The sequence below is a fragment of the Aplidium turbinatum genome, chromosome 12 (genome assembly GCF_918807975.1).
Source record: "Aplidium turbinatum chromosome 12, kaAplTurb1.1, whole genome shotgun sequence".
Taxonomy (NCBI): Eukaryota; Metazoa; Chordata; class Ascidiacea; order Aplousobranchia; family Polyclinidae; genus Aplidium; species Aplidium turbinatum.
The window spans coordinates 17,520,839-17,657,456 of NC_137483.1; the positions used below are offsets into that span (position 1 = coordinate 17,520,839).

The 136,618-nt window shown below is 36.8% G+C and overlaps 5 protein-coding genes across 8 annotated transcripts; 3 read left to right on the forward strand and 2 right to left on the reverse strand.

The window, feature by feature from the left end:
• The first annotated feature begins 1,540 nt into the window (after positions 1-1,540).
• LOC145780733 (glycerol kinase-like) lies at positions 1,541-19,447 on the forward strand. Of its 3 annotated transcripts, none has more exons than XM_082592359.1 (16): positions 1,541-1,681; positions 3,579-3,652; positions 3,792-3,898; positions 4,533-4,610; positions 4,982-5,061; positions 5,692-5,829; positions 7,078-7,257; positions 8,550-8,585; positions 9,362-9,434; positions 10,109-10,227; positions 10,780-10,858; positions 11,157-11,338; positions 12,616-12,769; positions 13,257-13,394; positions 16,036-16,125; positions 16,545-19,447. In XM_082592359.1, exons 1-16 carry the CDS (start codon positions 1,619-1,621, stop codon positions 16,553-16,555), a joined length of 1,602 nt encoding a protein of 533 aa, XP_082448485.1. In that variant the 5' UTR covers positions 1,541-1,618; the 3' UTR covers positions 16,556-19,447. The 3 variants fall into 3 exon arrangements, with proteins under 3 accessions (XP_082448485.1, XP_082448483.1, XP_082448482.1); XM_082592357.1 differs by having other exon boundaries at positions 17,095-19,447; XM_082592356.1 differs by having other exon boundaries at positions 16,036-19,447.
• A 1,337-nt stretch (positions 19,448-20,784) lies between these two features.
• On the reverse strand, positions 20,785-100,540 carry LOC145780732 (protein FAM227B-like). Of its 2 annotated transcripts, none has more exons than XM_082592355.1 (15): positions 100,351-100,540; positions 98,383-98,491; positions 97,767-97,910; positions 96,810-96,934; positions 95,691-95,795; positions 95,162-95,260; positions 93,744-93,845; positions 93,003-93,129; positions 92,347-92,487; positions 30,633-30,744; positions 30,331-30,413; positions 28,774-28,930; positions 27,766-27,843; positions 21,265-21,406; positions 20,785-20,907 (listed from the first exon to the last, which is right to left on the reverse strand). In XM_082592355.1, exons 1-15 carry the CDS (start codon positions 100,513-100,515, stop codon positions 20,812-20,814), a joined length of 1,785 nt encoding a protein of 594 aa, XP_082448481.1. In that variant the 5' UTR covers positions 100,516-100,540; the 3' UTR covers positions 20,785-20,811. The 2 variants fall into 2 exon arrangements, 1 of the variants encoding a protein (XP_082448481.1); XR_014290669.1 differs by lacking the exon at positions 20,785-20,907 and adding an exon at positions 27,175-27,401 and having other exon boundaries at positions 21,311-21,406.
• On the forward strand, positions 79,842-90,807 carry LOC145780734 (uncharacterized). Its single transcript, XM_082592360.1, has 3 exons — positions 79,842-80,589; positions 87,050-87,153; positions 88,266-90,807. The coding sequence occupies exons 1-3, from the start codon at positions 79,938-79,940 to the stop codon at positions 88,581-88,583; spliced, it is 1,074 nt and encodes a 357-aa protein (XP_082448486.1). The 5' UTR covers positions 79,842-79,937; the 3' UTR covers positions 88,584-90,807.
• A 4,571-nt stretch (positions 100,541-105,111) lies between the features above and the next one.
• LOC145780894 (uncharacterized) lies at positions 105,112-116,655 on the forward strand. Its single transcript, XM_082592552.1, has 17 exons — positions 105,112-105,192; positions 105,480-105,586; positions 106,031-106,136; positions 106,436-106,570; positions 106,924-107,078; positions 107,474-107,567; positions 107,803-107,932; positions 108,137-108,252; positions 109,228-109,361; positions 110,215-110,336; positions 110,602-110,728; positions 111,455-111,553; positions 112,296-112,464; positions 112,736-112,840; positions 113,407-113,537; positions 114,685-114,793; positions 116,368-116,655. Exons 1-17 carry the CDS (start codon positions 105,160-105,162, stop codon positions 116,458-116,460), a joined length of 1,965 nt encoding a protein of 654 aa, XP_082448678.1. The 5' UTR covers positions 105,112-105,159; the 3' UTR covers positions 116,461-116,655.
• Positions 116,656-121,936: 5,281 nt separating this feature from the next.
• On the reverse strand, positions 121,937-136,320 carry LOC145780922 (potassium/sodium hyperpolarization-activated cyclic nucleotide-gated channel 2-like). Its single transcript, XM_082592585.1, has 16 exons — positions 136,243-136,320; positions 135,296-135,393; positions 134,707-134,785; positions 134,082-134,227; positions 132,752-132,818; positions 131,501-131,646; positions 131,025-131,174; positions 130,442-130,606; positions 128,135-128,264; positions 126,302-126,437; positions 124,830-124,990; positions 124,201-124,281; positions 123,622-123,801; positions 123,351-123,425; positions 122,424-122,567; positions 121,937-122,090 (listed from the first exon to the last, which is right to left on the reverse strand). Exons 2-16 carry the CDS (start codon positions 135,352-135,354, stop codon positions 121,950-121,952), a joined length of 1,860 nt encoding a protein of 619 aa, XP_082448711.1. The 5' UTR covers positions 135,355-135,393; positions 136,243-136,320; the 3' UTR covers positions 121,937-121,949.
• Positions 136,321-136,618: the final 298 nt, after the last annotated feature.

The window sequence follows — 136,618 nt, forward strand, 5'->3', positions numbered from 1 at the left end:
TATTTCCTTTGAAGTAGCTGATACAAACGAAAATTTGCACTTCCTGACTAGCTACAACATTAAGTTTCGCTGAGAAACGTTGTCGTGTTTTATCTGAGAAAAGTTAGAACAGACAAACGTTACTTTCAGTCTTCAAAATTAACATATTTTTATTTTTGCAAAAACATTGTCAAGGCCAAACGGCAAAAGTTGAAATTGCCTCGGCAATTGCATGTGAACGTTTATTACGAAAAAAATTGTACCAAAACATGTAAAGCGAAAAGCAAAATATATACTAGAGTAGTCTATCACGACCGCACTGTTTGATTTATTGTGATGTAATAATACCAAAAACTAGCGATAAAGCGAGCAACGCGATACGCACGCTGGTAATAAACGTTATATAACTGACGGGGGAAAGTAAGTTAATTTTGGGTTGATTCAATGTTCGAGGCAACACAAATCGATTTAATTTTCCCGGCGGGTTATATTGCGTAACAACAGTACCCAATAAGAAATTTACGTTTGTTTTACATTAATTCGACATCTAGTGGCGTTGAATTATCATAAAATAACGTTAATTGCTCAACCAGGTACCAGTAACAAATTAATAGCTTCCTGCGAAAAGATTGCCTCGATTTACGTTTACACTAACATAATTTCGGCACAATTGAGATACTGCGAGCAACACAAAGTCGCGAGGCGCGATAAGGAGTAGATGCTTAGACTAATTTGACGTCTACCATCGTTGAATCAATGCAAATAGGATGATATTTTTATGAAAGATTCAATTCTCTCAGCTGGGCATGTGTCTAAGCGCCGGCGAAGTAGGAAGTAACCCAAATAAAACATCCAGCAATAGTAAGAGTCTGGTGTAGTCCAAGAAAATTATTTTTTTTTTGTAATCTTTTGGTCCTTACAAGCGCTCCTGTGGCCTCAGCATTTTTATTGCCAACGCTAATGCGCCATTCACGCATCTGCGTCGGCAATCACCTCGGCAAGTGCCGATTGCCCACGCTAAATTCGAAGACTGACTTCTGTATTTGCGTTATCACATATAATAAGACATTGGATCAACGTTTAAACACTAAGTCTACGTCTTGTATTTCCGATTGACAAGAAATCGTACAGTGGCGCAAGAAGCTTCTTTGCAATCACTGAAATCGATTTGAGCGCGTACGTATTTTTTCGGACATTTTGACCGAATTGACAATATTTTTTTCGGACATTTTGCTAAAAAATCGGTCAATGACCGATAAATGACCGAAAAAAAAAACCCAGGTATGATGAAGTCTTACAGAGAATTGTCATGTTTAAGTGGCTACCCCTACTGCAGAGTCTCACTGCCTCAGCAGAAAAACTGGTCTGTTCAGTTAGAGTGGGCTGAGATACTGGCCAAACTTTAAGAAAGTCTTTCGGTGGGGCTTATAGGATGTAAAGTCCTTATGCAAGATAAGTTTCCTAACATATTATATATAGGTAGTAAAGCAAATGTTTTCTTTGTTTTACCGTAGTAAAACACACCAGCCATTACAATATTTACCTTGCAATCTGCAGCAAGCCTGGATTATTTTCAAATTGCTTATCCAGTTTTTTACCTATATTAAGTAATATAGCCTATGCTAGTGATTTAATAGTTATGGAAAAAAATTTACAGTTAATTGGTGCAGTTGATCAAGGAACAAGCAGCTCTAGATTTTTGGTAAGACACTGTATACAACTATACATATACATTAAGTTTGCTGTGATTTTCATTTATAGCGTAGAAGTATTGTTTTTTCGAGATATTAATTTCAAAAGATTTTGTGTGAAAATAATTGTTTTATGGAAGAAGCTATCATTATTTACAGTCACCTTCTCCACTTTAAGCAGATTGCGCATCAACATGAGTTATCTGTTTCCATGAGTCACGCTTTTGAACTAGCTCTCCCAGTGTTGCCAAATTGTGTTCAATCCATGCCTGGATGTTGTCATGCCATCGTTTTGGTCATCTGCCTCATTTTCTTTTTCTGTTGACTTTATCTTCCATGCAGATTTTGCTTTGTATTTTGGTCTTTTACTGCTGCTGAAAAAGTTATTAGTTATAATAAACATTAAAATTTAAGTTAAAGATGAATGTGTTATGGAATATTGTGTTTTAAAATGTTTGCAGTATCTTAAAAATTTGCTTCAGACATGTTTTCTTTCTGGCAATATATACTAGTTTTTATCTCTAAACCTTTTACAAATGCATTTTTAATCCCGAAATTTGATCCTTGACCCTGAAAATAGTTAGGAAACATATTTTTACTTTTTAAAGCCGTAGCATCTCTATGCATTTTTCCTTTTTTCATAATTTTGAAAACCCACCAAGTGGTCAAATTTCAAAGTGTTATATATAGCTATTTAGCAAATTAAAATTTCAAAATTTTTTTGCAATCATATTTTTTAACGTAAACTGTTTTACGTAAATTTAATATTATTTTACGGTATAAGATTCTGAGACAAAGGCACAAAATTTTAATTTTTGTGATTGATAATATGGAATGCCCCAACGATCAATTAAACTGCAAAGTGATCAGCAGCAATTGAAGTCTCATTAACAGTATGTTATCGGTATTACAGTATGACCTGAAGCATGTTATTAAAATGTTATATTGCTCTCACTGCAACACATTTGAAAATATGTAGCATTTACGGCTCCCTTAGAAAAAAAGGTTCCCCACTCTTGTTCTACTAGAACCGATCACAATTGATAATCCCTTCCTTTCGCATGTTTAATTTGCTACAAGCTCTTCAATTCATGCTTCAATTTGTTTAATTTTTCATATTCAAACAGTATCAAACTTTACAGAGACAATACGTTATTGTCTCGCCCTTGTTAATTTTGATTTATTTTAACTTTTTTGAATTAATTTCGGTGTGTGTGGATGGAAGAAGTTAAGACGTAATTTACGGTCTGCTACAATATAGGTATATGTTTGTTGTTATGCTTAAAGGCATACTAAAGGAAAATTTCAAACCGGAATTAAGCATTAAAATGAGTAAACTGAACATTCAAGAATACATTTCAAAAACAATTACCCAAAAAAATTTGTTTTCAATGGCGCTGGCAAGGCCCAAAGTCCAGTGTTTCATTTATTTTCTTTTTTTTCAAAATGACCAAAACGTGCAAACACAGCTCAAGAATACGTCATAAAGTCCAGCAATAACAAAAGCCACGTTACCAATCTGATGTTTTGAGCAAACTGTCTGCTGTTTTGATGTTAAAATGTGCTGTTTTGATGTAAATACATACATAGCCTACAGTCAAATCGCCCGCAGTAACAATTATTGCGTGATCGGTTGATTGCTAGACTTTATGACGTAGACTTTATGACGTTCTTTACAGTCGCACGCTTCGTTGCTCAGGCCAATCTCGTTTTGAAAGCTCTGACAAAAGCACGCGCACAATGGTGGTCAGACCGCAATGGGGCAAAATTTTATTGAAAATCGTTTTATGGTAGCATGTGTAACACAAAGAACGTGGAAAATCGTCAAGTCAGGTTTTTCCTTTAATACCCCTTTAAATATAAAGCCTTGTTTTCATCGTAGCATATGACTATTTGTGTTTGCTTCAGGTGTTCAACTGCAAAACCGCTGAATTATTGACTTATCACCAAGTAGAAGTAACTCAACTTTTTCCTCATGAAGGGTGAGTACGACAAACATTATGAAAGTTTGTGTTTTTTTACCCTACACAAAGCTGACTTTAAAACTATTGGATTTGTGTAATAAAGGGTAAGCATGCTTGGCACTGAAAAATTACTTGCAATTATAACTTTGTTATGCAGATGGGTGGAGGAAGATCCTATGGAAATTTTACAAACTGTCTATGAGTGCATTGATCAAGCTGTTAAAAATTTAAAGAAAATGAAAATTGATAAAAGTTGCATCAAAGGTAAACTATATAAAAATCATAAACAAATTGTTGAGTTTTAATTCATATGTGTAGGTAGTGTAAAATTTCACTGAAACAATGGTGAGTTACAAATAAACGCCAATGTCCATTTATAATAGTTCAAATGAATGGATTGCGGACAACTGATTATTTGGTTAATTGCACTAAAACCACTTATCTGGGCTATACAATTCTCTTTTATTAAAAGTAATCATGATCGATTTATTACATTTTATCTATTTGCTGATTTTTTGTAATTTGATAGCAAAGTGAGGCAAAGTTGTGATAAAACTGCTGCTTGTTTTGTTCGGTTGTAAAGCAAGGTTCCAGCCTTCTCAACTTCAAAGTAAATTTTCCTTGATCTTTAATTAAATTAATATGTTACTGGCCATTAGTTTTGACAATTTTTCCGTTTTAAAATTGACTTGTAAAATATTGAATAGCCTAAACATTCTGTTGTTACGTTTTTGCTGAAACGTTATTTCAGTCAGCGAAACCAATTAAGCTTTAAGCCAACATTGAAAAACGTTTTGTTGATGCTGTATATAATTGTGTAGAAAGACGATCGCATGATGTAGTTCTGTCCTATTTTGCTGCTTCTTGATGTTACAACATGTCCATTTTTCCTCTGCAGCCATTGGAATTACCAACCAAAGAGAGACAACTGTTGTATGGGACAGGCGTTCGGGACATCCTCTCCATCATGCAATAGGTAGGTTGGTTGATTGATAATGACAATCAAGCAAATACTTGCATTCTTGAGAATCTTGCAAATTTTGTTTACTCATGATCGCAGCATTTCTTATTAATAAAATTAAGAAATGGACAAAAAGATTGGAACATTTGCTAAAAGTGAAGAAAATATTTCTATCGTTCAATAGTTGTTTCTGTGTAGTCGGAAGTACGTCTGCATATTGCACTCATGTTACAGTATTTGAATTTTTTCATGGTTTAGGACTTCAGTCACATTATCACATGCTCGTTTTCTCATATTAAAAAGTCTATTTGTACAAAAGCAGGTCCACTTGACTTCCGTTCTTTTATAATATTAATTCTTTAAGTTGAGTTTTATTTAACGTTTAGTTTGGTGCGACAACCGAACGCAATCCACTGTTGATCAGTTGATCGCGAAAACTCCCACCAAGAATCAAGATTACCTCAAGGTACCACCTTTACACCGAAATATTTTTTTTATTTTATTTATTTTGGTCTGTCTAATGGCAGTGGCAATGTAGTCCAAGAAATCAAACTAGGTTTCTTTCTTTACAACACCAAAAAGAGTTTTTAAAAGTGGTACTAAATCTTATTTTTGCTTGGCACTCAGCAATGGAACGGGTAATAATGTAAGTTGCGCCTATATTACATACGGCTGCATTGACAGTTTGACACTGTATGCTTTGTAAAGAGCTGAGAAGGAGTATATACATTCTGCGATGGATGCAGCGCTATATAAAAACAAGCATTTAATTTTAATATAGCAAAGGCATATCTTCTAGTGTTTTTTGTAGGTTCACGTAGTATGTATTGTGCATGTTGGAAATGATTATTATCAAACAATTGTAACTGGTCGTTGAAGGCATTGACAATTACTTTCGTTGTTAATTCGCTTTCTCTTTTGCGATTTTTGAAGGGAACATTTTGTGGCATTGTTTTATCGTCAGATTGGGGGGCCGCGGTAGACAACAATCTAATGATATGGTCAACGATCATTTCCATCAATTTTGCTTTTGTGCAACTCACGAGTCTATCCTGACATTGCTATTAATTTCCATGTAACTATACATTTCTTTCAGAGCACCTGTGGTCTCCCAATCAGCACATACTTTTCAGCAGTGAAAGTGCGCTGGCTTTTAGACAACAAAGCAGATGTGAAGAAGGCATTTGATGATGGTACAGCGTTGTTTGGGACTGTGGATTCGTGGCTTATATGGGTGGGTTGTTGCCATTTTGAGAATTGAAATATTACAGCTTTCCAATTTCTACATTCTTGTTCTGGTGGCTGAACAAGTGAACATATACAGTGTATGGTCATTGGTCACTTATTTTGTCATGTGCAGCAATGATATGAGTTTTATAATATTAGATATGAGTCTAAACTTATCTGACTATTATTCTATATATATATGCACTATCCATTCATGTGAAAAATTATGCTCCTGGGCAGTGAGTTGCTGGTTGCTAACCTGCTAAATGTAACAAGAATCTGATTTTTTTCCCTTCTAGCAATAATTGCAACAACACATATGTTAGGAAAGATAACAATCCTGATGAATGTCTAAACTTTGTAGGATTTATTAGTTGTTGAAAATAAATCTTTTGAAAGCTTTGAGAAAAGGCTGTGTTCCGTCACAAGTGTTGCCATACGTTTTTTTCTTGAACTGCTTTGACGTTTTCTCAAATTGAAGCAGAATTCTTCATTTGGCAACACTAGTTTTGTAGAACTAGCCACGTCCTTTCAAAAAGACCCGAGTTTTTTTATGGAAAACCTAGCCCACCCGGGTAGTTACTCGGGTACCCGGGTAGTTACTCGGGTACCCGGGCAGCGAAATTTTTTTCCCACGAACTTTTTGTATCATTTGCATATTTCTGTAAGTGTAGCCATTACTGGTTACCGCGCGGCATGCGTAACTGTTTTTACCGATTTTCGCCCTCACAGCAGCCGATTTTCGCCCAAGTCCAAATCTAAACATTGAACTTGAAAAAAAAACCTAGCCTGAGGACACACCTATAGGCTAGTCTATAGTCAAGTTTAAAAAAGTTGAGAAAAGAAATTGATTCTGGTCACTAGTCTAAAAGTAAGATTTTCCGAATTGAATAAGAATTAACCCTAACCCTAATTTTTTTGAAAAGCTTTTGTGCATCGCAAAAATTAATGTTAAGAAAAAAAAATTGACTTTGATGGGCGTCGAACCGATGTCCTCTCGAATACAAGGCAAAATACAAAACCACTGAACCAAACGCGCCAACGTAAAATGTTTGCATTCACACGGTATAAATACAAACTCTATGCGAAGTAACCAAAAGTTTGTGTAAAAAAAATTTCGCACCCGGGTAGCTACCCACTGCAACCCTGATCCGAACGGAATTGCCTTTTGTACAATCTATGTAGCTTCAATTAACAATATTATGCTGTTGGCTTTTTTCTTGCTTTATCACGCATTGCTGACGCTTTTGAGCAGAATATGACTGGAGGTTCAAAAGAAAGAGGAAAGCACATCACCGACATCACTAATGCATCTCGTACTATGCTCTTCAACATCCACAGCCTAAAATGGGATGACAAGTTACTGAATTTCTTCGACATTCCATCCCACGTTCTCCCAGAAGTTCGGAGTTCCGCTGAGCATTATGGATTTTTGGTAAATTTCTATTTTGGTTGATACCTTTTTTTATCAAACGACCTTTTTAACTTTTTATTTTTTTATTAAACATTGGTCATGTGAAATGTCCTGTGCTTTGTACTTGCACTGAAATTAACTCCTGACCATCATCTTTTCCTGACTTCGCCTGACCGAAGTTTTGTCTGTGTCTTTAAAATGTGTCTTAAAAATTTTGTCTTTAAAAACTGATTTACTTTTGATGCATTTACAGGGTGATCAAGCTAAATGTAGACAAATATTTATTGAAATAACAGTACATTCAAACAGGAAAAAATTTACACATATAAAGAAAAATACAAAGAAAAGTATAAATAAACAAAATGTACTCTTATTTTTCAATATATCCTCCCTTTGCCTTCACCAAACGCCTTAGTCTGTGATATTTTTTCCAAACAAGTGTGTAATTTTTCCTTCATAGCTGTAACGCTTGAATGATTTGAAGAACAGGCTTTACTCTCCAAAATACTCCATATTGCCAAGTCCATTGGATTTAAGTCAGGAGAGGATGGAGGCCATAGTTCCTTTGGCCTGTGTGGGACGTAGCCCTGTCTTGTTGAAGAGTTATTCCGTCTTCTCGAAATGTTTTCAAATAAACATGTTGATTAACTTTTACTCCCTTTTCAATGAAGAAGATGGGAGGTTTCCACCAGTTGAAGTTACCCCACCCAAACCATCACAGAGGCTGGTTTCTGTCCCTGGAACATCAGTCTTTCATTCAGTGGGATATCTTCTTTATTCTTTGCATAAATATGGTCATTCTCATAATTATGCACAGCCTGGACAGTGAATAACTTTTCGTCTGTTCAAGGAACTGATGGCTGCGTCGCGTGCGTCATGCAGTCAAGTGCACAACGGACTAAGGCGTTTGGTGAAACCAAAGGGAGGATATATTGAAAAATAAGAGTACATTTTATTTCTTTATACTTGTAATTTTTTTCCTGTTTGCATGTACTGTTATTTCAATAAATATTTGTCTACACTTTGCTTGATCACCCTGTACAAACCGCAGTCTGGTTTTTTTTTTCGGTCATTTATCGGTCATTGACCGATTTTTTAGCAAAATGTCCGAAAAAAATATAGTCAATTCAGTCAAAATGTCCGAAAAAATGTATTAATAGTCAATTGACTATATATGACCAAAAATGACTAAAAATGACCGAAATAAATAAAAAATGACCGAATTTTTTCAAGTCATTTCGGACGAATGACCGAATAGTCTCAGCGAAAAAAAAAACCCAGACCGCAGTTGATATAAAACACTTTTTTTGCAGACTGAAACTTCTTTAAAAGGACTTTCTATCTGCGGGGTGAGTTGATTTAATTTAGACCGTCTTCGTCGTGTGAGCCTCTTGGCCCAAGAGTCTATCATTGTACCACCCTAGTATAGCATTTTATGTTGCTTCCGGACTATGTTGTAAAGCTACTTTAGACAACAGCCAGTCTTTGGTTTGATTATTCAAAACGTGCACCTTCCACTCCGTTAGGTGGCATAAAGATAGTACAACGTTTTACTGGTTGACATAGAAACATATTTTAGATAAGACTGTTATATTTCGTTTTGGACAAAACGAAAATGCATTACATGCATCCTACCCTAACTGTAAAAGAGCCCCCACATTTTCTTATGAAGTGACCATTTGAAAGTAAGAACTAAATTTGTGGACCTCTACTTTGACTTCACTGTAGAGCGCATTTTCCAGACAACAAAATCTTTTATTTTTACATTGATTCAATCACAATGTCTGCAAACGTTGAATCAATGTAAAAATGAAGGGTTTTGGTGTCTGGGTGAATTATCAAGTTTAACAGATTTTTACGTGATCACATAGGATTAATTTTGAGTTGTTGAATCGTATGCTAACGTTTTTATAGCTCGTAGTAAGGCTCAACCTGTATTTCAAAGGCTTTTTTCTTGCCTTATGCTTGGTAGTTGTATTCATCCGCTGTTACTTATTTCATCGATTTCTTTCTGGCAACGCGTCATTTTTTTATTGTGGTATGCATTTCTTTGTTTTATAGGCTTCTCACAAAGCATATTTACTAATTAGCGACGGTATTTTAATGACAGTTGAATCTGTTGCAGTGCCTTGGAGATCAACAAGCAGCTTTAGTTGGCCAAACCTGTTTTTCGAAAGGCAACATCAAAAATACGTACGGTAAGCAAATTTTATTGGATTTTTATACCTACATCCTCTTGTCTTGTGAAAGCAGTTTGAAACATTTTTTGTCTGCATGGGGATTGGGAATGTTTGGTAATTGAATAATCGCTTTTATGCCGCTAAAACTTTTTTAACTTTTTGTAAACCCTAACCCTACCTCTTTACTCTTTCGTGTATGTGTGAGTGTTGTGTATCGAATAAACTTGAGCACTAACTCTGTACCCTGTACCTCATCACAATTATCTTACCAGTTCTCACAAAATTAAAGCTTATTCAATTAATTGCATTTAAAAGTTGTTCAAATATTATATGGCTCTATTTTCTTGCTTTTTTGCAACCCCAAGTCAATATGTTAGGCCTCTAAGCTCCCTGCGCCCATGGCCGCCTAAAAGTCGTTAAATGGCCTCCGAAGCTGCTGCTAAAAAATGTCTATATTTGAAGATATTTCTGTTTAAAAAATGTTATCTCAATACCGTAACCAGTTATTGGGCCGATAAACCTCCATGAGGTTTTGTTAGTGGTTTTTAACTTCCCGATGGCATTGCACGGCCTGTCTTGTCTCCTGTCACCTCAATGAAAACATGTCGGTGATCTACTTAGTTCAAAGTTTTGTCATTTTGTTTACGAATACATTTGCTTTATCATTGCTTGCAAGTTGCTTTTCGTTCAAGGTACTGGATGCTTTATTCTTCAAAATACCGGGAAAAAACCGATTTCATCCCGCCATGGCTTGTTGACTACCATAGCTTATCAACTAGGAGAAAACGAACCGACTTACTACGCAGTTGAGGTAGGCTGACGTTGAATCGATATAAATGTGATCACTTTGTAAGTTTGTATGCTTGTTAATTCTCAGTTGGGCATAAAATCTACGACTCCAAATCCTTATTTCATTCATAAATCGCAAAGAAAATTCACCAAATAAGTCGTATCTTATTGCAGTTGGGTTTAAGTCAAAAGTTATGTTGTTGTAAAGTTAAAAATCTTCACACAACTCCTCAATGCACCAGCGTAGCGACGCCTTGCTTCCTACTTAATGTAGTGTTGGTTAGCGTGAAGTTAGGAATTGCCAGAAGTGCAGCGTGTTTCCTGAAGGAGGATGGCTAGTACCGGGTTGGTATGGGCAAGCTGCTCCACAACTTTGGTCTTACTTATTATGCAGCTTTCTATGTCGAGCAGGATGGTGGGGTATCTGTACTTGTAAGATTGCTTCTGCTTTCCATTGTCCCCTGCAGCTGTGCCTTCTAGGTGAAAGCTCTGAGTTTCAGGTTTCGCATCTTTGGAAGCACTTGTTGCGTATTAACTTTTCTGTTTCTTTTACATTGTGTAACGTTGTTTTCAGGGTTCGATAGCGGTAGCTGGTGGATTAGTGAAATGGCTGAGGGACAACCTAGGAATTATTAAGGAAAGCAAGGATATAGGTTTGTTTATGGTTGGGATTCAAAAAATAACTATTTTTGAAGGAGTTTCACCCTAATAATCGTATGATATACTACATCGATAACTAGATTATGTACCGACATTTGTAGTTGTTCCAGTCAGCCTGCAAATCAGGCCTTATTATAATGAATTTACATTTCTAAACGTTTAATCTATGTAAAAAAGGGCCTGGTTAGCTGGCTGGAATGAGAAATAACTTATTAATAACTGACCTAATGAAGGAAATAACTGACCTAATGAAGAAAGACATACATTTCCTTCCACGAATTGACATTTCAGAGGAGCTGGCAAGATCAGCAGAAAGCTCTGGCGATGTTGTGTTCGTTCCCGCCTTCTCGGGTCTGTACGCTCCGTACTGGAGGAGTGACGCTCGTGGCACGGTGTGTGGCATCACGCAATGGACGACAAAGGCTCACATTGCATACGCTGCCTTGGAATCTGTTTGCTATCAAACGAGAGAGGTCTTTGATTGCTTGCTTTTGATACGTCCAGTCAGATAATCGTTCTTTTGAGACGTTGATTCAGCATGTGAAGATCTTGAATCAACGTGAAAATGAAATGAGTTCTACATTTCCTTCGGGATAATTTACAAGTATTCATTTAGCCCTCAGAGCAATTTGAGTTTGAGACACTTGACTTACAGCCTAGCCAAAAGCCTATTTTCAACTTAGTTGGGCTGCATAAAGCAAAACTAGCCTAACATCAACTCATACAAACCACCAGTTTGAATAACTAATTGAATAATCTATTTTTTACTGGTGGCTTATCTAATTTTTAATAGGATTTAGTTTTGAAGTGGCCATATTGGGACTACTCGCTTTAATTTTAACATGAAAAGTTTTACTTTTCGATAAGATCTGGTTTGCTGAGTTAATTATTGCTTTTTTTTAAAAAAGTTTTTCACAAAGTTTTGTTTTATTGTGACAGAAAAATCTTTGTTCTCCATTTAGAAATCGTAGCAATTTGGTTTTGTTATGGGTTTGAAAAAATATGAAAATGCAGGAGAATGTTATAACGCAGAAAAAGTCGTGAAGCGCAAATTAAGCAAGCTTGCATAAGTGCTTGATCAAGATATATGAACTATACTTTTAATCACGAAACGGTATTTGACAGCGAGTCCAAACCAAATCATTCTTCAAAAACGAAATAGTGTAATTGACCTCCTGTGTTGTTCCTGAAGCAACGAGGAACGAGATTAATTGCGAGAAGTCAGACTTAGCCTACACTTCGAGTTTGCCAAACGTTTCTGACTGGTAAGATTTCCCTGCAGACTTGTCCATTGAGATTAAAAGCAAGAAATGAATTAGTGGCAGCTTCATCTTTACTTTGTTGTGGAAAAAATTGAAATTGCTCTCGTGGCAAATGAAATTACTACCGTATTAAAAAAACAATCAGTCTTAGTAAGAAATAACCAACACTCCTCTTTATTTCGTTAAGTGCAAAAAACAATTTTTTGTATAAAAATTGAAATTGTGACCATGAAAAATGAAATTACTTCCGAATTCAATTAATTTTAGTACGAAACAATCAAATCTCGCCTCATTCATGCATTACGGCATGCGGACCTTGCGTCATTCATGCATTGCGGTATTCAGGTCTTGAGTCATTCTAACCGCGGCATGAAGTCGTAGACCGACATGAATATAAAGAATCACGTTCCCAGATCGTTTTTATATTGATTCAACGTCTACTGTGTAAATGTAAAAACGACTGACTTGCTGTCTGGGTTATGTTGCAGATCATAGAAGCTATGCAACAAGACTCGTTCGGTGATGATGTAGACAGCGATGGTAGTTGTGGTAACAAGTTGCAAACCTTGCAAGTTGACGGTGGGATGACTGCCAATGGTCTGCTTATGCAGTTACAAGCTGATATACTTGGCTGTACCGTATGTAAGTACCTTGTTTCATGCACATCAACATTATTGGTTAATGTCGGATAGTTTTGTTACTTTTCATTGCAAAACATAATTTTAAACTTTGCGTTTTTGGATTTGAACTGTGGCAATACATGTTGAACCATCAGTCAAGTAAATTTAGCTATTTGAAGCATATCCGACTAGTGGGTGACGGCTGTGTCACAGTCGAGGCTACTTGTGTAATGGCTGCCATTGCATGTACGCCATGCCTGTCACTCAAAGCAGCGTGTGATCTTGTTTAGTGAGTATCCCAGCTGAAAAAAAGTGTTTTTTTACATTTATTTAACATCTTCGTACGTTACATCAATATAAAAAAGACCAATGACGACAGACGTTGAATCAGCGTACAAATGACGGACTTTGTTGTCTGAGGTTTTAGCAGCTGGGTTAGGACTACGGTGATAGTCAATACAAGTAGTCGCTTGGCAACAACAGTCATTAAAGTTGCTTTGTATGTTCAGTGAAACCTTCGATGCCAGAAACAACAGCACTGGGCGCAGCAATGGCAGCTGGGAAAGCTCTCAAGATATGGAGCCTGGACCCGAAAGATTTGACGTCCGTGACCTTTGAACGGTTTGAGCCCAGCGTAGCAGCAAAAGGTAAACGATTTAAAGTGTCTTGTCTGCAAGCGCGGGCTCGATTTCCTGTCTTGCATGTTCTTTTTCTTAGAGGTTTGTTTGACGCGTTTGAAGGTTTTTGGATTTCTTGCGTCATTTGTCATGGTTGTAAGCTTGCTCTAGTTGCAGCCTCACTGCATAACAGGTTTTGTCATCCGACTAGCCTACTTATTTGAAATCCTTGTTAACACACAAGCTCTCCAGTGATTTTGGTAGACCTAATATCCGCCATTTTGTCAAAAATGACTTTTTTGCATTTTTCTACGTTTAAAAACTTCATGCATCTCCTGACAAAAAATTGTGCTCCAATGTAGTATGGTTTACGAGATAATTGGTGTGTAAAACCTAACATATTCCAATCTGTGCAAGAATAATTTTCTAAAACGTAACATATTCGTTTATCCAATCAAGTAACAGGAAATTGTCAGGTGACCGGCAAAATTTCAGCAGAGTAGCCCAGGCTACTTCACATCTTACATCTCTTAGAGTTGCGTGAAGCGGATTTAAAAGCATTCGATAAAGTAGATTGGGTTGAAATGTTGTTAAGCAGTAGGTTCCACTAGGTAAGCTTAATTATGCAACTTAAAAATGTTCGTCCGAGCACACTAGCTTTTCATTAAATGCCGTATCATTTCGGCTACGTCTCGCCGAACAGTTTGACTTTTCGTAGCCTACCGGTGAACTGATGGCTTAGTTGACTTTGCGGTAGCCTATTCTAAATAGCGTAGCTTGCATAAGTTTATTAAGATTTTAAAGCAGAGGCCTTAGGAGTACGCTACCCAGTGTGTTTGGTCATTTCTAATCAACCAAACCAGATGCTGTGTAGCCAATGTAGTAGGGTAGCCTTAAATAAATGCATAGTAATTAAGTAGGCTACCAGCAACTGATTTTAAATCGGCGATAGCCTTTAACCTAGCAGGCTTCTCTGATATCAGCAAAGTTATCTACAGATTACAGTGACGAAATGATACACAGTTCTGGGAGAAATTCAAAGGCTTACTTTAGGTTTGATTTAGGCTTGTATTGTTGACTCTTGCTATTTTAAGTAGGCCTACCGCTAGCCTACGCTTAGGCTCTACGTAGAAACTGTCCATGGAATAACTAAAACGGTAACGACGCCTTGCGGTTCTACCTGCAGGCCTAACTAGAAGTTTGGTTATTTTAATAACACCATTATCCGGTCGATAAATAAATTTGATTATCTTCCTGAAATGTTATGACTGTAATTTAAAACCAATATATCACAGCAAGTAGCAAAAATTTCCTTGAAAAATCAAGGAGGCATCAACATAACGACTTGGTTCAATTATCATCATCATCAGCCGGTCATGCCACTGCTGGCAGATGGCCTCCACACCATTCTGTCTTTTGCTGTTCTCATCCAGGTGATGCCAATCTTTTCTTCTATGTCATCTCGCCATCTTCTTTTTGGTCTCCCTCTAGTTCTTCTTGCATATCTTGGTGTCCATTCTGTGGTTATCCTGGCCCATCTGTTGTCTTTCATTCTTGCTACATGTCCCGCCCATTGCCACTTTAGGTTTGTTGCTGTTTCTATGACATCTTTGATACAAGTTTTGTTTCTGATAACTTCATTTCTGATCTTGTCTTTTCTATTTATGTTCAATATTATTCTTTCCATGTTCCTTTGTGCTGCTGCCAGTTTTCTTGTTTGTTGTTTTGTGAGTGACCATGTTTCTGCTCCGTATGTTAATGTTGGCAATATTACTGTGTCCATGATTTTTCGTTTTAAGCTAATTGGAATATTCTTGCTCTTTAAAAAAGTGTTATATTGTGAAGTGTATTGTGAAAAAAGTGTATTCAATTATACTGTATGTTAATGCTTCTATTATACTACGAGCAAAGTAATCCACAATTTACTTATTTCAGGGTACTGTACTCACACTAAACGTCAAAGTAAAAAATCTGCCAAGGCAGTTTAGTAACCAATAATCTTATATTAGGCTTTACTATTCAAAATCACAAAATTATAGTGTAGTCAAAGCCAACATTTAGTTTATATTAAGCTTTTCCATACAAAAGCATAACAGTAAATAAGCCAATAAGGTGGTTAAAGCCAACACCGAGATTATATTAGGTTTTACCATACAAACCTAATACATTTTTTTATAACTAGTTATCTGGCAAAACCAAATATACGCCATATTTTAATAAACAAACAAAAACCTGACTTAAATTTATTTATGAAAATTTTGTTTGCTTGTCCGCTCCAGCCTTCCAAAAGTCAACTTCGAGTGTTTTACCTTGTTAATTTTACAGCTACAGTATAAACACAAAAAGTCGTTTATCTCGAAAACTTGAAAATGGCGGATATTAGGTTGTGACAAATCACGGGAGAGCTCATCTGAAACAATTTAACGTCAAAGCAGAAGCAATCATTCATACAACATATCATAGAAATACTTGGTCTAATCATCTGAAGCCGTCGATGCCTGGTTCAGGCAAGGCAATTGAAGAATCGTTGTTATTGTGCTGCAAACGTATTAATGGTGCTCTTCGCCCTTTTTAATTGCTCTTTGCATTGAGTTGCTCCTGTCATCTTTCAGCTCACGAAGGAGCAAATTCCTGTTGACTTGCATCAGCGGTTAATACTCTCTTCTTCTAGATGTTAACTATGGCAAGTGGAAGTTGGCTATTCAAAAATCAATGGGTTGGCACTTTGGCGAAAAATCGCAAGCAACCGCCAATAGCTCAGGTAACCATGTGTCCAGCTATGAATCGTGTGGACGTTATCGATACATTCCTGGTCTTATCTACACTGTAACCACGTTTGCTTTTATTATATTTTCACGCTACTGCAAGTCGTAGGAGAAAAAGCTTGCTTGCCAGAGACCACACATACCGAACGTTGTCGTCACATTGCTTTATCACTGCAGTTTTTTTATTATTTATTTCCTTTTGTCTTCTAGTAAGTTACAATGATTTTTTTATACAGTTAAGAATTTTAGCAGTGTGTCATATTTTACCTTAAGAAATGCAACTAGACATTAATACGAGTGAACAGCTAGGTCATTTTAATTTAAAAGAAGAAAGCATATCCTTGTGCCTCCGAACGTAATGTTCTTTTGTAGGCTATATTACATATCCGTTCTCACTTAACCAACTTCTTGGTAGATGCAGACTGAGTGAATTTTTCTGTCCGTCGGTTGGCGTTCCAGAGCCTTTTACATGGTGATACGCATGTTGCAATATTTTCATCCTGCTAACCTCCTTTTATAAAAACTAGCTATTTTTAATCGAATACAACCGTTTGAGGTGTTGAATCAACGTAATTTGCTACCTCCATATGCATGGTACTAAACTCAAATGCGTAAGCATGCTCTATCCGCCGCCAGTAAGGTTTACAAATGCCTGCTGCTAAGTTTACTGTAATTTTCTGAAACTTTTGGGTATTGCATTTGTTGTTGGAAGAAATTTGCCTGTTTTTGAGCCTCTTGCTCATCGGTGCTATGCTTGATTTGATGATGCAAGGAATGCTTGGCTGTATGGCCAGGTACTATTTCATTAAGAACTTTAAGGCAGTCAAACCGTATTGAAAACTAAAACTTGATCGTAGATGTCCTTGATAAAATTAGTAGTTTTAATTGTCCATGAGGTGTTTTCTTTTTGTATTATCGTTCAATTGGCTTCATTTTGTTTAAGATGAAATTTCATAAAATTTTAGGTGACAGCTACTTCGTTGTCGGAGTTAACTTATCTTTGCCCTATTGGCTTCAACTTAGTGCTGTTTGCTGATAACTTGGTTGCATGTCTTCGTATATTTTCACCTCACGCGCGTTGTCATTTTAAACGAAAGGAGAAAACTTATCTTCAAAGGTTGGTGCAATCGTTAATAAGCTACTTTTAGCCTAATTCTAGTTTAATTTGTGCACTGAGCATTGTCATCAGCGCATGTGTGCATGCATTAGACATTATATCTAATTATCTAAGCAACACTATTGATTTATCGATTGATGATTTCACCAATTGCTTCAACTCTTCCCATATATTTTTAAAAACATTGTATGATTTTTGTACTTTTTACCAAAAACCATAGATTCAGAATGGAACAGTCGTTTCGATTCGTCATATTTCTGATCTGTACCATTTTCTCAAGTTTTCAGTATAGTCTCATTTCAAAAGGTATTACGATGTTTTGAAATCGCTCTGTATTTTCCAGGAAAGCTGTAAAAACGTGAAAAATAGAAATTTGAAAGCGGTAACGCTAAGAAGTTTTTTAGTTGCGCATTGGATAATGACAAATTTGTAACGGTTGTGAACAGTATTTGTTCTGAGGAAGAATCCTTACTTGCTGGCTTATAAATGCGGATAATCGTATCATTGGGTTCACCACAAAAACGTTGCGCGATCGATTGTGCGACTAACCGGGTAGCACCAATTGCACTGTTGCTCTGTGGCAAAATTTTTATGTAAATTCTAGAATAACAACAAATAGTCTCGACGCAGTCAAATTTTTGAAAGAAATAATCCGAACGAGCAACTCAAGTCCTTTTTTACATTGATTCACGACGTCTGTGCAAAATGTAAAAAAAAACTGATTTGCTGCCTTGAATCAAGCAAGAGCAGTGGCGCCGGCAGGGGGGGGGCAAGCGGGGCAGCTGCCCCCCCAATGTTTTGGGCATCATCTTTTAAAAATTTTTTTTTTATTAATTCATGTTAATATTATTATTTTAATATTTGGATCCCAACCTCAAGTAAGTCAACTCAAGTTGCAAGGGGGGGAGGAGGTAAAAGCTCTCTCTTCAAAAAAAAGTATGGAAAACCTTGATGACTAAATTGTACAGTAGATAAAAAGATTTTTTTACAGTAGCAAACCTCACACTCCCATGGCTGCTTCCGCGCGCATTTTGGCATTGGTTGCTTGCAGTGATTCTTTTACTTAAACAAAACGTTTTGTTTCAGCAGTTTTGAGTTGTTCGATTCTTAAGTTGTAAAGGAGACTCAATTTCTCCAATATTTATCATTTATGTTTCTTCTTTAATCTCAGCAGAGTATAAAACTTGTAAAAGTTTTTCATCCATACGACGTCATGAATGAAATTATATCTCAAATCGGCTTAATGACGTGACATCATCTAAACATTTTACCGAATAATAAATTAACAAATTCGATCGTCAAAAGTGGTTTGGTGGTGGTAAATATTACGTAATGAAAAAATGTGATAAGGTTGGAAGACATTATGTCATGTATTTTCAATACAAATATGAAGTTTAAAATTTATTCTTTTGTTCATAGTCGTAATCCACCTTCAAAGCGGTAAGCTACTACAAAGAATAATTTTCGATAAGGGGGGCATCAAGAATAAGTCGACATGACTTTTAACCCTTAGAAGGTTGGGCTCCTGGAGTCTTGCTCAGTTTGGGGGGGGGCTGTCAATTATTCTTATGCTTTAGGAGTGATATCTCTGTTATTTTGGCACGGTTTCAAAATTTGGGATTCACTTTGTAAAATTATTCACGCTGAGCATATCCGAAAATTAAAACTATGTGAATTTTAGAACTGCTCATATACGTTGAAATGTTGAGGTCACTTATGAGTGTAATTTGTAGCGTGAGTTTACGCATTATTTTTTGGTAGAGTAATGAAGAACGTGCATAGTAATGTTGTGATTAATTTTTTTTACATTATTTTACATACAGCCAATGCCCTTTACGCTGTGAAACAGTTAGGATTAGCGAGATATGGGCCAAATTAATTACTTTCATCCAGCTGATGGGAAAATGTTTCACAATAGAATATGAAATATTTCAGAGAATGTGCTGAGAAAAGCCTTATATCTTTCAATTTATAACCTTTATTCGCTCAAAATTTCAGCTCAATAGAGGTGAATAAAAGTTAGAAAAAGTCAAGAAATCTCGTAGTCGCAGCCTCAGTGGTTTTAGAGATACAACTGTTGATACAAAAAAGTTGAATTGACAGCCCCCCCCCCCCAACCTTCAAAGGGTTTGCATTGAGTCAACAGATCTATGCCTTAAGGTTTACGTCATCTCCGGAGATCAGTAAAATATAAGGTTGTCATCTTCAGTGCAACAAGACCATTGATTGATTGGTTTAGTGAGGATTCGTAGTCCCATTGCTTTCATTTTGAGTGATCATACTGATTTTCAATTTATTCCTACAAGACGTTACGTAATGAAAAAATATATAACTAAGGTTGGAAAACATTATGTCATGTCTTTTCAATTCAAAATGAAGTTTAAAATTTATTCTTTTGTTCATAGTCGTAATCCTCCTTCAAAGCGGTAATACAAAGAACAATTTTCGATAAGGGGGGCATCAAGAATATGTCGACATGACTTTTAAGGTTTACGTCAGCTCCGGAGATCAGTAAAATATAAGGTTCTCATTATCGTGATTGTAAGCCGCGGGAAATTTTTTCTCTAAAAAACAGATTCCCGGGAAGCTAAACATTTTTTCCAGCCCTGGTAGAAAACAAGAGAAATTAAATAATATACCACTGTCTTGCACCAGTGGCGTAGCCAAGGGAGGGGGATTCGGGGGTTTCAACCTTTCAAATTGAATTTACCGATGTTAATACATTGTTTACAAGAAAAGTTTTAGCCTATGATGTAATTTATCGTCAAACTGTGCAAGGATGCAAGCCATCTGCAACTGCTGAGATCGCTTGTTCGATCTAGATTAACATCTAAACAGCTATTTGTTATACAAAACTTGAATATATCAGAAATAGCCTAAAGTAACTTCATTGTCTCAAAGCTTTTTGTTTGACACTCATCAAGATGTATGACCTCTATGACGTTACATTTTCTAAACTTTGGGTTGACTTCAGAGCTTAAAAGTTAGTGACTTACCGGAATAAGATCGTTTTTTGAATCAACCAAGGAGAAAATTGATAAATAATAAAACTGTAATAATCTCGCATAAAAAGCAATCAACCTATGTCTCTAAAACAAAGTTTGCCTAATTTTAAACGAAACTGCATTAAAAGAGCGAGTTTTGCCAATACCAAACATTCAAATATCTCAGTCTGGAATTAGCAACAAGAAAACAGAGACTTAGCTTTATTTCCGAAAAATGCCGAAGAAAACATGATCTTATCCTTTTGCTATGCCACCGGACAGCACCATTTTACAGAAATATTCATACCCACAATTTTGTTGAAAATGCTCTCAGAATGCACCAAACTGAAAGTAATTTTTCAAAATTTTCTGGGGGAGGCCCCCCAGACCCCCCGCCGCTAAGTGTCGCCTTCGGCGAACACGCCATCGGGCTTCGCCCGCCGGCTGTCAACACCTCCCCTTTCAAAATTTTTAACTATGCTACTGTCTTGCACTGTCAATATTTTGCCCCCCCAATGTTTAAGGTCTGGCGGCGCCACTGAGCAAGAGCAATACAGTAATTATGTAGCTCGGTAGTGGATTCAGTTTTCTTTCTGCTCGTCGTCCTGGGACACGGGCGCCGTGGTCATGTTCGGATCGTTGTCTCTCTCAAAGCGGTACACGAGTCCCTTTTCTTTCTATGAAGAAACAAAAAATGCAAATCAAAAGCGGGACTGATATCACTTTTGAGCGTTTCGAGAATGTTTTTTATCGTCTCATATAATTTTCAATAGACAGCAAAATAATTCAGCTTTTATAAGCTACAAATATTAAGGTAACCTTTGTACTTGTAATATTCTTCCAGTAAAAATGTATTTTTTCTTAAAGTGCGATATCGACGTTACCTCAATCCAAATAAACCAAATTATGCAATCAAACCTGAAATAACGACCGAGCTGACAAAAGTTATCCTTTAATCAGTTTAATATCTTGATATAAGGACAGCTTTTTGTCAGTTGTGTATTGTTTATTTATTTTAGGTGTAGTAATCTCACGGCTTCATCAATTAGTTTCTGGCTTATTATTTTGAGCTCCATCGGATCCATTCTTGTTGGTTCCACCGAGGGCATTTTCATCAGAGCTAACTTGTGTTGTCTGTGTAGTTTCTGTATGTGTTCATGCGTTTCCAATTCCGATCTGCGTTCAATTCATTTCATTAGCAAAATTCGTTCTGTTTACATTGTAAAAAATGACAGATTTTGCCAGCTGGCATGTCAATTACAAGTTACTGATCAAATGCACTGATAGGATAGCTTCCATCATTTCAATTGAATATCAATTGTGCGATTGACATCATCATTATTAAATACAAGCAAAAAAATGCATCTATCTACCTTCAGAGAATGGTCGGAAACACTTCACAAGGATGCGAACTTAACACTGCAAGGTCTAAAATAGCTTCCCCATCCTCGACAAAATATGTATGACTGACTTGTGATAGTGCGAGGATAAAGAATTCCACAGAGAAAACATATTTGGGCACTTAATCCGGCAGTTTCGTATGCTTGCAGAGGTTTTAAACTACTGACATAGGCCTTATCATCGAGTGGACAGAGTGAAGTTTATGTTGATGAAGTGTTTTTGTCACCTGTCACCATACGTCGCTGAACGTTGATGAAGTGTTTCATTCACTAGACGTCGCTGAATGAAGGGCGGTCCTGGAAATCCGTTGCTCAAGCGCACACGATAGCTAAACCAGCGTTGTTTGATGCTGCTTGCCGTTTGGTTTTGAATCTTTATCCTCGGACTGACAAAGTAGTTTCACATAGCCTACTTGTAGAGGCTTTTGACGCAGGGTCGGTTACCGAAATTGACGGAGTGAAGTGTTGTTGACGGGGAGTGATCCTGAGTTGGGCGCGAAACCACTTTTTGTTTGTTGTATCCAGGCTTACACCTGGTGGTTGAAGATTTAGATTAAGTAGACAGGAAGGCAAGGAAGCCAATCTTCGTGTCCACCTTCAGGCATGTCTTTAAGTGTCCTGCCAAAGACACAGCCACATGCTCTTAAGCAGTGTCGGACCGGCGCTCTTACCACTCGGCTATGCAGCGTAACCACTGAGCTAAGGGGGGGCGAAAATTAGACTTTAGTCTTATCGTTTATTCGTTCACAAAGTCGAGAGCTTAACCCAGAGTTACCTAAACTGTGTACGATCGCTGGTGTGCAGCAAAAGTCTCATGACATTGGTGTTGCGGCCATATCGCACTGCTGTGAGGAACTACAAAGCTACAGGAAATTGCCGACAATTAATGGTGTAGCCTAAATCGCTTTATCATCAGACTGCTCCCACCATTTTACTGCGTAACAAAAAGTTTTTGCACAACCTTCACATTCGATAAATCAGACTTTGAATAAAAAACAGGAGAAAAAAATTAGTTTGGACAAAAAATCACGAATTAGCCCAAGCAATAGACCAGTGCTCCGCAACCTTTATTTACTCACGGCACACTTAAAAACTCTTTAAAGTTCTGCGGCACAATTTGGCCGACAAATACTCAAAATGTAAAAAAAACTATAGCTTAATTTATTAATGAGATATTTGCGCTTGTTTCAATGAGCACAGTCGCTGTATGTTCGGCTCAATATTTGAAAGAGCAACTCGAAGTTCACCATCAATTTCTTTTAAGCAGGATCTTTTATCGTTTTTGATCAATACCAAAGTAGAAAAACTTTGTTCACATAAATAAGTGGTGCAAAACTGGAGCAGAATTTTAATAGCAGCCTGCGAAATTTGCTTATATTCTTCTTCAATTGAAATCCAAAACTCATCAAGTGGAACATCGCTGAATTTTAATCTCAAAGTTCTATTATTTCGTAGTTCAAGAAAGTTTTCTCTAACAGGCAAAGTCAAGTCTTGCGTTGATATTTCAGCATTAGCCGCAAAAGGATTTCGGATCCAATCGTATTGTTCCGTGTTAATTGTGAAAAAGTAATGGTCATATTTCTCATGCAACAAAGTTAAGTGCTCTTTGGCCAAATCAAACACCAATTCTTTATCAATACTATTTAGGTTGCTTCTGGGAAACATTTTCAGTGATCCCCTTTTTAACTCGTTTTTCCAGAGTACTATTTTCTCTTTAAATCCTCTTATCTTGTCAGAACATGTCAGTATGTTTTCACCTTTGCCTTGCATTTTGATATTGAGTTCATTTAAGTGTTCAAATATGTCGGCCATGTATGCAAGTTTGGCAATCCAATGATCATCTTCAAGATGTTTATACAAATCATGGTTGTTCTGATTTAATAAGAATTGACTTATTTCATCCCGTAGTTCGAAAAGTCTTGCGAGAACTTTTCCCCGGGAAAGCCAACGCACAGAAGTGTAAAATAGCAGTGATTGATGTTCTGATCCCATTTCTTCGCATAGCAATGAAAAAATTCTTGAATTCAAAGCTCTTGCTTTAATAAAGTTAACAATTTGGATACAGTCGTTCATTGTTTCTGTCAGCTCCGTTGGCAAATGTTTGATCATCAAGGCTTCCCTGTGTAAGCAGCAATGCGTAAGTTGAATGGCTGGATTTTGACGTTTTACCCATGCAGCAAAACCTCTTCCTTCGCCCACCATTGCTGATGCACCATCTGTGCAAACATTGATGCAGTTATTCCAATGGATACCATGGGCTATGAAAAACTCGTTGGTCACTCTAAAAATTTCCTGGCCAGTCGTTCGTTCTGGAAGTTCTTTGCAAAATAAATACTCGTTTGTTATGGAGCCGCCATTGACAAAACGTACTACACTTAACAGCTGTGCTTTTTTGTTAATATCTGTTGTTTCATCAATCTGAAGAGAAAACTTCCCAGACGTTTTTAGTTTATTAATTAGAGTTTCAAGTATATCACCAGACATATCATCAATTCGTCTTTTAATAGTTTCTGCAGACAATGACACTTTCCGTACCTCTTCAACTTCCTTTGGTCCAAGTATCAATCGAACAATTTCTAGGCATGCTGGTTTTAAGAGTTTTTCCCCAATACTATGCGGTTTTTTCTGTTGTGCAATCAGTTTTGCTACGTGATAACTAGCTTCTAATGCTTTTTCCGAAATTGTGAAAGACGATTTCATAAAGTGTTTTTGCTTTCTATTTTGACTTAAAATCCGCTGAAAGAATTTCTTATCCTTGTTGGCATAATTGACATGTTTTGTTTGTAAGTGGCGGATAAGTTTACTTGGAACCATTGCTTGATTTGCAAGTTGCTCTCCACAAATTACACATTGTGGTTTCGGAGCTTCTTCGTTACTACACCAAGTAAATCCAAACCGAAGGTAATCTGCTTTGTATTTCCTCTTTAAAACCTTCGGTCTTTTTGCAACATGGCTTGTACTAGGTATGCTATCTGGTTCTATTGATCTTTTCAAGAACTTATCCATTAGATTTTTAGTTAATTTTAGTTTTCAAGGATTTTCTTAAGGACTGCAAATGAATTAGCTTATTAGCTCACAATAAAGCGAAGCTAGAAAAATACAAGGAAACAAATACGAAAATTTTTATTAAACACTGCTGACTGACAATTCGAAATGACCTATCCTGACTTCTAAAAACAGACTAACCACGTTAACTAGCCTTTTTTTAAAACTAGGGCTGCCTTCCCATTGCGAAAACTTTAATTGTAAATACAAGGAAACAAATACGAAAATTTTTATTGAACACTGCTGACTGACAATTCGAAATGACCTAGCCTGACTTCTAAAAACACACTAACCACGTTAACCAGCCTTTTTCAGAACTAAGGCAGCCTTCCCATTGCGAAAACTTTAATTGTGAGTCATAAAAACATCATAAATACACAGTGGGAAGTCTAGCTGGAGTTTGAGTTGTCTTGCAGTGGTAAAGCGCGAATTTTTAAAACACAAAACTCCTTTCTTTTCAAAAAGTATGTTCTGATGATAGTTATCCCGCGGCACACCTAGCATCGCCTCGCGGCACACCGGTGTGCCGCGGCACACCGGTTGCGGAGCACTGCAATAGACTACGGGTTTATATTTCGGCAGTAGGCTATCCTAAAAAGGCAGTGTCTCCAAAAAGGTTTTAAATCAGCTACTCGATAGTAGGTAGCAACAATTGCTTACAACAAAGACACACGTGGACAGGGTCTCTACATCACAATCACCTGTAGGCTATGTCTTTTTTGCAACAAGTCGAGCAATAATACGCAGAAAGCTAGTCACAAAACATAGCAACCCCACACAATCGCTGAAAGATTTGAATATTCAGCCTTGTGCTGATAGCTTGGAAGAACGCTCCCTTCTACACAATCATACTCACAAAGTTAGTGAAAAACAATATTTGCCAAAAAAAAAAAACATTAATAGTAGATTCGAAAAATTTTTGGTGTGCCATAGTCCAAAGTTGAACACTGATTGAGCTTTCGGGGCATTGGCAAAAACCGTCACATTTGACTTCATGTGATAAGTCATTCACGGCACGTCGCGTTATTTTTTCATGGTAAGTGCGAATACGATTTGATTGACAACTCCAAATGCATATTCCCTAAAAAAAATAGCACGATATCGAATAGAAAGGGGTGATTAATTAGGCCATTTTTGTGTCATAAACTTTATTAAGGTTTTTATTTAGATTAATTTCAGCAATGATGTGAGTTTTCACTTATTTGAATACTACGTATTATGTCAACTACATTTTTTCGTAACGCTCATGTCGTATTGTGTTTAGAGTCTTATTAAACTTTATTGACAAAGTTAAAGGTAAAAAGTTATAATTTTAGGCATTTCGTGCAAGCAAGAGCTCTAAAAAAAAACTTTGTTGACTTTTGAATTACAAGACGGGTTGTGAAAATTTGGTTTTAGAAACTAAAAAAGTGATGTGGTGAATTGGCTAACAAAAAGTAAAAATTAAAAAGTTTTTGTAATTTAAAGATGCGCTCACAAATTAATGTAAAATTATTGAGTTATTAATTTATTATCTTTGGTATTTACGTGACTTTTTTTTAAATGGCCAATTCACCCATTACGCAGTCTTATTCCACTGCTCGCCTGTGAGCGATAATATGAAAGATAAAATGAATAAAATAATAAAATGAAACAAAAATATAGGCAACTAAAATTATTTGTCTGTATTTAGATATGCCATGAACGTACAGAAACAAGCGTAGACATTAGATAAGGAAAAATGTTGATGGTGCAATATCAGTTGTCAGGTCAGGTGATCAACCACCAAGTTCAGCAGCAAGAATGTTGGACTTCCACGCAAGACATTAGTTAATCAAATCAGGGGCGAGTTTAACTGATGGGGGGCCCGGGGCAAGGTAACTTGAAAGTCACCCAAACCGTTGCTAATGTCTTTACGCCAAGTTCAGTCGCCACCTTGTGACTAAAAATTAACCTTGAAAGAAAAAGGAGGCATTTTGCAGAAATTTCAAAGGCTGAGAGAAAATAATAATAACAACACAAAATCACATTTTTTCACGTCAGGGGGCCCTTCAAAAGGGGGGCCTTGGGCGACTGCACCCTCTGCCCCCCTGAATCGAATGCGTATGCCAGACGTTTCATGCGCAAGGTGGGTCAACCGTTTTCACTTCGAATAACTCTAGTCGAGTTACTCTAGTCCAGTCAATTGAAGTTGGAGAAAGACGGATGCTAACAATGATTATTCCTACAATCAGTGCTTTTGGAGAATGTTTTCCACCTTTTGAGACACTGAAAGGAAAGAAATCTTCTGATGTAATAGTAGAAGAGATGACGAAGCAAATGAATTTTTTACTCCATTTTCTGAAATACCGAATCAAAATTCCAAGAAAAAAGTGCATTCTGGTTTTGGATGCTCACATTTCTCAGTTGACAAATAAGACCATTTTTATAGTAGGCTAAAGAATTAGTTTGCTTGCCATCACATAATTCATACCGCCAGCAGCCTTTGGACACCCATTTCAATAAATCTTTAAAATCTACCTGGTCGAATTCTGTTGCTGAGTTTCTTCACACTAGTTCCAGTTCTTCCCTGACAAGAAGCGATTTTTCTGAATTGTTCATTCTAGTTTGCGAAGAGATGAAACAAAAACGGACTCATCCTGAATTCTTTTGCTCGTTGCAGTCTTTATTCTTTGAATAAGCAAGTTGGGCACGGACGGAGAATTTTCTAAATCTGGATCTTTTTTCGTCCAATGATCAAACCTCACCTTCAACCAGTTTCAAAAAAGGTGATTCATTTTTTCGATCATTCACACAAACAAACACTGTCTTACTCGATCTGCTTTTGAAAGACCACAAAAGAAAACTAATCTAACACACACAAAATCATTATCGCATCAGGACTCCAGAAACTTCAAAAAAAGGGAAAACTTTCAAAGTTATCACATAGTTTAATAAGCAAATGTATTTTTAATATATATGTGGAAAATTTCAGATTGATTTATATGTGTGTACTTTTAGACATGTTATTCTAAAAATATGGCCAGTTCACCCCTTCTACCTTAGGCCTACTCTACATCTTTGTCCGGAAAGATTAATTAACTAGGCTACATCTAAACAACAGCATCTTACCTCAACCACTGGTCATGCACTTTCTTGACGTTTTTTTTGGATTGGTTGATTATTTCTTTGAAAGTCATTGATGGAGGCGTTGAGATCAAGGTGTTAAGAAAATAACGCTATATAGTAACCTATTATTAGTAAGTTTAATGAATATGTGCTATGGTGCTTGAAAACAACAACACGGTAGGTTACCTTTATTAACATTTGGCTTTTCAGGCAAATTATGGGTGAAAACTATAAATTTTAGATCAGAGACTTGTGTGGGCGATCGCCTGGTCAGCTGTCTGTCTTTCAATAGCGGTTTAAACACGGAACTTCCCCTTGTTAGAACTAGGCACCCCACCACTTAAACTATTGTAAATTCTCCCACGAAAATACCAAGCTGGCCTAGTTACTGTAAAGAAGTGCACACTACGTTATTACAGTGGTCGGGATAACAGTTTATCCCGCAATAAGGATGCAAGCATGTGATCGCAATAAACTGTTAAAAGAAATGCTCTTTATTTTGTAACCAACACTTCTCTCACGTGAGACATTGTAAGTGCAGGTGACGAATCTTGTGACAGCAAGTCATCTATCAATCATAGCAAGCCAACACAACTTGAAATAATTTGAAGCCAATAGCAATTCGAAGCGATTGCTTGACTTCGTGAAAAGTTTCCAAATTTAGGCTGAGTTTAGATCGTGAGAAGTGGAGATCCGATGTGCAATTTGCTATGCGTGCAGCTGGCCAGATCTGGGCCTACGAATGTAGAACTTTCCCGAATAAGCTGCACGTTAAAAAATAAAACTCCATGATGTTGAAGGATATAGAAAAATCTGCTGTAGGCTTCTATTGAAGGTTAGGCAAAAATTGTGTGGGTGTTTAAACGCCGGTTTCCTATAAAAAGTTTTGGAATAGTTAATCGACAATTTTCACTTTATGAAAAGTAAGCTATCTCCAGCATCATTAAAACAAAAATATAGCAAGGTAATTCATAACAATTTTAGGTTAAGTTTAAACTTTTTAAAGGATATGGTTCTTGCAATATCTCCGTTCTTTTCATTGTTTTTCCGAAGTCATCTTTGCATCGTAAGTTCTTCATGTAGAGATGATGCGCCACAAGAGGGCTTCTGCCGCTTGTGTTGAAAAGAACTCGCTCCAAGTCTGGGCCGGGGCCAGACTGGGCAGAGTCTGTAGCATGCAAACCGGTTTATCATTCGCTTCAGTATCTTTGCTTTACAGTATTTGCATAGGAGTTCGTTTGTTTTTTGTTGCAAGCTTGCAAACAACAAGTTGCAGAATTTATACTTTTAGCCTGTTTCAGAACAATGCTAAATAACTGATACATAGGCCACAACTGTTAAGTTTCATATGCGTCCGCTATGCGCAAGATATATTGTAAATTTATCAGAATTTTTCAGTAAAATTTCTTGCAAACAATGAAACTGATAAGCAAAATCGCACCTTCTGCCGGTAACATCTAGGAATTTTGGAAAGGATTCGATTGTTTTTTATTTTTGGGAAAACTGTCAGCAACTTCGAGTTTTGATTTCCTGGAGTTGTTGGGCAGATTGAAAGTAAAATTCTAGCCCTTCTTTAGCCGATATATTGTAACTTTTACATCAGATTACCGTTTGGTGACATGTTATATCAAGCGATGGTTTTAGATATCTTCTTTTTTGTAATCTCACCGAGCTTAGCAGCATGAGTGAAAGCGTAACTTGAATTTTTGCTTATCAAAGACAGACTCTAACAACTGCACGATTGGAGGATCAGTCACAATGGCTGCTTATGCCGCGCCCACTTCGGTCTCAGAGACCTGAACTTCGAAAATTCAACGCACGGTTTAATGACATAATTTCAGCATGATTTGATAGCCAAGGAGTAGCATATAGCCTTGCTCCATTGAATTTGAATGACATGATGGCAATTTCACAACATTACATGACATTTTGAGCTATAATAAGCAAGAAAAAAGGATTGGCCAGACCTCGTTATATAAGCAATCCAATGACAAGTACACCTTTGACATTCCATGCTTAGTTTTACAATCTGATATCTCACGCAACAAGAATACTCATGCCATCGCAAAAGTAGGCTAGGCTACTACTTTTCTTGCTGGTGTTGTGAACCTTAACTTACGCATATTTTAAAGACGAAATATAGAACGTGAACACGCACGTTGCGGACGTCACTACGTCATGGGAAGGAGAAAATGATAGTCATGAGAGCGTGCGTGGGTGAAAGTGGCTATAAGGTCAGTGGCATATTAAAATGTCACAATGAGGTAATTTTGTGAGCAAAAGTTCTCTCTCCTTTTCTTGACCAAAGCTTTACCATATTGCTACTCAGTTAATTTGCATGAATTTTACAATGTCAGGTTTATACGTGTTAATTTTACAAGGACTTCTCTTTAATCCAACGCTAGACGTTTCCACTTTGAAAAATCTCTTTTCCACGTCCACACACGTTAAATTAATGTAAAAGATGCCAATTTTCCCACCCAGGTACACTAAGCTCAGTTTTCATCAGTCTCAAAATGGCATGTCACGTGATGGCTAAGGATATCGTCCTTGTTTGGTTTAACTCACCAACAATGGAGTAATGTCTTGTTTTCTGTGGAAGTTTATTCTTTTCAGTTTGAGAAGAAGTCTGAGCATCGACCCGTCCTAGCCTGAAAACACATGAGGAAAAAATTGCAAGCAATAGCACCGCAATTATTCTGCGAAGGATTCCAGCCATCCCACCAGTTCTTTTTTTTACACTGAATCGACATAGACGTTGATGCAATGTAAAAAAGGACTGATTTGATAGCTGAAATAAAGTTGATCAATTGTTTTGAATCAACGTTAGCGTGATAATACAAAGATGTAGTGAGAACCACAAGACTTACTTGGACGCACTGGTTTCTTCTGATTTCAAAATTGTGATTGAAACTGCCGGTTGTTTGTCGCCAGATAGCGTTGCAGAGCTTCGCTCCAAATAATCGTCAATATCAAAGGTCACTGAAAAAAAAAAATTAAGTACGGTAAGGCATTTGTTGAAACTTGGATAAGTGTGCCCAAAGCATAAACCTGGTGAGCTGCTCATACATGATTACTGTTATACCCAACTCCGCCCCGATAGTTCAGTGGTTTAAGCGCCTGACTTTACGAACAAAGGAATTACAAGATCAAGCGGCGGTGGTTCGTTTCTCGAGGTGTGCGCTTGACAGTGGCGTAGCTAGGGAATGTGCCGCCCGGGGCGGATTCAGATTTTGCCGCCCCTTCAAGAAAAAGCATGCAAAAATGAAATTTTTTTAATTGACTTAAAGTGGAATTATTGTATGTTTTGAACCAATAGCGTAGCCAGTAATTTTGAAAGGGGGGGTTTTAAGGGCCGGCGGGCGAAGCCCGACGGCGTCCTCGCCAAAGACGACACTCAGCGGCGGGGGGTCTGGGGGGCCTCCCCCAGAAGATTTTGAAAAATTACTTTGGATTTGGTGCATTCTGAGAGCATTTTCAACAAAAATGTGGGTATAAATCCCCTAGTAGGCCTATAAATATTCCTGTAAAATGGTGCTGTCCGGTGGCATAGCAAAAGGATAAGATCATGTTTTCTTGGGAATTTTTCGGTAACTTAATAAAGCTAAGTCTCTATGTTTTCTTGTTGCTAATTCCTGGCTGAGATATTTGAATGTTTGGTATTGGCAAAACTCGCTCTTTTAATGGAGTTTCGTTTAAAATAAGGCAAACTTTGTTTTAGAGACATAGAGACTGAAAGCATCATTCTCAATATCGTGACGTCACATGCGTGCCAAAGGGGGGTTGTAACCCCCAAACTCCTCCTCCCCCTTGGCTACGTTATAGTTTTGAACGTTGCCATTCTGTTTGCTTTTATTTTCCGTGTACTTTTGCATTATCAACAAAAAAAACAAAACGTCCTGTCTGAAAGTGCCGCCCCCCAGACATGCCGCCCGGGGCGGTCCGAACCCCCGCCCCCTAGCTACGCCACTGGCGCTTGACCAACGCATTTTCAAAGACAGCTCTCCTTTCAGCGGCGCTTAGTGGATGGAATAATTCACAGACAACAACACTTCAACAACTATGGAAACTTTACTTTGTCAAACACTCTGTGTCCGCGCCTTCGTCAATGGTTCAAAGCCTCTACATCTACAAATAGGCAAAACTGTCAGGATTAAGCTCTCAAAGAAGCTTTTTCAGCCCGAGGATAAAGATTTACTTCAACAACTATGGAAACTTTGCTTTGTCAAACACTCTGTGTCCGCGCCTTCGTCAATGGTTCAAAGCCTCTACATCTACAAATAGGCAAAACTGTCAGGATTAAGCTCTCAAAGAAGCTTTTTCAGCCCGAGGATAAAGATTTACTTTAACAACTATGGAAACTTTACTTTGTCAAACACTCTGTGTCCGCGCCTTCGTCAATGGTTCAAAGCCTCTACATCTACAAATATGCAAAACTGTCAGGATTAAGCTCTCAAAGAAGCTTTTTCAGCCCGAGGATAAAGATTTACTTCAACAACTATGGAAACTTTGCTTTGTCAAACACTCTGTGTCCGCGCCTTCGTCAATGGTTCAAAGCCTCTACATCTACAAATATGCAAAACTGTCAGGATTAAGCTCTCAAAGAAGCTTTTGCAGTCCGAGGATAAATATTTACACAATCAATTAAACTGTTTGTAACAATCAAACAATCAATTAAACTGTTTGTAACAATCAAACAATCAATTAAACTGTTTGTAACAATCAAACAATCAATTAAGCTTTTTTCACATTCGACTACACAGCAGGAAAAACTTGAGAAAAGCGCAACAGAAAAACGACGTCATAGTTTTGAAAGTTTTTGAGTGCAACTTATGACGATATTTAAGTTAGCCATGGAACGTGAATTAGATTAGGCTAGGTATTAAAGTTCAAATAGACAAATGGAAGAAGGGTTGTGAAAACAACTCAATGTAATAAAAATATCAAAACGTCATTTTCATTTATAAGTCTTTACCATTATAAGATTGTACCATTATAACATTATAAGAAAATAAAATCAGATTTTGGTGAAAAATTTAATAAACCCTTTTGTCACTGGATGCTGCTTTAGTTAAATTCGAATTCACCCACGTCGAATAACTGGTACGTGTCAACATATGGATGTTATTTATACAAAGCGTACCGCAACAACCAAAGCATTAGTCGAAACGAAAATCTTGGAACAAGTTGACACAAAATAGAGAAAATAAAAAATCTGGAAACTGGTTGACACACACACTCAGCTGCAGAAATTGATCTGTTTTACATTAATTTAACGTCTGCAGAACTAATCTATGGGTAGCTGGGTCTGCTCTGCTGTAACTCGCTTTTTATAGCGGCAAAGAATTTACAATTTTTATGAAGGTGCAAAGGTCACAATATTAGTGCTCCAGTTTGTCATGCGGAAACCACAATAAAAATATGTATATACGTTGTATATACACATCAGTCCACATGGAAGTTATTTATAGGAGTTCATCTATTAAAAGCTTCTGTTTTCAACCGTAGCAATTTTGTATTTCAATGTTTAAATTATACATTTTTTCGGTTCACATCTGTTCTTTTACATTAATACAACGCAATAAGGCATTGACGACGTACGTGAACCAAGATCGTTTTAAAAATGAATTCAACAAAAACCAGTTTATTTATTTTTCGCCTTGCCCAACTTATTTCTAATCTCAATGTTTAATAAAAAAGTGTCAGGTCGTTTCGGGTGAACAAAGCAGAAAGAAAATGCAAACAAACATACAGATATTTTAAGAACAGCACAAAACAAAGTCATTGTTGTACATATGCATGAGTACATATGTAACATTGTTCAAAAATGAGCACTGTTTAAAACAAAAATATTTGGAAACATTTTGTTTCATTGCAAAATTTTTTGTGTTGCAAATTTGAAATGAAACGATTTGAGAATTACTTAGGCTTGCATGTCTTCAGTATTAAAGTAGATCAGAAATATTGCGTATCAATACCTAATTGGTTGCATTTCCATGGTTGTATTGATTTTGTTCAGGATGAATTTAGTATTAAGGAATTTCACTTCATTTCGATGAAAAAAGTTCGTTTCAAACAACTCTAAATGAAACATAACCAGTAGAACCTTGCATACTAGGACAGGTTAAACTTATCTACCGTGTTTAAAACGCTTTCACAAAACAAGTTGCAGTGTTGCAAATGCAGTAACACCCTGGCACTTTTAATGACATGCCTTTGATTTAGTTTAACTGCGCACAATTCCTTCATGGAACAGAAAAGAAAGCAAGAAAGAATACCGGCAAGAAATTAACAAACAAAATATAAAGAAATACAATCCTCTGTAACAAGACTTAATATTTCTCAAGCAAAGACAGAAGCAAGCAAAAATGAACATTTTAACTGTTTGAGCTGTGCGGCAAACGATGTAATTTTGAATTCAGCCATACGCCACTACCGTACTTCAACACCTTTGGGTCGTATTAATAGCTGCAATAAGGTTTTTTTGTTCCAATTATTCGCCATTTTGAAAGGTGACATTTTGCACATGTGACGAATGGCATTTTTCACTAGGGTATTGCTTAAAACAAGCGGTGATAGCAAAGATTGACCTTTTCACGTGTTGTCCACGCCAACAACAATGTGAACATGACGTATGACGTGTGGCTAGGACTGCCCTTCAAGGGAAAAGCTCAATCCGAAATTTTTAAGTTTGTGACTGGAACTTTAGTGCTTGACTCTAGTGTAATGTTACAAATATTATGATTCTTTATGAACTTATGAGGCTTCAAACCATGGCTATCAGGCTAATTGTATTTTTTTATTGAAAACTATGATAGATCTCGTTAATAACGCCTGGAAACAAATTATATTGAAAAAAATTCTTTACAAAGAATTGAAACTTGAAATGAAACTATTGTAAACGAAAACAACCAACTTAGTGTCAAAACAAAACATTTCTATAAGTTCAAACTAGTCTATTATGTTTGAAACGCGTGTAAGCCTCAATATAATCAACATTAGCATCGTTTCAAATTTACAACAAAACAAATTTGTTTTTTGACAAATTAAAACGAAATGAAAACAGAACGTTTTCCGTCGAAACAAAATATTTTGAAAGTTCGGGAATATTTTGGTTCCGAATAATCTTATTGTGTGGCATGCACCGAATCTATGACCGACTACCATTCTAAAACATACATTTAAGAAATTGAAACCCCATGTGGTCCTACGGCCTTGAGACGTGTCATCTGATTGGTTGTTTGTTGCTACTTTTGCGTAACCAAATTTAAAATTATAATTTTTATTTAATTTTTGAGAATATTTTTTATGTCATGTTTTCTGTGACTTATGTCTGAATTCTGTTTTCTTTATCAAAATGTGCAACTCTAAAATATCCTCTGGTCATTCAAAGGAATTAGTTACAGAAGATGTCATCAATAACGAAACTTAGTTAAAACTTAAATTAGTTAAAATTTGCAATTTCTCTCTTGACATCATCAGTCGTCATCTCCGCCTGCAGCAGATTGCGCATCAACATGGGTTATTTGCTTCCAAGAGTGGCGATTTAGAGCAACTCGCCCAGTGTCGTCAAGTTGAGTCCGGTCCATGATTGAATGTTGTCTTGCCATCGTTTTGGTTGTCTGCCACGTTTTCTTTTTCCTTCTACTTCGCCTTCTGTGCAAACTTTGCTGATTCCGAATTGTGATCTTTTAGTGTTGACAACGTTAACGTCTACGTTGACAACGTAGACAACGTCATGACAACGTCATGACAACGTCAACGTCTCTTCACAACGTTACAATAAATAAATAATTCCGTGTTTTGAACAGGCATAAAAACACTGAACGGTTTGGCATTTTTTCATCAACCGGATAAAAGCATCCGACGACACTCTTTTGTACGTTGTGCTGTGTTACACGACACAGACGTTTTTGTGTCTTTGGCGAATCTACCACGCCTTTTGCTCGGAAAAATTGGGAATACTGGTATCCGGTAAAAATCTGTTTTCTACAAGTAGCCTGTGGGAAACAAGAGGGAAAGACGTCAAATTTAACCGCAAATCAAGCTGACGTCATCGTATTTCAACCGAAAGCAAAGGTGAAAGTTGCTGCTATCAATGACGCAAATCACGACGTTCCCACGTAGGCTCAATAGGCGAGTCTGCTTCACTCACATCCGCCCAATTTCCATAGGCCCGTAATAAACTGCACCAAAGAGAATTTTGAAGGAACACCCACAGAATTTTTCACCCACAAATGGAGATCCATCATCACCCCTAATATGTGAAAGGTACATTGTGACTTACTTTTAGTCATTGGCTGCTTGAGAGTTTTTTACAAAAATTGAACCGAGAGAATGACAAGATGAGAACAAGACAATTATTGGCAGAGATGGGAATGATCTTGATTATCACTTTTATTTTGGTGATCTTGATTTAAGATCACTAGTTAAAGTTTACTTACAAGATAGAAGCATTTTTTTAGAACTCGTATTGTACAAAGTAATAAGTGGCAATTACTAACATTAAGCCACTGTTGATATGATATGTGTCCAAGAAAAGTCGATTTGAAGTTTCAATAATTTGGCCAATGTTGACCATTTTTAAATTTAAAAAGCTTTCTGAGTTGGTCATAATAAATAAGTCAACTTCGGTATATACTTTATGTTAACGTATGATAAAAAATTACTCAACTTTGTTCACAACTCTGTTTTGTGAATTCTAAAAAATTGTTTGCCTTCCTTGACCTAATTTTAGATTTTTTAAAAGTTCAAAATGGCGGTGCTAAAAAAAACTGGACTCTACTGTATAGCCAAATTTGGTTTATTGCAACAAATCAACCAAACTAATAATTGTTTAAGGTCTGAGTATAAAGAAATCTATAAAATGTAAAAGCATCTTTTTTGCTTTTGTATTTTTGTTTGAAGCGGTTTACTTTTGAACGAATTTGACACTGGTAGCAGACAACAGTATCGAGGTTGCCAGATCGGTAAATGGTGCAATGAACATTGATATAAAGCTTCCAATATGAACTAGACAAAAATTTGGTGAAAAATGGTGCAGTTCAAACTTGTTTTTTTTTTAAATAAAAAGCATAAAATTAATCGCAAATTTTGTGACTTTTTCAGTACCGGCACTGTAATTGCCCTCGGCCTTGCGTGTGACCGTTGCGATACTACGCAAATTAAGGCAATGATTGATAGGTTAACAGCAACAGTCACTAACTTATTACAATTCTTAGGCCAATGATCGAGCAGTAAAAAGCAACAGTTAGCAATACCAACTACCTTTAACCAGGTTGCTTATAGTAAAAATCGGTTTTTGTTAGCAACATCATTGATCAAAAGCTTCAATTTTTCAAGTTTAAAAAAGTGATCTTGAAAGTGATCCTGATCTTCAAGATCACATATTGTTGATGATTTTGATCTTTCAGATTACCAAAACTGGTGATCTTGCCTATCTCTGACTATAGGCTGAAAATGTTTGAAACATTGCATCCCTAGGGACCAGGCCTGGAAGAAGTAAGCTAGAGCAGCTGCAAAAAACGTTGTAATACAGAACAGTTGTTTCTACACAGAACGTTTACACCACCATTCATCATGGTGGTACTTCACTATACACCATGGCGGTTCACCGTTCACCAGTAGGCCACTTCACCATGGTAGTTCATCACCATACACCATCATTCATCAGTGCATTATAGCTAGCGACACAAAACCAGTCAAAATTTTCAGAAAACAAATACCAAAAGGTAAACCGTACCTCGGAAAAACGTCCAGTGACGAGTAAACGTTGCCAAACTGTTTGTTGCATATCTATCTTCATTAAGACTACGCTAATGAATTGTTGAGCGAAAACAAAAATGCAACAACTCACGAGTTTCGTATTTCCAGCACAAGTCATGTACTGATGTTGCAATCGGTGAAGGCTTGCAAAACCGATGTTAGAAGAACTCATGACTTTAACTAATGCTATCACTTCCATATTGTTCATAGTTGAGAACATTTTTAAATGTTTTGAGTTTACAATTATTTCAGGTTCATAAACTTGAGTGTAAGATACAGAAAAGCGATCATCGATACAGATCAAGTTGACATCAAGCCCACCACATACCTCGACAATATTAGCTCGCTCTTCATATAATATTTTGAGGGGCTAAATGCAATATTTTTGGAAAGAAAAGCATAGAATAAAAAATCAATAAACTTTTGATATATTTTGTGATAGTCAGCAAAAAACAAAACATTTTGTGAGGCAAATGCTCATTCTCACAGTGGACCTATAGTCCGATTTTTAAATCAAATGGGAAGAAACATTAAGTTCAATGCTTTGGAAGATGTAGAAATGAAAAGTCTGATGTAACGTCTGAAGTGGTGTTATTCAAATGGTCACAGCTAGAGGGTCTGGGCTTTATTCTCCCTCAACACCAACAATCATCTTTTACTTGTACCTGTAACGAATGTAACTTTTTGTTTGTTGTAAATTTTATACCAAGAGTTGGTTAATCTGAAAGATTAGTCAAACGTCCCCGAACACGACTGATCTTCTTGCAAGGAAAACATCCGTACTGGTCAAGCGCAGCCGCCATTTTTGAAGCGGCGTAGCAGGCCAATAAAAAAACATGTCTCTTGTGACAGCACAAAATCTAAAGTCATTATAAACCCAAAAACTCTCGATTATTAACAACGGTCTACGTTAAATGAAGAAATGCCTCACATTTATGCTTGGTAAGTAGCCTGCAGTGCATGTAGGTGGGCGGGTTATTTAGCTCAGCCCGTTCCCTATAGTAAGCTAAAGATGCTACTACTACAGCGAAATTGATCCCTTAATCAATTATCGTTAAAAAGTAGTTTTTTGCCAAAAGTACCATGATTTCGAGTTATTGCAGTCAATGCAAAGTAGCAGTATACTGCATTCAAGGAAAACACTTTTTTTAAATCAAGATAACAATAAAGTTGATCTGAAGTCAATAGGCTACTAATTGTGAAAAACTTTTAGCATTTTATTGAAGCACAAAAGAAGAAATGAAATCACTATAATCAAAGTAACCTTAACAGCCTGTTTCACCCTTTGTAGGAGCGGCAGAAGTGTCTGAAAAACGTGCAAGAGAAACCGGTAATATTGAGCAAACGTAGGTAGGAATTAGCGTGGCTCTGCCCTCAACCGTACCACAGAACATTTAAAAGGTCACCACTTACGCACCACACATAAATATAGCTTCTGCAGCATGCAGAGCCAAGGCCGTTGAGAGAACACTTTGGGCCCGGTACCAATGAGATCCTCAGGCCTCAAATCAAAACACTTCTAAGAAAAACGCACCATATTCAAACAATCAGACTGAAGGTGGCTTATTATCCAGTGCTATTGGTAAAGCAGAAGCTTTCCAAAAAATTTTTAGAAAAAGTAAACAATATTGTAAAAGAACATAACATGAAAATTAACACAAAAAAGACGAAAATGATGATTATAACAAAAGAAAATGCCCCAAGTTTAAATGCTACTACTGGTGCGATGCTGGTCAAACAAGTCAAATACTTTACCTATCTGAGACACACAATAACTGAAATTGCCAGATGCGATACAGAAATATTGAGACGAATAGAAATACAGTAGAAAGAAACAACTTTGTCAAAATGAAAAAGACATTCACAACACGCAAAATTATCATCAATACATTACCCGAAAACAAATTATGAAATGCTATATCTGGACTACGTTACTTTACAATGCAGAAACATGGACATTATCATCACAAATGGTAAAACGACTAGAGGCATTTGAAATGTGGGTTTATAGAAGAATGCTTAAAATTTCATGGAAGGATAAAATCACAAACGAAGGTGTACTATCTAGAATACAAACCAACATGGAAATTTTACAAACAATTAAAACAAGAAAATGAAGTATTTTGGTCATATGTTTCGCAATAATTCTATTCAAAGACAACTACTCGAAGGAAAAATGAATAGAAAACTAAACAGGGGCAGACCACCAAGAATTTTGGACTTATGATACTAAAGACTGGTCAGGACTTGATTACAAAATTGCAAAAGAAAAATCTCACAGCAGAAAAACTTGGCGCTTCATTGCCTCCAACCCTCGACGAGAGGTAGGGACTTAATGATCATGATGATGATACAAAGAATTCTGCAAGCAAGTCTACCATACTATATTTATTCTTGTGCTTTACTTTTGCATTGCTTATTTCGCTTAGAATTTTTTTCCCATTTTTTTAGAAGCGTTACTGCATAAGGTCAGCAGAAAAGCTAAGTTCATTCGATTGCGTGAGTCGACCGCAGCTTGCAAAGCATTCTTTCAAAATTATATGAAACTAAAAAACAATTTTCAGCTACAAGATTTTTCTCATCGGGTGTGGTTCATCATGAAAAGGTATAAATCAATTGCAAAGTTACAAGCTTCGTGCAAGGCTGGCTGGCCTGGTGCCACGACTGGGAAAGAAACCCTTGTCATTACTGGGGTTTGAAGCTGTAATTTCATTTATTCAAATGTGGTCTAATCCTGGCATTGTGAAAGACACGGATTTCAAGTAAGCGCGGGCAGAGCAAAAACCATGCTGAACACCTTTACCTGCTTATTTAAGTGAAACATTGAGCCATTGCAGGTCCGATAACCACTGGTTGGGGACTAATTGCTTTCTCAACTTAGGTATTACCGAAGGTCTAATTTTGGAAATAACTTTCGGAGAGAAGTGGATATTTCAGCGTGTGTATGGCCGTTCGCAGGATTCGCGACATGTGGTTAAAATATTTTCTAGCACCAACATCATGACATTTTGTATTGTTTAAAATCCTGACCATGCTAATCACTTCCCATAAAGGAAAGTGCCTATTTGGCATTTTTGTTGAAAAATTTCACACGCTTTCGAATCAAGAACACCAACATTCTAATATCATTGCTCAAACAATCAAAGGAAGTTATTGAAGAACTATTACAAATGTGCTGCTAACATTTGTTGAAACCTTGATTCCACCTAACTTGATATCCGGCCGACGTAAAGTGACGGATATATCAAATAATACTACTTGAAAAATCTTCGCCAGCCATCAACACACTTGCAAAGTAGCCGAGGCATTTAACGTTACGATCTAAAAACTCAAAGCACTTCAAACGTGGGAACGCATCAACCATATATGATGATTAGCTTTAAACTAGCCAGCCTAATGGTCTATAACTTCAAAAATAAAAAAGAACCAAAACCGGCAAATTGTATGACGTACAGTAGTCTGTTTTTTTCCTGTCAGACAACTCAATAAAGGCTCTGATGTGACAACAGAAGGTCCGTCACCGATGGTGGCCAGAAGGTCAGTCTGCAAGCATAACAAACTTGCAAGCACTTTTGTGTCATTACATGGGTACCCACCAAGTAAAGTAATCTTTTTCACGTTGAATCACAACCTGCAGACGTTGAATCAATGTAAAAAGAACCTATTTTGCAAACTGGCTAGTCTGCCCAGGGTTGTGATTACTCACAATACTGAAGGAAAGTGAAAGTGTGTGGGAAAACTAAAGAGACTCTAGTCAAAAACGAAACAAATAATAGACGAAAAAGAGAATAAATAAAATAGGTTCAAAGTTTATGTATCACTGCGTTTGCTTCAAGTTTGAGATAACGTTTAAAAGATTTTCTTCATTATTTTCTCCAATTAGCCTATTATCGCACATCAGCATAGTTCATAAACTCTGTGTTCCTAGCTCGCAAATAGCCCCTTTTCACGTTCAGATTCAACGCCTGCATTACAACATAATTAAACATTGATTCAATGTACCTTGCCCATGTTTTCTGGACCTACAAGGTAGGAATTGAGCACCCAGCCAGCAAAATCAGCCTGTTACATTTCACGTTATAGCAAAACTTCTAGCAACGTTAAACCGATATCTGAAAAAGGCAATTTTTGCTTAGTAGGTTGGCTACTACCCAAACTTCGACTTTACCAAATCAAGTTATCTTTTACGGCAAATCAAACATGATGATTGTGATGGCTGTCACGTTCAGAGGTACTTATGAAAAGCATGACATAAAGAATGTACAACAGCAGTTGAAGTAGACCATTTTTTTGTTTTGTTTCATCGGTTTTCATTCCTTATTTCAACCCATTAAGGTTCTTGAAAAAACGTGGTAAGTTTTAAAAATCACATGACTAAACATCTTTGAAACTGCATTAGGACTGTAGGAAAAAAACTATTTCCAAAGCCGTTACGTATCAAGTTCGCCCTCCCCTCCCCCTGGACCAGCTACTGTCTCAGCAGACATTCACATAAAGCAAACGCAGTAGTAATAAATTGGCACAATATGTGGAGCAGTTTTTTATCAACATGTTTGAAACTCAAACTATATCCAACACTTATTATCCCAGGTTTTAAATGCGGTTGTGAAGCTAGAAACAAACATCGAAACTTCTGCACATTCCATATTCAATTAAATGCGAATGTTCAAAATGTCATGGACGGAACATATTACAGCAACTTATTGTTTGTATGTTTGGTGAAGCTCCTCTGCTTCAATAAACCAGCGAACGTCAATCTAAAAGATAACAGATGTACAGAATATAAACGGAGTTTATAAAAAATCTCCAACCATTTAAATCGATCTTTTCCATACGAAAGCCAGGAAGACGAATCAGAAAATCGCCACTAAAGAAAGCCTTGCATTGACGCTATTATACAGCCAATTGATGCAGAATAAATTATTCTGATAAATAAAGTCATTTTTTATAGTTTTACGAAATGCGCACTCTGCTGTTCATGCAAACTAAAATTACCAGCGAGTAAATATAACAAAACATCCCACGACGGTAGATGGAGCACTGTTCAAACTGCAAGCCTTTGAGTCACATTCTTTGACAACTTATTAAATATTTACTCTTGCAAAGGAAAACATATTTTTGACTAATATTTGTAAGCACTGTTTGATTTGAATACAAAATTATTTTGTTTGAATTCCGTTTTGCTAAAATTTAAGTTATTTAGAGAAGAACTTTGTTTCTAACTGCTTTTTACACAATAGAATTTCGATCTGTTTTGACCAAAAAAGAAAATCGTTTTAATTAACAGGTCTGGAAGATTTTAGATTAGCAAAATATTTCTGAGCAGAAAACATTGTCTGGTCTCAATTGATGCAGGCTTGCTTGTTTTCATACTTCCATAAAATTCTTCCAGGTTTTATGGCTTTTCAATTCTATTTTCAAAATTTAAAACTACATAATCCAGGTATAGGGAATTAGAAAACAATTATAAAATTCCTGGAATTAAGATCGGAATTTCCCTCATCCCAACTCGAGTGCAGACGCTTTTAGCTCTCGACCACGCGGCCAACGAGAAAGTAGCTCGAGATTCTTTACAGAATGTTAGTATCTGAGAAGAGCAGATTTTCGGTGAGAAACTTTTCCAACAATTAAAATATTGCTTCAACAATCATTGCAGTAAAAATGATGCTAAATTGCAAAATCTTAGTGTCGCAAAAAAGACAACTGCCTCAGATCCAGCCGGTCAAGTGGTGTTATTTACAAAATGGTTAAGCTTAAACAAAACGACCAAACCTGACAGTTGGCAGCCATAGCCAAACCAAATTACATCACCTCGTCATTTGGCGTGCCTCAAGGTTCAAAAATTGACCTCTCGCTGATAGCTGATAAATTTTGGTCAAGTAGTTTGAACTCTATGAAACTGAAAAAAGGCGAAGTCAAACTGCGTCACAATGACAGTTCTGTCATTTTTGTGTGGACAGGTTTCAATCTCAAGAAGTAAGTTTGTTGACGTAATTCATTGTTCTTTAACGTAAAGTTTCGCATCGCTCATTACGTCAAGTGCGTTATTATGACTATCAGACAGGGCATTGGAGACTTGAAAAAAATTTAGTTGAATATAAAATTTAAACCAAACACAAAACGTGTGGTCTATTTGCTGCAGAATGTGGAGTGAAGCTATCAGATTCAGTTAACTTTGAGGTGAGAGACAAATGGTGACAGTAAATCTATTAGTGAGTGTAACTGCAGTTAGCTTAACTCTTGACCTTTGGCATATCTTTCACGGTCCAACTGAATAGTAAAGAGATTTAGTTCAAGGTCATTTACGTGTATATTAAAAAAATGTCAACAAAAAGTATTCTTCATGAAATTCAAACTCTTACAACTGATGTTTTCAATTGCAAAATAACGTTTTGGGTCAGGTTTATTACAGCTTCAAAAGACAGCCTCCAATTAGAAGAAACTTGACATTCATAAAAGCTATTTTACAGGTTTAACTGAGCAACCTGAATCCACAAAACGATGCAGGACTTTGACCTTCGGCAGTAAAATTTAAAGTTTTCTAAAGTTGAAAATAGTGCAAATTATTCTCTTCTTGTATTCTCTTCCTTGGCGATAGTTGGTTTAGTTGTTTTCTTTCCACAAAGATAAGGATTCAACTGACTGACCAAAGCAACGGTTAAGAACTATGTGGCATGAATTAGTGGCGCGATACTGATGAGCCCAGTCTCATGGGTGAAACACATGTCTATTGCTATCAATTCTTGCTACACTCGATTGCAGAGAAACTCTTCTTGTATGTAATTTGGAATGGATGATATGATTTTGTGGCTTGGTATTGATCCACAAATAACTTGCATCTTTTCTTTCAAATTGGTTTACAACATTATCTTGAAGAGTTGATTGGTGGTACAAAACTTGAAAGTAACCTATTACTCGGAATGTTCTTTTATTGGTAAAAACCTTTATTTCTATACACATTAAAACCCAACCCTTCCACCCACGTAGCTCAGGATATTCTCTAATCCATGTCTACGAAGCAGCTTTTACTTTAACTTCGATCGTAGACGCCTTTGAAGTTGCCACTGGCTGAAACCAATGTGATTTAGGTGTAATTACTTAACCCCCGTAAGCAACTTCAAACGGCTTTTGACCCAGGGTTGGAAATGACCGTCTGTCTGCAACGTTAGCATACGTAAGCACAATCTATGATTTGTTCGATTTTACAACAATCGGATACTACTGACGATCAAGCTACACACAAATAGACCCGGAGCCTGTGATGTTTACTCTAGATGAAAAAGTTACCAATTTGTATCGATACATCGATATCTGCTGGCATGTAAATGGTCATAATCTAGAAATCTGCCGTGCCCACTGTAGTGGGCGTGGAGGCATTTTTCATAATCCAAAAAATGGACTTGATGAGCCATAATAGTTATCGATTGAAACATAGTTGCGTGTAAAGTACAACATACTGCCTCTAGGATTGTCTATCACGCGACAAACAATTTTCAGTGGTAGATGACCCCTAATAGACGACCCAAAGTGTGTGACTTCCAAATTTGCAATGGGTCCTCTACGATAATTATCATAAAATAAAGAGCCAAAATGAAGATACTAAACTCATGTTTAGCAAGCGTTTAAGATGAAAATGAAAACTGCAGATGTTTACGTTAAGACTGAAGATGAAAACATTTCAAATTTTGGAAACGTTTGCTGAACATGAGTTTCGCTTCTTAATATAGTTTCTCCAAAATAATTCATTGTTTCAATTGTTTGATTACATCATTACACGTTATACATCATTGTTCAATTTTCCGACCTACAGGACATGTGGACCTAACAGATCCCAACACTGATAGCCTACATTGCACTGGTTGCAGCAGTTGGGAGATGTTTCCCGAATTACTGTCTCGAAAGCAAAAAATGATTTCATTTATTGATCTGTGAGTGCGAGTCTAAATCAAAATATATGTGACAGACAATTTTGAAAATTAGCAATCCTTGATCCACTACCCGAAATAGCTAACCTTCAAAATTTGGATTACATCCATGGTTGGAGTTCCCGGTGAAATGTAGGCCGCTTGAAAACGTTTTGTTGTAGGCTATTTAACAGAACAGAAGATACATATTACCCACTATTTTAGTAGGGTACTGATGGGGTACTAAATTTATGACCTAAATGAGCGACCTGGCTTTTTATTGGGTCAATAGGGGCAACAATACTTGAACATTTTTTGTCTCAATCAACACTGCATGCAGATTAAAAGCTCTTAACCACATCAATCACATCATAGTAGAGTGGTGTACGTACAGTACATGCACACATAATCATTACAATACACAAACATACATATAGTCTAGTTTGATTACAGTCAGCATGAAACAAATGCAAACGTTTGCACATCAGCCAAAGATAAGTAAGTTGGGTAGCTACATGAAAAAATTTCAAACTTTGCGCGCGATAATTTTCGTTTGGAAGTTGAATTTCATTTTGCTTGGTTTATGTACAGCAACATGGTCCTGTGTTTTAAGACAGGTAGTCACTACCTGACCAAGCCCGCTGAGGAAGTCGATCGTGTCTGATTCACGAAACGTCGGAATAAAAGCAGATTAATACCTTATACATCTAGTGATAGTTCAGCTTAATTTGCACCAGAAGAACGTATATCATGTTATTTAACTAAATGCTTGGTGACCAGCCTCATTCAAGTTTTAGAATCTAAATGGATGATTCATTTTAAAACAGGATAGCAAATATTGGCACATCGCAATTATTGTTCGGATATATTTCATGGAAGTGTCCATGGAAGTGAAAAATGAAATACAAGAAGTAAATATTTACTATCGAGTGTTGCAAAAATAAATAAAAAATAAAAACATATACATAAGGAGAAAAAACAAAAAACTATACAATTGGGCAATATCCAGTAGACCTTGGTCATAAACAAAAATGTCATACTCATGAATGGCGTCATTTTGTGCGTAGAGTCACACCTGACCGGTCATGGTCCCGTAAATTCAGACAAAGAAGTTAAACGCTTACTGTCAATAATTTCTGTTAGAACTTTGGGATGTCAAATTGCATTTCTCGTATTGAAAAATATTTTTTTTTCTAATTTAATAAAAAAAGAAAAAACAATTCCACGTTTTGAAGTACTTTAGCTCAATAAAATGCTATTAAATTATTTTTCCACCATTTGAAAAATATTGAGCATTTTTTAGAAGTATTATACATATTTTTGTTTCATTATTTTAAATATATTGTTCAAATTTTAAGAAAGTAGTCGCTCATTGGCTCAACATTCGCTCAAAGATATGGGTGCAAGCAAGAGTATGAGAAATATATGAAATGCTAAATGTTCACTTGTCGCTTCACAGCAAATTCATAAGAGATATTAAATTACTTAATCTTGGCTTTCTTATTCTAAAACGTGTTTTTCTCTCAAACTGCAATTTGTAACGTGTGCCTCATTCAAAGGTCCTTTTTTCAACAGATTTAATTTTAAGTCGAGAAAACGATTTGTAATTGATTTACCTCTTGCTTTGGGTAACGTCATTCAAAGTTGCTTTGCATTACTTTTCTGGCTAACCATTTAAACCCAGTCAAAGCGTCTATAACATGCTTTAATCTACTTGTTACCAAAATTGTTGTGCAACGCTATTTAAGCCTTTGAAGATTTCTAAATATACCTGGTGTTGCTGATCTGTGGTGACCTTGGAATTTTTTTTTGTTTTTTACTTGAGAATTATGCAGTGTTTTATTAAATCACCACGACTTTAGCAACTTTGAAGTAGTACATTATGATAATATGATTTGCTGCCATTCAAAACTGTTAAACTTGACAAAGATAAAATGTTAAAACTAACAAATATTATATGATTTACATACACCACAGACCTACCCTGACAGAAAAATACGTCATTTTTACATTGATTCAATGTCTACTAACATTAAATCAATGTAAAAAAGACAGATTTTGCTGCCTGGGTACTTGCTGCGTTCAAAGGCATTATTAACTCTTTCAGCCAATGCCCAAATTATGCAATTTCATCATGGACTCAATTTGGCCTCCACTCGAGCTAATCGAAAATGCGAAAACTTTAATCACTTGAAAGAGACAAGACAAACGCTGTTCTTGTTTCTTGATAAACAAGAGCCACTGTGACGTAGGCCACCCATTCCGACACTGTTACAGTTAATTGAATCAAAACGGCTTTTCCCGTGATGGCCTCTTAGTTGTCATTAGGAAAATTGGATCAGAGGATATTTTCAGTGCAAATGACGTTTCATTTTGAACTGCACAATGTTACTCCATGTCGCTTCAACGTCCGAACATACGAAAGCAGACGTAGAAAAAAGATATGTAGTTTAGGCATGGCATTTGGATGTTTTATGGCATATAGCAAGTACACATTGTCTGACGTAGCATTTTAAAAAGTGTCACATTTTTGTAATGGAAGTAATTACAAAACCTCAAAATCTATTTATTCAACCGTAACTTCTCCATCTCACTTGATTGACCTGCTGTGACTGCAGGTGGAATTATTGCATCGTCCAATCGCTGCATTATTATGTATCGCAGAGGTTTATTGCTTGCATAATAATTCATCTTTTACATTAAGGCACATGAGTATTATATTTGCAGGATTGCTTTACTGCTCTTAGTTATAGTTTGCACTGATATTTGTTCTTGGCATTTTTGTTCTTCAGCTATTACTTCTTTTCTGTATTGTCGCTAAATATCAGGACACCCGTTGGGTAGCCACTGCTTGACGTCATCGTCAATTGAAACTAGGCCCTCCACACAACGGGGAGGTCTGTAAAACGGGCAGTCCTTGATTAGGGTATATGACTTGCCGTTTGTACCTCACCGCACTCACAGGCAGCACTCTCTACCAAGTCCCCACGCAATATACCTGCACCAAAGCGTCCTACACGAGTGAGCAGACGGTTACTTCTAAAGAAAGTCAAAAGAAGCTATGATCCAACTGAATTATAGATGGAGATCTAATCACTCATAAAATGAACTACCTGACAATGCCGCGCCGCATGACACCACTTTTTTTACCAGAGCATCAACCAGAGGAGGCCATGTGCAGCGCGTACAATTTGCATTTAATCGTTGCTGTGGTGGTTTTCTCGACGCGGTTGCATGGAACAGATGGCCAAAGTTTGGGTTTTACAACCTATTTATGCAGCACAAAGCTAAGAGCGCTTGATGGATGTTGTACCAAAATCCTCGGTAGGATGAGGCAATCAATTTCATCTCTGCAACTGATGGGGCGTTAAACGCCCCATAAGATTTTTTCGATGTTATGTTTGAACTTGCATAAAAAAAATTAAAAGCAAAATTACTGATTCTATTGCAGAAAAAAAAAACTTTCGTTCCTCACTTGCCTATCTGGAAATGGTGCATACAGAAATCAACTTCGATCCAAGTCAGTTTCATCAACTTTACCAGTGCCAGTGTCAGTGGAACAACTCACTTCATAAATATAGGCAAAACTTGAATTGTTGTTTTTCTAAGAATAGACGTTTTTGTATTTTGAGTAATTAAAACGAACAACTGACTACTGCGCACTTTTTAGCTGTTGTTTCCGCATTCCGCAATGCAAAAGAGAGAAAAACTATGATTAGTGAAATGGATGCGCCGAATCACCATACAACGGTTGTTCAAACTCATTGCAGGAACAGGCCTCTGCGTTCCAGTAACATTGCCTCAAATACAAAACAGTTGTCTAAAGTTCGTCGTCGTCGTCGTGTGAGCGTCTGGGGCCGAGGGTCTATCCTTTTACCACACCAGATTCACGACATTCTCGGACTACACTGGAAGGCTACTAGAGAGCAGCCAGTCTTTGGTTTCATCCTCCATGACACGCAGACCTTCCACTCCGTTAGGTGGCTTGAAAATGGAGCAGGCATTGATGATGTGGTCTGCAGTCTGTTCCTCGGCACCACATTTACAGGAGGAGGAAGAAGCCATTCCCCGTTGGTGCATGGTTGAGCGGAAAAGCCCGACGCCCGTACGGAGACGGTTAAGGCGCACCCATGCCTGTCTTGGTAGTGTTAGACCAATGGGGCGTGTGTCGGCGTCGGGGATGAACGAATAGAGTCTGGTGGCGGTTGACTTCCATTCAGAACTCCATTTATGGTCCGCCCAAGCAGCCGCAGAGATGTCTTGTACATCAGCTTCGTTGATAAGAAGTTGAGCGGCTGGCACGAATGGGTGTCTTGATTTCAGTCGACGAGGGTGCTCGTTTGGGAGAGCAGAGATCTTGTGGTGGAGAAGGTGGTTAGGCTCCAGTGCCCGTCGACCGAGGGACAGAGTGGCTTCTTCGCGACGAAGCTCAGCGGGATGGATGCCAGCGAGAATGGGGAGATTGTCCAATGGTGTGGGACGCAGGCATCCGGTCACTGTGCGCAGGGCGCTGTTTATGGCAGTGTCGATGTTATGGCAGTGAGCACTGCGGCACCAAACAGGTGCACAGTACTCTGCTGAAGAGTAGACAAGGGCTAAGGCTGCTATACGAAAAGCGTCAGCACTCGCCCCCCAGCTAGAGCCTGCCAGGCGCTTGAGTAGCGCAGCGCGGGATGTGAGTTTCTTGCGCAGTGACACCAAATGGTGGCGGTATGTGAGCGATCTGTCCAGTGTCACCACAAGATATCTTGGTTCGGGGCAGAAGGACAGAGATTTTCCGTTGTTCTGGACGTGTAGCTCACGATCAGCTTCCCGATTATGGAGGTGGAAAGCTGCTGCCACAGTTTTGGTTTCGCTGAGTTTCAGTCGCCAGTTCTGGAGATAGGCTGAGAGAGTTTTCATGTCCTGGCTCAAGGTGTCTTCTAAATTTTTCCACGACTTTGCGGAGTGAAGAATTGCCAGGTCATCCGCATAAGCATATTTTGCGGAGACCGTAGTTGGCAGGTTCAAACTCATTGCAGGAACAGGCCTCTGCGTTCCAGTAACATTGCCTCAAATACAAAACAGTTGTCTAAAGTTGCATCAAGCTCTTGTTAAAGGTGGTAAAAGGATAGACCCTCGGCCCCAGAAGCTCAGACGACGACGACGAAGCTCTTGTTGTTAAGATTACACACCTCTTTATAACAAAAATTAAACAAATTGCAGCAATAAATAGACTTGAAATACCTAATACAAAGGAAGTTGAAAAATTTGCAGGTTTTGATAGCCGCTCCCACGTAGCCTGTCGTTGTCTACGTTGATTAAACCGAATATGCAAAGATCGGTTTTGTTGACAAGAGAAAAAAATTGCCCCAATCAATCACACTGCATTTTCTTAGAATTTACAAAAAAGATTATTCAACTTTAACCACAGCGGAAAGGTCTGTTTCATCCATTCATTACACCCCAGACAGCAAAATCCATACGTATAAAAAAAGGAAAGTCAAATTGTTTATGATGTTGTTATGGCAACTGCGGTACAGAATTGATCTATGTTGGAAATTTTTGCAACCGTTACCCAACTTTATGCAAAAAGTTGACCTTTTTTTGCAAAATTTTTGCTAAAGGATACTTAATGTAAAAGCAATAACTGTCCGCAAATACTATGGTATAAATTTAGTTTCTATTCATAATAATTATGTGTGTTTTCATATAACCCTCTATCTATGGCACATATGCGTTGCTCCCCAGCGCTTTGCAAAGCAGACAGTGTCAGTGCAGCCGTGTAGAGGCGCAGCGAGTAGGCTACATTAAACAGAAATTCAGTACAAAAATACGTTTCGCATCTATGGATACAAATTTCTTACTCTTTGCAATTGATTGAGTTTCGCTTTGTTTATTCTTACTCTTTGTTAAAAGTTTAATTTTTTATTAATTTAATTTTGATGTTTGCTTTATTATATTTAGCTCTGCTTTACAATACATGTCATATTGTCATAAGTTATTTCCAATAGAACAGTGCGATACCCAATTACCAAAACTCTAAAAGCTATCTTTCTTGCATTGACGTAACGTTTTTAAGCGTCGAAACAACGTTGAGAGGATGAATTGTTTGTTGGGTTGCTTTTGTGCCTTCATAGAATAGACCGACAACGTTTCTTTTTACATGAACAATTGCGTTTTAGCAAATTTACTTCTATCTTATCTTCCAAATTTTACTGATAGTATGCTTCACAAGTTGGCACAAGTGGCACATTTTTCCACAATTATACCCCAGGAATAATTCGCTGAGAAGAAATTTATAGAAAAAGTGCTCAAAGAGGTTTTTGCAAAAAAAATTCGTGGAGTTAAAAACTCTAAAGTGTTGATCTGTAGTGTTGCCACATGTATATACTTTTAAGAATCACGAACCATTAACAATTTGAGTACACACACAGTTAGAGCTTTAAGATTGCTCAAGTTAAGTTGAGAATTCTTTGAAATGTGATTGATTTGTCACAAATGTCTAGCCCTACTGTGTATACAAAAAGTGTTATTTTTCAATTGAGTAGAAATTTCAAACTACAATTGATGTTGTCAATTAACGCAATTCTGCAAAGAGCAATCACATTGCTATTTTCCCATTTTTGTTACAGTTCGCATTACCTTGCAAACGGTAGCATCACTTATCTTTAGTGCATATTAACTCCACTGCAAAAGGCGGAAGTAACTCGTCAGCGGCAAAAGATATTTGAAGATTGAAAACGAAAACAAGTTCAGCATTTTTGATAAGTTATGAGTTATGTTATCATGATTGAACTTCACGAAGCTTGATTGACTAATGAGAAAGTATGTACAAATTTTGCAGCTGCACTTCCAGTTAAAGCAAACCAAATGGCACTTCAAAGCATAAGATCTATCATAAATAAAATCCTAGTTAATTACAAAACAAGAAGAATATCTTGAAAAGAAAACAGTTATAGCACCAATGAAAGAAGTGAATTTATCATCGACCTCGAATAGTAGTTTGCCAAACAGTTACTTTCGTCTTTTAACAAAATCAATAATTACCTATATTGAACTTTTGTCGAGACCGAAAAAAAAGCTACCATGCCGAGTGTGATTTCCAAAATATTTACAAGAAACCAAACTTCAAGTAGTTCCTTTGGCATGTTTTTTAAAATGTGAATTTTCAATTTTTCTTTCTTTTACTTTTTGTTAAATTTGAATAACAGATAATGATGATGTAATGTAAATTATTGTAATTTTTGAAATATTAGAAGACATTCAAATGAAGTACAGCCGAACACGATTGCAGTGTTTCCCTTTGGTATCGTGCTAAATTCTGTACTGTTGCTTAGTTTGGTGTGTTTTTAGCTTAAGAGGTTTGCAAGAAAAACACTTCATTGAAAATGTGACCCCCAAAAAAGCAACCAACAGGTTGCATCTTTACAAGGATTTGACTTTCTGACAAAAAAATCGGATCCTATGATCCATTTTTCAGAAATAGACCAACAATGTAGCCTTGGTTTTCAAGTCGGTGTCAACATACGATAGCAAAGTAACAAACTTGCAGACAGTAGCAGTGCAGAAAAGACAACCGGCAAACTATCCTTGGTTTCCAAGCGCAATAAAGGTTCGGTTTTCAATGCAATAAAGGAAGCAAAGATCCAGCTTATGGAAGCGGGAAGGACAAGCTTGGGAAGCACAAGACAGAAAACTTTGACAGTTACTTTTTTGTGTCTTGTGCTGCGCTATTTTTTCAACAGTAATTAAACTTTGCTCAAAAAGTGTTTTTATTTAAACTAAACTTGCATCACTGAAACTAAATAACCTGAAATTCATGTGGCAGAATGTAAGTAAAGGTCCCATACTCAGATACTGAGCTTTTGGGAATGAGAAGATTAGGTTCTCGTTATACTAAGCCTTCGGAACTAAGGAGAGTAGGGGGGCCAGTTCCTTTCTCTCGGCCGCCTTTACTTCAGCAACCACGCCCACCCAATTTATTACACCCTGGGTAGAGGTGAGCGGTGTTTTTCAACAACCAGCTGAAGCCGGGAGTCGAACCAGGTTTGCATAATTGGAAAGCCAACGCCTTATCCGTTGCGCTATCCCACCGCCATCCCTCCTACTTTACTGCATTACTGAAACTAAATCACCTGAATATCATGTGGCAGAATAAGACTGAAAAGTCTTCTTATTGGCTTCTTGTTTTTACGAATCAAAAGAAACCAAACAATTTCAAAATAAAGAAAACTAGAAGCCTGTTAGTGATACAAAACTCACGATTAAATTCAAGGTGTTTTCAAAGTATTAACACATTATGATTTCACACTAAGCAGCATTATCAAAGACAGTGTGCAATTAAAGCTGAGATTAATTTTTGCTAATGACATAAGCCAGGCTTATGTGAGAAGAAAACAAGAAATTTACCACTTAAAAAAGTCTATAAGAATGGGAGTGACTTTGATTGGAAGCGATTAAATTTGATACAAACCTAAACAAAGCTAAATTAGCCCATTAAAACGCGTCAACTTATCTAAACTTTCATATTGATTTCTAAAATTACCGTTGAAATTAAGAAAATACAATTTCGTAGTAAATGCCAAATACTGCAGCACAAGCACTTGTGGCTTGAAAACAAGCGGTGTGTGGTATCAAACTACACCAATACTAATAGAGTCAATTGACTCACACTATCACAGTGGATACAACAGCTGAGCATGGACCGAAATGAGTCATCATAATGCACAAACACAAACAAAATGGTGGGACTGATAAACGTTTTGCAAAAGGACAAGTGAACTCATTTTGTTTCGTTGGCTATATTCAAAAGAACATCATGTTTCAAAGTTTCCTAAAGTACTTCGTTGTACCAGTAGTTTCGTATCGCATTTTCACACTTGAAGCTCGTTGTTTTTTAGCAAGTTTTTAAACATATTTCCGCATTTTTAAACTGTGTTGAAACCGCCGGGTAATGCAGTCCATAGACAGTCTAAAACCAAATGATCATCGGTTTGTCTGCTTGTTTCGCAAATTGGAGAAGTTGGTATTGTTGCAAACTCGATGAAATGAGTGAAATACTTGTAGTCACAAGTCTGAGTTAGCAACATCTCTCACCATGGCGATCTAGAGATACGGCCTAATTTGCCGCATTTTGCAGAATTTGCCAACTTTAGTAACTGTCTGAATAAAATTTTCTTTTAAATTATATTTTAACATTTCCCCAGGTGGCAAAATGGGTTTCAACAGTATCAGGTGTTGAAAAACAAATACAATTTGATTCATAAACGTTCAATCAGACTGTTAACCGCTTGCAAACAGTCTGATAGAACGTTTTTTGACTTGAGTTTTGTCTTTTTGTACTGCTTCATCAAGGCAACAAAAAGCTTTTATATCATTACAAGTCAGCAGAAAGTAAAAAATATCTTAGAAAATTTTAGTCAGACAGTAGCAGTAGCGGCAATCAAAATATCAAAATATGACAAATCAGGCCGCATTTCCAGGTAGCCATGCTCTCACAAATAAAATCCAACTATTCCATGAAAACTTTTTCAAAGATGTGTCAAAAGAAGCACAAAGCTGAATAACTCTCAAATGCGACATATTCATCTCGGCTACCTATCAACAATAACGTGTTTTCATACAGTGCTGTATTCATCGCATTATTATATTACATTGTATTCAACGTTTCACAAAACCGACATTATCAGTGGTGGCACGAAAAGGAAACGAAACCGTTTACCAGTCTATTCGTCTCAGTCACAGTCGACTAATGTAGTGAAACAGTGATGCCCACGAAAAGCAAAATATACAGTATGTAGCCTACGTGTAGCCCGGCAGGCTCTTATACTTGGTAAACCAGGTGCAGTTATCGTCGGTTTTCGCCAACCTAATTAATCAATATGACGCATCACCTTGAGTAGATGTATTTTTCATCGACTGTCGAAGGGGGTCCACGTAGGGTTCAACATCAAGGTGTGGGTTTGAAAAAGAACCCTGTTCGTACGTCAATCCATCACCCCGAAACAGAGTGAGATTGAATTGTGTCAATGGCAGTATAGCCGATGACATAAAGTTGTCTCCATTGTAGAGGACAAAAATGAAGTTATTCTAATCGCCGTTGAAAGCTAGAACAAGCTTTCTCCATCTAACATACCAATGTTAATGAATTATCAAACTTGGAAAAGTTGTTTTAAAAAAGAACACAAAAAGATGTTCTCAAAAACAAAACTTCACAACGCTTGTGGATACAAAAACTCTAAGATCAAAGACACAATCTATCAAACAAGAAACATTTGAAAGTATGCTCTATATCAAATAATAACAATTTTGACAAATGGCCGGCTGGCCGCATCTGTTGTGGTTGAAGCAGCCTTTTGACGTATCAAACAACTAGGAGAAAATAAAAGCATAAATCCAAAGCAACTGAAATATGACTTTGCAAGTTTGTTGAGGGTTTTGCATCTGTGTGAAAGTTGGGTAGGAGTTAAAAACATCAAGACCAGGCAGCAGCTGTTTAAATGATCGGATTACCAAAGTGACAGTGCCGACCGTTTCATGGTGTCACCCGTTCTAGCGTAGTATTTTCAAGAAAATCCAGGTTAACGACTTATTTTCAAAAACACAAAAAATAGCATTGTTGATTGTGTATTTTTGTTCACTCAAAATTTTTGTGGCATAAATTAGTGGTGTGATACTGATGAGCCCAGCCTTATGGACGAAACACGTGTCTATCGGTACCGATTTAAGCTGTCTCAATCTTCGTCGAACTACTTTAAACAGTAATGTGACCAAACCTAAAGTGTTGTTGAACTAAAGTGACACCACCCAGACTGCAAAATCTGTCATTTTTACATTGATTCAACGTCTATCGTTGAATCAATGTAAAAATAACGGATTTTGCATTCTGGGCATGGTCAAGTGCTGCAACTTTAAAATACGCACACCCATAATTACGTCACCACTGTTCCATAATATACTACTAAGTTTACGGTACAGGACATTATATGGGCAATGTGGAGAGATGATAACCTGGATTGTTTACCAATGCATTAACTTTACAATACAAAGCAGGAGTTTTGCAGTAGACAGACGTCTTGGCGTTAAAATGGATATTTGTTATGGTAAGACTTTTACCTGACGCCATATACTAATCAATCACTTTTAAGTTACGGTAATTAGTTGGTCTTAATGTGTAGCCAAACAATCAGTATCAGTCTCTTTCGTCCAACATTAAAAAGCAACACTGTTTCGTGACAACAGTCGACTTGGGTGGTGTGGGTCAAGTACCCAACCCGGGTGTATGCGGTAGGTTATAGACTAGAGACCCCATTAGAGATTTGCTTAAAACAGCCATGGTAAAGAGTGAGATGGTGAACAAGGTATCGCATTGTCGCAAGTTGCAAACTAAAATTAAGTAAAAGCATAATATCGATAAAGTCAATATTGACTGGAAGTATATCACAATTAGATTACGTCAAAAAAAGATGCTACATCAATGCTAAGTGCACATCTTCCTTTTTGAATTTGGACTATGTTCGAGTGCTTTACTGCATCCATCCTCATATTATTTTTGAGTCTATAAGCACTCAAAATCTTACCAACAGCTAAGTCATAAGAAGCCAATATAAAATGTAGGTGTGTTACGAATAAAAACTTCCAGCGTTGTTATTTCCTTCTTTTTGGCTGAAGAGAGCTATACCCCCCCTTCTACAGCAATGTGCAGTTTGAATTGTGCGGATAAAAAAGTTTGCAAATGCTTAATTACAGTTTGAAGCCCAGTCATTCTATTATTAGTTGAATTTTTTAATCAATGACAAAATTGTTATAGCACCGTCAAACAAGCATTTTATTTCGAACAAGCATTTTATTTCGAACGAAACAAAATTGTATACAAAAAACTGTTGAAAGAATATTTTGTTTCGTTGTGAAACTTTTCGAAAGTTATTTCAAATTTTTTGACTTTAAATTAAAAAGCATAGGCATGGCTTCCACGGAGATGCGGCCTGATTTGTTGCATTTTACAGATTTTGATTACGGCTAATGATTACCGTTAAAAAAAATTACTTTTAGCTGACTCGTAATGATATAAAATAAAAGCTTTTTGTTGCCTTGGAGAAGTAGTAGAAAATGAGAAAAAGTAAGTTGAAATCAGACTGCAAAAAAGCGATTAACAGTCTGACTAAAAATTTTCGGAATTAAATAGTCTTTGCTTTTCAACGTCTAATAATGTTAAAACTCAGTGTGTCACCTGGTGAAGATAGTAAAAAAGACGTTAAAATATTTAGAAATATTCATTCAGACAGTCACCAAAAGTTGGCAAAATCTGGAAACGTCTTCAGAATGGAACAAATCAGGCCGTATCTCTAGGTAGCCATGGCATTGGCTACTATTTTAAAAATCATAAATGGCCCAATGACACTTCTAAAGGTATTGAGTTTTGGTAAGTTATCTCGTGATTTGACTTGGTGTTACCAGTAATCAAGCTGCGAGCAAAATTAAACATAATTAAAATTAAATAGCCAACTTGCACCTTGGCAATCGCAATACTTGTTACCCGGGTTCATTGCGGCAGATTGAATTGATTAGTTTAGGATTTCGACTTTTAATAAAATAAACGTTTTCAGCTGAACATTTTTCATTTCTGCATCTAGAACAAATGCTTTTATCAAAAAATAAACATGACAACTAATTTGTTAAAAAACAACACCACATTTCTATGACCATGTAGGCAGATAGCCTACAGGTTCCAGAAAGTGGAGATTAGCTTTTTACATTTTATTTTTTTTAATGTTTTGGATCATATGTCAGATTTTGAGAAGTGTTTTCAATTTGAACAAAGTCTTAAGTTATTATTTTTCGTAATGAACCGCATCAAAGAAACGCTTTTTTATAACGACGCCTATTTTATGGTGCCCGTCGACCTTTCGAGCATTTCTGAAAGTTCAAAAACAAACTTTGAAGAAGATTTCTCACACAAAACAGTAAATTTGCTCACTTCTGACTCACACTATTTCACGAGCGAGCAGGTACAGTTTATGGCATCCGAGCAAGCGGTGTGGGGCTGCGGGCTCTAATGGCTAGCGAAAATTACCAAAACTGCAAAGAGAGGGATGGGAGAACAAAGAGCAAAATCATTGAGTCACCTAATTTCACCTCCCAAGAGATCAATGGAGTGGAAGTATGGCATTGCAACACCTTGCAGCATTAAATTCACGAGATAATGCAGCAACGTCTTAAAGCCGGATACCGTTTATAGACAAGGTAATTCACAGTTTTCAGAGAGAAATCGAGAGAGCAACAGCCGCTCAAAATGTGCCAGTTTTCCGAATTAACAGCTGAACGACCACGTGACAATCGATAAGCGAGTTGTTTTTTAGTCTAGAGAGCTAAAAAAAAGTCCAGAGCTAGGATATTCCGCTTGAGATCATATTCACCTAAAATAGTATTTCAGCGAATATGTTCAGGATGGATGCAACGCATATTTTATCATATAGGCCTGAACGATCGTTTTCCACAAGATTTTCGACCAAGTCCATGGAAAAACGGTCTACCTTGACCTGCCACAAAACTTGCATTGGAAAAGGGGACTAGACCGATATGATCTAGAGTAGACTTTGTACATTTAACTATAGGCTACTCAGTTTAAATATGAATGATTTTCTTCGCTGCAATTACTTTCCATCATATCTTTTACACAGATATTCAATAAATCTTCATCTGCTGCAATTCAGAAAAACTTAACCAGAAAATCCATCATTTTTGCATTGATCTTAGGTCTGCAGACGTTGAATTAATGTAAACAGATTATGGATTTGAGTGCTGAAAAATTTCATCCGTTCTTATCTTACTCCGTTTCCTTTCCGAAGTTCAACCGGAAAGCGGAAGCGGGATCAATAGGATGAACTCTTAATTTGTGGTACCGTAGAGTAGATAACGCTTAATATTCTTGCGCAACTTAAGTGAGAATCACCTTTTAACGTATGACGTTGAACCAACAATAGGAACACAAGGTGTTCTTCTGGTTTCAAAAAGGAAATAATTTTTCTTTTTCGGGTCCGAAGTACACAAGGATTACATATTTGCATAGGAAAAAGTTTAATTCTTTGAGTAAAAATGTTTTACAGTTTCAAAAAAGCGTCTGCGTTCTTATTGCATTGCCAGAGTGACGATTAAATATAAGACTGAATGAAAAATGTTAAAACTGTCCGTATTTTTTATCTGAACGCATGTCAGTAGTCAAACATTCATATCAGGTCGTCATGTGTTACACGATTTGTTTTTCGATTTTTTTTTCGTGATTTTTTTTTTTTGCAAATCTAAGAATAACGAAGAGGACAAAAGTGAGAGCAATGTGTGAGGTAAAAGTGTGAGAAGGGAGATAAATACTGAACAACTAACGGATATGCTAGAGACGAGAAAAACCATCGACTAAGTTGCAAAGGAGTAGGATGGTATGGGCATGTGCTAAGTAAAGAGGAGATTTCCTCCAAAAGGCATTAGCCTGGAAACTGGATGGGAAGCTGAAACGGAGATGGCTAAAAGGAACGCGGAAAAGTGAAGGATCAGGTAGACAAAGATTGGATTGAAAGAGGAAAATGTGACAGAAAAGATGAGATGGAGGAAAGGAGTAAAGACGGTCAGTGCAAAGAACAAAAATCAGCCATCTTTACGAGTTAGAAATAGAACAAATTTTAATGATGATCAAGTCCTTCCTTCATTGAAGCATCCCGCCAGAAAATTCCTTTTTTACATTGATTCAACGTCTGCAGGTTGGACATGCAGGTTGGACATTGAAGGTTGGACATTGGACATTGCAGGTTGGACATTGAAGGTGGACATGAAGATTGGCTTCCTTGCCTTCCCGTCCACTTAATCTAAATCTTCAACCTCCAAGTGTAAGCCTGGATACGACAAACAAAACAACGTCTGCAGACATGGTTAGCCTCGTAGAGAAAATAAAAATATTGCGGGATAACACGATAATTTATAAACAAGAAGCTCAACTAGCTATCGTTAACCCAGCTTTAAATCTAATATTTTAACAGCACAAGTTGCATAGGGAATAATAACCTATAGCACTTATTACACTCCAATGGTTTTTGTTGTGGTAACAATGCTATGGCGGAGACATGACTTTATCCATTGTTCTTCACAGCTGTCAACACGTGAAATTGCACGTAGTTTTGTTACAATATTCCTTTTTTTTACAAAAACTAAGCCGTAAATGACGACATCGCTATACATGAGACAAAGCATGAGGTGACGTAGCCCACAACTAAGAGCAATGATTTCAAACGGTACAAAGTAACAAGATACAACCACTGCAAGCAGTTATTACTATCAACAGTAGCCGACCACCAATACGCAGTTTCAAATTTTCACACTGGAACCAGCCAAGAGGAACAGCCGTTTTGAAATTGGACTAAGTTTGGAAAAAGTTAATATGAAGTAAGAATAGTTTGTTTTAACAAGGTCGCTTTGTGCTGTCATGCCTATTTTAAGTTCACTCTCAGTCACAAAACATCGTCCTTTTTCGTTGATTTAACGTCTGCACTGTAAAGCGGCGTTGAATCAATGTAAAAAGGGCTGATCTTTTTAGCTCGGCAAAATTATGATTTTTGTAACAGGATAAACTTGTCAGTTGTCAAAAGAGGATCAGTCGTTCAAGCAGAAAGTCGAAAACATCGAAACTAGGTCAAGTTTGCTTGTAACGTGCAAGCAACACTCTGTACATAACATAGTGTCACAGACGTACGCAAGTGATGGCACATGCTCTTGCTACGGAACCAATACTTTCTCCATTGCTGCTTTGAAAAAAAAAATTCATTCGAGGGTCATACAAACCTTTTAACAAAATACCAATGACTTTAAATTTCACAGATGCGGTTGTTTATAAAATTCAGTTAATTTTAAACGTAGTCAATATTAACACAATATCTGCGCAATGATCCATTTTAAATCAACAAATCAGTCCGTTTGTTTTCATAGAATAAATGTATCTGTCCATTTGGTGCCATAGGAGCAGAAAAACATCTACATGGTGTGAACAGTGGATCCTCTTGGCTTATCCTCCGGGCCATAACATTATGGTACCAAGATACGTCATCGAAACATCGAACTGTAGCCTATTTAATGTGGTAAAGAACGACGGTAAAACGTTTCTTGTTAATTTTCCCATAATCCTCATCAGTGGCGCTGACAAGGGAGTACAGGGGGTACTTTTAGACCAGGGCCGGGGTAATTTTAGGGGCCCGGGATCAAGAAGAAACCACCGCATATTCTTTAGATACAATGCGTTTCGTACAAAATTTATTGATTTGAGGCCCAAAAATCTCATTGATTCCGGGCCCAAAATATCGTCCCAACGGCCCTGGGCCTAACAGGTGGTTCAGTACAACCTCATAGAACAAAACCTCTTGAAACATAATCGTAGAACAAAAGTCATTTTTGATGAATGGTCGTTTATTAACTGTTAGGCCACGAATGAAAAACAAAAGCTACACACAACAATAGAACAAATTGAAAGCAAAATATTTCTAGACCTTTTTCATAAAATAAATTTCGTTTTTCCGAACCAAAATCCGATGTTTTCGTTTGAAGAGCGGGAACACTAATGAAAAAATGAATCTCACTGTTTCTTTTTACGTATGTTACTGATAAATTGACGTGCAAATATCAAGCCGATCGTCAGAGATTAGCCTGGACTTGGTTTCAAAGCGGAGATAAAGAAAGGTAATCCACTTCCTTTTGCGATAACGTTTTTCCATTTTGGAAGCTCGCTATTTTAACATTAATGCAATCATCAATTACGTTAACATAGATATTCTTCTTTTGCTTTAATCTTATCCCACCAATCATTTTCGGCTAGCAAAGGTTGCCGTTTTTACGTCACTTCAACCGAACGATGTAAAGTAGGCAACCTTTACTGGCTAGGGTTTGTCTTGGGCCCAAAAGATTTCAGAGGTTGAGTGTGTGGCACGATGGCGGAGACCAAGCCTACAGCAGTTCTGTTACAAACCAAACATTAATTAATGTAGAAGATATAAAGAACCTTTTCAAATAAAGAAAACATGCCTCCGCTGGTCTTCACGCGGGAACATCTTTTACATAAAAACTATTAAGTTGCGTGTAGCTATCTATGTACATATATTATATAATGTGACTATCCACCGGTAAAGCTTGTAAATTTCACAACCAGATCTATGTTAACCATTTAACTTGGCTTTGCTAAAATAATTTTCAGTAGCAGAATACCTTTACCTCCAAAGTGCTGGCTTGAATAGCAGGTGAACAATGTGAAGGCAAAAACAAACTGAACAACGTTTGAAAGCTACTGTATTGTCAAACACGAAGATTTTTCACACAACGACAAGTAGTTTAATGTCACTACGGTTTGTTAGAACCTAAGTTGGTAGCCAGACACCACAGTGGTTTTCACCATTGCAGTTCAAAGATACATTCACAAGTTTTGAACTTGCATGGATCCCAAATCAAAAATCAAACCTTCACGTTGAAAAAATTAACAAAAAGCATCCAAATAAAATATTTACGTTCTGTATCGTATATTTAATTTTTTAGCAATAATTAAAAACGTTTTGTGTTTAGTAATTAATTGATTCAAACTTGAAATTGTTATGACGACAATCAAATGTTTTTCCGGTGGGAAAAACAAACGAGGATAAAAATCAGGAGAAGAGGCTGTGACGTAATCAGAGAGATTGCTCTTATCAAAGTGGGGCTCAGTTCATGAAGTGGATTGCGTACAAGTTTACATTTAAATATGTTGCTTTTGATTGATTTAACGCCTTACAACGTTGGATAAACGTCTTGTCCAGCTTATCCGCTAAGCAGAGATTACTGCGGCTTCGCCCTATACATGTTTGAAAACAAATAAAGCTCAGAATATAAGCGGAAATCCACCATTGGATTTGCCAGAAGAGAACAGCGTTCAAGGACAAGTTTGCAAGTTTAAAAGTTTGCAAGTTTACAACAACAGGAAAGGTTTGACGTAAAGTTCAATCGTGCTTGTGCTTCCGGTGAAATTATTGATTTTGCTAATAGATAAAAAAAATAATAAAAAAATATAAATTTGCTCTAACCTACAAAGTATATTTGGATCGGTTACACCTCCATTGACAAAACTATTTACGCACCGAACAACACAAAAAAATCGCTTCTTGCACGCGCGTCTGAATGTAAATTTTAATTAAAATAACAGCTTTATATGTCAAACCGCTTGCACAAAAAACGTATTCAAACACAAATAAAAACTCAAACAAGTTGTCTCAAACACAAAAGTACATCACATATGGGGATCCACCGATCGGGGATTTCACAACGCTTTGATTTGAAAGAACAATGATTCTTTATACCACAGTAGGCTACTGCTTGATTCCAGCTACGAAAAGTTGTCGTTTTTATATCGTTTCAACATCTAGTGACGTTGAAACGATTTAAAGAAGACAACTCTTGCTTTATGGATACCATGTTGCACAGACAAAAATAAAGTAAAACACGGATGACACCATGTTGCATTCAAAACCTGTATCAATTCTTCAAGCAAAACCGCCGAACATTCTAGTTTTAAAAGAAGCGTGAAAATGATGCAAAAATAGCAGCACTTTCTACAGACTTAATTTTTGCAAACCGGCAGAGAAATAATTTCTTCAAACACATTTGTTAGCGACGTTTTTGGAAAGAAAAGTTGGTTGTTGAATGTTAAATATTTATCCTCGGACTGACAAAGCCTTGATAGATTATTCCTGGTAATTCCCATACTTGTAGAGGCTTTTGACGCAGGGCCGGTTACCGAGATTGACAGGGTGAAGCTTCCGATTGTTGAAGTGTTCAAGTGCAGTTCCAAGCCCAAAAGTAGTACCATGCCTCTTAAAATTGGCGCCTTGAAGCCTGATTCACCTTTTTATATAAAAGTGCCAGGACTACCAACCCCTGAGGAAATTAGAAAAGAACAATAGACACAATTCATGTCTGCCATTGTGGTCAGTTGTTATTTGCTAAAGAAGAACCACAAAATGATGTTAGGTAATTGTTTATAAACAACGCCTAAATTCAGCTTTGATTAAGTCTGAAAATGAACATTAGCGGTTACCCGCTCTCTCATCACTGTTAGTCTCAACACTACCACAGCAACCAATCCTTTTTAACATTGATTCAACGTTTGCATACGGTAAATCAGTGTAAAAAGACTGATTTGCTTCCTGGGAAATTCTTCCCAAGTGTGTAAGCTGCAAATAAACAAGTTATACGGTTATACCTACGTTACAGAAAGCACTGGGGATACTACAAGTTAAGTTCTCTAAGCCAACCAAGATATTAAAGCAGCCAACACAGAGCTTTTTGTCTTAGCGTAGCATAATGCTTCCATTGATAGAAAATGTGCTATAAAAAGATGAAAATTGCCGTCAAAACGTTTCGCTTCCTGTAGCCCGAAATAATATAAAAAGTAGGCTTTTTTCTGCCAAAAATAGAATTTTCTTTTAAGATCAAGGTGTATTGCAACTTTCGGGTGTAACAGTCAACTAGCTACCAACCGGACAAGAGCGTGCCAAGTAATTGCTGTAATTATTTAATTAAGTAGGCATTAAAGAAAATGAAGCTTGCAGTGTCAGATGCAGCATGCACCAACATGTAGCAAATCGATTTAGTCAGAGAGATTTGCAGCAAGTGTTAAACGTGATACACTTTTCTAACCTTCACGACAGTAATATAATTTTATTTTTGAGACGACAAAGAATATTTAATAAATGCAGCTATTGGAATGACAAAACAGATAGTACTTTCAAAATAGATAAAACCACAAAATAAGTAAAAAAGTAGTGGTGTATACAAAAGGGTATAAACAATATATGTCAGTTGTCAGTACCAACAGACCGATGTTTCAAATCGAAGAATTTCGGATATTGATGTGTAAATAGGCTATTTGCAGTAAGTCACCTACGTCAACAAGTAGGCTACAAGTCGCGTCTCCATATTTAATCGCTCAGAAAAAGTTACGCTTAAGTTTTACCAGAAGTTTTTCTGCTGAGAACGTACAAAGAATAAAACAGGGTACCACACAAAGCACACATATAGGCCCAGGAAAGCGCGCTGCTGACGAACTTGTAAAAAAGATGTTAAGATTAATGAACACAACCAGTTTTAATTTTAACTATGTTTAATTTTGCTCGCAGCTTGATTACTGGTAACACCAAGTCAAATCATGAAATAACTTACCAAAACTCAATGTCTTTAGAAGTGTCATTGGGCCATTTATGATTTTGTCCCAAGCCAAATTAACATTTTGCCCCAATTTAACATGTTGTCCAAGCCAAATTACCTAGGGCTAATATCAAAAAGGTGAATATCAAATTTCAAGAAGATGTAATATTGATAGCAGTGCCACTATTATTATTTTTGTCACTGAGAGAAACCTCAATGGACCATAGAGCTAAATCATCTATGCCACTAAAATCTACGACCTACCGGGTTGGCAATCCGAAGACAAAGATCAAGCCAGTCCATAGGCGTAGCCAGGGGGGGGCGAAAGGGGCCATGCCCCCCCAAATTTTCAAAGTTTGGATTCCGAAGTTGAACCCTTTGTTGAAAATATAATTTAATTTGTATAAATTTATATTGTTTTTCAAGACATCTGGCTATTAACACCCTCCAGGACTTGTTTTAGACACACAGAAAGACACCAATGAGTTTTGCAAATCGTAAATCGCGCAAAGTTTACGCGATTTAGGCTTCTTTTAACTAATCTGTGGAAGCAACTTCAGGATCGCTTACTCTGTTGGGTTTTTTTGTAGTTTTTGTGTAGCTAAGTTTTTTTGTGTTCTCTAATTTTAGCCGCAATTTTTGCCCGTTTGTGTGTAACAGCTACCTTTAATAAGTTAATAGCTGTTTATCTGTCTATAAATTTCATACAAATATTCCCTGAAAGTGTTTCCAGAAAGCGCTATAATCCATTATTTGAGTGTAATTTTGCAAAAATTTTCCGGGAGAGCATGCCCCCGGACCCCCCTAGTATACGCGTGCCTTCGGCACGCTCTAACCCCCCATCAGCTTTATTGCTTCTCTTTCTTAAACCACCAGGAAACGCCACTGCAGATGTCTTAAATTAAACACTTTGTCGTTCTCTTCAATTCATCAAATATTTGCCCCCCCCCCCCCCAAATTTTTTTTTCTGGCTACGCCACTGCAAGCCACCTATTCATGGCAGCCGCTAAATTTCTACTCAATGAAGCTGATAGAGGACACATCCTTGCGGTTAATTGTACGAACCATAAGTGGAAAGCAGAATAGAGATCGAACAAAAAACAGATTCTTTATTCCTGACGCCAACAATGGCCCCTCTAGCATGTCTGCCAGGACGGGCCTGGGTGCGCCTCAATCATTTTCGCATCGATGTCCCACTTTTCCGCTCAATCATGCACTAACGAGGATTGGCAATTTCCTCTATGCGAATAGAGTGCTTAGAAACAAACCACATGTCCTATCACCAAAGAATGAACTATCATTCTTTACTCCGTTAAATGACGCTAGAAATCTCTTGTTCTCTGGTAAGTTCGCAAAAACATCTACTCCCTGGGTAGGGGGTCAAAATAGACCTGCGGTTCCAGATGTTCAACCGACGACGACGACGTCAAATAACTCTAACCAATTGTAGCAGAATATCCTCACGAAAAAGACGAACAGCAGCAAAGCAATGCGTTGGAATGATTGCACTGAAAATGATGACGGCGTAGTGCTGCACACAAAACGTTTGTATTGGTTTTGGTTGTTTCCTAATGACCATGTATTGTATTGAACGACCAACAGCATTGCTGTAACGCAAACTTATTCCTCGCCAATTTTTTACAATATTCTACCTCCAGTATTTGGTGAAATACGTCGGTCTGAGTTTGTACTTCTGATCTAAGGTTGCAAAAAGCGTAGAACCTCGGTTACAACCTACAACAGATAAGGCTCAAAAAAGGTTAAACACATTATGATAAAAGTTAGGTGTTACGTGGCAGCTTCACAAGAAAAGCTTTGCCATTGATGGACTGTTTCACTTGGGGATGGTAGAAGTAGTCCCTAGTCAATATTCCACTGTCCCTAGTTTCACTGAAGCAGTTTAAGACCGTTTTCAATAACGTTTAAGTTCAGTCCAAACAGGTAGCCATGCTCCAACACTTTTCAAACCTACTAAATGAGTATTTCCTCTACAAGGATTTGCCAGAAATAGTAATTGCAAAAAACAAGCAGAATCAATCATTTTATTTCTGGCGTTAACGTATCAGGGACGAAAAAGAGAAAACTACTAGCTACAGCATTAGATGCACCAGCAATCAGCATGTGAATGAACAAAAAACTTTGGAAAATTATGAAACTTTTGAAACGTGCATGAACAGGTGTTCAAATAGAGAGGTGCACGTCTGCAGCTAGCACCACCACAAAACCAAAAACACGCATAAAAGTGAACACAGAACACCAGTTATTTCCGCTCTGAACCGGTTTCTTGCTGCAGTTATCAACCGAATTGAAGCTAATTGAAATAACGACACGCGAGTAACACGTTATCAAAAAGTATTTAACAATATTGTCGTTTTGCGGTTGCTTCTACAAGGAAGGAAAAGGAATTTATTAAATTGCCCAACCGCTTATGTCGGAAATTAAACACTTCAGATAAATACGTCTAAGGCTTTAGTGAAGAGAATTGTCATTTATTTTGACTTGTATGTACTTTTAGCACTTTAGATTGCCACATGGAAGGGCGTAGCCTATTCGCAAAAATGTACAAACAGTCTCTTGTTTCCTAGAACAAATATTAAGTTTTGAAGTTTGAGTAGAAACATTCTTTTAATAAAGTAGGTGATTGAGTGCAAATATTTGGCAAAGTTGTGTGAAGTATCGACTATTTCTTTAAGAACACAAAGTACCCACCCTAGGTTTTGAGACATTTAACCACATGATAATTGCTGATTTGAATTTAACGGTAAAGTGATTTTTTCAGGATTTTGACCAAAATCCCATCCTCACCCTCGTTCTGACTCTCACCCTTGCAGTGCCCAAGTATCAATGTGTTTTTGTGACTGATGGACAATAGGGTGGAGTGAATTTCACTTAATGTTTTGGATTTTGATTTAAGGTGTTGTAATGTTGTCTTTGGGCCTAAAAAACAACCCCGAACATAATTTTGGTTCTCCTTCCTCTAAATTGACCCTCCTACCTGAGGTCAAAGGTCACATGAGGCCAAAATTGCTCTATCTCCACTTCTACTGGTGCTACAATCCTGTTTGATGGCTTAAAAGATTCAGAAGACCCATATTTCTATCTATTCTAAGAGAACTTTTTCTTCTATTGCTAGTAGAATTTGACTAAACAGCAAAAATACAGTTTTAGTGGTATTTTTGCTTATACAACATTATAGTTAACGAACTTCAACAGCCAAAATAGTAAATTTCAGCAATTGGTTGGATTGTTGTTTGAGAATAAGTGTATTGAACATCGAAATATTCTTATCTGTAGCATTGATGAGGAACTGAAGTTTGAACTAAGTATGAAATTAATGTTTTGATGCATTTAAGATGACATTTCAATGGTTGAAAGGCAGGAAATTATTGAGAGAGAGATACAGTTTTGCCAACAAGTCACACTACGTACAATAATAATTATTACACAAACAATCAAAATTTAAATTGAGCATGAACTACAACCAGCAACAACGGGAAGGCTGCGAAAGGGACCACCGACAGGTCTTCAAGTCAAGTAGCACCTAATGAAAATCCCATTGCTTGTAAATGAAAATCCAATTGCACTTTTAAACATTTAAAAAAATGTCACAAAATATTTTGCCTCCCTCATATTTAGGTTCCCGTTATGCCTCTGGTAATTATAACGAAAAAACAAGTGGTTTTTATGCAATCGTATTCAGCAGTAAAATTGCTTTTTGGTGTTGAAAGAGGGCATCAACTTCCGTGATTTGATCTTTTGCCAGATCACACCATCCCGCCTTTCGAACCCAGCCACATGTATGGAAGCTTCTGTTACGAGCTTCAAATGACGCTTTACACTTACAGCTTGATTGTGGCATGGGTGATTAAGTTCAAGCTTGTTTGTTTTCAAATTTTGTATTGCATCATCTTTCATGACTTTGGTTGTGGGAGGTTCCTGTGACATGAATTTCATCAAAATTTACTATGTTGTGGTAGAACTCGGCGTTGATATTGATTTCCAATATGATAAATTTTCGAACAGTTACTGTCCTCTCTGCAATAGATTTCGCCTTTGCACTTTCATCACCTGGGATCATTTCAACATTTTTGTTTCTGCGTAGCGACAGCACAATATTGACAGCTTGCGATCGAATTGTATCATCATCGTCAGCCATCGTCGAAAGAAGAATGTTTTCGGGGTGAGCTGAAAAGCCATTGCGTATCAAAGTTTTTGATGCAATGTCTCCTGCTCGCTTCTAGGGAAATTGGTTGATTCGTTTGAGCATGCGAAAATAGTTGACAGCTACTTTATTTATTTTAGAGTTAAGCTTGATATCAAACCAACTTAGGAAGTTTACTTTTAAACAAAATTCTACCAGAATTCTCAAAATTTTGCTCGGCTTTGTTTGGGAAGTGTTGTATCTCAAAATGTGACATGCAAGTGTCAACCATCTTGCATGTGACAAGCCATCTACTTCAAACTGTGCTAAGTCATTCTCAAGTTTTCCAGATATGACAACCAAACAAATTTGGTATGCATAAAATTAATCGGAGCTCAAACTTTCCATAACTTCTTTTGGCAATTGAAGAAATTCAATAGAAGATAATGGCTTAAACTTAACCACATGCCAATCAGACACTAAACCATTTAGCTCTTTGCCAATTGGGCCTGAAAACGAGTCGGAGTTTAAAGAGACTCCATCCAAGTGCTTAAAGACATGCCTGAGAGGCAGTTCGTTGGTATGCAGGAGACAGATGACCTATTGCGAAGGTGTTTGCAGCAACTCTTCTAATGTGGCAAGGCTGCAATGGTGTTTACCTGTCATAATTGTGGTTCCATCTGAGCCTATTATTGAGAAATATTTCTGCAGGTCGGTATTTTCCGGTACTTTGTGAAAAGATTTGTGATTCTTACATAACAATCCAACCAATTGCTGAAATTTAGTATTTTGGCTGTTGAAGTTCGTTAGCTATAATGTTGTATAAGCAAAAATACCACAAAAACTGTATTTTTGCTGTTTAGTCAAATTCTACTAGCAATAGAAGAAAAAGTTCTCTTAGAACAGATAGAAATATGGGTCTTCTGAATCTTTTAAGCTATTAAACATATTTGTAGCACCAGTAGAAGTGGAGATAGAGCAATTTTGACCTTGTGTGACCTTTGACCTCAGGTAGGAGGGTCAATTTAGGGGTAAGAGAACCAAAATTATGTTCGGGGTTGTTTTTTAGGCCCAAAGACAACATTACAACACCTTAAATCAAAATCCAAAACATTAAGTGAAATTCACTCCACCCTAATGGACAACTACTGAATACTTTTTACATTGATTAGATGCTTGCATACGCTGAATCAATGTAAAAAGAACAGATTTGCTAAATGAATGATTGTTGGTGTGATGAAATGTCTGTGCAAACGCAACATCAGGGAAATGATTGAAATCTACAATCACAACAGTAAAAACTGAGAAAAGAAAAGCTAAAAATTATGAATTGCCACAATATTCGACAACAATAAACAACCTTAATCCTGTTTTTTTTTTCGCTTCAACGTTTTTTTGAGCAGTGATGCTCCCCCGGGCAGGAAAATAACTACCTTTTAAAATACCTAGTCCTAGTGCATCAGCAGCAACAACCAATATTTTTAAAACTAAAAGGCAATCAGTTTTTACTAAATTTATACAAATTATGCTTTAACAAGGGCTGTAAAATCGATTAATTTTTAATCGAGTTCACAAACTATTCGCAAATTCTTCCTGTCCGAGTTTTTTATTGCCTATTTTTACTGGTTGAAATTCGGTGATTCCCCGTCAATTTTAATTTTGTGTTCAGCAAAATGTGAAGTTTAGCATGTCAGAATGGGAAGTGTGGCAATTACAAACAGCAACTTAAAACACTTTTTTTTAACTTTTCGATTTACAGTTATGATTGCTCATGCAAAACTGCAAACTTCACAGGAAATATTCCTTTGGACAGGCGCTATATTACTGCACCTTCACATCAAACGGGTTGTCGTGTTTGTTTATCAGTTTTGCGGTCAAGTGGCAACAGCTTTTGTTCGACGCTCAACTGTGCCGTGATATGTTACTGTTTGTTAAACTCTCAGTTGCCTTTTCATCCAAAATTCAAATCTTAAACCAAGAAAATGTGTTTGAGTTCATGTTTTTTTTTTTATCTCACTTTAGTTACCAAATAATCTAACGGTGGGTATCGTAACATGTATTGTTAGTAAATTAAAGACTGTGAGCTACTTCAACAACAGTCATTCTCGCAAAATTCTCCTGGTACCAGTTTGTAAGCAAGTTGAATGAATACCAATAGAATTATTGTAGCACAGAATAGTCAATGACATAAAATTCGAGTACTTTCCAGTCAAAGTAAAGTGAACAAATCTTTTGAGCGAAACATAATTTGAAAGTCTCAAGTTGTTTCTACAATTATCGCCAAGTGCTTCTGGTATAGTTAAGAACGGAATTGGATTACAAAACTTACATTAAACTCCAAAATGTGTTTCTGCAAAGCCTGTATTCACACCTTGAAGTGTTATTGCGTTACCGGGCGTCACAACGATGTAAAAGGGACAGTGTTTGTCAGTTTGGTAGCACTTGATAGAAAAAGAAGGTGGCTCTAGACAGGTGGAATTTTTTCAGCAGGTTTTTAGTATGTCATAAGCGATTAATTTCTTTCTAACCAACAATTATGCGGCTGGGCAGTAAATCAATATCAAAATGATTCATTTTGCTACGAATTGAGACTTTGTGCAATTAAAGCAAAAAAATCCGATGCCTTTACGTCAGATACAGAATGATAGCGTCAAAGTAGATGTTGAAAACATCACAAAACTTTTTTTTAGTAGAATTATAAATTTAAATATAGTCTTGAAAATAATTTACCTTGCACAAACGATTACAACTGTACTGTAAGCTATATACATATGCTACCACAGTTGCTTCTTGGAAGTTAGAAATCAGAAAGTTTACTTCTTTGGTGCGCAAGAACATCCATGTAGACCAGGGGTAACGAATCTTTTTGCGGTCGCGGGCCACTTTGTCAATTACACATAAGTTATCGGGCCACACAACTTTTTAATCGTAACCTGCTATGAAATCTTTTAGAAGCGACTCAAGATATTATTCATGAAAAGTAACAAACGGCAGGTGAAAGTAATAAAACCAACACAGTTGAAATTATCTTACGCAGCATCGAAACATACAACAGTAAAAAATAAAAACATCAACTTGAGCAAAAAGGATAGAGCAAAAAAGGATACAGGATAAACCCTGAAAGTTAGTGTTTAGGGCAAGAAAATAGCAAAGGAAAGGTGTACCAGTGAAGGCATAAAACAGCTTTGAGATGTCTTTTATGTTTAATGCATGAGCGGTTGTCAAATTGTTTTGCGGGCCGCACAAAATTCTTTGACGGGCCGCAGGTTCGTCACCTCTGATTGTATACAAATGTACAACGCACAACAGAGTTGCAAAACATACACAGAAACAATTGTGTACAAACGAGACAACGTACCAAACGGCCTCGAAAAAAAACGCAAGGTATCTACTAGCACCCTTTGGCATCCTTCAAGGACAAAAAAACCCAAGAACCTTTAGTTGACAAGCGCCAGAAACTGAAATCTTGTGGGGTCTCTTTAGTATGATCAGCTAGTAAATTAATACGTAGACAGTGAGATTGTTAATGAAATAACTTCAGAAATCAGTCCACATGGTCACCACCAACAACGTTTGTCAGTGTCTTGAAAGGACTTGTTGACAAGTGGTGTCAGTCACATGACGTCAAAACCAATCAAGCGTTAAATTAAGCGTAAAACTTCGGTGTCGATATGTACCATCAACTAATTATTGGATCTGGAGTTAGAAATCAACGGGAATAAAGCCTCCTAGTCCCAAGATAATGTCACCACATCTCCAGTTAGCACAAGACCGTCTTCGGTCATGAAACATAATTAATCAAGCAATTATAATAATTAGCCTTGATAGTCGTGTCATTAACAATGTCTCGCGTGGTCACAGCTATCGTGGTTTTGTAGCGGATATTTTACAAGATGTCTCCAGTTATTAAATTGAATAGCAATTTAAAGTCTGTGGTGATCTTTTCTGCCCCCAGACACAGCCTACTACAACACGGCCGAATATGTTGCTATGTAAGAAAATTTCTAAGAGTCTTAATTATTACAATCATAACCATGATAAACCTGTCACTTTCCCATTTCCAGAATTATGTAAGCAGAGCAATATTTGCACCTAGTCCTGGACATATTTTTGGCTTGTTTGTTGGAGATTGGTTATGCACGATGAGCACAATTTAAGCGATAAATATGTAATATGTAACACTTTCTAACTGCATCCTGAAGGTAGTCTCATTAGTTGGTATATCACCTGGGTGCAATTGCATTTTCAAATCAAAATATCGACAATTTTTGTGGATTCTACGTCATAAGCTGCTCGTATGATGTGCAAATTTAGATTTTAGTAGTTTCGTTTATAGCCAAGTTTAAGTTTGCAGATAAAGTATGGCTATTGGCGAAAGATCCTGCAATACAAAAAATACCTAGCGACTGCATGGTAAGACTACCTCTAGGATGCAGTTGGAAAGTCTTCATAAATTATCCAAAATGTTGCAAAAACCGTGCTCAAGGTACATATCTAATCTTGAAGATGGAGCAGTCATTGATGTCATTGACTATGGTCATAGTAGCCTTCCAGTGTAGTCCTAGAACATCGTGAATCTGGGGTGGTAAAAGGATAGACCCTCGGCCCCAGAGGCTCACACGACGACGACGACGATATCTAATCTCCGGTTAAACACACTAAAATTATGTCTAAGTGCAAATATTACTTTTTTGACATACTTCTGGAAATGGAAAAATGACAGGTTTGTCATGGCTATGATTGTAACAATTAAGACTCTTAGAAATTTTCCTACATAACAAAATATTTGGCCGTGGTCTGGTAAGCCGTGCCCCAGAGTTGGGAGAATTCCCAACTTGACAATCAAACCTCCGATATTCAGATTTGCACGAAGCAATGCAATACCCGTTGGGTTCTTGTAATCGTTATTGTTTTAACCAGCCAACAAATCAGTCTTTTTAACATTGATTCAATATCTATAGACGTAAGACTGATTCTCTTGCTATTTCATCGAACTTAAGTACAAACTTGTAACCAGCCATCAAGCAAAATTTGTCTTTTTTACATTGATTCAACGTCTGCAGACGTTGAATCAATGTAAAAAGGGCGGATTTTGCTACTGGGCAGTGAAGAATAGCCTCTTGTTGCAGGTCACGGTTACTTCTTCACTAAATTTGTTATACGAAATTAAATTAACTTGATGTTCTTTTAACAGCAATATTACATACCAACACTTTAAAAAACAAGGGGAGTGAAATACAAAGATACAATTAACGTGTAGATTGACAACTATACTTGGCCTTGAAACAAGTAATTGTAGAAATAACATACCACAAAACTGCTTTGAAGCTAACAAAATTCGACAAATTTTAAATATTTGCATAAACTCTACGACAGACCATGTCGAATCAATGTATACTGTAGTTAGGCTTGATGTAAAGAAAATACTGAAAACCGAACTCCGATTTGTTGATCTGTTGAAACAAGTTGGTCTCACTTTGCAAAAGTTGTGTAAAAAAGAAACCGTTATCTTTTCTAGTAAGCAAATTTCCGTAAGTGTCAACTTCAATCGATATGTTCAACCGGTTGAATCCAGAGTGTTAGCCTGTTTGTAGGAATACTCGTATACCTCACAATAAATCGCTAAAGAATTAAACATGTGTCTCACTTTAAATACCGGGAAAGCGTGTTTACCAAAGATGTGTACTTTCAAGAAAGAGACAAGAACAAGGCTTAGGATAACAAAGTCAATGTTTAGTAAAGAGAAAGAATTGCTAAGCAAATCGAAAGAAGTATCGGTAAAAAAAACATAGTTCCTGTGTTGATAGAGCGTGTTTTGCTACATGGTTTATACTGTAGATAGGCACTAAAGAACGCAGAAGTTAAACAAAAGACCTTCAAAATGTGGTTGCGGAAGAAAATAAAGAATGTTAATAGGAAAGAACAACGTGCAGATGAAGAAGTATTAAAGATGGTGGACGAAAGTGAATATTTGAATGAAAACATGAAGAAGGAAACAACAATGGGTCGCCTGGGTCGGCCATGCTATTCGGCTTGAAGGATATAGGCCTACTGAAGAATGTAATCAAAATTTGCATGGATGGGGGGGTAGAAGGTAAAAGATGAAAGTGTTAGAATTTGTGATCAAAAGGATTACATATGGAAAAATGAGCATGATGGCAAAATATAGGGATGTATGGAAGAGAAAAGGGCCGAGAACCCGGGAAGAGACGGAGAACTAACACCGACGGAGAACCTGGAAAGAGACGGAGAACTAACACCATAAAACAAAGGAACAGAGAAGCAAGTATATAAACTTATAAATGAAATATTAAAATGCAATAAATTACGAAAATGCATGATCAAAAAGTAGTAATTGAACTGTAAATATAACTCTCGAAATAAATATAGTCCATCAAGTTCGCTTTGAGTTATAATCTTCTGTTGGCGTATATTGCATAAACGTTATGTTTCTCGGCAGCCGTTTTGTAGCAAGAATTGACAGCGACAGACAGACACGTGTTTCGCCCATGAGGCTGGGCTCATCAGTATCGCAACGTATTCTTGCCACAAGGTATTCGACCGCCGCATAAACGTTGTACCATTAATGTGAGCGACAACAAATGTTAATTTTTCTGTCATTGCGCGTAAAATCAACGTTCTGTGACTTCCAACCAGTTGTTTGGGCAAGGGTTGCAAGCGACAAGAGAAACTAATTGATCCTTGAGAAAAAAAACTGCAAGACGAGTATGAAGTATACGAGAACGAAAAAACAAAAATAATTGAAATTATCACGAAAATAAAAAGCGTTGATTGTTTTGACAAGTGTGTCATATGACATTTAACACTTTTCTGTTATATTTTTCTGGTAATTAGCGGAAATATCCACAAAAATATGGCTCTTTAAAAGCTTACTGAGCAAAAGAGTTCGTTGGCTTGGCTTTCATCCATAGAGCTACTCATCAAGAGGAATGGAGAAGAAGTGGGCAAGTGACATCGCTCTAGAGCCAACCGCGTGCGTTTGTGTTGCGAAGACAATGTTTCTGTTTTCTTGTTTCTAGATCTTTGATCAAACAAAGTCTGTTTGAAAAAACAAAAACTGAGAGCTTGTCTTATTGTGAGACTCAAAACCCTTTTCGCTAACTTGAGCTTCCAACCCTCGCAATACGGAAATAGATAGATAGAAACTGAGGAAATTTTTTCCGTATCAAAATCCATCTTCTACTCAAAAGAGAAGAGAAAGGATAATGGCTTCAATACGGGAAAAGTCTTCACAAATTTTTACAAGAGATTTCGGATACGCACTGATAACTCAGCTCAGCAAACTTTAACTTTGTGACCGAAGAAATAGCAAAATCAAGCAGGGAGCCTGCTTCATCTCCAGAGGTGTGCGCTTGAGCAACGTATTGCAAGCACAGCTCTCTATTTAGCGGCATCCAGTGGATACAATAATTCACAGAAAACACTTCACGACGAGCCTTCTTCAGTTTTTGGAAAGCTTCTACAACAAGTACCGGTATGCAAAATTGCTGAACCTGAGCTTCCAGAGAACTTACTCAGTCCATCAATCAATAAGCTACTTTGGTAGATAAAACGGTAGAAAGTATTAGAGGCCACTAAAATTCTTTTAATTTTCTACTATTATGAGGTAGGAAAACAAAAAAAAATTCATTAATTATCTCCAAAACTTTAGTAACAAAGCCGAACTTTGTAGAATGTCGTGGGTAATTTTATTCGACTTACCAGTGAGCCAATTGTAGATTGGCAGAGCTAATAATAATACGGTTTATTTATTGTTGCTCTACGCTACGACAGCTAAGGTCTTTTAGCGAGAAGGCTCATTTTCAATTTTGGATCAGATTTACGAAGTCATCATATAAACATTATTACCGAATTTAGAATCACTGCTTCATGCAAACAAGAAGAAAAGCGGTATCATTTTTAAAATCTTTGACATGATACAACTAGGAATCGAACCCACTCCTACCAAAGCCCAAGGTGGTAACCACTCGACCACTGAACTGTGAAGCCACGCTCACAACTGCCTGCGCTCATCTTTTGTCTGCTCGTGAAGGAAAAGAAAGAAAAAAAGAGTAAATTATTAAAGATCAAAAGAAAGTGAAAAAGAAAAAGAAGGTACTGCTAATTCAAGCATCAGCTTGAATATAAAACTCTTGCGCAAGCAGTTCGTTTAGTTAAAGCGTAGGTCCGCCTATTGCAGAAGGACCTGCAATAAACAATAATTTTATCGATTATCATAAAAGCAATACAATTATTGCCAAGCAAACTTCAACAAAAAACTATTTATATTTAGTAATCAATAGATACAAAATTTGTAATGTCTGTGGTATTTCTTGTCAGCTTAGCGTGGGATTTTTTTGTAAACCATTAAGTTATGCAAAGCAACGATACGATGTTCCAGAAGTTAGTGCAGTCACTATTTGAGCACACGTGCAAACTTAGCAATGCTTGAGGTCGGACAACACAAAATAGAGTCTGCCGTAAATTCACCTTTACAAAAAAATTGTCAGGTCAGAGGTTACGTTGAAGAGTGGAAAAAAACATCGATCTAACAAATCAAAAACATCCGTCGAAAAAACAGAGCGAAATGCAAAACAAATAGCCGTTTGTAAAACATTCAAAAACTATGCTCGGCCGGTTCAAGTACAGATTAGAAAGAAATGTAGTTCCCAAGCAGAAGGGGAATGGTGTTTTTCATAAATTCACTGACTTGATTTTATTGAAGCTGTCTTCAAACACGAACCGTTGGAAAACTTTCTTTGACCGTCAATGCCACATAAGTACAAAACGGACGAACACATCGGAAAGATCGTTACGAGGTTTACGAGTGCAAGCCTAGTACACAGACAAATAAGCGCCAAGATATAAATTTCATCGTTGTAAATGGCTGTTAGGTGTGGTTATACAAACGTTTCAGAGCAGTATGTCGAGAAAAACTATCATACGAGTATTGCGATCGTAAATTACTTCACGTTATGTTTATTCACTTTTTGGTGACGTCATAACAGAAAGGTTATGAAGTTGTAAAAAGCGTAAACGAAAGTCCAACAGAAAAGTTAGTCTTTACCGGTATCTATACTGAAAGCAGACCCCGTGACCTACGATTGTTAGATAACTACGACTATTTGAAGCTGTACTCAGGATATATGATGAGGAAAAGTAAGTTTAGTTGCCATACAAGTAGATTGTATCAAAAAAGCATAGCTTCAGTTTCAGTTTTATATTTCAGAGTTTCAAGACGTTACAACGGCAAAATGTTGCCGAAACTCGGTCGCAACAGCAACCAGACGTTTGAACTAAGCGCAGATCCAGCCCGCAAATCAGTGAGCTACTTTTTTAAAGATTGATTTAATGGCTGCAATCTGACCAAGTAAAAGGGACTGGTTAGGTGACTTAAAAAAGGTTTTGATGTTGTACATGGCCGACTGGCCGTGGTTACTTTGTTTGCGTGTGCCATTGTGATCATCAGGCCTCCAAGCCAGTGCATGAAATTAGAAAAAAATACAGTGTAGAATTGATGTTACATCCTACAATATTTATTACAAAATAATGTATTGTGATGCCAAAAAACAAGTAAGATATTTTGATTTCATGAACCAATCCACACCCGCCGTTTGCTATCAAATAAGAAAATAGATTGAAGTTTAAAACATAATATAGTTCATATTTGACGGAAAAACCTAGAACATCACACAACTAAGGCGAAAGAGAAAATAGAATTGAGTCCTGTCTTTGTCATGAGTTACCAAGGGGGGTGGGGAGGGACTTATATACCAGTCCCAGGTATACAAGTACCCCTACCCCCTTGGTAACTCATGACAAAGACAGGACTAATTCAATTTTCTCTTTCGCCTTAGTTGTGTGATGTTCTAGGCGTTACCATGTTTGACGACTTCGGACCATGTTTCGGCATAGAAAAACTAAAAGTTAGCATGTAACATTTTAACTAAAAGTTGTATTTAGAAAAAAAATAGGACACGTCTCCAGCCGGGTTACAAAGTGGTCTATCCGGGTCAACAAATACGATGATCGGGATAAAAGTTTTGAAAAGTGAAGAAATCAATTTGTTTTTATTTACAGACATTTGATTAATCAATTCTGTTCGATGATCTAGTGGCGTTATTACCCCTAATGCTGTTTATATTAAAGAAAAATTTATTCGAAAGAAGCGGTTTTTAGTCATCATGTCACCGAAGCCATGCACGCATGCGCAGTGCGAAAACGTGCACGCATGCGAACAGTACACTACCGGATGGGCTCTCAAGCTCCACCTTGCAGACACCAACAATGCAAAAACACACAATTGTTGCTATCATCGTCGTAGTGTCACATCTCGTCCTTCAGTTCATCCCTCAGCAAACCGAGAACTGTGCCGCCATTTTTGTTTGAGTCTTCACGTGGTGAAGTTGTTATCGCACCGAGCAAGACGAAATTTAAAAAACGGTTCTTCTTACGCGTTGTGCACGTGGCAAATATTATTTTGCAGTTTTGTCCTGTTACTTTTGACTGGAACACATTGCAATGCGCTTCCTGTGGAAACGGAAAGCAACGGATTTGACACAAGTTTTTTGGCAACTCCTAAACCTAAGCTCACTTCAGCTCAATCTCCTCCATTCTTTATCACTGCCGAGAACAGAAAAGAACCCCTGAACATCAGAGTTTTAAGAGGAGCATTAACTCCTCCGATCAAGCCACAAAAGACATCGCCCCAAAAGAGAGGAGTAGATGCGATCTCCAACAGTCTGCACAGTCCACAACGTCTCGTCACCAAAGTCGGGGGGTTTTACTTGGAAATAAAGAAGAAAGTCAGAGGAACACGAAAGCTGAATCCATACAGTGAGTTATCTGTTTTCGAATAAATTTGTGGCTAGAATACGGTGCGATACTGATGAGCCCAGCCTCATGGGCGAAACACGTGTCTGTCGCTGTCAATTCTTGCTAAAAATCGGCTGCCGAGAAACATATTGGATGACTTGTGTTGTCGTTCATTCAGCCGACGTTACTTAGACCGACAACATCAACATTCCAATTCACCCGCCACCGCGCACAATTTCTAATTATGTCAATTACATTGACGGACGCGTTTCAATAATCTTCCAATGCCTTTAGCAAGTAGAATTGGTTTGAGAAAGTATAGCTAGCAATGGCTTCGGTTCCCTTTGCAACATTGGATGCGATGTTCAGCCAATAAAACAAAATTTCAGACGATGACGACGATCGCAATCAAGTTCAGCTCAAACAAAATACATTTTCAACTAATTTATGCCAATTAACATGTTGTTTGCGAATGAAAAAGTAGCTGAAACTGACAAATAAAACAGCACCTGGATTCAAATCCATCGTAATGCAGAAGCCACAGAAAAGCAACACTAATAAAGTTGAAGCGTGATATTTTTTACTGCATTTTAATTGTTTTATTACATTTGAATATTGCACTTTGATCACACAAACTATTCGTTTTATTTCAATAACTTCCGCTGGCCGCTGAAGTATTAAAAATGCGTGTTATTTCATCAGCGATCGGCGGCACGACTCCGAATGACAGCCTCACCAGCAAATCAACCGTTTTTGCACGGATTTAATGTCTGCAAACGTTGAATCAATATAAAAAACCGTTGATTTACTGTCTGGGAGAATAACGAAAGAGTGAGGAAACAAACTAAACCATTTGACAAGCTGCTTGCATTTTCTAAGAGTGAAATTATAGTCTTTGTGCACCACCTGTCTGAAAAAAACGATTTTGTTAAAGTAATTAAGAGCTTGTTACAATCACCGTGTAATTACAGGTTGACAAATAACACGTAAAAATGATTTGGGTGATATGAAGAGTATAACAGAGAAAAGTTTAACTTCACAAAGGCTAAAGAGATCGTAACTACAGTTTTAAAATGAACTGTTTTGTGTGGTCTTTAATGTCTCTGCTTGAATGCTCGGAGATATAATCTGCCTACAAGCCTATTTAAATTGAATCCGGTGTAACGGTCCAGGAGTTACTGCGGTCCAAAAGTTACCGCGATGCTGCAGCGTGGCAGTCTAGAAATGACGTCAGACCACAAATGACCAAAGCTGCCCGGCGCATCCGAAAGCAATACAAAAACAAAAACTTTGCAACTAAGTTTTAATGAGTAGTTGCTCTCAAACTAATGGACACCTTTTCATTTAAGATTAATCAATGCTTAAAATTGTCATTGTAACTTTTTGAGCAGTAAGAATTTCAATAATTTTCAAAAAAAATTAAATAATTATATTTGGCAACCCTGGTAACTCTTGGACTGCGGTCACTCCTGGACCGTTACACCGGTTGAAGTACAGTATAACTGAAAATAGGCCATGAAAAATAACGTTCTAGTGGGGATGAGAATTTCGATTTCACACATTTGGTTATAAAAGAAGAATTTGGTAAATACGATAGTAGTACCCCACCAAATATAACTTTTGTATTATATACTGTACACATTCACCTTTGAGTACATTATTTCGTGTTACTGTTTTCTGATTGATTTGCATTAGGTGTAACCGGTGGTAGTGCAGTAATAGTCGGTTATTACGTCACAAGACCGCTATTTCACGATTTGCTTGACGAAAAAAGAAGTCGCTTTGTCGGCAACTGTTGTGTTGTTGTCCGTGGCTACAGCAAATCCACCACAACAATGGACTATCGCAACAAAGTGCGTCAAACGTGGGTTATAAACGTGGACGTCGATTGTTACTTAACTATAGATATATTCAAAATACTTGTCTATTCTTTGTAACACAGCCTGGTGGGGTGAAATCTATTTCAGTCCATCCCGTGGTTGGTGGTTTGTCAACCATGTGACAACATGTTCTTTTTCGTAATCACGTGTTTTGCGTTGTAACTGGGTTCAAGTAACTTTGTTTTTAAGTGAATAATACATAGGTCTTCGGTCAAAGTTCAAAAAGAAACAAACCACGTTAAAATTTGTTCGCTTTTTCATGGACGTCTTCTATATTCTAGTATTTAGAAGTCCATGGCTTTTTGCTACCTGACTCTCGCAAAAGAGGTTATGACTTTTTTAAAAGATATCGAGAGGAGCTATTTAGTCTCAAAATTAATTGACGGCTTTCTATCTCATTTGAAGTAAAGCTATAATTTTCTTATTGTCAACCTGGCAAAAGGGATTGGTAGTCAATAATTGGGTCTCCAATCAGGCCGAATACTGAGGCACAAGGACGAGGGCATAGTGAGATAGCCTCTATTCATCGCGGTCATCAAGATCATGCATTTTATCAACTGTTAGCAAGGTCCATAGAAAAGCATTTGTCCTAGTCAAGCACTTTCTTTCAATTCAATCCATAGCCGTCTCTTGCCATGCTCGACGTGATTTCCTATAATTTAAGATGGAAACATGGCAAAATGATCGACATCAACTTAAAAGGCCATTATGACTAGTGTGGAAATACGCAAAAAAGGATCAAGGTTAGCCATCAGTTTGGCAGTTTCAGTGGTTTGAAGAGCTTTTGTTGAATTGCCGCCGTCAAAAAATTATTGTGAAAATGTTATCGTCTGAGAAATCACGTAGCCACTGTAGTAAGCTTAAAACTCCAACACTTTTAGAGTTTGAAGTGGGCCGCCTTCAATGTAAGGGTCAGGTAGCATCAATGCTGAACACAGCGAAGGATTTGGTACGCCTTTAAGGCGGTTAAGGTGATAGTTAAATATAACTTAAGTTCAAACCCAAAATAGCTTCAACCTTTCACATCGTTTTTCAAGTTATTATTTACAAAAAAAAGATTTTAATCAGATACGCATACAGAATTAAAGCCCATACAACAGATATGGTCTTTGGATCGAAAGTTGGGCGGCCACACGTGAGTTGTGCGTGCCAAAGACGCGATCACTGAGCTTTTGTCGCCTGTCCTTTCAAAGGATTTAAAAAGTTTACAAAAAGTCTATTGGTAAAACGCAATAGGAAAAATTATAACTGAAAAACAAAAAAGCAATATATTTTCGTGCTGTTCTTCTCTCACACCGAATCTGCAGGGAAATCTCAGCGCGAAATGACGGTTCCGCCGCATTACCTCATATTGAGTTTCGCTGTCCGGTGGAGTTTGATTGATTACGCAGACATGCCCACCGACAAATAATTGAAACAAAAATTTATAGCTTTCACACGAATGTAAAAAATGAATTTTGCCAGCTGAGCATTCACATATGGTGGTCGAATTGTCGCTGTTGCATGCAATGTTTGCAAAAGAGAACTTCACAGATGTGCAATCAAAAAGCTTGACTTGACTTGTCTACCTTTTCCTGGACTTAGTTTGTGATGAGTTCCGACCACCCATGCAACCGTTCAATCATTTTGTCATTCAGTTTCTATTTGCCTGCTTTGGCTAAATTTAAAATGTGAAAAAAGGCTGTGAAAAATAAAGAAAAGTTTTGCATCTCGCTAGATCACTGGAAAGCTGATTATGTTGAGCAGCTTTCTACGCTCACTTGCAAAACTGTCATCCGGACTGCAATAAGTCATGTCTGTTGTTAACCAACGCCCCGTATAGGATTGTGGTAGCACCATGCGTTGCTTTGTCCCTAGCTAGAAAGATAGTCGACATGTTAACGCAATCGCATGCTGAAACGATGCAAAAAGTAAAACTTTTGATGGGTAAGTTTTGAACAAACATTACTCTTGTTTTTGAAAACATGAAAGTGCAGAAAATCAAATAGGTGTCAAAATGTGATGTTTTGTTTTGGTGAAGAGACAACGTTGGGGATCTAACCCTTTCCAACATTTTTTCTTATTTCTTTTAATCCAAATCTAACGTTAAGTAACAAAAGATCAATGCAAAGATAATGCGATTTGTTGATGGGGTATGTTTCCCACGGTTAAACCACACAATGCTGTGTTGTTTAATGTAGAGGCATACATTAATCTTTAAGTATTTTGCCCATTACCGTTGTTCCAACCAACTTGAAACAAATCGATCTTAGAAATGCTCATTTCCTTCTCACTATTGTTTCCCAGCTAGTAAAATCTGTCCTTTTTTGTATTGGTTCATCGTGTGCAGACGTTAAATTTATGTAAAAATACAAGAAGAAAAAATTTGATGTTTTTTTATAGGAGAAATGTTTTCCAAGAACGCAGATTTTCAAAATCGGTTCTTTAACAAAACATAATTGTAAAAACATTACATTAAAGTTTGGATTGTTTGTGCAAAAAGATACAAATTTATAAGACAGTGGAAGAAACATCATTCTTCATCTTCTTGCTTATGAGCATTATAAGACAGTGGAAGAAACATCATTAAACATCAGTAAAAGAGATCGCGAGTGTCCTAACTCATAAACAACAAACCAGACACTCGAAGGTGTTCCACAAGGGGCAAATCAAATTCCTACAAACGAAGCAAGCAATTCTAAAGCGTCGGAATGTTAAATTCTCAATCGCCATTGACAAGAACGTCGCAGAACAAAAACTGAAAATCTGCTTGTTGTTCTTTCGATTTATTGCTTTTCGACTAAGCGGTTCGAACACACCCATGTATTACTCCACAATGCTTGACAATTCCAATAGTTTGATAGAACGCTCTCCAAAAAAACAACACAGATGAAAAAACAGGTCAGTATTTTCATTAGACACTGAAGTCTTCAAATGCGACGAAGTTGACAGGTGCCACTCCCGAGTCACTGTCTAAAAAAACTTGTCAAGTCAAAATATGACGTAGATATGTTGACATCAATCGAAATGACTGGCAATGTTCTGTGGCATACATGTGTGATTAATCTACCTTATGGTAAAATAAAATAAGGCAGAGTGGCCTGTTAGTAAAAAAAACTATAAACATTTTGTTGAAATTACATAACCTGGCGTAACGACTGATTGTGTTCAATATAAACCACGAGTCTTTGGCAATAAGAACATAAAAAGGAAATAGAGTCCGATCCAAAACAAAAGGTATCTTAGGTTAAAAAGGAAGGTGAATGAGAAAAAAGTAATTCTTTGAAATTATCACTCGGCTAATTAACCCTCAAGTACTTCATTACCCTTCGCTGGAGATTAAAGTGTAAGTGAAGTATTCGGTTTTGATATGAAGCTTGTGTCATCCAAAGGTCATTAATCATTTGAAAGAGTTTGGACAGTGTCGATGAGAATGATGACGCGGCCTTGTTTTGACCAAGACAGGGTTGACTGGCCAAAAGAATCGAAGAATTGGTCAGACCTTCGGCCCAACAAAAACACCATCTTCAAAGCGACGCGAAACTGTTATCCGTTGTTATTGTAAACAATGAAGCCCTCTTGGTAGGCGTGTTGAACTGTCTATTGCCAAAAAATCACCTGTTTTTTAAGAGACTGCTTGCAGTTCAGAAAGCAGTGCAAGCGCAAACAAAATTTACAATTAATCAATATCATCAGATCATTATTTAATGTATGTGTAAGACACTAAACAGCTACCAATATTTATTCAAACACGTAATGCTTTAAGGGTTTTTATATCCATTTCTTTTGTGGGTGGTGGGATGGCGCAACGGATAAGGCGTTGGCTTTGCAATTATGGGAACCTGGTTTGACACCCGGCTTAAGCTGGTTGTTGATAAAACACCGCTCACTTCTAGTCCTCTACCCAGGGCGTAATAAATTGGGGGGTAGGCATAGTTGCTGAAGGAAAAGGAACTGGCCACCCTTCGCTCTAGTTTTATCTTCTTATAAGTTATGAAACTTCTTCGTCAGCAGGAAGTTAGCCCTGTCTCTACGTAATATTTTTTTTCTATGGAGACAAACCTATTATATTTATTGACGAACAACTCAGTCCCCGTGAACACGACAACGAAACCTGTAGTGACGTCATTAAAAAAGCAAAGTGTTTTGAGGCCAAAACTATAAAGTGTTTCATGTGTGGCAAGAGTTAGACGACACGTTTCGTTACGTCATCACCCACAAGCAATCGGTGAGAACTTAAGCTCACTTGGCGATCGAACCGAAACCATTACTGAAGATCGCCTTTCATCTCCATTGTTTGCATAATTTCTTACTAATTTGACAGTGCACAGTTTGCAAAAGACTTTGTTGCTGCCGAGGAAACAATTACGGACCTCGTGGTTGTCAAATAAACGCATACTAATGTTACTTATCTTAACACTGTGTAAGGCGTACATTCTCGTATTGAAATTAGCATATTTGACTATGGTTACGACTCGATAGACCTAAACAGTTGGCAGTTCGTATAATTGCAAGTAGAAAGATATCTCACAACTCAGCAATCCAGCTCATTAAAAGTGTAACACTTACACTGTCTTTGTAGTGATATCCAGCAGATTTTTCACACATGTTTTTGTTTTCAGGCGTTCTTGAATTCTTCTCAGTGAAAACTGGTGTGATAGTAATTAAAGGGAAGAAATCCGGACGCTTTTTGTCTATGGACAAAAGAGGCCGTCTAAAGGGCTTGGTAAGTTTATTCAAAAGTTGATTTTAATTTCTGCAGTTTTAAAATGGATGAATTGTAGGAAAGCAATCATAAACTCGCATATGTGAATGCCATGTAACTTTCTCTGAAACAAAAGTTAAGGCGTGTATTTTTCAGCACTTGTAGGTTTAAAACATACCTGCACAGCCAGCAGCAAAATATATCTTTTAACGTCAAACGACGTTGAAACCACATCAAAAGACGAACTTTTTTATATGACTGAGCCCAACCTCAAATGCAACTTTGGCTAATGCACGCAACGAAGTCAGTTGCAACTGCAGGAGAAAATTGCGTTTAATTAGAATGAGACAGAACTCTGCGACAGTTATAAACTAAACGCAACTTTGGCAAGGACAACAAGTAATCTGCAGTAGCAGTCCTTGATCATTTTAATGCAATTTAGGCATACTAAAACATAAAGAGCCAAGCAGAGATTAAACGCAAAAAATAGATGCAATATTTAATTGCAGCACCGTCTCCGTTTGACGCCATTCAAACCACAAAGTAACGTCAACCTAATGCATGCACAAAATTCTTGCAAAGCAGCAGAAAGTCTGTAGAACAAGGCTGCCCTTGTGCTGCAAGTCCTGTGACAGCTTGCGTGCCAACGGAAAACCGCGGCCTGAATGAAAATCTAAAGAAAAATCATCGATAATTTAAACTCGCTCGAAAATAGAAATTATTCCTGAACCTTTGCGCCATTTTCCAAGATCAGGCACTGATCATGACAATATCAGCAAGCATGACAAAATGTCGTAAAAACAATCGCAAAATTTTTTTTTGGTCAACAAAGCACTAGAACCAGTATATTTTTAAAAGCATATGAAGAGCCTAAATATTAAGTAATTTGTAAACAAAATTTTGAAACTATTTGCGAGATAATCTTTTTGGACAGTGACTGACCGAGTAACCATACGTCACAGCTTGCTGGTATTACTAGTAATAGTGTTATCGAGACCTTTAACAGAATCAGTGATGTGAAACGAATAAGGCCTACTTGAAAGCAAAGACACCAATGTCAATTTATGCTGTGCTGGGCCATTGATTACAATACGGTATATTGTTATAAACATTCTTTCTATTTTGTGTTTCAGAAAAAGTACGCACCAGAATGTGAATTCCATGAGGGTTTGATCGAAAATAATTACTTTATCTTTTACCGAGTGATCCAAAAAAGGGGAAAAAAACGAACAATTCAAAAACAACTGTACATGGGTTTCGATAAAAGAGGAAAACCGATAAAGAAAAAGAAAAAACTTCAGAGGAACGATAGCGCAGCCCATTTCCAGAAGATAAGAGCAATCATTCCAAAAAGAAGAAGGAAAAAAATTAAGAGACCAGGAAAACACAGGAGACCCCGCGGAAGAACACCGAAATCCAAGAAGATTAAAAAGGCAAAAACCTCTGCCTGAATTTTAACTAGCTGTGGTTCCACAAGAATGTTTTGAGCTTTTATCAAACAAGGTCAGTTGGCTTCAAAGCCGAAAGTGGAAAAGTACCCGGACCCACTGTACAAGAAACAAGAGGAATAAATTGAAGCGACCTTTTCTTCAATTTTTATGAGTTTTATGAGATACAATAAACTGTACAATCGTCGCATTGTTACTTTTGGAATTACTTTTCTTTCAGCTCTGTATATTTATTGCAAAAACATTTGTCAACTAATGAATTTAAAAAAAATATACCAATGTTTTTTCATAGTAGTTTTGCTTGACTTCGCTATTCACAAAAAATGACAAAGAGTTTACCATTTGCTAAGTTGCTGAAATCCTTCATTGACACTGTGTCCTTTAAAATCTAAAGGGTAATAGTATTATTTTGCTGGATATGTTGAGACATTCGCAGCTCACAAGAATATGACTCCAAACTAAAATACAAAATGGCTCTAAGATCGTAATTAGCCCTCAGCCTCTTGAGAAAATAAAGTTCGAGCTAAACGGCAACACAGTAATTTGACTTAGTTGCTTTGCACCATTCGGTAGTCGTTCTGGAGCAAACTTGCTGTAAACATACAATCTGAAAACAAACTCGGTAAAGATGAGGAATTTGAACGTCGGGGCCTGTGCTATTTTCACGATTAGTCTTTGATCGTTTGGTCTCTTTAACAAAGCTTGTATGTGAAGTTTGTTGCATGAATCAATTTGTTGTCAATGAATGCTTTTTAATACAGTATTTATATTTTGTAAGCTGTTCTATTTATGCTTTATGCAATGCCTTAATAATTTATCTCTATCTATGGCCCAGGCAGCAAAATCCTTCTTTATTATGATGGATTTTGCTGTCTAGGGACTTACATGCAAGGGTGTCGCTTGAGATGCAAAAAGGATTTGGAAGATTTATCGTCCATTGATGTTTACGTCATGCAAAATTAAATCCATCTTTCATCAAAATTCAATTTACATAACATTCATCTTAAATAGTTGCGCAATGATAAAACAACATCGTTTGACGATTATTAACAAAATGTAGTTTCTTTTGTTAACTGATGCATTGCAAATCATCCACTGCCACACCCTGGGTGAACCGAACCAGCGAAAGTTGCATTTTTTACATGTTTTTTTTTCTGCCTGGAAAGGTGTTCTGCAAGGTTGATGCAAAACTGCATGCTAAATTTAGTTTGACGTTGAAAAAACGTAAGATGATCCACTACCACCGCTTTTTACCAAAGAAAATTGCAGCTTGCAAAACATTTTTACCATCGGAGTAACATATCTACCAAAGTTGGTGCGGAATAGAAGAACCTTATTATAGCAAGGGCGCGTCATTTTCATTTTATTTTCAGAAGTAGAACCTTCTTTTTTTAAGTTCACACGTACAAATGCATCAATCATAATGTGACTAAGTAAAAAATAGTGTGTATGCGACTTTATGCAAACCCAAAACCATGAGGTCAAGAATTATGGTTATTTGCAGGTTCGAATGCAGTGACAACTGTAATTTTGAGCCCATCCCTATTTCAATATGTAATGGCGCCGTGTCGATGTAAAATTGAGTTGAATATTATACATGTCTATCCTATTTAAGTCAAGTTCTTCAATAATTATTGTTCGCTGTGTGTTGTATTTTGTACCTTTTTGCTTCAAAAGGCGCAATGGAAACTACTGCCTTTCACTTCGTGTCGTTTCGTTTGCATCAAATTCACTTCCACCGTTCGATTCTTGCGATCCTTGGCGTACGGAATGTAATAGTGAAAACGCGCTTTTCAATGTTTTAAGCTTAGAAAAGATATCAGTAAAGAGTAAAAAAACAACAACCGCCATAATTTAGACGTAACTGCCAAATGTACATGTCCACAATGTACACGTAACTGCCAAATGTACAAAATAACTGCCAAATGTACTGCCACAGCCGTGGTTTAAATTCTCAAAAATCATATTTAGCGTTTATTTTGTAAAAGTTGTGACGATTGATTGTAACACAATCGTTCTTTTTAAGTTAATTGAACGTTGCCAAACGACAACCTCGCCGTCCAAGGTATCGCGGATAGGTTTACGAAAACTAGAATATCTATTTGCACTTCTTTTAACAAATGTTTTGTATGTGTATTTCCAATCCCATGGTATTGTAAGTTTTGTTCACCAATATAATTTCGTTGTTTTTTTACCACGCTAGTTTGTTAGTTGTGAAATAAATCAAAAATTCTACGTCGTTTCACATTTTGCAGATAAATGATTTTCCGAAAATGTCCGACATGTGCCGATCAGGGCTTGTGAAGCAGGGGTCAAAGGTTAGCATATTTCTTGTCCTTACTCGGCAAACACTTGACGTTGAAGTTACGTAAAGTGCTGTGCTAGAAAAACGAAGATGTGTTTCATGAAGTACAGTAAGTTAGACGAGTCAACATTACCAAGGTCTTACCTAGGAGAAAGAAAACGCATAGCTGCTTACACTCAAACTGTAACTTTAATGAAACAAAAGTGCGCACAAGCCTTCGATTTGGTGAGGAACCATACGTAGGAAATTTCCACTGGTAAATAATGTGACCAATCAGCTTATTTCAGATTAAATTTTGAGCATTTACTGCATAATCTGCTCTTCTTGTTTAATTTTGTCACCGATAAAATTATCCCAATCACCTTTTTTCAGATTAAATTTTGAGCATTTATTACGTAATCTGCTTTTCTTATTTAATTTTATCAATATGATAGATGAAATTTGCCCTCCGTTTGTGAACCCTCGCTCTCAACATAAAGGCCACAATAACAAAGTTCTACTGTTAGCCATGTAGCTTTCTGGCTACACACTTTTGCCACGGAGATCCAACCGCGCGATCGAAACAACAAAACCGAAGCAAAACATTTATCGGTAACTGTCGCATTATTGACGTCATTAAAAATGTAATTTCTAAATTCCGAGACTCGATTCTACATACCAATAATGCCATTGTAACCGCCACAAGTCAAAACTGTTCCGATATCACTTGGATTAAGATGAACCATGCCTAGGTAGTGAGCGTACAACTTTGAGCGAAGTAACCCGAAGGCGTGCTTTATAAACAGACATTTTAAAGTATCCAGTTTTCATTAAAATTCTTTGTGCAAAAAAACAATTTTAGTAGTTGGATAACATAATTGTAGGTCTCAAAGCAGCCTACCTCGGATGTTGACCGATAATCTTGGAAACTTCTATTTGTTACATATTTAGCTAACCTAATTGTTTTAGATAAATTTATGTTTCGAAGCATCCTTGCAAACCAAATCACCTTTCAATTTTTTTACATCGCTACAAATTCTCACAAACGTTGAAACGATGTAAAAAGACAGCTTTGTACTGGCTAGTTAAAAAGTGGTCAGATATATCATCTCGTTTAAAATTTAAAAAAAAGATCAGATTATAGATGTAAATACGCCAACAAAATATAAATCAAGATTTTTTTAAATGAAGCAATCGAAAAATGATGTAATATTGAAATAGATCACTGATCGAATCCGCTGTTGAACGCAGAAACTGAGGAAGTGCCAAAAACACAACAAAGCAATGCTGATATATTTCAACATTTACAAACCGAAAACATTCAACTAAAGAGCTCAAAATACAAAATAGTGTAGTTCACCACAGAACTTAAATGATTCAAATAAGTGACTCTCTCCATGTCAGATTTTTTTCGATCTGCATTTGCAGCTGACAGTATTTTCCCAATGAAAGGAAGCGATATAATTAGTTTCGAGCACTCACTGTTATTGGCGATCTCAGTTGGTCGCCGCATCTTTGACGCACTCTCGTGTTCAGCTTCATGCACGGCTGCAACGCCACCAGGGGGCAGGCACAGTTTCTCCCATGGCCATTTCTTCCAGTCGCCAGTCGAAGGTTTTACTCCTGCATGAGGTAGGCTAATCGTAAACATGAGGTAATTGTAAACATGAGGTAATCGTAATTCATTTAAACCGGTGACACGTAATAATCGCGATCGATTGCGCAAATGAAAACATACATGCAATCGAAGGCATTGTCATTAGCATCGCTTCGGTATGCATAATCAAAATAAATACTGCAAAATATATTAAAAGAAAATACAGATAGTTTTCAGCAAATTATATTTCCTTAGCAAAAAGTTAAAGCATAATTGACTTAGATAAAAATTTCTTCAAAATATCAGGCCTGGTAAAAATGCCAGCTTTAATGTCACGCAAAGGTGCAAAGAAATTGTTCTGAAAAAACCGTAGACAGAGTAATAGAATAAAAAAACTATAACGTTATAACGTCCACGTTTTATCGCTTCTACGTTTGTTAGACCTTTGCTTTGTTTGGCATATATTGTTTTTCGTTGTGAAATAAAAAAAAATGAACTGAAACAAAGGTCTGAAAAAAAAATTAACAACAATGCCACCAACCAGTAATCCACTCTGACGTCATATTGGACAATTCAGAAACAAATTCTTCGTTAAAGCGATCACGTGATTCGGGAAAAGCTTCGACAAATGTCGCATACACGCATTGAGCCAAACATCGTGGATAATCCTGAAAGCAAAAATTACTGTGCATAAGCAATCTATACACATTACACATGAACAAGTCAAAATGTAAATCTAGTAATGTAATAGCATGCACATTGCACAGGTATGAGCGGTTAGCCTATACAGCCACTGTTCTCTGTTTCAGAGACGCAGTTACGGGGGAGGTTTGTCTCCTCCAAAAAATATGTGTTAATACAACTACAACGTTTTAATAGCGTTATAATTCATGTTGAATGACGTTTGCCCCCCCAACAATTGCTTTTGCTCCCCCCCAAATGTTCTTTCTATAGCTGCGTCATTGCTCTAATCTCTGGCATGATGATCAAGATAGACAATTGAAAACACAATGTCTACACTCCAGAGCAAGCAAATTGACACTGGTGGTGTTGTCTATTGTCTTCTAGCTGTTTCATTGCAAAAAACCTGTGCTGCCTACAAGGCTAAGCCAAAATGTAATTATCTGATTTTTTTAATTTAAATGTTTGGAAGGTGAGTTGCAGACCTATAAATATCAATTAAAATTCACATTCCGCAAAGTCTACAAACCCAGCATTATATAACTTGTTGTTTTCTTAAATAAACTTCTTGATTGCATCATGTTTTAAAAACATAACCTACCTTGAAAAACTTATCCCGCATATCAGGATGAACGCTGAAGAACAGCGCCACATAGCTATCAGCTATACGAGTGTACAACCTGTCCTGGGCTATAGGGTTGTGCTGAAATGAAATGAAGCTATTCAGCAAATTAATTTCAAAGTTTTGATACAATCACAATAATAAAACATCATTGTGCTTTGCACCCATTGTGACAACATAGAGTACAAATTAATTACAGATGCATGGAATACAACAAACAGTTGGAAGCAGCGAAAGACTTTACAGCTATCGAAATATCTGTTATCATGTCGACATGCCAGTAATTCTCGGGCAAAGACACAACCGGTCGTTCTTAGAAGGTGTCGAAACGAATCCTTCCGAGCAGGAGTGTCGACAGGGAATCCAAGGGGTACTTTTGAATCTAGGCTCCGGGGACGATTTTAGAAGCCCGTAAACATTTCGAAGTGCCCCAGAAGCAACTGTCTAAAAAGTACCATAAAAAAATTCCATATGTTGCAACTTCAAAGTTTTAAAGTGCCTACCCTACTGATCATGCGCGATGACAGAGCGCGACTCTGATTGGTCAAATTTCAAAGTAGGGAATTTTTTATGGTACCTTTTGGAAAGTTGCGCCCAGGAACTCACCGCATACTTTTGGATATAGTGCGCATTGCTTAGAAATGTCTTAAATTTGTCATAATAGTGCGCATTGCTTAGAAATGTCTTAAATTTGCCATAATAGTGCGCATTGCTTAGAAATGTCTTAAATTTGTCATAATAGTGCGCATTGCTTAGAAATGTCTTAAATTTGTCATAATAGTGCGCATTGCTTAGAAATGTCTTAAATTTTTCATAATAGTGCGCATTGCTAAGAAAGGTCTTAAATTTGTCATAATAGTGCGCATTGCTTAGAAATGTCTTAAATTTGTCATAATAGTGCGCATTGCTTAGAAATGTCTTAAATTTGTCATAATAGTGCGCATTGCTTAGAAATGTCTTAAATTTGTCATAATAGTGCACATTGCTAAGAAAGGTCTTAAATTTGTCCCGAGGATCTGATTGACATCGCGCTCAAATTATCCTGTCAACGGCCCTGCTTCCGAGCGTCGCACAGCGGTCTCGCCACGCACCGCCGTATTTCACACGAATCAGCTGATTCTACGCTGAAGATGACCATGTTGATCAAATTCGTATTTATAGAAAAGTATGATTAAACTGACTTGCGGAGTAAGAATCAGTATGTCTTCGTATGAGGACTTGTAGTCGAATCACTTACATTGAGCAATTGAGCATGGTTGTAGGTTGGAGAAATATCAGAAAATAAACTTTTTCTCATATGCGTTGCATGCCAAAAATATGACTTATCAATCAACTTACTACACATTCAAAGCTGGAGTTGACTGCAGATACAAAATATTTGAGTAATTGTAACTTACCTGGAAATTCTCCAAAAAGAACCACCAGAAGGTGTCTTGCAAAATCGCTATAGACGCAGGAGAAAGAAACAGCTTTTTCCACAACTGATACATCCCTTTCTGCAAAGCAAAATTTGAACAAATTAAAGGCAATTTAGCTGATTGTAGAAAACATAAAATGTTAATATGATCGCCTATAATCATGGTATAGTGCAGTATTTGATAGTTACAAGAAAAGGCCTAAATAAAGAGCCCAAAATGTAGATACTGAACTCTTGTTCAACAAACAAATGTTTTGAAAACTATACTGTCTTCGTCTTCAGTGCTATAAATGTTTATAGCATTGAAGATGAAGACAATATAGTGTTCAAAACGTTTGCTAAACGTGAGCTTAGTACCTATATTTTAGGCTTTTTATTTTTGGATTAAGTTAACCAGGCGTTCCAACCATTTTGTTCTAAGCACTAAATAATTTTAAATTTTAGCCTATGCAAAAAGTTATTAATCATGTTCAGTGTGATCACAACCAAAGCAAAATCACAATTCTTACATTGAAGGGTTGGGCTTCCATGACTTTATTGAGGAGTTGGGGTGCTTCTAGCTGGCTAGGAAGTTCTGAAAGCTCAGAAGAACGAAACCCTCCAAAAGCAATATACTGAAATACAAATTTAAAAAAATGAATAATAGACTACATAGGCTACGTAGTTTTAATTTACCGAAAAGAACAGTTGGTTTCAACTTTGAATAAAAAGTTGAAACATCTCGAGTTGCGCCTATTTCCTATTTGTTTAGTTATTATTTTTTGTTTGAGCTTCTGGGGCCGAAGATCTATCACTTTATTGCAACAAGTTTAGGCAGTTTATTGGACTACACTGAAAGGCTGCCAGAGAGCAGACTGTCTTTGGTTTCATCATCCAATCCACTTAGGAAAAGCGGGGTAAAACAAACATTTGTTTTTTTTTGAAATACTATAGATAAAAACAACACTTTTTGACACTTTTCAATACTTTGATCATATTGTAACCTACTACTGTGGACATTGTTAATAAAATATACACTATACAGCTAAAGCGGAATGGCCCGATTCGGTGAGTCCGATTCGGTGAGTTCCCTATTCGGTGAGAGCCTTTTTCGGTGAGAGCCCTATTCGGTGAGTTTTTTTTTTAAATTATTGCGCGCCGTAGCCTAACTATCATTGCCGTTATAGGGTTAGGGGATAGGAGTTAGGGGTTTGGGGTTTTTTGGGTTTTGGGGGTTGGGGTTTTTGGGGGGTTTGGGGTTTTTTGGGAGTTTTAGGTTTTTTTGGGGGTTTGGGTTTTTGGGGTTTGGGGTTTTAATTAGGCTACGGTACCAGATAATTTTCAAAAAAATCACCGAATAGGGCTCTCACAAAAAAGGCTCTCACCGAATCGGACTCACCGAATCGGACTCACCGAATCGGACTCACCGAATCGGACTCACCGAATAGTAGCAGACCCCAGCTAAAGTGTAGGCTAAGCTTCGTTTCCATTGATGAAACATATATTCTCAGTAAAACTCGAACTAACGAAGCAATGGGATTATACAAACGAATTTATTTTCACACGATTTAGTTTAATCATAAACCTATGGGATTATTAATTCTAAATTCTAAAATGACTAGTTTTCTACTCAAATTTATCAAAGTAACCTCAATATTTCTTGTTCTCATTTCTTGAGCTTCTTCCTGTAGAGTTTGCTTCACATCCTTCATTTTAACCCCACGACCGTGATGCAAAACCACCGCATCAGACGTGGCCGCTTTGTCAAGAAACTCTAAAAATACATTTAAATTTCAATGAAAAATTTCCTGTAAAAGTATGTTGTGTTGATTAGCCAGAGCTTTCACAAGCTATGCCATAATCAATATCATGCAAAGTCCAATAAAAAAAAATTCAGCATGGTAGTCTGGTTCTAAACAAAAATAAAACTAAACAATTGTGATCCTAAAATACTTAAAAGAACAATAGTATCTGTAACTACAATCTTTGTAACAAAAAAATATCAGCTAAAATTATTCACAGTGAGGATGGAACATTTCTGAATCGTTTTAAGACAACAGTCGTGTAGGTTACTTGCAATGTTTCGTTTAGAACTATAAACTAACCTGCAAACAATCAACAGGATAGAGTGTTACCTTTTCTTTACTGTAAACATATGTAATCGTCATAATAGTAGAAAATTTGAAATCATTTATCAGAAATATGAAGGAATTTTGTTTTAGTAAAAACAAACATAAATATGATGTAACAAAAAAACGGGTCTGCTACTATTCGGTGAGTCCGATTCGGTGAGTCTGATTCGGTGAGTTTCTAACCTCTAACCCCTAATTCTAACCCCAAACCCCTAACCCTAAAACGGCAATGATGATTAGGCTACGGTACCCAATAATTTAAAAAAAAAATTGAAAAATCCCCCGTTAAGGGATCGGACTCACCGAAACAGGCCATTCCGCAAAAAAACAACTAAAGTTTACAAGAAAACCAACATGGTTTAAGACTTAAAAAAAAACGACAAAACTGTGCAATAAAAACTAAATTATGATTTGCATAGATTCTCTTCCAACAACTGTGATTTAGTTTTCTGATATTCCTAAACGTTAGCTTACCCTGTCTTGGAGCGTGAAATAAACCATCTGGGATACGAGATGGAAAACTTTCTGAACTAGTGAAGAAAGAAGAAAAATATGTCAAGCGATCATTGAAAGATTGCAATTCTGCTTCCAACTTGTCATACGTTTCAAATCCAAATGCTGAAATTTTAAAAGATTATTAACGAAAAAATGAAATTTATCACAGATTAAAGTTTATACAGATTTATCTTGTCTGCTGAAATACAGATAGTTTCAGCAAAGACATATTTAGGCTAAACTACAAATATGACTAACTTGCTATAACTAAAAAAACATTTGATTTCTAAACTGTTTTTCTAAATCGGCTCAGTATGAAATGTTTTATGATGTTCCTTGTTGTGTAAGTTAGCCATGGAACACTTGGCAACGTCAGAATGCAGTTTTCAAAATTGTGTGGACTATACTTTGCTACACTGTTGATATCTCAACAAATCGTAAAAGTAACAACTTAGTTTGGCTGTGCGAAGGCTTGCTGAAAGTGCTCGTTTATTAAATGTTTTGGAACTAAGTGTGGCTTAACATTGAATTAAGTTTATGGTCAGTTTATTTATGAACATAAACAAATTGAACATTTTGTGTAAAAAAAACTCACGTGCACTTTCAGCTAATTCATTTTTGAGATCATCAAAGGTTGGTATGACAAACGGTGAATCCTCTGGTAATAGGATTCCTTCAGAAGGAAGCTTCCGTGGCCAATCATCCTATAAACGTAAACATAAAATGTTGATAAAATCATTGTAGTCATATCATCAATATCAACCATCATCGGAATCTATGTGAATGTTTACGGTGATTGTCTCTTTCTTGGCTTGGTAAGCGATAAAGAACAACATTTTCTATCACAAATTAAGGAGATATAAAAGCAGTGAATCGAAGAAATGAGAAAGCCAAGACATTTGGTAGGCCTACCTACTATTGATATACATAAGTTGACTGCATGGCCAAGAGGAGAAAAGATCTGCACAATGACCAAACGGACAACCCTTCAAAACTGCTCCGAAACACATGAGACCTACAGTTCAAGAATAAATGCTTTTAATCATGTTTTGTTTTTCTCCCATTATTATGACCATGCAGTACACTACGATCACAGATGCAGCAGAACAAACAACTAGAAGCGGCAATGGGTCATGTATTGAAAGTCATTGTAAGGTCATTACTTTCATTATATTGGGATATCATTGAGGGTCTCCCAGAAAAGTGTAGCCCTGGTAATATATATTGTTTACTTTCAGTGGCTAAAAAGTATTCACACAACCTTGACAACTGGGGCTGACATTTTAAAGTTTTTGTTTATTGTTAAAATAGCTTCCCATGTAAATTCTTCACTATTAAGTGTCACTGACTGAAGAGGTATTCTTGAAATGCGTTGTTGTAGGGAAAACCGGGGCGTGTTGCCACAATTTTTGCAAATTATTATGTATCTCGTTCTGTATCAATGGTGTCCAGATTCTAAGTAGTGCAATTGAAAGAGGAATCTTTCAACTTCTTTTAGCAACAGCTGAAGTTTTTCCTGGTTATTTGGTTTTTACATAAATTTATATTTAATGCAGGTGAATGGGCTGTGACAATACGCCCCACTCCAGGGTGTGTTGTCACAGACCATGGGACGTATTGTCACAAATTTTCTGCACATGTTTTCTAATTAAAATATGACAAAATTAACAAATAATGGTTTTAATACAGGTTGAACAGAATAAAAGAATATGCAAAACGTAAAAAAAACTAATTTATAACATATTGGGAAAAAGTTTATGCTCATTGTCAAAAATGATAAAAATGTTATCTTGAGAAGAATGTATCACTGTTGAATATATGTGTCTATCACTATCTAATATTGATCTTTATTTCTTAAAAAGTGTTGTATTTCAACAAATACACATATTGCCTCATTGTGTGAGCATAAACAAATTTTAATATATGCCAATAGCAAAAATGCATACCTGGGAGGATGTTGTCACAGCTGTAACAACACGCCCCATAGCATGAAATCACGTGGTTTCAACATCAACAATCACGTGTACATCTCTACTGCATGTCTTATCTGCTTGGTAGAAACGAAAACAGCAGGCTTAAAGCCAACGAATGGTATCTTTCCTGGTCAGTTTTGACCATATATTTAGTTTGCCAGACCATTTTTTAGTTCAGTTAAAAAACCTAATTTTTTTGCCTAAAGTTTAATGGCTCTCCTTATAATTTCTGCAAAAGTGAAAATGTCTTAACCTTCACTGATTGTATGAAAGAGGACTTAAAATTATCGCTTTCACACAAAACTCATGGTTATTGCTTGTGCTATCACATGGAAATCATGCTATGACAACACGCCCCGGTTTGCCCTACATGATAAAAGTTCATTCGTTGTTGATAAATATTACCTTTTCTTTATTTGCACAGCTTGGTGTAAACATATTGAGCTACTCAACAATAAAAGCATTTTTATAGCACCACATCCATAGTGAAAACAATGCTCCCGGGCACTGTAAAGGGCATTTACACACTTGTGTACATGGCCTTGTCAATGCTAGAAATATTGAGAATACTATTGCTACCACAAACTCACTGTATTTTCTATCTTCAAAAACTCTTCAAATGTGATTGGTGGATGGAGAATTTCTTCTTCGACATGAATATGTCTTGTTTGGTGAGTTTCTGGTCCTGCTACGTTTGCCATTAAAGCTGCAATTTTTGGATCCTTTAAACGATCTGAATTTTCACTAGAATTCATTTTGGGCTAGGGTCACAGTGGTAAGCAGTTTAATTATATCCTAGAAAGCTAAAAAAGTATTAAAAAAAAACAGTTAGAAAATCTTTAAAAAAAATTGAGTAAGGCAATTCACTAGGCATATTGTTAAATATCTTCCTGTGACAGTTCAGCTTAGTTTGCACCAATAGAACGTATCATGTTATTTAAAAAAATTCTCGATTATTAAAGTTAATGAATTGTTCTAAAATCTGAGGCAAAAGTAACACTAGATAAAAAGTGTGTTTCTGTGAGGAGAAAATTCTTCTTAATTCAGTTGTTATTCATTTATGATTATCATAGAAACAGTTATATGTTTTGACTAGGTTAAACAAGGCTTTGATGTCTATACTTACTTAATCATAATCATCATGCTTTTATTTGCGCCCATTGCGATAACATACAGTAGAAAAACCTTAACATTAGAAAACCTGCATCATTATTGCAATAGCCGAAGCCTACACAAATCCTTAGTACCAAACTTTCTGTGATAAGTCCCAATACTGTATTTTTCTTATACATGTCTGGCTCATCCAGATGAGTTTATTTTACAAGTGTTTTTATGGGTCACTTTGTAAGGAAAGAAATGCACATCTAAACAGGCACTTACATTAATTATGCTTACCAAACACATTGTCATGAATATGAATCTAAATGAATAGCTCATGGACAAAAATAAAAATGTTACAACTGATATTTTTTCCATTGGCTTTGCTTGTTAAACTGCAAAAGTAAAAAACCAGCTTTGCTGTAATCATGACCAAGGTCAAAAGAAATCTGCTTGCATCTGCAAATGCTTACAACAGCATTATATACTTTAGATATTCCATAAACATAGCCGCAATACAAAACTTTTAACAGTTTGTATATGGATATGTATATATTCTGTTTGAATGAGGGAGTACAGACTCGATGACTCACTTTTTTGGGGCTACGGTCCTTCGCACACTCTCATTGGATGCACACTGTAGCCTACATTCTGTTTTGCGTCTAAACGAAAATAGATGCTGATCCATCGATCCATCCTTAAACTAAAAATTTATTTTAGATGTTTAATTCTAGAAGCTCCATGTCCTCGTGAAGGCTTTGAATCACTGGTCCAGGTTATCACTGAGGTTTCATGATTTTTTCTTGTTAAAATACTGTTGTGCAGAAATCATTCTATTTGTTAAATTCCGCTGAATAGAGAACTACCCTGATGCGTTTAACTCAACTAGGCTACAGTACATAAACATGTACTTTAACTGTGATTGATTGAATTGATTAACTGTGAAAATCTTACGACTAAGAAGATATTATTTGACAGCTTAATCCTTTTAAATAATCTTGCATACTACAGTAGTAGGCGGGTCTGCTACTATTCGGTGAGTCCGATTTGGTGAGTTCCTAACCTCCAACCCCTAACCCTAAAACGGCAATGATAATTAGGCTACGGTACCCGATAATTTAAAAAAAAAAATTGAAAAAATCACTTAATAGGGATCGGACTCACCAAAACAGGCCATTCCGGTAGTAGGCCTACACGTCTGGAGTTGGTAATGCAGTCCTGGTCACTAAGATTGAGAGAAAGCAGTTCCACTCACGAGATATTGTTGAATAGAGAGCAGTCCTGAAATTTTTTTGCCCAAGTAGGTACATATCCCAAGAGTGCAACCAGCACTGCTTGATTTTGCTATTTCTTTGTTGCAAAAGTCTATTTTAAATGATACCTACTGACACAGACTATCAAGGTAGATGTCTCATCTGCTTATTGTTTTAATACATATCATGAAGCATGTTGGGTTTGGCACACCTGAGAAAAATAAACTGTAACCAGTTGGTATTTAAAGCAAGGCAAAATGTGTTGACTTGGATAAACACGGAATGGCCTGTTTCGGTGAGTCCGATGCGGTGAGTACGATTCGGTGAGTCCGATCCCTTAACGGGGATTTTTTCAATTTTTTTTTTAAATTATTGGGTACCGTAGCTTAATTATCATTGCCGTTTTAGGGTTTGGGGTTAGAGGTTAGGAACACACCGAATCAGACTCACCTAATAGTAGCAGACCCGGATAAACAAATGACCAAACAGTAGCCTACTCAGTCAGTGGCTAAGAAGAACTTGCATAAGGTTCTCCATGCCAATGACTGAGGTAGAAGTGGTGGTACCAAAGCAGCTTCCTGATTGGTCAATCATTTCACTAAAATAACACAATGATTCAACACAATCTCTGGTACATCTTCACCAACAATATGTTGGCATGACACGTTAGGCAGCCAATTGACCATCGTATCTTCTGCATTAGAACTGAAGAGCAACGCATAAATTAGAGAGATTAGTGCAGCAGTGGTGAATTCATAGCTAACAATTTAAGTAGGGTAGGCTATTGAGTTCAGAGCTCCTACCAACAACGAAAAATCCTCATGGATACTTGGGCCTGTCTTCCAATATGATAGATTGTAGCCTACCGGTATATATACTATAGCCTACTTATTACCTCAAACCTTTGTATATACGTAAAAATTTAAATAACAGCGATATTTTTAACTTTTTGTTTTAAGTTTTTGCGCTTCCATTCAGGACTTCGACCTGTCTGCATCTTTTCGCTAGGTAGCCTGTGCTATAGGCTACAGCTTTGGCTGAAATCAAAATTTTCCATTACCGGTAGCTCACAACTTTTAGTAGACTCACCAAACTTCAGTATTTTTACTACAAATTGATAAAAAATAGAAAGCCAAAGTTATTGCCAGCATTTAATTTGTAATTACTTGATGCCAATATCGCCAGTTCGTTAAATCATTAAATGACGAGCAACTCGCAAACCAATAGCTTAACGGATCAGATTTCGAGCAAAATTCCACTTTGAGGTTGCTCACTTCATATTAGGGGATTCCCGTTGTTATGATGCTCAGACCGCCTGCAAGTGGTTCAAATTTTATTAATATTTTAGGGCAATGCAATAAACCTTTTAATTAATGTCTTCTATTGGCAGATGTGCAGTTTGAAGAGAGGATTTATTTTTTTTTTTATTTAGGTAGATCTATGTTTTCATCACCAAAAAATTTTATTCTCAAAATACGTTTTTTTTTTTCAAATAAAAATCTGATCTAGAAGAAAAGTATTCCCAAATCCCAACAACAACTGAACGAAAAAATACGTCAAAGTGCTGTTTTGTTCTATGGCTTGCTTTTGAAACTGAAACATACCACATAGCCTACCTAAGGTGGTACATTTTCTGACTTCTGAATTCTGATAGTCCATTTTATTTTTTATCATTAACAAAACTTAGCAGTTGATGGGAACGGGGAAGTTAGGTTGAATTGAAGTAAGATGGTTTGTTGTTTGAGTGCCAGCTTGCGACAATCCTCCGATCTCAACAATAACTAAACATTAGGCCTAATCTGTTTTTAGGATAGCCTATATTGAAGAGAAATTTAATTTAACATTATAGGCTAGGCCTAACTTATCATTGCATATGGTTGGGGTTGGCCTACATAAACTATGTCCAATTGTCCATAGTGTTGTGTAGGTAGCCATGACTAGGTATTGCATGACATGCCGTAATAGGCCAAGCGAGCACAGTATTGCAACAGATAGCAGTGGAAGGTTGTCAGTCATTTAGTCGTACTGTTTTGCCATATAGGCTACTTACCACTGTCATGCCAATACACACAGCCGAATGCCACCTATGAGAATCGAAATGTTTTGAGATCTCTGCTATGTCAATTTCATTGCTCAACTATTTTTTAAATCATTGGCCTGTTTTATTAGGTGACATGTCTAACTAAGTAAACTTGCTTATTCTATGGCATTTTTTTTATTTATCTCTACTTAATATAGCCTAAGCTTGGAAGCCAAATAACAAGCAAATACAGTTGATTGAAAAATTGCAAATATAGCAATAGATGTTAAAAATCAGGTTGTGGCAGAGATGAAGAAATTGATCAATTTTGCTATATTCCAGACAAGTTACTGTTGCACTGTGTAAAACCATAGAGTAGTAGTATCACTACCGGTATCTCCTTTTTCCTTACAAAGTGAGATGACTGTGGAGGAGACATGTTCTCTTGTGACTTTTTTAGCTCAGGAAAGGAAGCAAAACAGGTTTTGTGAGAGACTAACTTTTTAGAAATCATGCTTCTGTTTCATGAAATATGAATTTTTATGCTTGTGTATTTGATGGAAACATATCTTTCTGTTGAACAAGCTAACTTATATATATAAATATCGATCCTTACTTGGAATATATAAATATCGTATATCTTAAGTGCTTTTGTACAATTTTTTTTATAGCCTATTTTACCAAAGAAGAATGATAGCAAAACGAAGTTGTCTCTCTAGATAGAAAAATACACAGATACAGTTTTTTCCAAATTTGCACTGCTTTTTTACAAGTATTATTGTCAATAAGGAAGATTTTTTATATAAAATGCAGCAATAGAAAATATCAGGTGCAAAACATTCTATTTCAACTAGTATAATCCAGTATTCTAAATATATACATAGATTGTCTGCTGAAGGTATACGGTACTAAAGCAAAAAGTTTTTGTTTAGAAGATAAATGTTCTTGCATGGTTTGGAAACCAATCTTGGAGTACTAACCTTTGTCGTTGGAGTACTAACCTTTGTCGTGTAGTCTTCCTCTTCACTATGCTTCTGTACATACAAAGTAAAGCATATCCGGTAATCAGAAAGCTTGTTTTTGATTTGTTAAGTTTATTTTATCAGTTCATAGGCCTACAGCAACCAACAGTATGGTTTGCAGTTGTACTATAGATGTGGTACCGTACTATATAAATAATGGAGGATGAAGAAATATTAATTAAGGGAGTTGATCTTGTATTTTTAGCCCACGTTTTTACCAATTTGATATGTGAACTTAATAAATTACTGACTGTGCTTTTATTACATGTGTGATACAATTACAGCATAAACAAATATAGCATAATTTACAATTTGCAATATTTTAGGGTCGAACATTCGTGGACATTTACAATCCATCAGACACAGTTGCTCGGGTGCGCGCAAACTTGTTGCATCGACTCTTTGAAATTGGTCACTCTGATCATCAATTTCGGTATGAAATATTTTCTCAAATTAAATTTGTGTCAATTTCTTAAAAATACAAATGAACAATAACATTTTTCTGTAAGCAACTTAAACTATTAGCAATTCATTAATTTAGTTAACATATGCACAAGAATTGGATTTGAGGGTTTGAAATTAAACTTTGTCAGCTGCATAGCTGAGTTGTGAGAACCCTCGTATGACGCTTAAAAGGACACTGGTTCGACACCACTCTTCTTCTTGCTTATGAGGCAGCAATTCAGGCAACATCTCTCACTCAAGACTCAAGAGCATGTGGCTGTGTCTTTGGCAAGATACTTAATTATATGCCTGAAGATAGATATAAGATTGGCTTCTTTGCCTTCTCGTCCACTTAATCTAAATCTTCAACTACAGGGTAAAAAGCACAAAAAAGTATATAACTTTAAATTTAGTGTCACTTTTTGTGTTCTAGCTTGAAATACAAAGGGATATACCTTCGTGATGCATACACACTTGAAGAGTATAAACTTCTAAACAATGCTGTCATTCACATGGTTCCATTGAATAATGTTTCTGAGGTTTGTGCGTTTTATTTTGTTGTGTTTTTTACTGATGATTTCTATATTAGTGCCAATCTAAAGTTTAGTATGTTAAAGTAATTTGGAGTTGATACTATTTGAATTGTACTTTCATCATTCATTTTTCCAACTGTATGAACACTGTGAATATATATAACTGGTCATTTGGATCGATCTGTCATTTGAAGTTTAATTGATGAATTCTTACATATTTCATCATTTATTACAATTCCAAGAAACCTAAAATGAAGGTATGAGAAAGGTCATCTTTACTCATTGGCTCAATGCATTTTATGTAGTGGAAGAAAGACAAAAGATTTCATCAATCTGATGAAGTAAAAGGAGACTCAGAAATCGAAGATATAGTTCAAGTTGCTCTTAAGTCAGAGATTAAAATTCTAAATGTCAGAGAAAAAGTCTTAAATGCTTACAAGGTGCAGTTTTCTGTTTGATTAAATTTTCCCATGTTATGCTCTGTTTTATAATCTATAATCAGTTCTACTTAATTAATGTTATACTTAATATTCTCTGATCTAAGCATATTAAATATTTTTTTATGAATTATGTCATACTTGTTTGTGTTGCAGCTTTTTCAACGTTTATCCTAAGCATGCTTGCTTTGGAGCAAGAAAACTATTCGCAAAACTTAAACTCTTGTACAACTTTTTAAGTTTAATATATACTTTAAATTTTGCTTGTGCAGTTTATTGTTTGTTTGTAAAACTCCACAGCATTTCAAACTGAATCATTCAATCCATATGATTGTACAGAAACATCTGCTTTTTAGATTATGATGATGATGCAGATTGTGATTGCATTTTTGGCTATCTTCACAAACTATTGGTATTTCTTCTTTGCTTATGCCTTTGTCCTCTTCGTTGCAATCATATTCCCGCCGGACTTTACCCGGGTCAACGGGTGGGTTGGAACCAACAGTGTACGGTAAGCGTATTTCTAAAATGCAGGTCTCTGCAGCAGATGGGGTGTTTTAGCCAATCAGAAGGCAAGATTTAATTTAATCCAGTTGTGATGAAGGCTCTTGGTGCTTGGTGATACCGAAGTGATAGTTGAATTTAAAGAATTTTGGTACCATTTTGTTTGTTGTTAGGTTTATTTGACAAGTCATTAATTTTTGGTTTATCTCATAAAAAAGTGTGCATAGGCTAACTAAGAAAATGTTTTTGTAGGGAAGACTTGTAAGTTAAATCCAAATACTTTGCATTGACGATGCCTCATATACCGAAAGAGCGTTAGATTAGGCCCCGTTAAATGGCTGTATTAAAAAAATTTTGTATGAAGGCTTTAAACGATTAATTGTCTTTTATTCACTTCCTCAGACGAAAGGAATACATGGTCATAATGATCGTATTGTCCGTGCTTATGATAGGAGCTGGAATAGCTTTGTTTGTTCTCAACATAATCGAACTCACTGTAAGTCAAAACTTTTGGTTCTGTTGTCGTTCTAGTTACAAGCATGGATCTTTTCTGTATATATGTTTAAAACCTTGCAAAACTTCGCCACCTTTGCTCAATCGTTGGCATGATGTCATAATCGCAAGTTGAACCTGAATATAGTAATATTTTTATAACTAGAGGAAATCATGGAAAGCTTTTGCAGTCACCTAATTCATGCAATGTAACACTAATCAGTTTTCACTGCTTGTAGTCATCAGAATATCCCACCACTCGTTGTCTTGAACAAATACAAACTTGTCTTGACGATGCCAGAGATGTAATCCAGTTGGGAATATGTGAGTCTTACAAACAAAGATGCTATGAGTCTTCAGTGTGGACAAGTGAGTTCAATCATGACCTCATTGCTGATATTTATTAGATCTTGACCTTCATAAAAAACAATTCTCTGTTGGGTGGTGGAAGGCAGGAGTTGTATTCTACAAATAAATTTTAGTTTCGTATTGGTGAAGCTGTCTATTTTTCACTTTTTCTTACCTTCATTTGTGACCTTGCTGATTTTTAATTAGTCATTTTTTTATTACTAGGTATCTATTACATACTTGAAATATTGACAATGATGGCTACCGGCATTTTTTGCACATTCCTTCTGGCTAATTTTCGCTTCACAACCGGAGATTATATTGAGAGATATTTGGTTCAGGTGAGTTGTGATCACTAGCATTCAATTAACAAATTCCAGTCATTTTTGAACTTCCTTAACGTGATATTTTGCTGCCTCGTGCCTCTTCCGTTTGACCAAGTCCTACATTATTTTATTGAATTTAATTATTGCCTCAAGAATATCACCGAAGCCAATGGCAGCTTTATCTTGCTATGATTGACCTATTTGTTTTTTAGTAATTTGCCTGCAGGGGGTTGTAGTTTTCACCACATGTCATTTTGTTGGTATTTTAGCTTGCAGCTGAATTTTTGCTTTAACCGTAGTCGTTATTTCAGCTAGCAAAAATTGTATAAAAATGCCAGCGTAAGCTAGCTGGGATTCTTTCATACCTAGACAGACATGCATTGATATTACTATGACTTTGCAAGTTTGAAACTCATCAAACTGTATGCGGCTAGAAAATAAGGAAGATCTCTGCTGATATAATAGTCGTGCGCGGACGTTTTGCCGAAACTCATTTTGCCGAAAGGTTGTGTGTTATTACGTTATGATAATACATATAATACATTTGTATAATTTCAGCAATTTGTCCAATCGGCATTTAGTCCTTTCGGCAAAATGTCTGGGAACCATAATAGTTACCAAATAACAGTGACACTTCTATGCTTTGAGTATTCATATTATGTTCTGGAAAGATGTTAATGATTGTGGGTTTCTCTGTAAATCTTCACAGTATCTTGACCTTCGTTAGAGAACGAACAAAATTGAATCACTTTGTTATTGTCCTTGGCTGCAAATCTTGTTCTTATGGAAAGTTTGTTGAAACCGTTGTTGACTAATTAATTTACAGTGTTTTGGGTTGAAGTGAGCACATCATTGAAGAAAAAACGAAGTAAAGTCATCGGCATATGTGCCGAGCTCGAGTAGTATACGGCTAGTACTATTGGCAAGGGTGATATGGACCCACATTTTGACAACGGTTTTAGAACTTGCTAATCCTGGCAACTTTTTCAGACTCGGGAGTTCGAACAAGTTATGACTGCAGCAAAGTTCGGAAATGTTAGTCAGAAGCGTAACGCGACTTTCGAACTCGCCACCATGGCTTCATCTGCTGACGACAATAAGTTTCAAATTGTCACCGAAGGAGGGTAAATACTTATCTTTTTTTGGCTTAATTCCCACTTTAAGTAGGGTCACCGATGCAGATTGCACTCCTCCACATCAATCTGAGCAGCATCTTTCTCCTTCACTCCCACTATTTTCATATCTTCTGTCACACAATCTCTCCACCTTCTTTTCGGCCTTCCTCACTTTCTTTTACTTGTTAAAAAACTAAAATTCAACATCAAAGCACGTTTTATTGACACTTATCACAAAATCTTTCGTTACTTCGTTACTATCAAGATTAATCATATTTTGGTTTAAAGCGACAAAAATTTATTCCATTAAAGTTTATTAAAAAAAAATTATTCCTTTTATTCGATTGAAAAGCGACAATAACTGGTATTGTGTGCACAGCAAACATAGTTCCACGAATTGTTTGTATTGGCCTTTCTGTTGTGGTGACGTTGACTGTCCATTGTGACGACCGTTGTTATACCAGGGCTTATTTATGAGACAATCGTTAAATCGTCGTGATGAGACGTTGTTTCGACATCATGACAACAAAAAAGCATTTTTTGCCAGTTGCCCTATGTTTTGGCCACTTTATACGGTAAATTATAATAATTCAGGGTTACAGTAAGTTTGAGTTACATTGACTTATCTTTTTCATGAGAGGACACCAGGCCTACAAGGCTACAAGCCTTTGGAGCTTTTACTAAGCTTTGTGCATCTTTTGTTAGACCTCATGATGTGTGAAAACTGGCTTGCAAGCTTCCCCTACAATAAAGTCCAGTGCCACCTAAATACGTCAAACAATCATAAGGTTTTCTTGCTTTTTTCACTTTCCCATTGCTATAGTCAAAGATATGTTTAAATTCGAATGCTTTGCTATTTCAGGTTTGAAGTTTTAATAAGTTTGGCGTTGAGTTCAGACCTGACCACGCAGGAATATGCCACGGAAGCCATTGCAGAATGCCTCACTGTACCTGCCTTGCAAGACCAGTTTGTCTCTATCGGAGGTCACTGATAGCTGTCTTACTTTACATTGTATATTTTGCTTGTTACATTTCAAGATCACGTGTTGGTGCGTTGACGTGAAAACTTCTAATACTTCAAAATAACTAAACAAGGCTAAGAAGGTCGACCTTTGGTTTTTAACTAGTTGTAAAATTAGATTTAGTAACCAGATGCCCATGAGATACCATATTTAGCATTAACACGATTATCTCAGAAAATTTTATGTCGACAAGAAAAAAATGAAGGAAGTTTTTCGATTTCTTTCAGGCATGAAAACTCTGACTGCTCTTCTGCACGTCAAGAATCCTCGAACGAGTAGGGAAGCTGTCACGGCCGTGTCTTATGTGGTCACCGACTCTGATGACAATAAGTTAGCTGTGGTTGCTGATCACGGGTAAGTTGGTGGTTCCCATACAACAAATCAGTCGCTTTTTACATTGATTTAACGTCTACAGACGTTGCATCAATGTAAAAAGCGACTGACTTGCTGTGTTGGTTTTTTACCCTTCTTAACTCTGTTTTATGACCTTGCTTATGTAAAAAGTATATTTTTCTAGCTTGTTGGGTGAAGGTTAAATGTTGTGCATACAACTTCTTTTTTTAGTTGTTACGTTTGCTGCCTAAACTTCCATTTCACATTAGCTTATTTTAAATCAACGTAACAGAAATCCAAGGAACATATAATTGACAAAAGCAATAGCTTATCATAAAAAACATATCTGTAATCCTTCTCCTGTGCCTCGGTGTTGACTTCGTCTTTTCCAGCTAGCTAATCAGTATTTTTAAATTGATCTATCGTTTGCAGACGTAGAACCTATGTAAAAAAAGAACTGCTTTTCTAGTTGAGCTACCCCACAATTCATAATGATCTGCATAGTTACTTCAACCGATATGCCCCCAACTTAGTGAAAGAAAACTACCAAAGGCATTGATTTTATTCTCTCTTTCTAATCTGCGGAACCTCATAAAGTGGAGAACCACTTGAGAATACCTCTTGTTTGATACCACTTTTGTTTTTTTTCTTCTAATTTTGAAGCATGAATTATATGAGCTATTGAGCACTGCAGTTAGTGCCATACTGACATTGAGCAAAATACTGAGTTTTCTTCATTTTTTCCAGCCTAGACGATTTGTCTTACGCATGCCGGTACGCCAACACCAACAACAGAAGGACACTATCTACCATATTCCTCGATCTTGCTTACTTTGCGGATACTCGGTGAGTAGTATTATTATTATTAGTTAAGTGATACTATTATTATTGCGAGGAGGAGGTTTGTCTATGCTCGAAACTGCAGTACTTATTATTATTATTATTACTTACTACTATTATGACTTGATAATACTATATATTTGATACTTATACGTATTGCTGGTACTTTGGTAAGTGAAAAAACTGGCGAACTCCTGTTGGTGGGGATAAACGCCAGGTCTCATCTACTAAAGAAGGGACAAATGGATGATGATGATATTCGGTGAGCCATCACAAATGCAATGAAGTGTTGCCATGTGTTGTGATCGATCAATTATTGAGTTGAGCTCAATTAGCCCATGCTTTGTTGTTGAAATAGTTGGTTTGTTTGTCGTATCCAGGCTTACACCTGGTGGTTGAAGATTTAGATTAAGTGGACGGGAAGGCAAGGAAGCCAATGTTCGTGTCCACCTTTAGACGTGCCTTTACTTTAAGTGTTCTGCCAAGACACAGCCGCATGCTCTTGAGCGATGTCGAACTGGCGCTCTTTCTATTGTAGTTCAATTGGTTATCGGTTTCACAATGCGGTATACCATTTATGCTTTGCATCATTTATGACTTCACTGCATGAGCCAACGTTTCGCTTTATGTTATAACTTACTTGCTCAGAACAAAACGTAGCGAAAGGGAGTAGAAGACACGAGATAAATTTATTTTCATTGAAACATTAAACCTTTCCGTGTTTTTAATTTGTTTTATATTTTCTAAGTGCTGTCATGGCAACAAGAAACACTCCCACCGAGGCTTTGATCTGTCTCCTCCAGCGGAGTATTTCAAAGCCGGAGGAGTTGAGTGACGTGGATGTGGAGACAGTTGTTCTCACTCTTCAGACTTTAGAATTGCTGGCAATTGAGTCCCCAACTTTGATTGCCTCACAGGTAACTTGTGAGGAATTCTTTTACTGTTTGTATTGATTTAGCGTCGAATATCGTTAATTCAACTTTAAAGTAAGATTTCCAATAGATTAGCATCAAGTGATATGATCATGTTCCAACCCCAAAGCTGGCCTAGATCTTGGTGTTCGATCATACATTAGTTTTCTTTCGACTCATGAAATCAGCCGACATTTGACATGCAATTGCAACCATAACTTACAACTACATACAAACAACGTTGAAATAGTGAAACTAACCGAAACATACATCCCAGAATGAGCTACTTGTCCACCTGCTTGGAATGCCGACTGCGATTATTGACAAGAAAGTTCAACTTTTATCCGCCAAGTTGCTGCTCTACTTCACTCAAACTCCCGAGGTAGAAGATGTTGATGTTGCTTTCCATTGTAGATGATGAACTATGTCTCAGTTGTAATGGTGAAAGAAATGTTCACACTTATACTACCAGTCCATTTAGATGTCCAATGTCCATTTATTTATGACTTTTTACAACACTTTGCAAGCTTAGAGACTTTGTCAGAAACCGACCATCTTGTTAAGCGTTTTTTTGTTAGTACTCAACTATATGTATTCTAAGCATGGATTAATTTCAGTCATCTAGATGAAGATAGACTTACATAATTTCCAAGAAAAGTTAACTTTTTATTTGACGCTTCTAACTACAAAATAAGGGAATGGTCACGGGTCACGGGAAGTGATCTTGTAAATTAAACTGAATAGTCAGTGGTGGTAAATTCATGTTTCGTAGCTGGATAAAAAAAAAAAATTTTATAGTGTCTCCACAACAAATATGCACGTTATAAACGTAAACCCTTCAAGATTTTGTTACTTTTTTGTTCGGCTTACCTTAATAACAAATATGACACGCCATAATATGGGATCATGTACATTGTTGAAGGAACTAATACACTCTTCTTCTGCTAGTCGACTGAACTGCTGTGCAACACTCCTGAGCTCACCGATAAGCTGCTGTACTACGCTCATTCTAATGACTCCGATCTTCTCAAAGTGCTGGCCACAATAGCTTTCCATGTAACCCAGCCTTTCAAGCACAGGTGCGTCATTTTGCTGTTTAAGGAATGTGATTATTTGTTCTTGGTTCGTTATATTTTAAGATACCGTATTGCATTGAATTCTGAATGGAGAAGATTTATTTGGGGAGCGGGTGGCATTTTGTGCCATTGTAGTTTACCTCTGCAACATGTCGGTCGGTTTGTTTAAGATCGAGCCTTTGAACTACATAGTTTATGGTTAAAAGCCGTTTACGACGTATCATAGGTATAACCCTCCGTGTATTTCAACTCGAACCAACTAAGCAGTGCGTTTCGTTTGTTATTCCATTGTGATGCGTTGTTGTGACATAGATGCATTCAGCTGACATAGATGACCTTACAGGTCTTTCGTTGCCATCCTGTTGTGCTGATAGACACTCAATTTGTATGTACTTTTTGTTTGTTTATCGCCAGCAAAACAATAAACTGAACTGAACTGAGACAACAAAAGAAGCAAACAAGCATTCTTGTTTGTTAGCATGTGGAAAGTTCGTTGATAGATAAGATCTACTGGAAACACAGATTTTGGCAAGACATATTCTGAGCAGTTTTATGATATCGTTCGCAATGAATCTTATGCAGCTTTAAACTGTTCAGAAGTTGTTGTTTTAAACGGTTTTCACATTACATTTCATTGATTAATTTAGTTTTCACTTGCTTGTGCTTACCTTGATACTGAAGAAGCCGCTTTTATGGTGGCGAAAGCTTTATCAATAAATTATACAAGTTTCCGAGGGGACTGATTTTATTTACTGTGATTATTACGTTTAATCGTTCGGTTGTTCCTAAATGAAGGATCCTTGTATAACTTTTCATCCTCAATAACATCGAGGAACCAGAACAGATGTTGAGAGACATCGGCGTCCATTTTATTACTTATTCTAAATTTTAGACTTCTCACTTTAGAGCTAAATAGTGTAGAATCTAAACTCTTCCCACGCCACGAATCTAATGTTTAGTTATGTTATGACAATGCAACAACCTTCTCTCTTAAAACTTTTTAAAACCAGTTGAATTTTAAAATACTGGAAGGTATGTAACTTTTCCATGTCAAGTGTTTCTCCACCATTGTAATAATAACTAAAGTTTAACAACAAATAGTTATCGTACAACGTTTACTAGACGTAAAACTACATTCTTCCACTTCCAGAGAAAGACTGATCTCTGATGGTTTCTTGGAATTTCTGACTTACCTCCAAGGAGCATCCAATGAAAGAGACACTTGGAACCTCACTGACGAAGCGATAACAAATCTTCAGGTCTGTTTATTAATGCTGGAAACACTGGTTGGAAACATTGGTCAGTAGTTTCTTGGCTGGAAACATTGGTCGGTTGTTTCTTGGCTAGAAACACTGGTCGGTAGTTTCTTGCGCTCTTTCAAAGCAGTTGTCGTGGTAATCTCATGCAGTGCACTTGTGTTTTGAAAAAATAGTTGTGATTTTTGCGTTTTTTTAAGAGTAATAAGACGTCGTTGCCAATGTTAAAATTTTTCTGTTTTTTTTTTTTAAGTTTCTATTCATGGAGATCATAAATTGCAATCTGTCAATGCAAAACAAGCTAGGTTAGCTTCGAATTGTGGGTTCTCAAGAAAGCTTGCGCGTTGGCAAGCCTTTTGTATATTGGTCCGCACACAGTAAAATTCGTCATTTTTACATTGATTCAACGTCTGCAGAATGTTAAAAAATGACGGATTTTGCTGCCTGGACCGCCTTATACTCACCATCATTCGTGTGCGAGCCATTAGTGGTGCAACTGGGACGTGTGGAAGTTTAAACACAAATTTTAAAATATGCCTGAATCATTTGAAAACTTACAATAAGAAAGCGAATTTGACGTTTTACTTGAAGTTCATTGGCGTGCAGTGATGTACGCGCATACAAAAAATATTGACGCCGTCAGCGTAAACGCAAACGTTCGAAAAAACATACGCCGTATGCGTCAACGCAACTTGTAAAAAAAGTTGGCGGCGTCAACGTCAGCGCATACACTAGCGTAAACTCATTTTGTTTGCTAGGTGCCAAACATTCACACGGTATAAACCACTGGAAACAAACAAGTTTTATTTTGAATTTCCACGAAGAAACACAAGCATCTGAAAGTGTTCATCTGACATTTTGCTGCGTTTTGGTTTCAATATGTCTTTGCCCATTGAAAACATTCTTTTAACTGCAGCGCTGGAAGGTATTGGCGTGTTGTAGAGAAAAAAAATACATTAAAAAGTATGCGTTGACGCTATGCGCTAAAAAACCGCGAAAACTTTACGGCGTAGCCTCAAGCGCAAACTATCCAAAAAAATGTTGGCGCAAGCGTTAGCGCAAACAAAAAGTTTACGCCGCAAGTATGCGGCGTAGAATTTGCGGCGTATACGTACATCTCTGTTGGCGTGTGAGGGGAAGGTATTTTATGTCCTTAATTTAAACCAAATCTTAACAGAATCGCTAAAATTGTAATAATCTGGTCATAAACTTTTTTCCAATTTATTACTTTTTCATGTTGAAAAGCGTTGTAAATTTTCTGCTGAAGTTCCTGACAATCAATTGTTTGTCATTGTTGTCAGGTGTTTGATTGATGGCTGACATGTGAGTTAAAAGATGAAGTGGAAATTGTATATAAAAAGCACTTGTAGAATGTTATCAGTTTAACTTTTAATTGTCATATATGTCCTAGACAGCAAATCAGTCAATCAAACGACTGATTTGCTGTCTGGGATTGCTGGTTGCTGTCTGGGTTGCTGTCTGTTGACGTTTTGGTGCAGTAACGTTAAGTGTGAAATTTGTAATAGTCGAAAAACAATTTGATCACTTCCTTGCTTTGACATGACATTTTTTAACAGAACAAAGAAAATCCTAATGATGACATCAGGAAAGCACCTATCCGGCCTCCGAGTGCGTCATCAATGGCGTCATCAACATCTTCTCATGCGTAACGCGACGACATTTGATGACGAAATTTAGTCTTTTTTCACGTTGAATCAATGTTAGCTGAGTTAGAATCAATGTCAAAGAGGTTGATTTGCTGATTGGAAACCCGAAAATACCTATAGACAGCAAAGGCCGTCACTTTTACATGGATCCAACGTCTGCAGACGTTGAATCAATGTAAAAGTGACGGCTTTTGCTGTCTGAGTAGTAGCTAGCTTTGGATGGTTAGTTCACAAAACGTTATAATTTCATGTTGTTTTCACAGCAACGTTCAACCAGCGTTGTTCGACGCTTTCGCAGTTTACACTTTAGCTTCATCCACATATTTGCACTTTCTTCGCTTTCTTCACCATGTCATTGTAGCAATGCGTACTGTGCTTCTTACCGCAATTTTGTAGCGAAATTTGTCATTTTTTACATTTTTCAACGTCTTCAGATGACAAATGTCAACATTTGTATATTTTCTAGTTAAACTCGCATTTTATCTAAGCTTTCGATTTTTAATTAGTGTAACTTCTTTCGACGTAAAATGACGATGTTTCATCTTCAGTCTTTGATAGTTGACTTCAATGAAATCATATCCGGGGGACGTCTCAGACAGCAAAATGACGAATTTTGTCTAGGATGGCTGTGGGTCTCACTAGTGCAATGTATATTTTACCAATAGACAATATCGATGTATTTCGCGTTTTCGCCATTTTAACCAAGAAATACGTTACTGGATAATCAAATTAGAAACACGTCTTCATTAAGTGCAGTAGTTTGTAGGAAATATGTGATGTCATTTTTGTGATAGTCGTTAGCACCCAGTCAACAGAATGTTGTGTCATTTATGCTATTTCAATGTCACTGGACCTCAAAATTATATAAAGAAATTAATTTTACTCACTGTGCAAAGATTGAGTTGCGGCTAACAGATAACTTCTCCAGGCCGTCTTGTACGTGAGTCTTGATCTGATACCCAGCAGCAAATTAACTATTTTTTGTATTGATTCAACGTCTGCAGATGTTGAATCACTATAAAAAAAAAACGGTTAATTTACTGTCTAACAAAGTCCTTTTTTACATAGTTTGAACATTTGCAAACGTGGAATCAATGTAAAATAGAACAATTCCTGTAACACAGTTTTAATATCATGCAATTACTGGAATCTTATCAATACAAATAATCTTATTGATCGGTTTAGAAACCAACTGCCATTTTAAAGAAGTTCGCCTGAATAGTTTCAGTTGAAGTGAAACAATCTATTTGAATAAGATCATTTTATGGCGCAGTACGATTCTAACCCAGACAGCAAATCAATCGTTTTTTACATTGGTTTTACGTCTGCAGACATTGAATCAATGTAAAATAGTAGTTGCTTTGCTGTCTGGGAAGCTTGCATACCATTTAAAATTGCTATTCATATCCACAATTTATTTTATATTTAATATAAATAGGTTACGTCCCAGTCAGCAAATCAGTCATTTTTACGTTGCTTAAATGTCTGCAGAATTAGTAAAAAATGACTGATTTGCCGACTGGAATATAAGCCTATGTTTTATAAGTGAGGTTTATAATAGAGCACGAATGATCTATAATCACATTCGTTGTGTGAGCTACATTGAAATCATTGTATTCAAGTCAGGATAAAATGTTTGCCAACATTCATGTAAATCACTGCAATTATGCTAACTTGAACGCTTTCCACTGTTGACGTAGTTATTTCACAACATTGGTTGACTATCCTGACTAGTCACACTTTGTAACAAAACTAACAACTGTAAAGACGCGGTGCTGAATTTTTGAGTGTCTTAACTAGAAAAGAGAAATCGACTTGTGTTTGTTTCTTGCATTTGATAAGAGTGTGCCGTGGTCATGACGTATGAAGTTTCAAACGTCATCTGAAGTTGCACAGTTATTACTCAGGTTGGATTTGAAACCATACCCAGACTCCTAACCAGACCTTTTCCATTTTAATCTTATTCACTCCTGTAGCTTATTTCCTTCAGATAAGCTGCATTGCCATTCAGTGCTTTATGCATTATTTTAATGCATATAGCCAGTGGTGGGATTCGGCCGGTTTGCGCGAACTGCGTCCTAAAAATAAAAAAAAAATCGCAGAACTGGTTCTTGGCCCACTTTTTCGAGTGGACCTAATACAATCATCGAACGCAGAGTTGCCAGATGTGGCTAAGTTTAGTCAAAGCGAACCGGTTGCTAATTAACTAGATTGAATCCCACCACTCCATACAGCACTAAGTTAGTCTTTATTGGATGTATTTTTAGAGCTGAACCATCTACTCGAGTCACAGATTTTTTTAGTGAAAAATATAATTAAATATTCAGCAAGGCGAAAGCTTGTCAAGATAAATTCAACCTTAATATCGTGAGGTACCATTTATAGATTGAAGAAAAGATAAATTAAACATTCAGGTTGAATTTATTTTGACGACAAGCGCCTTAAGAGAGCCAGACGAAAAGTCGTAGGCTACAGCTTCAAACCATGTCTAGGGATTGTCGCGCCCGGCTCAAGATCACGCGGCGTTGTTTCGGCTCTCGGGGTGTGCGCTTGAGCCAGGGATATCTATAACTACGGGATTGGAAACTCTATTCAGTGCTATACATCAGTAGGGACGGGTCATCACATTACTACGACTACAGAAAGATTAACAAAATAAAATGCCGACTAAAAGATATACAAAGTTCGATTTTACAATAATAATACAAAATGTACACTCATAATAAAACTTAATTCATTATAAAAGTACATTTACGCTGCTAGAAAAAAAAAACAGTGAATCCAAAAAATGAATGAGAATGCAACGAGTCCAAAAACCGCCTACTGTTGTTCTTTAGCATTTTGCGTACTGCAAATCGGATCAGAAGTAAATGAGGAGTGTTCAGCAATCAGTGAAATATGCTGTTGTATCATCAACTTGTTCACAGACCAATCCAGTACGAAACCAATACGTTTACGATGTCATCAGAACTAAATCTAATAGTCATTCTGGAAATTTTTTAAGCAGCAAGCAAAATGCAACATGACTGCACTAATGGAATACAAATAAACAAACCAGGCAAGCGTAGACCTTACAATTTACAGCAGGTGAATTGATTGTTACACTTTTGGTTGTTCGTTTAGCCTACTAATTGCTGCCCTTTGAGGTCAATTTATGTGATTTTTTATCACAGCAGCACACAAAGAAAAGTGACCCTACTGGTGTATAAATTGATTTTCAGTCCCATAGAGTTTCCAATCCCGTAGTTACAGATATCCCTGGCTTGAGCAACGCATTTCAGGACTGCTCTCCATTCAGCGGCACCTAGTGAATGGAATAATTCCCCGAAAATAACACAACAATCGGAAACTTCACTTTGCCAATCTCGGTAACTGGCCCTGCGTCAAGAGCCTCTACAACAGGGGTCGGCAAACTTTCTGTACTACTGGGCCAAATCTACAAACTTCCGGTAACGTGCGGGCCGCATAAATTTCAACCTATAAACAATCGCCACATTATCCTTAAAATCATGGCGCACCTGCAACTCCTATTCCTGTGTCTGTTGCACTATGAGACGTGTTTGTTGCCGTTTCATATTTATTATCAAACACGTATTAAAATGCAATGCATTGTTTTTATTTACTTATCGTTTATCAATGTGAAGGATGATGTTGTTTCTGTGTCATGGCCAAGGTGTTTAAATCAACTGGCAACTTTGTTGATGATATTTGCAATACAGTAGAACTCGGTTAATCCGGATTCGATTTAACCGGCGATTCCATCCGGATTAGGCGAAGATCCGGATTAACCGATGACGGTTCTATCAAACCTGACTCGTACTTCCAGTTTCATCCGGATTAGGCGAAGATCCGGATTAACCAAATCCGGATTAACCGAGTTCTACTGTTAGCCTACGTCATTCAAATGACGATCTGACAGGCGAGTGCGAAGTTTATTCTTTAATTGCGTAATTCATTTTTGAAAAAAGCTGCTTACAGCAATATGTGCTTCCAAACATGCACATTACACGTTTTGCATTGTCATACAGATGAAGATAGGTGGATTTCTGGACATATTCTTTATAAAAGTTGGCAATTGGAACTGAATCGTATTTGGCCTTCAATATGTTGGATGATTGAAGTTCAATTATTTCCATTTGCATCTCATGTGGCACAGCATTGACATCCATTGAAAATGGAAGGCAAATAAATCGAATCTGTTTTTTTGATTTTTCAAATTGCAAAATCGAGATTCGAAGTTACTTTTAGTGGAAACGATAAGTGATATGTAGGCTACTTATCAGGGTTGGAAGGTTTACAAAGGCCAAAATTGGGAAAATGAGCAAAGTTGAAATTGATTAATTGAGTTTCCCAAAGACGTAGCTTGTGTACGAAGGCAGTAATATGATCATACATCTGATTAATAAATTGCTCCTTTCCTTGTAGTTGTAAGTTTAGCTTGTTCATATGAGAAGTGAAATCATTGAGAAAGGCTAAATCTGTTAACCAATCAGGATCACTAAGTTCATCAATGCCGAAACCTGCATTCTTTTGTTTCAAGAAAGTCACTATTTCGTTTCGCAAATCATATAACCGTTGTAACATAGCACTGCGACTTAGCCATCTAACCTCGCAAAAATACACCAGATCTTGATGCACAGCATTCATCTCTTCAAATAAACTTTTGAATTGGCTGTGGTTAAGGCCTCTTGCCAAAACAAAGTTGATTATTTTAACAAAAGTAGACATTGTTATGACATAAAATAAATTCATGCGTACATAATGATGAAACTTTAGTTTATGCACTAAAAGTAAGATCGTTCGAGGGCCGCAAAAAGTTTGTCCGCGGGCCGCATTTGGCCCGCGGGCCGCAGTTTGCCGACCCCTGCTCTACAAGTACCGTATGCGAAACTACTAGGAATAACCTATCAAGGCTTTGTCAGTCCGAAGATAAAGATTCAAATACCAATCAAGCCTTCTCGCCATATTTAAGTTCTGTATCACAAATTCCATCCATTAGGTGCCGCTGAATAGAGAGCATCCCTTAGAATGCGTTGCTCAACCGCACACCCCGAGAGTCGAGCCTGCGTCGCTTGAACTTGAAGCTTTTTCACGAAGTCCCGCGCTAATAAACTGAGCGACTCGGGGCAGACGGGTTTAAAAGTTCCTGAACAATCGTGACATTGGTAACTACGCCTAAAGGATCTAAAACCTAAAGTTCCCGATTGATCTCCACTTGGTTTGAACTAAATTGAGAATTCTGCTGTAGGTTCATCTTATCCCAACCAGCACTTTTAAGTCGTTTCAACGTCACCGAATGTGAAAAAATATGTTACCGATTGTCCCAGACAGCAAATGAACCGCTTTTTACTTTCAACAGGCCTAATATATTTTTTGACCGCTTTTTAGAACCGCTTATACAAAAAGGTTAATTTGCTGAGGTGATAGCCACCCCATTGGCTTTTCTATACATTTCCATCATACAAGATTTGGTTGCATAATAATGTATTATATCAACTCATTGCGCTCATGTTAAGGTGGGGAGCTCGCAGATGTTCGTCTTTGCTGCAGTAGTTGTACAGAGACGTTCTTTGCTTTAAATTATGAAATCTTGTTTGGATTTTAAGTTTATCTTCAGGGTGGTGCTGTATCACCTGCAATTAAGCAAATAAATTTGAAAAAAAATATGAAGTCTTTCTTGCATTTCAAGAAGGCTACCAACTTTGCGACATCGGTTTAGTGTAAAAATGGCTGCAACCACCATAAGTTCTTCACCGTGAACAGACCAAATGACAGATTTTATGCTTTACCTCGTTTTTTATGAATAAATGTGCCTTATTCTGTAGTTTCTCAAAACACTCAATTTGATGCAGATAGGGTGCCTGGTCTGGCAAAACCAGTGCGGCTGATGGCTGTAGAGGCGGTCTGGGTTAGCCTATTCTTTCAGCATTCAGTGGTAAAGGTTAAAAACTCAGGTTGTAACTCACCTGCAAAAAATCGTTCCTGTGCAAAGTGTATGTGAAGACATTGGTCAGAGCTTGTACACTGGCAGCACGTTCCAAGTCTTTGTGCAAGAGGCAGGTCTCTCCGAAATGCATTCCGTCACTTAGCTGCCGTATGAAAGTACCATCCTGAAACCATCATGATATAAACTTGGTTTGTCGTCATTACTGACCATTAAAGCAAAGGCAGCGATCAGTAGGCCATGACATAACTTTGAAAAGAGGCTACGACGTTCTCGAATGCTCGGCATCTGAAATTTATCGGCACCGAGAGGATGAAATAATAATTTACAGACAACACTTTAACCGCAAGCGTAAACTTCACTTGTTAAATTCGGTGACTACCGACGTCAGCAGCTCAAGACGGTAGCCACTTAAACATAACAATTCCCTGTAAGACACGATGACATCGCCAAGCAATCAGAACATATGTTTAAGTGACTACCGTCCAATTGTGACCCCTCTAGCATTCAGCCACAGAGTTGATCCTACTTTGAACTTTGTTTGGTAATTGCAGAAGAAAAAAGAGTTATGATACGGTGAAATCGAACCCACGTCATTGAAATGTATTCCCTAGCCTTAACCCATTGGACCACGCTGGCTACGGCGGAGCATTCATTGATTTTACATTGTTTTACCAAAAAAATTGATGCTTAAGTGGTTACCGCTCAAGACTGTTACATGTATGCAAAACCGTTGGGATTAAGCTCTCAAAAAGCCTTTTCAGTTCTAGGATAAAAATTTCTACAAGCAATCAAATAATATGATTTTTTCAATTGTGATATTTGGTTGCCAAACATTGAACACCTTGTCCTTACGTGCTCTACCATCGTTGACACTGCATCCTCCTTATGGCCTGATGTTTATTCAACTTTTGCTTTTTCCCAAGTAATCTTGGTTATTATCACTTACCTCAAAACACACGATCGCGATTCCGCGTTGAATGAAAAACATATGGAAGGCTTTTGTACCTTCCTTCACAAGCCACTGCAAACAGAAAGCAACTTACTGAACTACAGTATAGCCTATAGCCTACCACATTTTATTACTATGGCCTACACAAGCGTTCATTGTCATAGCTTTGTCATAAATATCAATCAGTTGTTATAAATCAAACTTTTACTAGAATAAAAAGCAACGATAACCCAAATTTGTAGTCATGCAACACCAAGAGAGTTCTTACGTCTTCTGGAGTAAAGACAGTGAAGAACAATTTTGCTCCTATATCGGCCACAAAATCGTCGCTGATGTCATCAAAGAGCGGAACAGACTGAATGAGCACGGCTGTGTTGTACCAGATGACTTCTCTACGCAAACCGGGACTAAGCTCGGAAAGTATTTGTTCTTCATCGAAAAGTTTTCCCTGGCGATAAAAAAATTTAAGTTGTAATTTAAGTTAAAGAAACATTCTTAAAGATTAATACTCGGAACAAATTCTCAATAACAAACATTTCCATAATTGCTTACATCACAAATAAGCAAACATTTGAGAGCAATAAGCTATAATAGAAAGCTAAAATATTACCTCTACTAAGCATATAAGCAAAACCTTCTTTAAAAGGTAGCTTTGATATGAGGCATTAATAAAAGTAGGTTTGGTAGTAGGCTTACCTTTGTTTTTGTTGTCATTGCAATTATCTTATAGGCTACTTACAACACGCGCTGGCTACAACTAAAGAGCATTTTTTAACATCCATCTTTTGTGATTGCTCAAAACATGATGCCCCAGTTAGTAGTATGTCGTTGTTTCAGTGATACTTACGCCATATCGTATGTCAAAGTAATCCAAAATCTTCCGCCTCATGGGTAACGCTATTCGTCGAAACGAAAGATATTCGCGAATCTGTTATATACAGAAGTAAGCATTTATCTGATTTGTTACTCAGGTAATCCAAAATGCTAAGCCATCGCACATAACTTATTGGCTTAGTTGGTTTATTCTTTGGGTTATAAGGATAAGAAGGACTAGGGGAGGCCCTAGAAAGACAAATTTGAGCCCTGCACCGATGAGAGGAACGACCCCTCAAAACCGCTATCACTAAAAAAGGTATAGCTACAGAAATCACTCAGTGCTTTCTTCGTTCTCAAGCCCCGGGAAATATTTTAAGCCTCAAAATGATTGAAATATTAAAATGATTGACCCCTATGTCAATGCTACTGGGCAGAGCTATTGAAAGGAGATAATCTTAGTCGGTCAGGTTATCGAAGTGACTATTTGAATTATGCACTTCTAAATAATGTGGGTTTATGCCGTCTTGTATTGGTAAAAGAAGCAGTTACTCGTACATCACCAGGCGAAAATTTTAGATCATTGTCGTTGGATCTAGCCACGTGCTGCTGTATAATTTACCTGAATGACACTGAATAATTGGATCATGCCTCAATGCAAACCTGCGCTATCTTTCCATTGTAGGCGTTCTTAGACACATCCATTTCCTCCATTAAATTGATGGCATTACTAATAAAGATTCCAAAGAGAACAGCTCCGGTGACTTGACTCAGCATTGTTGTCCATAAGTCAACCAAGCCTCTTGGAATGACTTTACTGAATCCTGAAAACGGTTACTTATATTGGCATTCAAGTAGGCTGAATGCATAATGACAAGTTGGATAAAAAGACAATATTTACTGAAACTGCTATCTGTTGTTTATCTCCGTAGCCTGGGTAACTGGTTATTGTATTTTCTATTGCTTTTGGCAGACTTGGATTTGATTTTGGTAAGATCAGCCTTTTAAAATATACTTTTTAAACCTAAGACTTTTATAACGACTTTGTAGGGTGCCAGTGACGTATCTAGAAAGACAATTTTAAGGAAGCAAAAGCAACTATTGGAGTGACAAGCGTCATTCAACATGAATTACAAAGGTATTAAAACGTTGCAATAGTATGAAAACATTTTTTTGGGGGGACGATTGCCCCTCAAGGCCACGCGGCTACCTCTTTTGTATTTTTAGCAAGACAAAAAAGTAGTTTAACAAACGCCAACTTAGCTGTGGTTAAAAAAAACATAAACTAACCAATTTCAAAACATTAATTAATAGCTACAAAGTTTTTTAGACTTTTAGAAAATCACAATGACATAATTGCGTATCCATTTGGGGCTAAAAGACTTTATCTCTTTGCTAAGTAGCTAAGCTCTGTTTATTTGCTTTCTTATATTTTCTTTGTGTAGGTTTTATATGTTTGCTTGTCGATTATTTACAGCATAACCCAATAAAAACCATTAAAAGCTAAAACGTAAAAATCACGTAACCCGCTTTAAGCATCGCTTTTTCATGATCAAACAGAAGATTAATTATTCAATCGTGAAGTTCACAGAGAAATTACAAATGAAAGCAAAAGTAGCATAATATATGAAGTTAGTTCAAACGATCATATTCTTGTGATAAAGAAAGCAATTTATGCTTTTGATGCCGTGGTTAAGAATGGAATACTGGTCGTCGTGATGCTACCTCGACCAAGGTTCGATTCCCACAAGAATAAGATCCCAATGAAGGCTAAAACTTGAGTAAAGCCTCGTCTATTTTTGTTCGATCGGGGCTTGAAGGACTTTACGAATCCTCACATCGTTTTATTTCTTAAAATTATGCTTTGGTTTTTGAAAATGTTTTATGAATAACTTGAACACATAGAATTAATTCTTCATTAAGTAGTTTCTTTGGAAAGTAATTAGAATTGTTTTAGTCAAAATAGTAGGCCTAATTTAGAAACATCGTAAATGGGATTGCAATGACAATGAAACTAAAAGCTGCTGGAAAAAGGAACTTAGAAATCCAATAGGACTACATCGACAACATTCAGTATTGGAAATGCAAGAGTGTTGAGAGGTGAAAACTTGGATACAAATTAATATTTTCCTCACCTATACAAAGCATGTGACTTGTACTCTTGAATAGCGACCACGAATAGGCTTCAGTCCAAGTGATATTCGGTCGATCCAAGCCACGTATTTTGACCCAAGTCGTTTCTGGGAAACCATAGAACATGGGTATCATGTACTGTGAAACAAACAAAAGTGCACTGTTAGATTTTAAACTTATTTACCAACTTTTAAACCTTTGTTGCTTTGATATGATTGCAGAAGGAAACCTGTTGCAATGTTGTTTTTTAAGTTTAATTCCAATACCCAATCGCAGAGAATGAATAGTGAATACCCCAGATAGCAAAATCTGTCATTTTTACATTGATTCAACGCATGCAGAGGTTGAATCATTTGCTATCGTATACAATGTATAGTGTCTCTAGCTAGACAGTGCCGGTGGCAAGTTCTATCATTTATGACCCAACCAATATTTTTGATTGGCAAATCACAAAGTCTCCCTTTTCTGACACAAATAAGGCATGAGATTTTCATCTGCATGTTCTATTGATATATTTTAGCTTTTGAGATATTATTTGCGTATTCATACTATCGACAAAATGAGAAATACGTTCTGATTTCATCGTCATAATGTTTACCACCGTGGAACATACCATGAATGGCACAGAGCATTAAGGGCAATGACTGATCAGTGAAGTATCCCCTGATAAAAATAATAAACCTTGAAAAAACATAATCGCTGTGAATATTTATGGCGGAAACAGCAAGTCAACTAAACACGTGAAATTTTGATGTATTTCTTCCGCCGGCACTGAATATCGGATGTAGGCTAGGTCAGTGCTCTTCAATCTTTTTTCTGTTGATATATATTTTTTTAATGTTTTAAGAACTTTGTACACCTATCTCATAAATGGAAAATTTTAATTGCGCTCAGAAAAAAAATTTCAAAAATGAAAACTAGCTTTTGGTGACTCAAGTTATAAAAAATGATTGAACTAGTTTGTGTTGGCCACTACAATCCATCAAACAAAGGCAAAAAACACAAAGTGAACGTTATTTCCAACCCGTGGTGTCAAACATAGATTTTGAAATATTTTGATATCAGAGTCTAGATCTTCCTTATAGTTAACATACGAGCAGTAGCAGATTATTAATATTATTGGAAGCCCAGAAGTAATCTATATACCCTTCGTACGTATAGCCTAACAGTAGGCCTATACCTGGTTGAAGAGCACTGGGTTAGGTCTTGTTTTTATTTTTCTAAATCTCCTCTTACCAGACCTTTTTTGTCCCCTTTTCTACACAAAGGCAGAACCCTAAGTTTCCTAACCCTTTTGGCAATTAAATTTTCAATGTTTTACTTGTATATACTAAAGAAAAGTTATTTTCACAGCCCAAAACATGGGCTGCGGAAGTTTTGTCAATAAAAATAGAAATATGCAGTTTGCTTTGTAAAGAGCAGTAAATTTTAATTTGCAACCGACAAAACTGCTTTGCTTCTCCATAAGCCATGTGGTCAAGGGTAAAGCCAGGCTTTTATGTCAGGGTGCAGACAATCAATTTATCACTGTTTATTTGCGTGAAACAAGAATGTCTATATTTGAATAAACAAACAACAAAAATACACAAAAAGTAAATGGCATGTTGTACACACACAGCAGCGGTGCAAAAGTAGCCAGAAGACACTTCAGCACAATCACTGGTAGATACAATGGACTGCGGTCGGCTCAGCAAAACTTGACAGATTCTTCTCATTAAAGAATGAAAGCAACGAATAAATCACAAAGATAAAATTTACTTCAATAATTTATTCACGTGTCAACTCAACTCATCGGGCTTATTGGGTTTGAATTGACTTGACATCATTTAGTTTACCTGCAGACATCCATTCCAGTGAGTGGCGAGAAATAAAATGAAGATTAGATTAGAAAAGCGCAAAAAAGAAATAGCCATATCGTATTGCAAGTTGAATATTTCTTCCCACTTGTGCAGGCCACGAAGCAATCTGACATAAAATATAATCCAACTCAGCAAACTCATAAAAAATAATTGATCTTAGTGCAAATAAATCGTTGCTTTTTTTCAAAGTAGGCTATAGTAACTTTCGTTTTGTCAACTTCAAAAAAAAGAACGCAAGTGAAAGCAGAAAGTACATTACAATTCCAGGAATATCGCGCCAGTTTTTTTGAAAACGTCAAGTATTCAAAGTATAGCCTTTTAGTGTTCAGAACAAAATTTGCTAGGATACAAATCTTCTTTCTCTTGATTTCATTTGCTTGTTTTTTTTAACCAATTTAATTTCGTTTTATTTCGAACTGTTTGTAATAAAATAAAATTTTGCTACGTTTCATTTCTACTACAAAAAATCCGTTTTACACGTCTGCAGTGTATATGTTAATAAAACATCTTTTAAGAGTAAAACGAACGTTACCACATTTTATAATGGTTTTAACATTAATTGATTCATTTGACATTCATTCACAAACACTAAAAGTCCTGTACTTGAAGCTGTGTTATGTCAAACCTCGAGTAGCAGACACTACATTTATCTGTAACAGTGTGATTTTATCTTACGCAATTTAAAAAAAGGAAATTTTTAAATGGGTTACTAATGATGGCTATCCCTCGTCTTCGAGGATGATGGCCTTCACAAAAAAATAAAAAGCTAACGGTGAGTTCTGAAATGGCTAATGAGTCCAATCCTGGCTTTGAAAGTTCGGTTACACTTGGGACCAGGCGCGGATTTATGGGGGGGGCCCAGGGGGCCCAGGGGGCCCAGGGGGCCCAGGCCCCCCCCGAAATTTTGTGAAAAATTGTAGAAATTGTATGTTTCCGCATCAAATGGTTTGATAAGCTTCTAAACAGCTGATATTAGTCCCTCGGCACCACAATTGATGAAAATGGTTCTTTTAATGTCTATTTTATAGCATATCGTATATGTCGTAGTATCATTGTTCATATCTGTTTAGCCTTTTCTTTCTTTTTAATTGATTTTCAAATTTTCTGGCCCCCCCCGAAAAAAACTCTTAGATTCGCGCCTGCTTGGGACATATAAGATCCTTTGGGAAAGTTGGTTGTGGGTGTGATTGTCGTTCTTTTCTTTGCATTCTTTTTTCTTTTAATGAGATCTGCTCTTCTCAAACGTGGCAACACCTTCATGAGTGGCAGATCTCCAAAGCAGCATATCCTCTGCGGTTTCCTCCCAGTTTGTGTAGTCACCGTGGATTACTAATGCTTTAATAATAATTATTGGTGCACCCTTCAAGTTTTTGTGGAGTAAATTAATTATTGTTGTATTTATTATCCCTTTTAAATCAAATATAGTTAAGGTCTTATTCAAATAGAATCTATTTGAATAAGACCATCTGAATTTTATTTGAATATTCTATTTTAATAAGACCTTCTGATGATCCGTTAGGTGAAACAATTTGTAAAGGCTTCAAATAGTAATAACTATATTTGATTTAATTCGCTCTGCTTTGCCTTTTTGCTTGGCATTGAGCACTTTTTGTAGTATTACTAGTTTTCATTGTTTTATTATCCCTTTTGTGTTTTTATCTTTTGCAGCTGCCACGATCACTCTACTATAGCATCATAATTTGTCTCTTATTGTTTTATTGTGATTTGTGAGAGTGACTGCTCGCGCTCGTTGCATTTCCACTGTTCATAAGTAGGTTACGTCTATCTGTGCAATTTATCTATAGCGATTTTTGAACCCCGTTTTACCGGTGTGCATTTTAAAGTTTTTGGTTTTTGTAACCTTTCTGTTTGTTGGTGCCAAATTCGTGTGCTCAGTTATTCTCTCTATAACTGCGTCAACAATGAAAACTAAAACTAACTTGAATTCATCTTGTTGTGATAAAATTTGCGTTTACAGTTTTAAAATTGATAGGCATGCAAAGCTAGTTTTATCTGCCTCTTGTTACCTATTCATGCTGGAACCACTTTCAATTGCAATGAAAGTTCCCATCAGGGTCGTTGATAAGATATTTTGGGCCTGGTACCAATGAGATCCTTGGGCCCCAAATCAGAATATCTATTACAAAAAAGACTACATTTAAAAATATTGGCTTTTTCATGTTTCCGGGCCTCTTGAAAAGGGGCCGGGACCTAAAATTATCCCGGGCCAAGGTCCAAAAGTACCCTTTGGACCCCCCTGTAAACGCTACTGGTTCCCCTTACCTTGGAATACGCGCAATGCGAACAAGCGAAAGAACTTTTCCGACCCTCAAAAGCCCAAGCAGGTCTGTTGAAAACACATTAGCCGCTCTATCCACAGCAAGGATCACGATAAAATCAATTGGAAAAGATGCAATAAAGTCCAAAATGAACCAAGACTTCAAGTATCTGAAATTAGAATAAAACCAATAAAACAGCACATTCTAAAAATAAAAAATTAAGCAAAGACATTTTTTTAAAGTGAGGCAACTTGTATTTTTTTACACTGTAAGCAGCGGTTACGTAGGTTATTAGCCTATTGTGATTGGCGGTCGATGAGCACAAAGGGTCCCGTTTCAGACATTGTCTTTACATCTTTTTTACAAAATAAAACAAAATTTTAGACAAAAAAGTGGTTGTATAAACTCGTAGCTAGTTTGTTACAAAACAAAGCTTTGTGCGACGCATTAACAATCCAAATTCTAAAGTGATGCTGGGCGCGAAAGAGTTATATTTTCATCCAAACAAAATTCTTCTTCGATTAGCAACTTAATCAGAATCAAAAATAAGACACCAAGATATAAAAGTTTGCGTCTATACAACATACCTTCTTTGTATTATCTTTGGGTCCAGCTCTATGGATGTGTTGTCGTCTCCCGATATGGTGATTCCTGTGCGGAAGTTGAGCAAGATGTCCACAAGGAACCAGACATCGGACAAGAGCTTGATAATTGTGATCGTCGTGGAGGATTTTTCTCTTAAAATGGAGCCTTTTTTATTTTTACAACGAACACGTTTTTATGTGGAGTGTATACATAAAACTTCTATTTGTTTTGAAATACAACATGTTTGAAAAAGTCGCGACTTAAACTGATTTGCGATTATAATCTGATAAATAAAATAAACATTTCAGCGAAGAATCTACAGACTGTGTACAACAGACTGCAATTTAAAACTACTTAAACTATAATCTACCATAACGTCTCGACTAAAAACACTGTAAAGCAAGTAACTGGCGAGGTTTAGACTTTTTGAAGTGATGGCTTCAACTCCATTAATTAAGTAGATTGAGAAGTTACTTACGGTGAAAATGCAATGTCCATTGGGATCACAATGATGTTTATAAGGATGATGATAGAAGAGCAAACATCCCAAACAAATCGGAAGTTGCTGAAAGGATGTATCACGAATGTCCCCGCTTGGATCACTTTAATGTGTTCGTTCTCAACCTAAAAGGATTGAATTGTTTTTTGATCGATTTGGCAAATGAATGAAAGTCAGTAGCCTACAAAAACGTAGCACAAACTAATCTTTAACCAATATGTTATCATTATTGATATGACCCTACAATGGAGATAATTAATTGACAATTAGCAAACATAAAATCATTTGGCTACAGCTAAACATGTAGGAATCATCTATCGTAAAAGAAAATAAGTTGTGTGAAAAATCGAGGTAGGCCTATTATTATATTGTTATATAACATTAATACAGTAATAATAATTTTTACATACAGCGCAATAATCTATCAATCACAAATTTGCGTTGTTCTCAGTGCTTTGCATTATTGTTTTGATTCATTTTATAGTTTACATTATTTTTTCATTGTAGAGATAAACAAAAGGATAAAAAAAATCCATAAATAAATTTTCTACATTATATACATAGCTGCGTGGTCATACCCAGTGTACCTCCTGCATTGATGAGGCTGAAACGGTGTACTGGTCACTGTCTGGAGTTATATTTCATATATTAAATAAATAGATATTTTATTAAATTTATAGTTGATTATCTTGCATAATTGTTGCAAAGTCAAGCAATATTCTGTATATACCAAGAAACAAAATGGTTGGAACGCCTGGTTAATCTAATCAAAAACAAAGAGCTCAAAATGTACATTTATAGCATTGAAAATGAAGACAGTATAGTTTTCGAAACGTTAGCTGAACATGAGTTGAGTATCTACATTTTAGGATTTTTATTTTTTAATTGTATTAACCAGCATACACCACATATTGATTTTGATGTTTAAACTTGGAATCACAAATTTTTGACTGCTTTTTAAATAAAAACGTATTTATCGAATTAAGGAGCTAAAGCTTAGCTTACTACGGAAAACTTTCGCTTATAAGCAAACGATACAACATCTATTCGCATGCCCAGTCATAAATGCAAGGATTTGGCTAAGTTCCACAATAGAGTAAAAACTTACGTGATGCTCTGGTCTCCTCCAGAGTGACACATAAAGAAGACCAGGTAGGTATATTTTCTTGTACAGTATATAAGCTTTTTAGGACCTTTCTATTTACATACAGTAGCTGATCTAAGTCTTACCGCCTTCTCGCTTCCATACAATTTCCGTGACCACTTTGCAATAGGTACTGCTCTGTTGCTGAACTGGCTGGAATTTTTATCACAAAGCAATATATTAATAAAACTTCAAAATGACAAGGTAATTGTGCAAAGAGTAGCAGTGTGTTTTTGTGGTGTTTTTTAAGTCTCCGTTCTGGCTTCTCGCTGTTGGAGAATTGCAGATTTAAATTTTATTAGGATCCATGCTTGAGGATGCAGCCGAACGAAAAAAATCGGTAAATAAAACAAGCAGGTTTGGCAACTAAATAACTTTTTTTTAGTTGCCAAACCCACTTGTTATATTTATCAATTGTACAACATTTGTACTTTTCAATAGACGCCTTGGCCTTGGTGGAGCCAATAACCGTTTTACAAGTTAACGAGCTGTTGAAAACAAACATACAACAACTTCAAAACGAGTTAATGCTTATATGATTAGCCTATCTTTTACTTTTACATACTACTTTTCATGCACATTTTCTTTAGTTAGCAGTAGGGATTTTCTTAATTTTAATTTTGTAATCGTTTCATTTTTATTTTTTAATCAAATTAACGGCCAACAAATATTGCAGTCTGGTTTGGTTTGGTTTTGAATCTTTATCCTCGGACTGACAAAGCCTTGATTGGCTATTCCTGGTAGTTTCGCATACTTGTAGAGGCTCTTGACACAGGGCAGGTTACCGATATTGACAGAGTAAAGTTTTCCGATTGTTGAAGTGTTGTTGTCGGGGAATTATTCCATTCACTAGGTGCCGCTGAATGGAGAGCAGCCCTGAAATGCGTTGCTCAAGCACACACCCTGAGAGTCGAACCAGCGCAGCGTGATCTTGAGCCTGGCGCGTAACCACCGAGCTAACGGGGCGGCAGTCTGCATATGTTTTGAGTGTTTGTGGTCGCACAACTGTGACTTCGACAGCCAATGCTCTCAAATAGCCTACCAATGAAAATAATGTCAAGACATTTTACAATAAGCTCCTGTAGATGACAAGACACTGTGGTGGTTTGGTTATTGTCAGCCAACTGCGTTACCAAGCGATAAATGATTCTCATTGACGTGCGGAAGGATCTCGGTTTTAAACTCAAGAACACGTTGCTATGTTTTTGTAAGACTCTTCATGTCATGCTTGAGGGGTGACATAACACATTACAAATAAATCCATCGCATTTCAGTTTAAGTTCACAGGCTAACTTTTCAACTACAGACACAAGCTCGGTCTGGATATACCAGAAAAGTTAAACGTGTAGAGCTCATGAATAAAAATTGAGAATTACTCTACTAAAACCCATCGATTAGGTTTGTTTACATTCAAACCTTTTGTATCTTTGTCTGGGAATGCCAGCAAAAGTTTCGTTTGACGAAATAGTGCTTTCATTACTATGCAGTGATTGTCCCATGGAATGGACGGACGTTTCTGATGGCTTTTGTGATAGTAGCTTACCTCCAGATATAAGCTTTCTCTGCAAATCAGGTCTTCGTCAAAATATTTTTTGTTGTTGAGAACGGTGGTTTGGTCAAAGACAGTCGTACGGGACTAAAATATTTTGCAGGGGCAGAACAAGAATTTAGCTAAATCGGGGAGATTTTATTGAAATTGCCCAAATATGAATATCAAAAGGATCTTCAAAGAGCCTTATGAGAAGTACTGCAGAGCGTAGAGTAGTCTATATGATTCGAACTAAATTAAAGATTATTTGCTTTTTATATAATTTTTTTTTTAAGTTCAAAAATTAAATCTGAAAAAGCTTTATTTAATTTAGCCCAATTGGTGAGTTTCATTTAAGAAAAACTTGAAGCAGCTTTTTTCAAATCAACATTTTCTTGTATGGTTGAGTAGGCCTATAACGAACTATAATGTGCTTTGTAGGTTTTACCATCTTGTTATTGCCTTACATACACGTACGAAGGCTGTGGCGTCTACCTGAAGAGTAGCTTTTACCTTAATAGTTTGCAATCCCTTTTGCGGTAATTTCCATATCTTCGTTGGCGAATGTTGTCTGGGCTGATGCTTTCCATCACTACATAAATTGAATAATTTTACTAAAAAAATATTGAATTTATTTAGCCTCTATAGTTTAAGGGAAGCTACGCCTGTTTTTCGTTTTTTGTCTCTATTGCTAGAACAGACAGTGACAGTTTTTTTTTTGGACAAGTTCGTGTTCGAATCTTTATAATTTAGACGATAGAATTCAGCGTTAGAATTTACAAGAAATTACACCGTGTTTCACCCATAAGATTTGACTCATTCAATCCAGCATCGCACCACTAATTCACGCCACAGAGTTTTCGACCGCTGCTTTTGCCAGTCAATTAAGAAGTTTCCAGTCAAGGTAAAAATTCAATCAAAATCATTCGATGGAGGTAGGTTATCTGCTGCTAAAAGCATGGATATATGAGAATTCGGCCACTATGAATCCAAAAAGCACTTTTCTTTAACATTTGTTAAAGTTGTTTTAATTTCAACCTACGCTAGAAAGTAAAAGCCATTCAGCTTACAGTTACAGACACCGATTTGTCATAGTCCCCACCTGTGGGGCCACGTCGATGAAACCCTGCTATTTTTCTTTCGGAATCCTGGTGATGACATTGTGGTGGTTTTCTTAAAACAGTTGATTTTCACCCCTTTCTAGAAAAAAATGATAAAAACAATAAAAAAAAACAGTAGCCTAGTTTTGATCCAAAGTAGCCTACAGTCTCCCTAAAGTGCCGGCTACATAGTCGAGTGGTGAGAGCCTTGGTTTGACCTTCGATGGGGCGCCGGTTAGACACCGTTCAAGAGCATGTGGCTGTGTCTTTAGCAAGACGCTTGAAGATATGCCGTTGTAATGATTGCAGTGTGGCACTCCTTCAACTATAGTCCTTGGTTTCTCTCATGATTATGAACAGTAGCTACACTGCTCTAGAGAGAAATCCCTAGCCAACGTCCCGTCTTTGGGCGCTATTGCCTGCTAAATTGCACAGCGGCCACGTTTTACTTGCGGCTTAGCCGCTTAAACTACGTTTAGTATTGTATTCGGTCAATTTTTATGTTATTAAATTATCACAATGAATAAAAAGTGACTTTTGATTGCTTAATTTAAGTCTGTGCATGCTGCTTATTTTAGTTTATTTTGATATTGACATTTTTTGAAAATGCTTGTCGACCCTGATGTTTCGGGATAAAGACCAGGCTTCTTTGAAGCAAAATGAAGGATGATGATGATTGTATATACTGGTTTATAAAGTCACATTTGTGTGATTTGCCTGGTATTTTATTATTAGTGCCAGAAATAAAAATATATGTTAACAGTGCCGTGCGCGTTTTGTCGCTTCTATTTTTTTTGTGTTTTGTTGTGATGGTCAGAAATAAAAACAAACTGATCTGAACTGCTTTTGCAACAATAGGCTATAATTTCACGGAAAAACGCATGAATTTGTTTTCAAATATAAATCCGTGGTATGAGCAATTTTTATCAGTCTTTTTACATAAACCTACTTTCTTGTTTCCACTTTAGATTCGGAGTTACGCTGATTGATGCCACTTCAAATGGGTAGGTTTGTTCTAACGATTTGAAAAATCCAAAATTGAAATGCAAATAATAGTTTACACATGATAAAAAATGTTATTTGTAATTGTTACTTAACAAAGCTAATTGTTCTACTGAATCGCAATGAAAAATCACAATTCCAATAAAATGAAACAGCAGTGCAGTTTAATCAATGAATCAAGCAATCGATCAATGGTTTATTTGCAGAAACAAGAAGTGCAGTGCACATGTTTGAAATATGCACGTTATATAGCCTACTGTACAGTGTGCATACACTACAAAAGTTGTACAAGGATCCCGTAATGACAGGTAGACAACGAGACG

Excerpts from the sequence above, each read along its gene's own strand:
- LOC145780733 (XM_082592356.1), top strand. The coding sequence starts at position 1,619 with ATGGAAAAAAATTTACAGTTAATTGGTGCAGTTGATCAAGGAACAAGC. Across the intron at positions 9,435-10,108 it reads CAACATCAAAAATACGTACG|GTACTGGATGCTTTATTCTT; the intron begins GTAAGCAAATTT and ends TTTTCGTTCAAG. Across the intron at positions 10,228-10,779 it reads CGACTTACTACGCAGTTGAG|GGTTCGATAGCGGTAGCTGG; the intron begins GTAGGCTGACGT and ends CGTTGTTTTCAG.
- LOC145780734 (XM_082592360.1), top strand. The coding sequence starts at position 79,938 with ATGTCACCGAAGCCATGCACGCATGCGCAGTGCGAAAACGTGCACGCA. Across the intron at positions 80,590-87,049 it reads ACGAAAGCTGAATCCATACA|GCGTTCTTGAATTCTTCTCA; the intron begins GTGAGTTATCTG and ends TTTTGTTTTCAG. Across the intron at positions 87,154-88,265 it reads GAGGCCGTCTAAAGGGCTTG|AAAAAGTACGCACCAGAATG; the intron begins GTAAGTTTATTC and ends TTTGTGTTTCAG.
- LOC145780732 (XM_082592355.1), bottom strand. The coding sequence starts at position 100,515 with ATGAATTCTAGTGAAAATTCAGATCGTTTAAAGGATCCAAAAATTGCA. Across the intron at positions 93,130-93,743 it reads TGCGGGATAAGTTTTTCAAG|GATTATCCACGATGTTTGGC; the intron begins GTAGGTTATGTT and ends TTTTGCTTTCAG. Across the intron at positions 27,844-28,773 it reads ACGGAGATATTGCAAGAACC|GCCTCCATCAATGACTTTCA; the intron begins ATATCCTTTAAA and ends CTTGATCTCAAC.
- LOC145780894 (XM_082592552.1), top strand. The coding sequence starts at position 105,160 with ATGCTTCTGTACATACAAAGTAAAGCATATCCG. Across the intron at positions 107,568-107,802 it reads TCAACATAATCGAACTCACT|TCATCAGAATATCCCACCAC; the intron begins GTAAGTCAAAAC and ends CACTGCTTGTAG. Across the intron at positions 110,337-110,601 it reads CCAGTTTGTCTCTATCGGAG|GCATGAAAACTCTGACTGCT; the intron begins GTCACTGATAGC and ends GATTTCTTTCAG.
- LOC145780922 (XM_082592585.1), bottom strand. The coding sequence starts at position 135,354 with ATGTCATCACCAGGATTCCGAAAGAAAAATAGCAGGGTTTCATCGACG. Across the intron at positions 130,607-131,024 it reads CCAAAGATAATACAAAGAAG|ATACTTGAAGTCTTGGTTCA; the intron begins GTATGTTGTATA and ends TTCTAATTTCAG. Across the intron at positions 123,426-123,621 it reads CTGTCTTTACTCCAGAAGAC|TGGCTTGTGAAGGAAGGTAC; the intron begins GTAAGAACTCTC and ends TTCTGTTTGCAG.